The sequence below is a fragment of the Triturus cristatus genome, chromosome 7, assembly GCF_964204655.1.
Source record: "Triturus cristatus chromosome 7, aTriCri1.1, whole genome shotgun sequence".
In the NCBI taxonomy this organism is placed as follows: Eukaryota; Metazoa; Chordata; class Amphibia; order Caudata; family Salamandridae; genus Triturus; species Triturus cristatus.
The window spans coordinates 87,033,479-87,177,657 of record NC_140590.1 but is presented as its reverse complement, the minus strand read 5'-3'; the positions used below and the strand labels follow the sequence as shown (position 1 = coordinate 87,177,657).

General features: G+C 48.6%; 1 protein-coding gene across 1 annotated transcript; it reads left to right on the top strand.

The window, feature by feature from the left end:
- Window positions 1-41,769: 41,769 nt before the first annotated feature.
- LOC146808887 (phospholipase A2 inhibitor gamma subunit B-like) lies at window positions 41,770-142,672 on the top strand. Its single transcript, XM_085615698.1, has 5 exons — window positions 41,770-42,071; window positions 64,099-64,212; window positions 131,720-131,869; window positions 139,472-139,612; window positions 140,179-142,672. Exons 1-5 carry the CDS (start codon window positions 42,020-42,022, stop codon window positions 140,367-140,369), a joined length of 648 nt encoding a protein of 215 aa, XP_085471824.1. The 5' UTR covers window positions 41,770-42,019; the 3' UTR covers window positions 140,370-142,672.
- Window positions 142,673-144,179: the final 1,507 nt, after the last annotated feature.

The following is a 144,179-nucleotide window of genomic DNA, read 5'->3' as shown; positions in this document are numbered from 1 at the left end:
ATCAAAAATACATGCCTCCAATATAGATTAAAAAAACATGCAAATTCCCATTCTCATGTGGTATTTACACACAATTACACATAACCAATCATTGTTTCTCCAATCACGTTCACTGCAAACCTATAGGAAACCCCATCAGTCAGACAATGGACATACTTTCAGTCACATCTTCAATTTTTATGGAAGCGAAACACTCACCAATCTGAAATGTTGTGATGAATCAATTATAAGTCACCTTCTCCCATGTGCTATTCCCTGGGGAAGATGTGTACAATCATCATTGTGGAATAGTCCCCGTAGGAGAAGAGTGGCCATATCGATTGGGACATATCTATGGTACTCCTACTGACTCTGGTATAAGGTTTTACCTTCTATATTGAGGTGATCTGCCTTTCAGTTTGATTCCAATTAGATCCTTTACTATAGAGAAGATGATTAATTGATAGTCAACCATTGTTCATCTCTTTTAGAAAAGGAAACTACACCAACATAGAATGAAATGACGATTGTCCACAAGTTCCCCAGGGAATAGCAAATGTGAGAAGATGACTTATAAATAAGGCTCTCTGTTTTCCTTTTTTACAGATTTTTACAGATATACAGACAGAAAACCATTTACTTTCTTGTCTGTATTTATTTTCAAATGTGGATAAATATGGAAATTGGGTGCCTTTTGAGTGATTCTAAATACACTTTGCAATGCCTGCCAAGCCAATAACTTTGTGGATTGATAGATAAGGGGGTTAAAAAAGAAAATAATTTTAGTAAAGAGGCTTAAACAGCAGTAGATAGGCACAAGGCTGATACTGAAATGTGCATATTTCATATAAGTGCATTGATTTAACTTCAGCAGATGTTCATATCACTGAAACCTGGAAGGCATTCAAGCATGACAGAATATTTATTGGTTAAATAAATGTGGAAATATAGCAGTTTTAGCTTTATTTTTTTCACAAAAACATAATAATTATGGATAAATACAGATAAAGTTGCCAAAAAATACATATGGATAAATACAGACGGAAATGTCAAAAAAATAAATACCATAAAACCGGGAGCCCTACTTATAATTGATTCAGATTGGTGAGTGTTTCGCATCCATAACAATTGAAGATGTGACTGAGTGTATGTCCATTGTCTGAGTGAGCGGATTTCCTATATATTTGCAGTGTGTTTGATTGAAGGAACAATGATTGGTTATGTGTAATTCTGTGTATATACCACATGAAATTAGTAATATGTGTTGTTTTTGAATTTCTATTGGAGGCATGAATTATTTATTGGTTTCCTTTCTGGAATTGTGACATTTAATATTATTGAATATTAATATTTTATTGAAGTATAATATATAACAATGCAGGTTATTTTTATAAAAATGAATGTTTTGTCATTATATCTTTTAGATGTTATAGGAACTTTACATTGGGGAAATAATATTTAAAATGTCCTCAAGAAGTCGGCCGTCTTTGGTATTGTCCACCAAAACGCGTCAATGAAGTGTTGAGGAATAGATCTAGAATGCACTGTGGGATCTGTATATGTTAAATGAAGTCACCAGGTGCAAAAAAGCAGGTTTGAATCTCAGCTCCAGGGTCGGCTCAACATTCTGTGAATCTGGGCACATTACAATCTAACTAGTGCTCCTGAAAAGCATTAGAATGCATTTGGGCCGAGATTGCTTTATATAAAAACTGCAAAAAAACGAATACATAGAGGACTACTAGAGAGGCTTGTGCAACAATACTCGATTAAGCATTTCTTCACGTAAAGCATATACGCAAATTATTGCACAAAGTGCCCTACTGCGACATAGCGCAAATGCATGTCTTTGCTATATGAAGCCTGTCTCATTTCGCGGAAGTGTATATGCTCTCCAAATGAACGTGACATATGTCCTGTGGCCACTTTGTTAACGGTTGAGAATTGGGACATGTGAAAATTGGACATGGGTGGTCTTTTTCTTTGCTACCTTCATTACCTTTATCATTTAAAATGTGGTTGTGCAAGTGAGTATACAACTCCATACAATAAGCACACCTACAGAGAAACAGATGTTATCTTTTTAATCATGAAGGGAATCGAAGTTCTGTAATTGTGCTAAAACTTTTTTTTTTTTTGCGGGGACCAATTTTAAGAAGCAGCATCTCCACTAGGCCTGGGTGGTAAACTCCGCTCCGTTCGTGGAGTTTGCAGAGTTTTTTGCACTCCACGAGCTCCGCAGAGTGTGGAGTGCAGAAAACTCTGCAAACTCCACGAACGGAGCGTAGTGCTGCGGAGTTTTTCCCCGCTCGTGCTCGCCAATGATAAGTTGGCGAGCGTGAGCTGCTGCGCGGGTAGAATTTATACCCGAGCGGCAGGAAGATCAGTCCGAATGGCAGTTTGTGCCACACTCAGCCACTTGAGGAACTCCGCTGAGTTTTTATATTACTTCTCAGAGTTCCGCTACGTGGAACTCCGCAAACTACGCCCAGGCCTAACCACCCTTTATAGCAGTGACATACTAAGAGGGCACCTTGGCTTGTCCCTTTCCCCTTTGCCTCCTTTCATTAGTTTCGAAGCTGCTTTAAAAGGTTCACTGCACTGAGGCAGTGGATGGGATATTACATGATGCGCCATTGTTTCCACTGCCATCCAGAGCTGTGATGCATCGGAAGACTTTTCTGCAGTGACAAGTATCCAAGGATGAGTGTGCACAGAGCCTGAATCAACATTCAATCATTCACTCCTCGACTGGTGTCGAGTTACACTCCCACTAGTGTTAATAAACAGAAAGGAGTGAGTCACTTAGGAAACCCTACGTCAACTCAGATCTTTCCATAAATGGCTTTTCCATTGTTATTATAATGACCTGTTCGGTTATACAAGAAACATATTCAAGACAGCATCACACTACAGGCAGCACTCTCGCACCCCAAAAACTGGTAGTTTCACAGCATTGACAGCACCCTCCCAAAACAGCAGTCTTACACTAACAAAAGCTCCCAGATCATTTGCAGAGAAGAAGTCTCACACTCCCAGCTGCACTCTCACCCATAGGTCTATCAGCCACACTAGACAACAAAAGTGTGCCCCTCAAAGTGCAACAACACGCACACCCCTCAAACAATAGTAGTCACACTACAGCTATCACTCAAGCTGCACAAACAACTGACAGCACTCAAATTCTTTTTACAGAATGGCAGGCACACAGTCCCGGATGCACTCTTACACTCCTCAAAGAAAGACTAGTGCTCTTGCACTGCCATCAGTACTCTCATACCCCTCACATACAGTCATATACTTCTGGAAGCACTCTCACACCCTTCTAAGGCTAGTCATCACACAGTACTGCTAGTAGTCTCACACCCCTCACAGAGTAGCAGTTGCACACTACCAACAGCAATCTCTCACACCCCCCAGAGACAAACAGTCACTCACTTCTGGAAGCCCTCTCACACCCTTCTGAGAATAGTAGTTACACACTACTGATCGCACTCTCACACCCCTCACAGAAAGTCATACACATTTGAAAGCACTCACACTCCTCTGAAAGTAGTAGTCGCACAGTACTGATAGCACTCTCACACCCCTCACAAATTAGCAGTCACACACTAGCAACAGCACTCTCACACCCCTCACAGACAGACATACACTTCTGGAAGCACTCTCACACCCTTCTGAGACTAGTAGTCACACACTACTGATAGCACTCTCCCACCCCTCACAAATTAGCAGTCACACACTAGCAGCAACACTCTCACATCTCTTACAGACAGTCATACACACACTTTTGGAAGCACTCACACCCTTCTGAAACTAGTAGTCACACAGTACTGATAGCACTCTCACACCCCTCACACATTAGCAGTCACACTAGCAATAGCACTCTCACACCCCTCACATAAGTTCGCCGGAATACATGATTTTAGGAGATTTTAACTTCCCTCTGGAAGAACAGGGCAACCACGAAACCACTCAACTCACTGATGATCTCCTAACCTTAGGACTTCAACAATTGGTGAAGGGAACTACACACCAGGCGGGGCACATACTAGATGGTCTGTTTACCAATAACTCAGACATCTTTGTACAGGATATTCTTCCTCTCACCTGGTCAGATCACAGGGCCATTATCTTTGGGATCCATACACGGCACGCTAACCCTCCCCATTCCAGGCCACAAACTAGGTTAGGGACCCGTGCTTGGAAAAATGCGGATATCCATCAGATGGCAGATATCCTGACACTATCCTTTCCTATGGGGATAGCCAATCCTGTCTTCTCAGCCTCTGACTTCCAAGACTGGATTCGGAATGCTGCTGATCAGGTGGCGCCGGAGAAGTTTACGCGACCTAACAGATTATCCCCTTCGGCGGTTTGGTATACCGAAGAGCTTAGGCTCCACCGACAACATTGCAGGAACTTAGAAAGGCGCTGGAGGAAATTTTACTGCCCCATAGCCAAGCATTCCTACAAAGACGCCCTGACAATATACAAAAAGGCTATCATTGCCCGAAAAAGTGCATTTTTCTCGGCTCAAATCGAGAATGCCAGCAACTCTGCTAGAGAACTGTTTTCAGTGGTCACCACTCTGTCCACCCGCTCTACGGGACCTGGGGTCGAACCCTCTCAGTCTCTCTGTAATGCTCTGTCCAGCTTTTTCACCACTAAGGTAGCAGATATATACTCATCCTTTGCAGGGAACGCAGAGACAAGATCCAGAGTCTGCAGTGGTGTAGAACCTGCCACCGATCATGATCCCTTCTCTTCCTTTGCTCCCATTACGCAAGATCAAATCAGCAGACTTATCTTTACTACCAAGTCTGGTTCCCCCTTAGACCCCTGCCCTCCTTCAGTGATGGCTAACCTTAGCGAGGTGATCTCTTATCCACTTATGAAAATCTGTGACACCGCATTTCAAACTGGTCACTATCCAGATCTTTGGAAGAAGGCCGTGATCAAACCTCTCCTGAAGAAACCCTCCCTGGACCCCACAGCTCTGGCCAGCTATAGACCAATAGCGTGTCTCCCCTTTCCTGCCAAAATATGCAAATCTCTGATGAATAAACAACTCTCAGAGTTCATCGATACTCACCAACTTCTCGACGAAACTCAGTTTGGCTTTAGGAAAGGTCATGGAACTGAGACCGCTTTAATAAAAGCTTCAGATGAGATTAGAGCCATTATGGACCAGGGAGGTGCGGCTGTCCTGATTCTGCTGGATTTGTCAGCAGCCTTTGACACGGTCGACCATGATATTCTGGTCGACCGTGTCACAGCCCTGGGGATAAACGGTATGGCCAGAAATCTCATCTCATCTTTTCTTGCCTACCGTACCCAGACAGTGAAGTTGGGTAACTTCTATGCTCCTGTCTCTGCACTCCCCTGTGGAGTCCCACAGGGCTCCTCGCTAAGTCCAACGCTATTTAATATCTATGTAGCAGACTTAGAGAGGGTAATAAAGGCCCATGGGCTGCGACTTACATCCTACGCAGATGACACCCAACTGGTTCTGGCAATACACAAGGACGGCCCAGCGGTGGCAGCTAATTTCCAAAACGCAATGCTTGCTGTCAGTACCTGGATGTCCTCCAACTGTCTGAGGCTTAACTCGGACAAAACCGAGGTCATGACCTTTGGTAATCTCTCCCCGGTTTGGTCTTCTGCCTGGTGGCCTGACCAGCTGGGCTCTCCTCCTGTCCCAGTTGATAAGGCCAGAAACCTGGGAGTCATTTTTGACAGCAAGCTGTCATTCAACCTTCATGTCAACCAGGTTGTGTCATCTGCGTTCTTTATTTTAAAGAAAACTAGGAAAATACTGCCTTACCTTCCCACCTCAGCTGGGAAGACCCTGGTCTCTACCCTAGTGTTTTCCAAAATCGATTATGGGAACGCCGTCTTCCTTAATACTCAGAAACTCGTTCTATCTAAGTTGCAGTCCATACAAAATGCTGCTGCAAGAATTCTTCTTGACACCCCCCGCCGCCAGCCAACTACTCCAGCCATTCGTCACCTGCATTGGCTAAGAGTAGAGGGCCGCATTAAATTCAAGGCCCTCTGCATTGCCTATAAGGCAGTGCATGGCGTCGGTCCAAAGTTTCTGATTGAAGCATTCCAGTTGTACAGCCCCAAGAGACAGCTGAGATCCGCCAACTCCTGCCTGCTTCCGTTACCTCGCACGAGAACGGCAACCTGGGGAGACAGGCGCTTCCTGGTTGCCACACCTAAACTTTGGAACCTTTTGCCACTCACCATAAAAACTGCCCCCAATTTGATAAGCTTTCGTAGGCTCTTAAAGACATGGTTGTTCAATCAGTAATCCTGCGGTTTGGTCTCTCGTTTTTGTCACATGCGCCGAGACACCTATCGGGTATTTGTTTGCGCAATAAAAATCGCGAAATAAATAAATATACTTCTGGAAGCACTCTCACACCCTTCTAAGTCTAGTAGTCACACTATACTGCTAATACTCTCACACCCCTCACAGAGTAGCAGTCACACACTACCAACATCACTCTCACACCCCTCACACAGTAGCAGTCATATGCTACTGGAAACTCTCACGTCCAAAATAGGCTTAAAGTCACACACCCGCAGATGCACTCTTGCACCCCTCAAACACTAGCAGTCACTGCTACCAACAGCACTCCCACCCTACAGACTTGCAGCAAACCCAAGAGATCTGCCATTTAACACAAAGTGTTTTGTTATTGACTGGTGAGTTTGTGTGTAGTGTGGATGGGCAAATTGGTGAATGCAAGAATGAGTCAATGGGTTTATGAATAGATGCATGAGTGATTGAGTACATGGACAGATGGATGAGTGATTCAGAAAAATACCAGGCCTGTTGGAGTTACCAATGCGGTTTTCTTAGTTTTGGCTCTAATTGGAGAGTGACTGTATTTAAGTCTTAGTCCCCTATTCCCTCCTAAGTAAATGGTATTGTCATTTTCTAATTATCGTTTGATCACATAGTGTCTGTGCCCCAAATACTGTTTGCAAGCATTTTGGTACTGGATTTAATAATAACGCAACTGCTCCAAATGCAGCGGTATTTAGACCCATGTCAGACTCTTTTTTTAAAATGTATGCAGCGGAAACTCGACGAGGGGACGTATTGAAACGGTCTACACGAGAACCAGTTACATTACACAAAGTGACATTCATTTTTAAGGCAACAGGAGGTTAAGTAGACCAGAATTACAGGATGTTGAGCCGACGCTGAGACTCGAACCAGTGGTTCCCCGGGTCCAATGTCGGCAACTCCGGTCAGGACGCCACATCCCGTCCCTATTTTCGTTCTGGTGATTCTGACCTACATCCAATGTAAGCCTGCACCATGCGCCCTAAGAGATTCAAGGCCCAGAAAGAAACGCTTTCAGCCGGTGACTATTACTCACAGTCAAACAACAGATATCGGAGACTTGCCCAGTAATCACTGACAGCCCGAGGCGCTGGAGAAAGGGCATGGCGGAAGGAATTCCCCAGTTCAGTGACGCAGTAAGGCACGCCTCAGAAGGGATCGGAAACTATGACACAGAACTCTCCAACGATCCTGTTTCCATTGCACCCTCAGACTTGCTATCTTTCAAGATCTTTTAAGCAGGGCCAGAGGCAAGCGTAACAAGGTGGTGTAATCGAGGGATCAGGCGTTACACGCATGCCAACTTGAAGAACAATATCACTGTGTGAGGAGGGGCGGGGCCTCGTGACACTTGAGCCCCACCCCGCCACCAAACCTCCGCCCACATCCTCCCAAAAGAGCTTGCTGAGGCTGGTGCCAATGTCCTGGGGGTGTTTTCACACCCTTTAATAGTCGTCAGCAGTTCAAAGGAAAGCGAACTGGAAAAACCACTATTTACAGTCGTTTTCTGCCCGTTTTCCCTGCCACAGTGTGATAAGGGCTCCTCACCAGGTGACCATGTGATGGGAGCCGATATCGTGTGTCATGGTGGCACCGTGTGAGTTGGCAGGTATGGAGTTATGAAATAAACTACAGTGGCGGCTGGCATGTACTGACGGTGTGGGGGTACAACAAAAGTAATACAATTAACTTACCTCCCTTTCTGAGCCACGCAACGTTCTCCTCCCTCCGGTGTCTTCTAGAAGCCCTAGAAGCAGGAAACTGCACTACTGAATCCTGGTGCTGCTCTCACAGCATGAAAGCAGCGCCAGGAATGGATAGATCGGCCTCTCTCAGAGCTCCTAAGAGAACTTTAAAATGTGCATGTCTGGCTGGCCGTCCCAAGACTGCTGGCCAAAGAGACATGTGCATTTTGAAGCGCATAGCTCTCTGCGGCTGCCACTTGGCAGCGCTGGCCCTACCTCGTCCTGACACTTAGTTCAGGACAGGTTGCTGGAAAAAAAAGGAAATAAATAAACTTTATTACCGTTTTCTTTTTCAGCTCTGGGGCTTGTGGGGTGACCACGCTCCTCCACTCAAGTGATGGGGCCGCCCCTGGTAAAACTAAAGTTCAGAAGGCCAAGGCAAGCTGAGGTAAATAGCCAGAGGCTGCGCGAGAACTGTGGGGGTGTATCCGGCAAGCACCAAGGCCAGGACACCCTCAGCAGCTACACTAATCCGAGGGGCTGGTCTGATCGATCAGTGTGTGGTGTAGGAGAGTAGGATCTGCTTCACATGTTTACCCCCACTTTTTGCTGGTGTTTCGCTGTTTTTCGACTTTAGTCTGGCTGGGACCCTGCTATTCAGGGCCCCAGCCTAACTGCTTCCTCTCTAAAATGATTCCATGTACTTTAGGTACAGTTCAGATTGGATCTGAGGTGCCCTTATAAGTCCATAGTATATGGTATACTATGTACCCAGGGCATAGGTACCCCAGAGGCCTACCAGGGGCTGAAGCATGTATTATGCCACCCCTGGAAAGCCACCCAAAATGACACCACAGGTCTGCTACTGCAGCCTGGGTAAGGTGGTGCATGCACCTCTTACTGAGATATAGGTTCACTATATCTCACCATATACTGCAGATACAAACCTGTCAGTCACCCCTATGTCAGGCCTTATCAATCCTGAAGGCAGGGTGCTTGGTTATATGTGAGGGGGTGCCCAGGCATCAGCTGAGCCCCTCTGTAGCTTTCGGAATCTCTTCTCCGGGGTGGTCAGTAGTGTAGCCTGACCATATACTCTTAAGTGCATTATAACCAAACAGTAAATGCTAAGTTTGGACTGGCTGCACGGAAACATGTCTTGTTTGGTGTCAAACACCTTGGAATCATACCCCCACACCAGTAACTGGTGTGAGAGTATGATCCCACCCTTCTAGAGGGAGAGGCATGACAGCACTGGGATACCCGATAGAAACTTAATAGAGCCCTGGCATCACAAAATGGATGCTGCAACCACAGACACGGGTCTGGCCTCCTGCTGCTGACCGAAACTCTGGCAGGGGAGGCTTGGATAATAGGTTTCCTGTCACAGGGAGGTGTAACCACCCCCCAGACAGGCTTTTTTTTTTTTTTTTGTAAACAGATTTTTATTTATTTTTTTCCCCTTAAATGTGACATCATGAGAAAAACAGCCCGGAGGGCACAACAACTTATCAAGCAATTCAATTAAAGTCCAGTACAGGTGTCCCCCCCACTCTTTTGGGAAGGTCCTCCTTCCTTTCTCGGCGTCAACCCTCTCATCGGCTGGGTAACAGGTATGTTTGCACACAGGACCACCTCCCCTACCTGTGTCTGGTTGCGTGTAATTGCCCCAGAGCGCCTCCCATAATAAACATCCCAATGGCATGCCTCGTGCAAATGCCACCTGTGAGAAGTTGGCCTGGTATATGCTGGTCACTAGTTAAAGTGGCCACCTTGCACCAGTATAATTCGACTCTTATGGTAGATAGGTTTAAGACAACCTTTTAAAGAAAGCTATCCTAGTGGTAGCTGTGGAGAGCAACCTTCAGGCTAAGTCTTTAGAGGAATGTAAAGCAGCTTATTTTACCTTATAATCTCTTGAATTACTAAATGAAAGAACACCACACAGGTATATATATAAAAACTATATGTATTTATTACTAACAACTCTCTGATAATCTCTTTATGAGATTAGAAGTCAGGAACATATGCACAAATCAACATTTCACAACAAGTTAAGCACAAATATGGCTGAGGCCCTAGGGGCGTACCAGACCATATACTAAAAAAGAGACTTAAGAATAACGTCTTGAGAAGGGACAAGGCCTAGGGCCTTCAGAATCGCTGGGGCCTCACTAATCCACCCAAGGCAGGTAAGTAAAGGACCCACGGGAGACGCATGCAGTGTGAGAACACAGCCGCGGATCCCAATTGACTTCAATTGAGCAAGTCGCGATTGGAAATTTAGAGTTTTAGGATACTTCGGGAGAGTCTACAAGCAAGTCATTTCATTTCATTTAAATCTTTATTTCGACGCATTGGCATCATAAAAGATACAATATAAACATTAATTTCTCTTACAAATTGATGTTTCCTAACACAAAAAAGGGATGACAAGATCAATTAAGCTAACCTACTTCCATGTGTATTCATTGCGTCCGAGTACACAATATCTAATTACAAGATTCTTTAACAAGCACCTTTTACCTGGGCGAAAATTATACAACAATTAATAATACAATTAATAATAACTACAATTTAAGAACTATTAAAAAGAATAATTTAATCACTAACCGCTAGGACATAATTTTAAAAGGTTATACCAAATTTAAAAATAATAAAAGTTTAAAACTTTTGTGTAATCCTCCAGGTTGGATAATTAGACATGCGATTTGAGTACATGATCATCCTAATCATTTTGAGATATTTGATGAACAATAGTTGTGCATTTATATTAAAAATGTAGGCCCAACTTTATTCTAATGAAGTTAACAGCAAGAAGAAATCTACTGACTCCAAAAACTATCACCTGGCTGGTGTCAGTCTTTAGAATTCTGCCAGCCTCCTTATAGGATCTCGAACCAATTTTAAGACAAAGCGGCACTATCCACTTTGTCCTTGGTGTTACATAGCTGGAGCAAAAGAGAAGTATATGTAAATCATCTTCCTTTGTATCATGAGTGCATGAAGTACAAAGATCACTACTTGACTTCGCCCAGCTTTTTTCAAGCGCCTTGGTTCTAAGTGTACCATATCTAAATTTTAGGTACAGAGTTTTTGATAACGGCGGATGGATTTCATCTAAAAAGGGTTCAATAAGTGCTACATCTTTAAACAATAAAAAATTATCAGTCAATGGACCATGGGTTTTTATGTACACTGACTCGTAGCTCACGTATGACCAAAATGATAGTTTAACAATTTTCCTAGAGCACGAGTTCATAGCCTCAGGATCATTCCAAAAATGGGCTAATCCAATCATGCCCAGCCAAGTTCTAACGTGCTTGAACCAATAAACTTTATTACAGCAATCGAGATCCATAACTTCTTTCAAGCCTTTCTTGTAGTGAAGTAATTCTGGAATCGTCCACAGTCTGACCCACAGCAATAATGGTCTTAATATTGCGTGTTGATCTGTTCGTTTCATGTTTAGATCCAGGAGGAGGGATGTCAATGGGGTATTAGTAGATAGTTTTAACAACCCCCTAAGGAACTTGTTCTCAAGGCTTTCAAATGTACTTCTACATGCGGGTCCCCATAGTTCTGCCCCATATAGTACCGCTAATTGTACCTTGTACTTGAAGATCTCTAGGGCAGGGTTTACTGCCTTGTTCAAGCATTTATTATGTCTTTTAAGGATTGGGAGGCAGTTTTGTTTAAAGACTATCTTAGTCCTTTCTAGCTGTGATCTCCATGCTAAGGATGAATCTATAGATACACCTAAGTAAATAAAAGTCTGCACATAATCAAGCTTCTGTCCATTTAACATTGAATTTGTCCTAAAATGTTTATGCGGGCTCAGGGCCATGTATTTCGTTTTTTTAGTATTAATTTCTAAACCTTTCGAGATACAATAGGACTGAAACCTTTCCAATAGGTTTTGAAGGCCCCGTGGTGTTTGGGAAATAAGGATGTTATCGTCCGCAAAAAGGAGGGACGAGACCCGTTCGCCCCCCAATCTTGGTGAATCATTATCACTACTCTCCATGTAAGACGGAATATCGTTAACAAACAGGGAGAATAAAGTCGGGGCCAGTACACACCCCTGGCGTACTCCCCTCTTAATCGGAATAGCTTTTGTAAGTTCCCCAGTTGGACCCCACCTAACCTTGGCATAGTTGTCCATATGTAGCCCCATGACCAATTTTAATAAATCTACTGGAAGTCCTTGAGTTTTCAATGATTCCCACAAAAGTTCTCGGGGGATAAGGCCAAATGCCGCCCGTAAATCAACAAATGCCACATACAGGTGGCCTTTGCGAAGGGTGACATATTTCCAATACAAACAACAAAACCTTAGGACTTGGTCAATGGTTCCTGTTTTTGCTCTGAACCCGGCTTGGTATTTTGTTAAAATTGATTCATCTTCCAACCATGTATTAATGCGATTTATTATATGCCTAGCATAGATTTTTTGGGTTATATCTAAAAGGCTTATAGGGCGGTAGTTGGCAGGATTGCTTCTGTCGCCCTTTTTAAAAATAGTAATAATTTCCGCTCCATTCCATGTGTCCGGAATTGCTTCCCCAGCCGCAACAGTATTACACAAGTGATTAAGGTATGCTACCCAGACGTCCAATTCATGCTTGAATAGGTCACCTGGTACTTTGTCGAGCCCTGGAGCCTTCCCGTATTTGACTAAGTTAATAGCTAATTCTGTTTCCTGTAAGTCAAAAACTATTTGTGTGGGTTTGGCATCTACAAGCGACAAAGCATACTCTTCCTGCACTGCACCTTCGGCCCCTTGAGCAGCATACAAATTCGTGAAATGGTCAGTCCAAGTTGCCTCATCAAGAAAAACCTCTCTTGAGCCCTTCTCCCTTTTGTTACCCTTGGCCACTGTTTCCCAAAATAACTTTTGGTCCTTCATTTTAGCTGCCGTCAGCATACAGGACCATAATTCCTCGTCCCATAAAGACTTGGCGTTGGCCAGCACCTTATTGTATAATTTCCTACTTTCCTTAACTGCCAGTGGGTTTTTGGTTTAACCGATTCAATCAAAGCAGATTTTACTATTCGACATTCTTTATTGAACCATAATTTACCTACAGGCTGTAAGTTCACAACATCCGTCCCTTTTTTTGGTCTTTTAGTCAGAAGTTCTAATAGTTCATTAAAGAACGCTTTGTGTAATTTAAGAAATTGACCAGGTTCACTTTTAAAGCGATCATAGGTATCGAATATGTTGGTAAGGCAGCTATAAATATTTGCCACTAACTCCTCTTGTTCTAAGATATATGCCCATTTAACAGACCGTCGATTGTTGCTTAATATAACATTATCTGGGGCTGCTTGGTATCCTCCCTCTTTAACTTCCAACCCCATTATTAAACTCTTTACAAAACTAATTTCAAGGGGACGATGATCACTGTCAGTCCTTACTTTGACCGTCAGGTCATTGTATATGGGCACAAGTCCGAGGAAACGATAACATAGTCAATTATACTTTGACAATTGCATCTCCAAAAAGTAGGTGCCTTGGGGCTATCAGATGGTAAACACCCATTGCATGCCCTCAGTCCATGACTTGCCAATACCCTTGTGATTTGAAAAGCTAGGGTAGTACCAGCAACCACCCCATTACTAGATCAGGATGGTATACCATTAGCATTATCTTCCTCCTCATACAAATTGTTCATTCCTACAATGGGCTCAAAATTGCAATTCATGTCCCCACATATAATCGTGCTTGTTTCCGGGTCCAGAGTATCCAGTATTGACTCTAATTTGTCAATACATAGTGACTCCTTATAAGATGGGCACGGTCTATTGTATACGTTAAAAAGATGGACCACCCGTTTATCAACGGTAACCATTTCCAGTCCAAGTATATCTAATGAGTCAATTCTTAGTTGCTGGATGGCTATATTAATAGACACACTAACCCATATTATCAACCCTCCTGAAGGACGGCCTCTTACTGATGGAACTGCATCCAACTGATAAGTTCTATACCCAACTCTGTGCATAGATTTCGTAGCCCATGTTTCTTGTAGAACACAGATATCAAAAGAATTTATATAATGGTTCCAATCAGGGTCACTTATTTTTGAGCCCACTGCTGCAACATTCCATGAAACAACCTTAGCTAAAGAGGGGCCATGATTTAAACTGCTGCTAACGGCTGGTGAGGTTTTACTTGGCCTCCTAAATACTCCTGGCCTGGTACAGTTCTGTTCACTCAGCTCTAGTTGGTCTATACGGTCGACTCCTAATATTGGCCCTGAAACTTCCTTAAGTTCTTTTATAAATGTGGTATTTTCCCCCTGTATACCAGGCGACAGCAATCGAGGCAAGCTATCATGATGATCAGATGACCTGGGTTGACTGGTAACAGACGTGACAGAAATGACCGGTGAGACGGATGGGCAGAAAATAAATTTATGTTCCTCCCCATGTACTGTGAGTCAATCAACGGCCTCCAATCCACTGAACCTATTGTAACAGGGGATGAAGGGTTGAACAAACTGCGGGCCCATCCATTCTCCACGGTGTTGCATACTACCGTATTGAGGCCTCCCGGTCCTACGTTGTATTACAGTCCAGCCGTCATCCCCCTCACTTCCCAACTATTAGAATTGAAGTCCCTATACAACTCCCGCCCAATTCCACCCCTAACTTGATTTGTGTCCCTGGTCCAGCTCCATCGTCACTTAGAGGGTAAGTAGTTCTAGAGCCAACACACACAGGAGCACCGTAGTGCTGGAGTTACCTCACCCAGGGAAGCCGGGTGCATAGGTGTCTTTTGGTGTCGGGTCACGGCGTAGTTTTCAATGGGAGCCAAAGAAGACTTGCTGCTTGTGAAGACAGGAGAAGTGTCCGGTGGAATCCAAGGCTGGATTCAGAGGAAGGAAGACCTGAAAGCAGAAGGGACAGTGTTCAAAGTCACTTGGCAGTGACCCGGGGCAAGGAAGATGGATGCCCACAGTCATCGGGTGATTTCAGGTGATCACAGGTGTCTTGACTCTTCAGCCACGAGGTCCAGGAGGTGTTGACGACAACCAGGAGCTGGAATCCGTGTGTTCCACGAAGTCTGCAGCTTACTGCGGTGTCGGCGACCAGATTGGAGCCAACAAGCCTTGGCAACAGCAAGTCTCATGGAAAGTGTAAAAAGTCAGCGGTGCAGACCAGGAAGGTCTGAGGGACTCACCCAGCGAGGCCAAATCAGGGCAGGCCTGAAGCAACCAGGGGAGCCCTTTGGAATTGTAGAAAAGTCTTCTGGGGACCCACAAGCCAGCTTGGAAGGGATCGCAAAGACGCCTCGGGAGGATTCACTCACCAGGAGCCCACGGTCACTCGGGATGAGGTCAGCCTCTGATCTTCTGAGGAAATCCTGCTGGAGGCTTGGACCACATGTGGTCCAATGCACAAGTTCGTAGAACGTTGTGAAGGGGTTGCACTCAAAAATAGTGCCCGGTACCCAGGTATTGCGGTTCCTCGTCACTGGTGGGGTCCACTTGCCTCAGCGTCGCTGGGGACTCACGATGGCCTTGGAGAAGTCAGGAAATCCACTTCCGGGGCTGCAGGGACTTCGGACTCCGGTGGGAGTGGGAAAGTTTTCGACCGTTGATTCAAAGTTTTGGTGCCTGCCAAGCAGGGGAGTCACTCCTTGACTCCAAGGGAGATTCTTCCGTCTTCCAGAGGTAGTGGAACGTCGAAGGTCCAGGATTCTTCTTCAGAGCGTCGTCCAGGGATATTTAGTTTGCAATGGCAAGGGTTCCCTAACTTATACTACAAAGAAGGGAGGGACTAGCTCTATGACCCCTTCTATGGGAAGGCCAGGGGAGTGCGTGGCTACACCCACTTCCCTTTGTCCAGTTTCGCGCCAGAGCAGGGGCAGGTAGCCCCTGAACAGGTTTGAGCTGGCATATGCACAGAGGAGCCTACTGCTCCCCCAGTGCAGGACTTCAAAGCACTCTAGGAGTGCACCCACCCAGCCCCAATACACTAAACCCTGCCTGGGAGGTGGTTACATCTCCCTGTGACAGGATGCCTATTGTTGGGCCTCCTCCACTGCGAGTTTCGGTCAGCAGCAGGAGGGCAGCCCTGTGTCTGTGACTGGTGGCATCCATTTTGTGATGCCAGGGCTCCGCAGGATTCTACTGTGTTTCCACAATGGGTACATGTCTATCCCTCTAGAAGGGTGGGATCATACTCCCACACCAGTTACTGGTGTGGGGGTATGATTCCAAAGCGTTTGACACCAAACACGACATGTTTTGATGCAGCCATCCCAGAGTTAGCATTTACCGCGAGGTTATAATGCACTTAAGAGCATATGGTTTAACCGCATCCACAAACAGCCACAGAGAATGGACTCATGCAGAGGCACCCCCTCACATGGAAACCAAGCACCCTGCCCTCACGATTGATAGGGCCTGCCTTAGGGGTGACTGATAGGTTTATATGTGTGTGCAGGTAGAGATATACCTATATCTCAGTGAGGAGTGCTAACACTACCTCACCCAGGCTGCAGTAGCAGGCCTGTGGTGTCAGATTTAGTCTGCTTCCCAGGGGTGGCATAATACATGCTGCAGCCCCTGGTAGGCCTGTGAAGTACCTATGCCCTTGGTACCTAAGGTACCATATTCTAGGGGCTCATAAGGTACCACAGTATCCAATCACTAGTGCATCTAATATGCACTCCATGTTGTTTAGAGAGAACAGAGAGGCTGGGGCCCTGATTAGCAGGGTCCCAGCCAGACTATAGCCAGAAACCAGTGTTAACATCAGAAAAAAAGTGGGGGCAACATAAGGTGCAGATCCTACCCTCTTACACGACCCCCCCCAACACAGGGACACTAAGCTAACCGTGACCAGTTGAGTCTTCGTGTTCTAAGTGGAAATACCTTGAGAGTCCATCTGCATTGGCATTTTGGGTCCCAGGTCTATGTTCCACTGTATAGTCCATCCCCTTTAGGGAAATGGACCACCTGAAAAGTTTTGGGTTTTCACCTTTCATCTGTTTGAGCCATAGGAGGGGCTTGTGGTCAGTCTGAACTATGAAGTGAGTGCCAAACAAGTATGACCTCAGCTTCTTCAGGGCCCACACCACAGCAAAGGCCTCCCTCTCTATAGCTGACCAACGTTTCTCTTTAGGGGTCAGCTTTCTGCTTATAAAAGCTACTGGCTGGTCTTGACCTTCATCATTCAGTTGAGACAGTACAGCTCCCACACCCAGCTCAGAAGCATCTGTTTGGACAATGAACTTGTTGGTGTAGTCTGGACTCTGTAAGATGGGGGCAGTGCACATGGCCTGCTTTAGGTCTTCAAATGCTTTCTGACAGCTAGCTGTCCACTGAACCTTTTTTGGCATTTTCTTTGAGGTAAGATCATTCAAGGGGGTCACTATAGATCCATATCCCTTGACAAACCTCCTATAATACCCAGTCAGGCCTAAAAAGGCTCTCACCTGTGTCTGGGTGGTTGGAGCTACCCATTCCGTGATGGTTTGGATTTTGCTCTGTAAAGGCTGAACCTTGCCCCCACCTACAAGGTGGCCCAGGTACACACCTGACTCTGCCCTATCTGGCACTTAGTGGCCTTGATAGTGAGGCCTGCTTTTTGCAGGGACTCCAAAACATTTCTGAGGTGGACCAGGTGATCCTGCCAGGAGGAACTAAAGACAGCAATATCATCTAGATAAGCTGAGCAATAAGTTTCCATCCCTGCCAGAACTTTGTTCACCAACCTCTGAAAAGTGGCAGGTGCATTTTTCAATCCAAAGGGCATCACCACAAAGTGGTAGTGCCCACTAGGGGTCGAAAATGCTGTTTTGGCCTTGGCATCATAAGCTAACCTGATCTGCCAGTAGCCAGCTGTTAGGTCAAATGTACTCAGATACTTGGCTGAGGCCAAAGTATCAATCAGTTCATCTGCCCTTGGAATTGGATAGGCATCAGTCCTGGTGACTGCATTGGGGCCTCTGTAGTCTACACAAAACCTAATTTCTTTCTTACCACCCTGGGTATGAGGTTTGGGTACTAGGACTACTGGGCTAGCCCAAGGGCTATCTGAAGGCTAAATCACACCCAATTCCAACATTTTCTGGACTTGAGTCCTGATACGGTCCCTGACATGGTCAGGTTGCCTGTAGATTTTACCCTTGACAGGCAGACTGTCCCCAGTGTCCACCTCATGGGTGCACCAGGTAGTCTGACTAGGGGTCAGGCTAAACATATGTCTGTACTGTTGCAAAATTTGTCTGCACTCAGTTTGCTGATGGTCAGTGAGGCTGCTTGCCAAAGCAACACCATCTACTGACCCATCATCAGGGTTCTGTGAGAGCAGGTCAGGGAAAGGGTCACTCTCCTCCTCCTGTTCCTCATCAGTTGCCATGAGCAAGCCCATGCCAGCCCTGTCAACATATGGTTTCAATCTGTTGACATGGGGCTCCTGGGAGTTCCAAGATTCATCAGATAGGTGACTTCTCCCTTTTGCTCAACAATGGTATGGGGGCCACTTCATTTGTCTTGGAGGGCTGCTGGGGCCACAGGCTCCAACACCCACACTTTCTGTCCTGGCTGGTACACAGTCAGCACAGCCTTTTGGTCATGCCAAGTTTTTTGTAATTCTTGGCTGGCCTCCAGGTTTTTAGTTGCCTTCTTCATGTATTCGGCCATCCTGGAGCGGAGATCAAGTACATAGTCCATCACATCCTGTTTGGGAGGTTTGAGAGGTAAATCCCAGCCCTCCTTCACCAAACATAATGGGCCTCTTACAGGGTGCCCAAACAGAAGTTCAAATGGGCTGTAACCAACCCCCTTCTGTTGAACGTCTCTGTAAGCAAACAAAAGGCAGGGAAGAAGAAGGTCCCATTTTCGCCTAAGCTTTTCTGGGAGGCCTTTAATCATTCCCTTTAGGGTTTTGTTTAAGCGTTCAACCAACCCATTACATTGTGGGTGATAGGGAGTAGTGAATTTATAAGTTACACCACACTCCTTCCACATTGCTTTTAGATATCCTGACATGAAGTTGGTACCTCTGTCAGATATGACCTCCTTTGGGAAACCCACTCTGGAGAAAACTCCAATGAGGGCTCTTGCCACCACAGGGGCTGTGGTGGTCCTCAGGGGGATTGCTTCTGGGTACCTGGTGGCATGATCCACTGCCACCAGGATAAATCTGTGCCCAGATGCCATTGGAGGGTCAAGGGGACCAACAATGTCAATCCCTACCCTTTCAAAGGGTACTCCCACCACAGGTAGTGGTATCAGGGGGGCCTTTGTTGTGCCACCTGACTTGCTACTGGCTTGGCAAGTGACACAGGAGTGACAAAACTCCTTGGTGTCCTCTGACATATGTGGCCAATGAAAATGTGGAACAAGCCTATCCCATGTCTTGTTTTGGCCCAAGTGATCTGCTAAAGTGATGTCATGTGCTAGGGTCAAGAGGAACCCCCTAAACTTCAGAGGTATTACCAACCTCCTAGTGGCTCCAGGGGTTGGATCTCTACCCTCAGAATATAGGAGTACCTCATCCCAATAAACTTTATGGGACCCACTAGCACTCCAAGCAGCCTCAGCAGCAGCCTGCTGTCTGAGGGGTTCAAGAGAGGGGCAGCACTGTTGCTCCTTACTCATATCTTCCCTAGAAGGGCCCCCTGCCCCCAAGAACTCAACCTGATCAGGCTCAAGTCCCTCTGGGGCAGTTCCTTCTTCAGGATCTGCTTCTCCTCCCTCAAGAGGTGAATCTGTGATCTGAGACAGAGGGGAAGGCACTTCCTTAACCCTACTGCTCCTCTTCTTGGGAAGCACCTGGTCCATATTTTCAGGATCCAGAGCTGGTTCAGTGTTATGCATTTTGGCCTGTGACCTGGTCACAGCAAATACCTCTGCAGGGATGCCCAACATCTCAGCATGAGTCCATAACTCTACTTCAGACCAGGCTGAAGTCTCTAGATCATTGCCCAATAGACCTTCGACAGGGAGGTCTGCACAGACCACTACCTTCTTGAGGCCAGTTACCCCTCCCCAGGAAAAATTCACAACTGCCAGACTATGGTTTGTCCTGACATTGTTTGCATTGGTAACCTGGTACATTTCGCCCAGGATGATCTGTCCCGGGTCCACAAGATCCTCTGCCACCATGGTGATACTAGCACCTGTGTCCCTAAATGCCAAAGCCTGTTTGTCATTTATTACAGGCTGCTGTTTGTATTTGCCCAGATTACTGGGGCTCACTAGGAAGGACATCAATGTCTCCATCAACAATCAGCAATGCCTGTGTGGGTACTCTGACTAGGCCAGAGTCCACTTCAGAACCCAGGGTCAACCCTACTACACCCTTATTCTGAGTACCACCTCCACCAGTAGCTGCACTAGGGGGAACAGTTGCCTTAGGGGCAGGAGAGGTGGTGGTTTGGTCTTTGGACTTGTTACAGTCAGAAGTCCAGTGCCCTTTCTGTTGACAGAATTTGCACCAGGGCTTCTTTTGGCCTCTTCCCTTGTTAGACTGTGAATCCCCACCAGATGTAGATTTTTGGGGCCCTTGTGAAGACTTCTAGTCTTTTGACTTATCCCCCCCCTTTCTCAGAACCCTTAGAATCCTGCTTCTTGGTGTCACCCCCTTGGTTCTGGGTTTTCTGCCTCACCCTGGTTCTGACCCATTTGTCTGCCTTCTTTACCAATTCTTGGGGAGAGGTCAGATCAGAGTCCACCAGGTACTGATGCAACAACTGGTTCTGGCAATTATTAAAGATCTGTTCTCTCATCATAAGATTATACAATCCATTAAAATCAGTAACTCTACTACCAACCAGCCAACCCTCCAGAGCCTTGGTTGCACAGTCTACAAAGTCAGTCCAGTCCTGAGGCTGTGCTTTCTGGGTGTCTCTGAACTTCAACCTGTACTGCTCAGTGGTTAAGCCAAACCCATCTATTAATGCACGCTTCAGGACTTCATAGTCATCAGCATCCTCTTCTCTAACAGTGAGGAGCTTGTCTCTACCTTTATCTGAAAAGGAGAGCCACAAGATTGCTGCCCACTGCTTTTGGGGGACCTGTTATACTCTACAGCCCCTTTCCATAGCAGTTATCCATTTATGGATATCATCCCCACTCTGGCAGGGAGGAACAACCTTGGACAGGTTCCTATGGTCTGGAATATATTCTCTAACTCTAGGGACACTGTTGCTGCCACCAGGGGTTTCTAACCCCTCTCTTCTAGAAGCTCTCTGGAGCTCAAAGGCTTCCTATCTAATGCCAACTGCTTGGTTTTGAGGGCACATCTTGCTTCCTCATACTGCAGCAGTTTGTACATTCTTTCAGAGGAGGACTCTCTTCTAGGAAAGTATGAGTTCCTTTGTTGGACAGATTCTCTGCCAGAGTGATAGGAGTGGTCAGATTCCCTAGAAGGGGACCTAGGCCTTTCCTCCACTCTGTCAGTTCTCTTAGGGAACATTCCTCTGTCCTTTTCAGATCCTTGTGGATCTGGCCCTTCAACCACAGAGTCCAGGTCATCTTGATTTTCATCATCTGACCCAGAGACTGTAATTGACCCACCCCCTGATTCAGACCTATTAGCTCCTAGAGCTAATCTAAGATCATCTGCTGTCAGCAGATCTATCAGGTGTAGTGTGGAGGGACTCTGTTCTAGCTTCAGGTGCCTTGCAGCACACATGGCTTTCAAGTCAAAGAAAGTCATGTCCTTATACTGAGGCTGAGTGGACCCACTGGCTCCACCCCTTAAGGACATTCTAGTGTTGCGCAGTGTTGTACTACCTACACTAGTTTGTGGTCTACTGATCCTAGCTTGAGCTGTAGAAAGGGTGTGCTATCCCTTGACACACAGCTCTAAGTTCAGTAGAACTTATTGATACTAAACTTGACATTATATGTACCTTGAGTACCTATAGTGGTTTTCAGTTAGTAATTCAAATAGAGATTTTCTGGTAAAACAATGGCAAGCTGTAATCCCACACGCTGCCCACCAATGTGAGAAGTTTACCTGGTATATGCTGGTGACTAGTTAAAGTGGCCACCTTCCACCAGTACAATTCGACTCTTATGGTAGATAGGTTTTAGACAACCTTTTAAAGAAAGCTATCCTGGTGGTAGCTGTGGAGAGCAGCCTTCAGGCTAAGTCTTTAGAGGAATGTAAAGCAGCTTGTTTTACCTTATAATCTCTTGAATTACTAAATGAAAGGACACTACACAGGTATATATATAAAATATATATGTATTTATTACTAACAACTCTCTGCTAATCTCTTTATGAGATTAGAAGTCAAGAACATATGCACAAATCAACATTTCACAACAAGTTAAGCACAAATATGGCTGGGGCCCTAGGGTTGTACCAGACCATATTCTAAAACAGAGACTTAAGAATAACGTCTTGAGAAGGGACAAGGCCTAGTGCCTTCAAAAGCGCTGGGGCCTCACTAATCCACCCAAGGCAGGTAAGTAAAGGACCCACGGGAGACGCATGCAGTATGAGAACACAGCCGCGGATCCCAATTGACTTCAATGGAGAAAGTCGTGATTGGAAATTCGAGTTTTAGGATACTTCGGGAGAGTCTACAAGCAAGTCACTTACAGGGTAAGTAGTTCTAGAGCCAACACACACAGGAGCACCGTAGTGCTGGAGTTACCTCACCCAGGGAAGCCGGGTGCATAGGTGTCTTTTGGTGTCGGGTCGCGGCGTCGTTTTCAATGGGAGCCAAAGAAGACTTGCTGCTTGTGAAGACAGGAGAAGTGTCCGGTGGAATCCAAGGCTGGATTCAGAAGAAGGAAGACCTGAAAGCAGAAGGGACAGTGTTCAAAGTCACTTGGCAGTGACCCGGGGCAAGGAAGATGGATGCTCACAGTCGTCAGGTGATTTCAGGTGATCATGGGTGTCTTGACTCTTCAGCCACGAGGTTCAGGAGGTGTCGACGACAACCAGGAGCTGGATTCGCTGTGTTCCACGAAGTCTGCAGCTTACTGCGGTGTCGGCGACCAGATTGGAGCCAACAAGCCTCGGCAACAGCAAGTCTCGTGGAAAGTGTAAAAAGTCAGCGGTCAGACCCACAAGCCAGCCGGCAAGGGATCGCAAAGACGCCTCGGGAGGATTCACTCACCAGGAGCCCACGGTCACTCGGGACGAGGTAGGCCTCTGATCTTCGGAGGAAATCCTGCTGGAGGCTTGGACCACACGTGGTCCAATGCACAAGTTCGTAGAACGTCGTGAAGGGGTTGCACTCGAAAATAGAACCCGTTATCCAGGTATTGCGGTTCGTCATCACTCGTGGGGTCCACTTGCCTCAGCGTCACTGGGGACTCACGATGGCCTTGGAGAAGTCAGGAAATCCACTTTCGGGGCTGCAGGGACTTCGAACTCCGGCGGGAGCGGGAAAGTTTGTGACCGTTGATTCAACGTTTTGGTGCCTGCCAAGCATGGGAGTCACTCCTTGACTCCAAGGGAGATGCTTCCGTCTTCCAGAGGTAGTGGAACATCGAAGGGTCCAGGATTCTTCTTCAGAGCGTCGTCCAGGGATATCTAGTTTGCAATGGCAAGGGTTCCCTAACTTATACTACAAGGAAGGGAGGGACTAGCTCTATGACCACTCCTATGAGAGGGTCAGGGGAGTGGGTGGTTACACCCACTTCCCTTTGTCCAGTTTCATGCCAGAGCAGGGGCAGGTAGCCCCTGAACTGGTTTGAGCTGGCATATGCACAGAGGAGCCTACTACTCCCCCAGTGCAGGACTTCAAAGCACTCTAGGAGAGCACCCACCCAGCCCCAATACACTAAACCCTGTCTGGGAGGTGGTTACACCTCCCTGTGACAGGATGCCTATTGTTGGGCCTCCTCCACTGCGAGTTTCGGTCAGCAGCAGGAGGGCAGCCCAGTGTCTGTGCTGGTGGCATCCATTTTGTGATGCCAGGGCTCTTCAGGATTCTACTGTGTTTCCACAGTGGGTACATCTATCCTTCTAGAAGGGTGGGATCATACTCTCACACCAGTTACTGGTGTGGGGGTATGATTCCAAAGCATTTGACACCAAACACGACATGTTTTGATGCAGCCATCCCAGAGTTAGCATTTACTGCGAGGTTATAATGCACTTAAGAGTATATGGTTTAACCGCATCCACAAACAGCCACAGAGAATGGACTCTGAGAGTTGCAGAGGGGCTCTGCTCAGGCAGAGGCACCCCCTCACATGGAAACCAAGCACGCTGCCCTCAGGATTGATAGGGCCTGCCTTAGGGATGACTGATAGGTTTATATGTGTGTGCAGGTAGAGATATAGTGTACCTATATCTCAGTGAGGAGTGCTAACACTACTTCACCCAGGCTGCAGTAGCAGGCCTGTGGTGTCAGATTTAGTCTGCTTCCCAGGGATGGCATAATACATGCTTCAGCTCCTGGTAGGCCTGTGAAGTACCTATGCCCTTGGTACCTAAGGTACCATATACTAGGGGCTCATAAGGTACCACAGTATCCAATCACTAGTGCATCTAATATGCACTCCATGTTGTTTAGAGAGAACAGAAAGGCTGGGGCCCTGATTAGCAGGGTCCCAGCCAGACTATAGCCAGAAACCAGTGTTAACATCAGAAAAAAAGTGGGGGCAACATAAGGTGCAGATCCTACTCTCCTACACCACCCTTTAAATCGGAGTAGGTACAAATGAAATTGATTCCTAAAGACATATTATTACACCACCCACCATCATGCTTTGCCCCCCCTCCCCTCGCTTCCCAAACCCCCTCAGGCATGCCGCTCACTCAAGAAAATATCCATTTGTGGCCTTCTAGTGCATCCACCATGTCCTATGTCCCTAACATCCCAGAGCTCAGGGATCAATATCATGGAGAGGATGAATGGGTGCCCTCAACCGTACCGTCCCAGGCCCCACACTATATACAAGTATACATGGAATCGCTGGTACCAGTGCTGCACCCCTCTCCCCCACCGCGTCATCTGCATCCTGGGGCGGGTGCTTCATCAGGTCCACCAATGCCATCCAGGCACGTGCCATTTCCATCGACCTTTCATTCCCTGTGTGCATAGCCATTTGTAGCCTGCAGGTCCCCTCACTCTCCGCCCATTTCACTAATACCCTATTCCATCTCAGAAGGTTGGGGGTGTTCTTTGACTGCAATGGGTGGTACGCTCTCTCTTTGCTAGTACTAACCCCAAGTTGATAAATTTACTAGTAATTTTTGTCTTAGCAGTATGTGGGAACCAATGCAACAGACAACACCCAGGTGTCAATGCTACTTCTCTCTCCGTCACTGTGGTCAGTTCAGTCATCACCCCCTCTCCAGTATTCTCCCAGGCATGGGATCTCCCAAAACATATGGAAGAACCCTGCCCCCTCCAGGTTACATCTTGGACAGGTGGACGATACCCCAAAGTACTCGTTAATTTTCCCGGGTGTAAGGTAGGCCCTGTGCAGTACCTAGAAGTGAATTAACTGAAGGCGCGCGTTCCTAGTGCCCTTCCAGGCCCGTTCTCGTATCTCTCCCAATTGCTTCTCTTCAATAGCCTCCCCCAAGTATGCTTCCCATTTACAGCGTAAGTCTACCAACGGCTGTCGCAAGTCATGTGTAATCCTCCTATAGAGACATGTAACCGCCTTGATAGTCCCTGCTGCCATCACCACGTACTGACAGGCCAGGAGCATCTTAGGCTCTACTAACCCTTCTCGCCAGTGCTTTATAATGGCTGCTGTCAGTGCCGCATGGAAGAGAAAGTCCCCTCGTGGGAGATCGTGGCGCTCTGACAGGTCATCGAAGGGGAGGAGGTTACCCTCTTCAAACAAGTCTCCTATAGTGATGACCCCTGTATCTTCCCATTGGCGCAGTTTGCTCCAGTCACCACCATGAGGTAGTGCCTCACATATCCGCAATGGAATCTCTGGCGCATACGGGATCCGTACTCGAGACCTCCGAGCCAAGCGATTCCAACATTGCCTCACCGTTCGTAAGTCTGGGGGAATCGTTCTATCACTCACTGGCAACCGCAGCAGCACCCGAGAGAGCTGGTCCAAACTGGGATCCTGCCCACCCGAATCCTCCGTATCCCGGATTCGTTGCGCCGCCCATTTCGTGAACCACTGGAGCTGCGCTGGGTGATAGTAGGCCTCAAGGTCCGGCAAGGCAAAACCCCCTCCGCCCTAGGCCGCTGAATAGTGACAAGTGCCACTCTGCGCCTCCCGCTGCCACATAGAAACCCCGTGAGCAAGGAGGTGAGCTGCGCAAAGATCTTATGCGGGATCCAGATGGGGAGTGTCCCAAAGAGATAAAGAAGCCTGGGTAAAGTGACCATCTTCACAAGTGCAATCCTACCCGCCACAGACAGCGGGAGTGTCCCCCAGAATTCAAAACAGCTCTTAACGCTGCGCACCGCGCACCCTATATTACCCTCCAGGAGATTCACGAGGTCGTGGTAGATCAGAGTTCCCAGGTACGGCAAACAATTGGGCTCCCATAAAACCCCCTCCGCACTCTGCGTTTCAGCTCTGCCAGGACTGGCGGGGAACAGACACGACTTGATCCAATTGACCCGGAGCCCCGCAATCCTCCCCAACGTACTTAACAAATCTTTAGCGCCCTGAAGCGCTTCACCCGAGTTGGCTAGGAACAAAAGCAGATCATCCGCATAAAGCATTATATGTTGCACCTGGCCGTCTACTAGCAGCCCCTATAATGTCTACCCGTCCTGGCATGGACAGCCTTGGGTTCCATTGCCAAGGCAAATAACAGGGGGGACAGCGGGCACCCCTGTCTCGTGCCCCTTCCCACTGAACAGGTAGCAGAGATCAGTCCCCCCATCTTGACCCTAGCAGTGGAATTATTGTACAGTATCGCCGCCCACTCCACAAATCGGTCCCCCAAACCGAACGCCCTCAGGACATTAAAAAGATACGGCCATTCCAGGCTGTCAAAAGCCTTCTCAATGTCGACCGTGAAAATACAGGCCTCTTCCTTGCAATAAGTATTGGCCCCTAAAATGCGTAAGAGTTTCCAAACATTCATCGCTGTGTTCCGAGCCGGGATAAACCCTGCCTGGTCTACGTGTATTAAGGTCGGCATATGAGTCAGCAATCTACTAGCCAGCACACAGCTCAGTATCTTGTACTCCAAGTTGAGCATGGCTAGTGGCCTGTAAGAAGTCAGATCCCAAGACGGTTTACCCGGCTTCAGAAGGGGGACAATTATTGCTTCTCGCGTAGAGGCCGGGAGGACACCTTCCTGTCTCGCTCTATTGTACAGTGCTACCAAGCGCGGGGCCAGCGCATCGATGTATGTAGAGTAGAATTCCACGGGAAGCCCATCGGTCCCCGGCATCTTGTTCTTAGCCATGTGCTTGATGGTGCTACGAACCTCTCCCACCTCTATATCCCTGCCTAGCGCTTCCGCCTCCTCCTCCTCAATCCTGGGGAGTTCCACTGCAGTCAGGAAATCCCCGTCACCCGGGAGCTCTGGGGCAACGTTACTCTGGTATAGCCCCGTGTAATACCGCAGGAACTGCTCATTAATAGCACGCTGAGTATACACCGCGTCACCACCGGGGTCCCTCAACTCCATTATCGACGACCCCCTCCTCGCTGGGTTGGCCAGCCATGCCAGTAGTGCACCTGACTTGTCTCGGTCAGCATGAGCCCGAGCAGTATAAGCCTTGTAGTCAAAGCATCTCAATCGTTCTATGTGCACCGCTAGAGCCTCGCGAGCTTCAATGAGACCCTCCTGTTTGTCAGGTCGTTCCGGTCTCTCTTTCTCCACATTCCTAAGGTTACGTTCTGCACTTTGGACCTCCCTTAACAGTACCCTCCGCACTCCCACCACTTCCCCTATGCAGCGTTCCCTGATCACAGCCTTAAAGGCGTCTCATTCCGTTAGTGGGCTCGCCGCCGACCCAGCACTGACCTCGAAATAGTCCTCTATCGCTGCGCCTATTGTGCCCCGGAACACTGGATCCTCCAATGCTTCCGGCCGCAGCCGCCAAGTTGGGATAGCGGGGCGACTCCTCACCCAATCCAGCGATATCAACAGTGGGTTGTGGTCTGAAAGTGTTCTAGCTAAGTATTCACTGTAGGCAATCCCTCCGTGGACGTCAGGCGAGCAAAGTATGGAATCAAGGCGAACATGTAAGTCATGCAAAGAAGAGAAATAAGAGTAGTCCCTATCCCCTGGGTGTGATGCCCTCCAAGTGTCAGTCAGTTCCCACTGGTGTTGCCATGCTCGTCTCACCGCTGCTAGTCTGGTCACTGGGGCATCTGCTAGAGGGGGACGTGAGCGGTCCAGGTCAACATCTTCAGTACAATTGAAATCCCCCCCCCCCCACCTCCCCCCAGTAATACGGACCCCGTTAGCATGGTCGCCAGATGGCCTGAGAGACGCGCAAAAAATGCAGCCTGATCTATGTTAGGGGCATATAGGCTGCCCAACACAATGCCCCTGCCGTAAAGACGCCCCGCAACCACCGCGTACCTACCGTCTGGGTCAATCAGCTGTCTAGTACTCTGGAATGGGACCCCTGCGCGAACCCAAATTAAGGTGCCCCTGGCAAAGGCCGAATAAGCTGTGCAGAACACCTGCTCCCGCCATCTATGCTGCAGAGCCTCCTCCTCTTGTTTCGTGAGGTGCGTCTCCTGCAGTAGTGCAATCTGCACCCCTCCCCGCACTAGGTAAGCGTGTATTTTATGGCGTCGTGACATAGTATGCATTCCCCTGACTTTCCAGGTCACTCATTTAATACCTACGGTGGATCCCATGGCACTTTCTTCAGCGTCTTCCCATTCTGTCCCCACCCAGCGGCATGCCTGACCCCGATAAGAACCCCATCAACCCCTTGAACTCCCCAACTCCCACTCCCCAGGACAGGTACATTCGCACTAGCTCTCATCCAAACTAGTGCAACAATCAAGTGTTCGCTAAATGTGGTGAGGGGTGTGCTGACCCAATAGGACCCAAAGCCCCCCCCCCGGCCACCCCCCTCTCATACCAGACAGGGGAGCCGCCAGTTACAGTTCATGTCCGGTGCCATCTTCCCGCCCCTCCCGGAGAACTGCGTGATCTATAGCCAGTCCCTGGCGACATCAGAGCCCTCCCTCATCCAACTTCATACCCCCATCTTACATGAGTAGGTCCGCCGTCTGGGGTGTAATCTTGGGAAGATCAGTCTCAATGTCCCCAGCCGTGCTGCTGGTAGAGGAAGTCTCGAGGCTGCCCATACCAGGGCTAGTAGCAGTGGAGATAGGGCTAGTTCCACCGTGGCTGATCTCTGTAACCGCCTGCACAGCCCTGTTCCTCTCAAGTCGAAGATCCAGCGGCGTTATGGGCTTCTGTGTACCCGGGCGTGCAGGTGATCCGCGAACCACAGTGCTCGGCGGAGAAGCAGGTCGTGTTCTTGGTCTGTGCACCTCCAGCCATTGCCATGAGTCCTGCGGGGTGGTGAAGAAGTGTGTGGTGGGTCCATCTACCACCCTGAGGCGTGCTGGGAACAGCATGGTGTATGGTAGCTGCAGCTGCCGGAGTCTCCGCTTCAGGGCAAGGAAGGAAGCTCGTTGTTTCTGCACTTCCCTGGTGAAGTCCGGGAAGATCATCACCCTTGCATTCTCAATGTGGAGATTCTGTTTCCCACGCGCTTGCTGTAGTATGTGGTCCCTGTCGCGGTAGTGGAGCAAGCGCACAACCATCGGTCGTGGAGATGCACCCGGGTTAGGAGGCCTGGCCGGGACTCTATGTGCACGCTCAAGGGCGAAGAAGGGGGAGAGACCCTCCGGGGCCACCGCAGTCCGGAGCCAGTTCTCCATATACTGAACAGCGTCTTCTCCCTCCTCCCGTTCCGGAATCCCCACTATGCGCAGGTTGTTCCTGCGAGAGCGCCCTTCACTGTCCTCCGCTCTCACCTCTAATATCCTGACCTTGTCCTCCACCAGTTTTAGGGAGTGCTGCAAGGTAGAGAGCGCGTCCGGTACCTCCTCTTAGGTCTTCTCAGTGGCTTTAACTCGCTCCTTAAGCTTGCGGTGATCATCCTTCAGCAGGTTGAGATCTACCCCTATGGCGTCTATTTTGGTCTCCAAGGCTTCCCTCGAGGAGGTGATTGCTTGCATTATGTCCACCAGCGTGGGACCCATTGCTGCCTCGTTTCTCCGAGTGTCTGCCCCTTTCTCCTCATCATCAGTTAAGTGCTCCGTTGACTCCACATGTAAGGCCGCAAAGCCCTTCCGGCGAGACACTCGGCTCATTTTGATCAATAGTGCTGGATCACGCCAGTCCTCTAATTAGTAAGCACAGGGAAGTGCAGCGCGGGCAGTGATCACCTGGAGCGTCAGGGGACGCACATCGGCGCAGTACTCTGTTCTCCTTACATGTCACAGTGGGGAGTAAGCGCCTCCCAGGAGCGCCAGGTCAGCGGGGAAACAGGGTAGCCATCCCGTCTGCAGAGAGTTCAGCCCGCACTCATCGAAGCCCTGCTATCCACCGAGGCCTCCGCAACTCGCCACTAACACAGCGATCCAATCCTCAGGCCTGGCCTCTCTCAGTCAGCGCCCGCGCTCCGATGAGGGCACCCACTGCCCCACTTTTGGCAATCAGTGCTCCAGTACAATTGACACCATCATTTGCCCTTGATGTGGAGCGGTCTGTAACATCCGGTGACCCCACTCAGGACCAAACCTGTAGGCAGCACATGAACTTCAGGCCCTCCAGCGCATCCCAGCCACACTAACAGTGTCCTCGTGTCTTCCAGGTGGCTCTGTTACGGCTAGCAGGGGACTAACCTCATGTGTGCAGGAACAGCCCCCCCGTGGCAGACCCCGCAGCTGCTGGTCTCCAGCACCAGCCTCTCGCGGCGCCCCTTTCACTGAAGGTGTCATGTTCTTCCGCAGCAGCAGCGCGCTGCGCAATTGGGCCCAAAGAAACGACCTGAGTGTGCAGATTCCGGCTTTTCACTCCCAGGCTTCATCTCTCCTGCAGACGGGTGTCAATTGTAGCACGGCTCCCCACTATGCACCCATGTGCGTCACCCAGCTCCGGACGCCGTTTCGGAAGCTCCGGCGTCCGCTGCCAATCCGGTAAAGCACCTCAGGTCACCACCAATCCACTTCCCCGCTCACCTCAGCGATGCTCAAGGCTGTGGGAGAGCAGCTCCCCAGCGGTACAGAGTCTCCAGCCCTCAATGGCACTCCCCACGTGCGCACCAGCACCGACTGTCACCCCCGAGGGTCCCGCGTCCGCACCAGTCCAGGTACCCGAGGTGCACCCCACACTCGGCAGTACTCACTGCGGTCCCAGGAGCACCCCGCTCGGCTCACAAATAGCTGCCTCATCGGCATGTGGCCGCCATCTTCTCTCCGCGGTGCTTGGCTCCCGGGAACAAAGCCGGCTCTACACTGTTTACGAGGCGCTGCCACTGGTCAACAACCACTCTACCGCCCAGCACCCAGGGCTCTCCTGGCTCCACTTGATGCTTGCCAGCTTAGGCAGATCAGGCCCCAATCGCCACCTCCACAGTACGGGTACCCAGGCCTCCACTCATATATGCAGACTGCAATGGCCGGCTGCTGCCATCTTGCGAGGATAGTGTTCTTCACCAGCTAGAAGCACTACCGCGGCCTGCAGGGCACTTCTCTCCCCAATACTGGCGCTGCAATCTCCGAGGCGCGCCTCACATCCGGCAGTACTCACTGCAGTCCCGGGGGCACCTCGTTCAGGGTCAAAGGTAGCTGCCGCATCGGCTCGCGGCCGCCATCTTGTCCTCGCGGCGTTCAGTTCCCGGGAACAAAGTCAGCCCTGCGCCGCCTGCGAGGCACCGCCACTGGTCCACAAGTGCTCCCCACCGGTACCGGCAGGTCCGACACCTATTCCGCAACAAAGGGCACTGCAATGTCGGCAGGATCTTTGCTATTGGAGGGAAGCCGCGGACGGAGCCCCGGAGTCCGCTTCCCTCTACATCGGCACCTAGCCACGCCCCCCTCTCAGACTGGCTTATGTGTATTGGGGCTGGATGGGAGCACTCTCTGGGTGCTTTGAAGTCCTGCACTGGGGGCACATTTGGTGTCCCTGTGCATAGTCCAGCTCAACCCGGTTCAAGGGCTTCCAGCCCCTGCTCTGGCGCAAAACTGGACAAAGGAAATGGGTGTAGCCACCCCTCTTTCCAACCCTCCCATAGGTGGGTCCTCAGAGTATGTCCAACCCCCTACCTTAGTATAAGTATTGGACCCCAGTCCTTAGGACTTTAGATTACCCTTGACGAAACTCTGAAGCTGAATCCTGGACCTTCGACGCTCTGCTCAAGACCAGAGGACTGAAGAAATCTCCCTTGGGGTCAAGGAGTGACTCCCCTGCTTGGCAGACACCAACGAAGCAATTTGCTGGTCTGCATTATCGAAGCTCCCACTGGACTCCGAAGTATTTGCAGCCCAGGAAGAGGATTTCCAGAAATCCTCAGAGGCCGACCCGAGTCCCCAGCAAAGCTGAGACCCGCAGCCCTTGTGAGTAGCGTGGAACTGGAACTCCTGGTCACCGTGCATTTCTGCAAGTGCATTGACTTCTCGACGTCTCTTGAAGTCGTGCCTGGGCTGACTTGTAGCCCCCACCTCGAGCACTGAATCCACCGAAGATTGTCGGCCTGGTCATTCCGAGTTACCCGTGGGCCGCCATTTTGTGTTTCGTCTCGAGGTCCCTTCGCGATCCCTGGTCCATTGACTGGTGGGTCCCTGAGGGGGGAACTTTGTATTTCCTTGGGCTTTCCTGGGTGCTCCAGATGTGCCCCGACTCCCTACCAAGTGGTGAGTCCCACAGACCTTGCTGGTCTGCACCGAAGCATCCTGGTTGTCCTCGACGCCTCCTGGTCCTCGTGGCTGAAGAGTCAAGCTTCACCTCTTTCACCTGAAATCACCCGACATCGATGGGCATCTGCTCATCGCTTTCCTGGTCACTGGCTAGTGACCCAGACTCTGTCCCCTCTGCTTTCAGGTTCTTCTCATCTTCGATCCAGGCTTGGATCTCTTTGGACACTTCGCATCTTCACGGCAGCAGCACTTCTTCGCCAGCTTCCATTGAAATCGATGACACGACCTGACACCAAAAGACACCTATGCACCAGGCTTCCCTGGGTGAGGTAACACGAGTACTCCAATGCTCCCGTAGGCGCTAGCCCTAGAACTTCCTAAGTCTAAAAGGGTTTGGTCCTGGCTCATTTCTAAGTGTCCCTAATCTTTAAAAATCTAACCACGACTTTCCCCATAGAAGCTAACGGGAGCTCGCGGCTGTGTTCACACACTGCACACGGCCCCGTGGGTCCCCTGTGTCATTACCTTGGGTGGTTCCTTTGGGTCCCAGCGATTCTACAGGCTCTAGGCCTTGTGTCTAGTTAAGTCGTGGTTCTTATACCACTATTTTAGTATATGGTTTGGCTCGCCCCTAGGGCCTGACGTGTATTTGTGCTATTTTACTGTGATTATTGAAGTGTAACTTATGTGTTTTGACCTCTAGTCTCATAAAGAGACTAGGAGGGTGTGTTTAGTAATAAATACATATATTTTATATATATACCTGGTGTGGATATCTTTCATTTAGTGACTCAAAAGATTATAGACTGGTAAAACAAGCTGCTTTACATTCCTTCAAGACTTAGCCTGAAGGCTGCTCTCCATAGCTATCACTAGGATAGCTTTCAATAAAGGTTTCTCTTTAATCTATAACCAATAAGGGTTTGTTTGGACTGATACAAGGTGCCCGCTATAACTTTTTTTTTTTTCTTTCAAAAAAAACCTTTATTAAGATATAGGAAATGGACAGGTCAGATCGTCGTGGAATCACATAGCAATGGGATGACCCTACTGACCAGCAGGGCAGTTTAGTTGTCTCTTACACGGCCATTTAGCCAACATCCCGGAGGACCGGCGGCATTTCAATAAAAACATCACATACAATAGTCCAGTCATGTTTGCTTCTAAGAATGGCGGCTGCCTTAGTCCCCAGTCCACACTAAGGTGCCCGCTATAACTAGTGGACAGCATATATCAGGCCAACTTCTCACATGTGGGACCGGTTTGTGAGGGTTGTGGGCATGTTTTATGGTCTATGGGCCGGTTTTTACTGTTAATTTCCCTGATATTACCCTGATATCACACAAACATTGCCTGTAGCAAGTTCAAGTGTGTGTATTAGTCTCCCATACTTTGCAAAATACCTATACAGCATGTCTTTTTAACTTCAAAACTGCCCTGTTTTCAAATGAGGGAGAAGTTTTAGCTCTCTGATTGGCAAATGGGGGGCACTTTTATTCCTGTGCCCGGGACTATTTTCTGTCTCAGTCCAACTCTGTAGATTAATCAACTCAGGAGAGAGCAACATATTGCTTAATTAACAGCAAAGACTTTTGTGTGTGATTTAAGCATGGGGCAATCACTTTAAAGCTGTCCGGAAAAAAAGCTAAGCTGCAGGAGTTTTTAGGAAAATGATCCAGATTTTATTTTTTTAAACATACCGATGCTTTGTTGCCTTTCTAAAATTTCTGGGCAGTAGAACCACTTTGAATTAAGCATGGATATGCAGAAAGCTTCGTTTTGTGAAGAACTTGTTAGCAGTAATTAACAAAATTGTCGGCTATTTGGATAAAAACTAATCTCTGTCCCCTGTTCTGTATTCATGATCTTCATTCACATTGGAGGAGTAAAATATGCAAGGAGTAGGTTTAGACAGGTGGGAGTAGAAACCTACATGTTCTGCTTTCATACAAGGAAGGTGAAGGCGCGCTGGTGGGCTATTAAGAGAATACATTTGTTTTTTTGAATGTGATGAATTGTTAAATGTTGTGTACATTTGTTACTTTGGAAAAAAGTTGCAGCTAACAAAGATGTCTCATCTTTTATAACTTTCACTTTTTGAAGATGATTGTTTGGGATGATGTGATTTCTATATTATGTTATCTAATGTTATCTGTATTTGTACCGTATTCAGTCACCCGTGAGAGTATCCTGGTGCTTTGCAGATGTGTGAGGCTAGCCCCGGGGTGGGGACGCTTACTCGAAAGAGCCAAGTTTTCAGCTTTTGCAGAATTCAATAAGAGAGGAGGAGGCTGTAATATGTAGTAGGAGGTCCTTCCAAGCTTTAGGAGCAATGTTTGATCGAGATCGTCCTCCAGACCTGCTTTTGTGAATGCATTGGACGCTTGCTGGTAAGAGTCCAGCTCAGGAGATGGTTGAAATGTATGCAACTTTTCAGGTAGGCTGGGTCTGTGTTGTGTAGCACTTTGTATGTGTGGGTGAGGAGTTTGAACTGTTCCAGCTTGTGTATCGTGAGCCAGTGGAGCTTCCTCAGGTGTGGTGTGATGTGAGACTGGCGTGGGAGGTCTCACGAGGACGAGTCTGTCAGCAGTGTTCAGGATGGTCTGCAGTCTCTTTGTGATTTGCTTGGTGATTCCTGCATAGTGGAAGTTCCCATAGTCCAGTCTGCTGGTGATGAGGGCTTGGGTGAAGATCTTTCTGGTGTTGTCTGGTAGCCATTGGTAGATCTTTCTTAGCATCACTAGAGTGTGGAAGCAGGATGTGGTTACGGCGCTGACCTGGGCGGCATGTCCAGTTTTTTGTCCATGATGATCCTGAGGTTTCTTCCTTCTGGGCTGTGGGTGGGTCAGAGATCTATCAGCCACCAGGTGGAGTCCTAAGGTAAGGCACCCTTTCTGAAGATCATCACTTCTGTCTTGTCGCTATTCAGCTGAAGACCGTTGGACTTCGCCCATGTGGCCACTTTGGTCATGCATGTAGTGACATTGTTAGTTGTGCTAAGAGATGTGTCTAGTAGGGACAGTCTCAATTGCATGTCATCAATGTAGAAGAGGATGTTGATGTTGTGTGCATAGATGACATCAGCCATTGGGATTCATGTAGGTGTTGAACAGGGTGAGGCTGACAGAGAATCCTTGAGATACACTGCAGATTAGTTTCCTGGTACTGAGGAGTAAGGCGTCATGATGACTATTTGTTTTCAGATAAATGTGCAAAAACAATGGGGGGGCTGGTCCTTGATTACCAGTCTAGTGTAATCATTTGATCAGGAAGGAGTGGGAGACTGTTTTGAAGGCCGCTGAGAGTTCCTCTACGTTGAGGGCCATGCTTTCTGCCCTGTCTAGGATAATCCGGATGTCCTATGTTTCTGCAATGAGGACTGTCTTTGTGCTGTGGTTGAGTTTGAATCCTGATTGTGTGGTGTCATGGAGTTGGTGGTTGGAAAGTGGTCCACGTGGCATCTATGATTACTTTTTCTGGGGACCTGGGAGAGGGATGTTGGTCGCTAGTTCAAAAGCTGGGACAGGCCTACTGAGGGTTTTGCCAGAAGGGCGTTGATGGCTGCTTGCTTCCAAGCTTGAGGGGAATATGACACTGTTTAGTATTCATTTAGTGACACATGAGAAGGTGAATTTACAGCAGCCGGGCTGAGAAGGGGCAAGACTACTCTGCATAGATATGGCACCTGCTGAAAAGGGCCAGTACTGACACTTCTAAGTGCAGCTGCCTCAGGGCAACCTGCTGAGACAATCGAGGGCTGCAACTACTGAAGTAAAGCCGCCCCTAGTAGTACCCTTAGTAAATATGGCAACCTGCTGAGAAGGGCTAGTACAGCCACATCTCAGTACAGCAGCCACATATATGCCCTATTTAATTAAACCAGTCCCCTGAGAAGGGCCAGTAATACTCTATTTCAGGTCAGAAGCCCAAACTCTGCCATTTTTAATTGCTGTAGTATGCTGAAAGTAGCCATAACTGCCCCATTTAAGCAGAGGAGCCCCTCCAAGAAGATATTTGTACCTATAGCAGTGATCGTAAGGCATGGTAAAGGAAACGAGAAATTCTCCAAAACACTGTATATAACATATGCAGTACATCAACAATATATACGGAGCCAGGAATCAGACTGGTATTTTTTATAGTTTATTCATCTCATACAAAAAAAAAATATATATTTTTTATAATTTATAGTGCAAAGAACCTTTTTTCTTTAAAAGAACTGTATATATATATATATATATATATTCTTTTTTGCATATAAACTAGAACAAAGGTACATACAATAATGTAGTTGTGAGCACCCACAAGTACGGTTGATCAATACTTATTAGAAATATAATACTGCACAAACAAAGAAAAAACACACATAATAAATCACAAAACACTAATAACAACAATCACAATAATCAGAAAAACAATATGAAACACTGGACAAAACAATATTTACGTTACAAACAATAGGACACATCACAATACAAAGGAGCAAATGCTCAATGTGTAGATGGTGATGACATTATGGAATGTAAACTCAAACTAACAGAAAGACGCCGTAGATGTAAGCAGCCTTCATCAGGGCGCTGTCTGTGCAAATAACTCCTGTGACAGGAGGCCATCCAAATTGCTTAGGATCATACAATAATCAAGCACTAAAAAAAGGGGGGCCATATTAAGAAAAGCAGTCCTTTTCAGAAGAATAAGTACTGCCATATTTATGAACACAAGCATTACGGACATGTGGCAGTACATACTCCCTAACTAGTACTGCCTAATTAAGTACAACAGCTGTACTGAAAAGTTTAAATACAGCGGTTGTATGACGGAACCCTGCATGCATTTACCCTGCATGCCTTTACAATGCAGTCACTACCCCAACTGCAACGTTACCATGCGTTACTTTAGCACGCAAGTCGTTACAACGACTTGCTTCAGGGGCCGCTGGACTTTTGAACAGCATAGAATACTATTCCAACTCCAGTCTATGCAACAGTAGGGAAGGTGTTGGGACTTAAAATCCAACACCAGTCCAACAACGCGCCCCTTAAAGCAAGCCATTGTAACGGCTTGCCTCGTAAAATAATGTGTGGTAACAAAGCAGCCGGGGTAGTGACTGCATTGTAAAGGCAGGTCGTTGTGCAGACTGCAGGATAAAGGATTGTTCCCAATAAAGCAGCCATTATGAAATGTGCCGGTCCTATCATGTCTTGTACTACCCTATAAAAATACACACCTCTAGCTGAGAAGTTCTAATGCTACTGAATTTAAGTATAGCTGTCTGCTGAAAAGCTCTACTGGTGCCCCATTTGATCACAGAAGCCCCTCTGTGAAGCACCTTTACTACACGACTGCAGACAGCAGACTGCTGAGAAGTGCAAGTACAGCAGCCCTTCTAAGGAGTGTTATTATGGCCATAACCAGCACTGTCCTGTTTAAATGGGGTGGTGTTGGACCTGGCCTTTCTGCAGTGTTGCCCTAGACTTGTTTGCCTTCCCTCCACTATTTTTACTGAATTCCTTTTTGTTGGCATTAGGGCTTTACCCATGCAAACCAGTGGTAAAGTGCTTGTGCTCTTCCTTTTAAACATGGTACAACTTGTATACACCTAGTTGGTACAATTAATTTACTTATAAGTCCCTAGCATATGGTACTGCATGTACCCTGGGCATGTAAATCTAGTGGGCTGTAGCACTCATTGTGCCATCCACTAAAATAGCCTTGTAAAACATGTCTCAGGTCTCTCATTGCAGCCAGTAATGCGGATTTAAATTGCCATTTTGACCTGGCAAAATAAACCTTTTTCCAGACCTACACCTGCCTTTTCAATACTTATAAATGACCCCTAAGATAGGCCATAACAGCTCATAGGGCAGGGTGTGTGATACTTAAAAGGTGGGACATGTGTACTTATGTTTTACATGTCCTAACAGTGAAAAACTTCTCAAGTTGTTGTTTCCCCGTAGCAAGGCTATCTGTGCCATAGACTAACACTGGGTTACCTTATTACGCATGGTGCAACAAAGTCATCATTACTAGCTAGGGACACGCTGGAAGAAGCCATTTGCTTTTAGCACGTCGGAGGAGGGATATTTCTGGTAAGTCCTTTCACCATTCGAGGTGGAAGGGATTGGGCCAGAAGAGAGAAACCGGGGGAAAGGAAAAGGTTTTTCCTTTCCCCTATTATCTCTCTTCAGTGCATTCCTGCATGCAATCAGGGCCTGAGGCCTCCCTGCAACGGACCAGCACCACCTGGACCTGCCTGAGACCCTGCTGCTGGGCTCTGATGGAGTGAGTCCTGATCTCCAAGAGGTACTCGCTAGCTCTTGTACCCTTGGTTGGCATCAGGGTGTACCCACCCTGCCTCAAATCTACAGAGAGCACTCTGAAAATCCAGAAGGTTGGGCCTTTTCTCAACTACAAGTAGGATTCTTGCATCAGCATCCGTTACCGAGTCTCCTGACAACATGAATTTCTGACGAATACATGTCGTTACTACGCATTCCGTTGCAACGCATGCCTTTACCACGCATGCGTTACAACGGAATGTTTTTTCTATGCATTGCCTTTACCTCGATTTTTCCTTTACCCCGCTTTTTCTTTTTTGGGGGGGAGACCCCCCCCAAGCCCCCTTTCTTCTTTTTTTTGCCTTTTTCTTAGATCTTCGCCGACACTAAAAAAGGACTGACTCATTTTTTCGGATGAGGAAGACGTTGTTCCGTGATGACGTTGCTTGCGTGGTAAAGACGGTCGTTGAAGCATTACGCGTTGTGAAGACGTTTACGAGGTAAGTGTACCGTTGTAAACGTAACGCGTAGAAAATGCTTTGTGGTAAAGGCTGTTTCCCGTTCTGACACAACCTGCTCTGGAAGCCAAAGAGCGACCACCTGCATCAACTACCATTGTGAAGTTCCAGCGAAGAGCGCTCCTCGTGCCGACATCAACCTCCTTGCGGCACCCACCAAAGGGAAGCTCCAGCTTAGGCTCCTCATTTAGACTTTGAAGAGGTAAACTCTTCACTGCGACAAACCTGGTCCCCTCATCCGACCCGTGGTCCACTGCAGCGTCAGCGTAAATGTGTGAGTTTGACCCAGTCCAGTGTAACCAAATAATTGCGAGTGGCGCTTTGTGCTACTTGGTGCCATTTTTTTCTGAAAGGTTACAAATTCATAAGTCTGGTTGTACTGATTGGATTTTTATCATGTTGGTGTCATTTCATTTATTACATTTTAGGTTATTATTCTAAATTGGTTTAGGGTTTTTCTTGTGTTGTGTTTTGACTTTATTTCTGTTTCAGTGCTGCATAAATACTTTAAACATGGCGTCTAAATTGAGCTTGACTGTTTATATGCCAGACTACCTGAGGGTTAAGCACAGGTTTATTTAGTAACTTTTGTGGTTCCCCCTGACAAGGATTGTGTTTATTGATTGAATGGGGTTCTCACACCCTCAGCTAATTGCCCAGTATCTTACAGGCTTCCTTGCCAGTGTTGCCGGATTTACGCACAGGTCTCTGCTGTGAAGCGTCACTAGTAGTGCCCCATTAGAGCACAGAAACCTATGTGAGAAATAGTGGTGCTACCTCAGGGCAGCTACAAAGAAGTGCCAGTGCTGACTTGAAGTGCTACTAAGTGTCAGCACTTCCATACAGTAGCCCTGAAGAGGGGTGGTGCCCTACTTAATACAGACCAATTGAGAAGTGCCAGTACTGTCCACTAACAGCACGTCTAAGAAGAGCGAGTTTTGCCATATAGTAGCTCTGTGATAAATGCTAGTACTGCTACAAAGCAGCCCTGCTGAGAAACACCAGTGCTGTCTTGTTGCAGTGTTTTTGAAATGAGCCAGTCCCATTGAAAGAAGCGTTACTGACAAGTCTCTATATACTGCCTTTTGTAGTGCTGTGTAGAAATGCCTCTCTGCTGAGAAGTGGAGTACTTTTTTATTTCAGCCCAGTAAGAAGTGTCAGTACTGCCCTCTTGCACTGCTACTGAGCAGTGGCAGTACTGCCCAACATCAGTCTTGCTGAGAAGTGCCTGTACCACTCTACAGCAGTGCTGCCTAAAAGTGTCAGTACTGTCCTGTTGCTGTGATCTGCTCAAATATTTCCTACTGCGAAGTACTAATGCGGCTCTGTAACAGGGCTGCTGTTGGAAAGGACATGTACTGCTCTATAGCAACGCAGCTGTGAAATCCCGTACGGTCCTATTGCAGTGCTGCTGAGAAGTGTCAGTGGTGTTTTGTGGCAGACCTGCTTAGAAGTCCCAGTACTGCACTTTTGCAGCACGGTAAAGAAGTTCCACAGCTGCTCTATAGTAGCACGGGAGAGAAGTGGCAGTACTGCCTTGCATCAGCCCTGCTAAGAAGCCCAGTTACAGTACTTCGCTATGGCAGTGCCCTTGAGCAGTGCCAGTGCTGCTCTACTATAGCAGTGCTGCTGAGAAGTCCCAGTACTGCGCTATGGCAGTGCCCTTGAGAAGTGCCATTGCTGCTCTATAGCAGTGCTGCTGAGAAGTCCCAGTACTGCGCTATGGCACTGTCCTTGAGAAGTGCAAGTTCTGCTCTATAGCACTGCTGCTGAGAAGTCCCATTACTACGATAAGGAAGTGCCCTTGAGAAGTGCCAGTACTGCTTTGCATAAGCCCTGCTAAGAAGCCCTAGTACTGCGCTATGGCAGTGCCCTTAAGAAGTGCCAGTGCTGCTCTACAGTAGCCCTGTAGAGAAGTGCCAGTACTGTAGTGCTACCCTGCTGAGAGGTCCCAGTACTGCATCGCCGCAGCACTGTAGAGAAGTGCCAGTGCGCTCTAGAGTAGATTTGCTGAGAGGGGCAGCGCTGCCACCAGTGGAATTAAAGGAGTGCGGCTACGCTCTTGTGAAGTGAGGGCACGCGTACAGCACGTGCAGCGTGAAGGGCTGCCCCGCCGTGACGCGCCGCAGCGTGAAGGCGGAAGCCCCTCCACGACATGAGCACGTGACAGGTCGCGAGGGATGACCGGTAAACACTACTATGCAAACACTGTATTGCTACAGGCGCCGCCGAGCCCCAGATCGATTCCTAGAAGGAGGAGGCACGGGGTGGGAGGGGCAGGGCGGCTGCACCTCTCCAGACCCCACCCCCACTGGAAACACCGCACCCTCACCTGTGGCAGCCCTGCACGCACCTCACCGCATAAATATACCGAGCTGTGAACCACCGGCCCACGCGAACCTCTGGAAACACCCTGGAAGCCATAATGAGAGCTGAGCCTCTTCTCACCTGTATCCTGGCGGCCCTCCTTGTGGAAGGTAAGGACCCTTACCTCTCCTCGAGGCGCGTTATCTCTGATGGCTGAAGCTGAGGTTCCCTCTCTCTCTCTAGAGCCTGTATCCGCGCTGCTCCACAGGCTGAAGCTGAGGTTCCCTCTCTCTCTCTAGAGCCTGTATCCGCGCTGCTCCACAGGCTGAAGCTGAGGTTCCCTCTCTCTAGAGCCTGTATCCGCGCTGCTCCACAGGCTGAAGCTGAGGTTCCCTCTCTCTAGAGCCTGTATCCGCGCTGCTCCACAGGCTGAAGCTGAGGTTCCCTCTCTCTAGCCTCTATCCGCGCTGCTCCACAGGCTGAAGCCGAGGTTCCCTCTCTCTCTAGAGCCTGTATCCGCGCTGCTCCACAGGCTGAAGCTGAGGTTCCCTCTCTCTAGAGCCTGTATCCGCGCTGCTCCACAGGCTGAAGCTGAGGTTCCCTCTCTCTAGAGCCTGTATCCGCGCTGCTCCACAGGCTGAAGCTGAGGTTCCCTCTCTCTCTAGAGCCAGTATCCGCGCTGCTCCACAGGCTGAAGCCGAGGTTCCCTCTCTCTAGAGCCTGTATCCGCGCTGCTCCACAGGCTGAAGCCGAGGTTCCCTCTCTCTCTAGAGCCAGTATTCGCGCTGCTCCACAGGTGAAGCCGGGGTTCCCTCTCTCTCTAGAGCCAGTATTCGCGCTGCTCCACAGGTGAAGCCGGGGTTCCCTCTCTCTCTAGAGCCTGTATCCGCGCTGCTCCACAGGCTGAAGCCGGGGTTCCCTCTCTCTCTAGAGCCTGTATCCGCGCAGCTCCACAGGCTGAAGCCGAGGTTCCCTCTCTCTAGCCTCTATCCGCGCTGCTCCACAGGCTACAAGCCGAGGTTCCCTCTTTCTCTAGAGCCAGTATCCGCGCTGCTCCACAGGCTGAAGCCGGGGTTCCCTCTCTCTCTAGAGCCTGTATCCGCGCTGCTCTACAGGCTGAAGGTGAGGTTCCCTCTCTCTAGAGCCTGTATCCGCGCTGCTCTACAAGCTGAAGGTGAGGTTCCCTCTCTCTCTAGAGCCTCTATCCGCGCTGCTCCACAGGCTGAAGCAGAGGTTCCCTCTCTCTCTAGAGCCTGTATCCGTGCTGCTCCACAGGCTGAAGCCGGGGTTCCCTCTCTCTCTAGAGCCTGTATCCGCGCTGCTCTACAGGCTGAAGGTGAGGTTCCCTCTCTCTAGAGCCTGTATCCGCGCTGCTCTACAGGCTGAAGGTGAGGTTCCCTCTCTCTACAACCTCTATCCGCGCTGCTCCACAGGCTGAAGCCGAGGTTCCCTCTCTCTCTAGAGCCAGTATCCGCGCTGCTCCACAGGCTGAAGCCGAGGTTCCCTCTCTCTCTAGAGCCGGTATCCGCGCTGCTCCACAGGCTGAAGCTGAGGTTCCCCCCTCTCTAGCCTGTATCCGTGCTGCTCCACAGGCGGAAGGGGAGGTTCCCGCTCTCTCTAGAGCCTGTATCCGCGCTGCTCCACAGGTGAAGCCGGGGTTCCCTCTCTCTCTAGAGCCTGTATCCGCGCTGCTCCACAGGCTGAAGCCGGGGTTCCCTCTCTCTCTAAAGCCTGTATCCGCGCTGCTCCACAGGCTGAAGCCGAGGTTCCCTCTCTCTAGCCTCTATCCGCGCTGCTCCACAGGCTGAAGCCGAGGTTCCCTCTTTCTCTAGAGCCAGTATCCGCGCTGCTCCACAGGCTGAAGCCGAGGTTCCCTCTCTCTCTAGAGCCAGTAGCCGCGCTGCTCCACAGGCAGAAGCCGAGGTTCTCTCTCTCTCTAGAGCCAGTATCCGCGCTGCTCCACAGGCTGAAGCCGAGGTTCCCTCTCTCTTTAGAGCCAGTATCCGCGGTGCTCCACAGGCTGAAGCCGAGGTTCCCTCTCTCTCTAGAGCCTGTATCCGCGCTGCTCCACAGGCTGAAGCCGAGGTTCCCTCTCTCTCTAGAGCCTGTATCCGCGCTGCTCCACAGGCTGAAGGTGAGGTTCCCTCTCTCTCTAGAGCCTGTATCCGCGCTGCCCTACAAGCTGAAGGTGAGGTTCCCTCTCTCTCTAGAGCCTCTATCCGCGCTGCTCCACAGGCTGAAGCCGAGGTTCCCTCTCTCTCTAGAGCCTGTATCCGTGCTGCTCCACAGGCTGAAGCCGGGGTTCCCTCTCTCTCTAGAGCCTGTATCCGCGCTGCTCCACAGGCTGAAGCCGGGGTTCCCTCTCTCTCTAGAGCCTGTATCCGTGCTGCTCCACAGGCTGAAGCCGGGGTTCCCTCTCTCTCTAGAGCCTGTATCCGCGCTGCTCTACAGGCTGAAGGTGAGGTTCCCTCTCTCTAGAGCCTGTATCCGCGCTGCTCTACAGGCTGAAGGTGAGGTTCCCTCTCTCTACAACCTCTATCCGCGCTGCTCCACAGGCTGAAGCCGAGGTTCCCTCTCTCTCTAGAGCCAGTATCCGCGCTGCTCCACAGGCTGAAGCCGAGGTTCCCTCTCTCTAGAGCCAGTATCCGCGCTGCTCCTCAGGCTGAAGCCGAGGTTCCCTCTCTCTAGAGCCAGTATCCGCGCTGCTCCACAGGCTGAAGCCGAGGTTCCCTCTCTCTAGAGCCAGTATCCACGCTGCTCCACAGGCTGAAGCCGAGGTTTCCTCTCTCTCTAGAGCCTGTATCCGTGCTGAAGCCGGGGTTCCCTCTCTCTCTAGAGCCTGTATCCGCGCTGCTCTACAGGCTGAAGGTGAGGTTCCCTCTCTCTCTAGAGCCTGTATCCGCGCTGCTCTACAGGATGAAGGTGAGGTTCCCTCTCTCTCTAGAGCCTCTATCCGTGCTGCTCCACAGGCTGAAGCCGAGGTTCCCTCTCTCTAGAGCCTCTATCCGCGCTGCTCCACAGGCTGAAGCCGAGGTTCCCTCTCTCTAGAGCCTCTATCCGCGCTGCTCCACAGGCTGAAGCCGAGGTTCCCTCTCTCTAGAGCCTCTATCCGCGCTGCTCCACAGGCTGAAGCCGAGGTTCCCTCTCTCTCTAGAGCCAGTATCCACGCTGCTCCACAGGCTGAAGCCGAGGTTCCCTCTCTCTCTAGAGCCAGTATCCGCGCTGCTCCACAGGCTGAAGCCGAGGTTCCCTCTCTCTCTAGAGCCTGTATCCGTGCTGCTCCACAGGCTGAAGCCGGGGTTCCCTCTCTCTAGAGCCTGTATCTGTGCTGCTCTACAGGCTGAAGGTGAGGTTCCCTCTCTCTCTAGAGCCTGTATCCGCGCTGCTCTAGAGGCTGATGCTGAGGTTCCCTCTCTACAGGCTGAAGGTGAGGTTCCCTCTCTCTCTCTCTAGAGCCTGTATCAGTGCTGCTCTACAGGCTGAAGCCGAGGTTCCCTCTCTCTCTAGAGCCTGTATCCGCGCTGCTCCACAGGCTGAAGCAGAGGTTCCCTCCCTCTCTAGAGCCTGTATCCGCGCTGCTCTACAGGCTGAAGGTGAGGTTCCCTCTCTCTCTAGAGCCTGTATCCGCGCTGCTCTAGAGGCTGATGCTCCCTCTCTCTCTAGAGCCTGTATTCGTGCTGCTTTACAGGCTGAAGCTGAGTTTCCCATTCTCTCTAGCCTCTATTTGCGCTGCTCTATTGGCTGATGCTGAGGTTCCTTCTCTCTAGCCTCTATTTGCGCTGCTCTACAGGCTGATGCTGAGGTTCCCTCTCTCTCTAGCCTCTATCCGCGCTGCTCTACAGGCTAAATCCGAGGTTCCCTCTCTAGAGCCTGTATCCGCGCTGCTTTACAGGCTGATAATGAGGTTCCCTCTCTCTCTAGCCTCTATCCGCGCTGCTCTACAGGCTGAAGGTGAGGTTCCCTCTCTCTAGAGCCTGTATCAGTGCTGCTCTACAGGCTGAAGGTGAGGTTACCTCTCTCTAGAGCCTGTATCCGCGCTGCTCTACAGGCTGATGCTGAGGTTCCCTCTCTCTAGCCTGTATCCGCGCTGCTCTACAGGCTGAAGGTGAGGTTCCCTCTCTACAGGCTGAAGGTGAGGTTCCCTCTCTCTCTAGAGCCTGTATCTGCGCTGCTCTACAGGCTAATGCTGAGGTTCCCTCTCTCTAGCCTGTATCCGCGCTGCTCTACAGGCTGAAGGTGAGGTTCCCTCTCTACAGGCTGAAGGTGAGGTTCCCTCTCTCTCTAGAGCCTGTATCTGCGCTGCTCTACAGGCTGAAGCTGAGGTTCCCTCTCTCTCTAGAGCCTGTATCCGCGCTGCTCTACAGGCTGAATGTCGAGTTCCCTCTGTATGTAACCTGTGTCGCCTGGGCTCTACAGGCTGAAGGTGAGGTTCCCTCTCTCTGTAGCCTGTATCTGCGCTTCTCTACAGGCTGAAGGTGAGATTCCCTCGGTATGTAACCTGTGTCGCCTGGGCTCTACAGGCTGAAGGTGAGGTTCCCTCTCTGTAGCCTATATCTGCTTTGCTCTAAAGGCTGAAGATGAGCTCCCATCATAGTCCACCCTGTAGCCTCTGTACTACCTTGGCTGATGGACACGTTTTCTCTCTCTGACACCCGGATGCTCCCTGCATCCTTGCTGAAGGTGATGTTCCCATTCCACAGCCAGTATCCTGTCTGCTCTCTTGACTGATGGTGAGCCCATCCCACCCCTACCTCTCTCCACACATAGCTGTCAAGTGGTACCATGTGGTGTGTGACACCATGTGTTTTTGTTTTTTTCTTCTCGTTATTAACATTGTACATGCTGGGATTTTTTAGCCCATTCTTACAATGTTAAAAAAAAGCAAAACTACAATGTGATGTTGGCTTAAAAATGCAAAGACCGGAATAAGGGAGCACACATGAAATAGGTTCACAAGACAGTATGATGAGGGTATTTTGGAGCTCCGGGCGTGGTGCATTTTTGTAGCCCCCCCCCTTTCTTTTTGCATCAGCATGAAGAGGTCATCACTCTCCCTGATAGCATGACCTGTAATGTGTCGATCAAAAGCCAGTTAATTCTTTGTATTAATATCTTGGTTTTATGTTGTTGATTAAAATGTGATACAACCATTTAAATCTGATCCAGTACATGCCCAGGTGATGTGGGCAAGAGGGAGGCACTTCAGATTGTGGTGGGCACTATGTGAGTAATAATAACAGTTTTGATGCTCAATAATAATTATTATGAATATTAAGACTGAGCCTGCAGGCATACCTAGACATCCCACTTCTGTGTGCCCACAAAACTAACGTTTCACGTCTTTGAAAAGTCTTGGCATGTGACCATCAGTGTACCTCACTCAAGGGTATCTGTCTAAATCTCCTTTAAACAGGCTTGGCCTTCTCCATTCTTAAAAAGTCAGTCCTGGTCCTGGCTGCCTGATATCCAGTGCAGGCCGTAGGGCCTCCCTAATGGGGGGCTCTATAGAAAACTTTACCTGGCCTTTGCCCCCTGTCAGATTGGTGAAACGGAAAGTTGTGTAAAGCCAAAATCCCTGGTAAGCTGACATGCTTACTCAGCCTTTGGTCGCTGTAGCACAGGCATTGGCAACTCATTCCCATGTGAAGAATGACATTAAGGTGCTCATTTGCGACTGCTTTCCAAATTAAACTGAACAGAATGTGTATGGTCAAGCAGAACCAGCAGGGGGCTATGGCCCCTCCTCTCCATCGTGAGCGCGTGCCCTCAGAGTGTCTCAGAGTACAGGTCCCTCCCACCCTCTCGCTGCACCCTGTGTGTGCCCTGCTCACCTGGAGAGCTTGCTCGTCTGCCAAACCGGGGCTGCTGCTCGCCTTCCACGATGGCACTCTCGCATGCCAGGCTCGGGCTGTTTCACTGCCTGGGTGGGGGCCTACCAGGCTGATAGGCTCTCCATATACCTCAGCGTTTGGTGCTTTTCAGGCTCCAGAGCTGCATAAGTGCAATGAATATGAGGAAAACAAGCAAACAGTGGATTCATCTTAAAGTGAAAATCTAGAAAAACACAAATACTACAAAACGGGAGCCCTCATTATGACTACAGATGCGTTTTTGCTGCTTTTCTTTTATGTATCTAATGAATATATTTGTATTTTTTCTCAACGGTGTGTGTGAGACATTATATATGCATATGTGTGTGTAATTTTTATTTAAAACTTCTTATATTTGAATCTATTTCATTTTCTCCTCTTATCTGCCTTTCTCTTTTTCCTCTCCTATTACTTTTTTTTTCCACTGCCTCTTTTTTCTATTAATATTATATACTTTTCATACTGAATATTTCAATTATCATATTTTAGAAACATTTTGTGAATCTTTTCTGATATAAATATTTAATCTTTATCAATATGTAAATACCAGGTCTGATGAGCCTCTCAGGTTATTCTTGAGGTCTAATAATTATATGGACTTCTTTCATGCTGCTAATGCATTCGTAAACTTTTAAGTTGTTAAACATCAATAAATATATATGAAATAAGCAATTTGTAGCACTAAGACATTTTATTAAAATTGGTGTTTTCCATTCACAGCACACTTCATTCTAGTGCCCATTGTCAGGCTAATGGCAAACAACTTGTGGCAATAAGAATCAGTCTCTTTCGAAGACATTGAAGATGCATATACACGTAGTAAGGTTTAAATACATTCCTGGCCATGCTTCTCGGGGTCTCTAAGCTCCGATGGGATCACAGGGGTCCACAGGTGAACTACAGACATGCGATCAGCAGACATATTCACCTGGAATGAGTAAAGCTGTAGCAGAGCTGGGCGTCATGGGTTGTTGCTCCAGCTGCCATCTTGCCCATACAGAGGAAGACCATCCAAGGTATTTATAACCGCCAAGTGGGATGTCTTTCTTGCACGTCTGGAGATGCAAGCCGCAAGATTCTGCACCTGAAGTGGTAGTTGAAGCTCTAGAGATTGGAACTTGGAATCCGTCGCTTTTAAGTTTATTTCTACAGGCGCCACGTAATGATCATTCCACGTTATCTCTGTATTACCCACACATTTTTATCCCTCTACATTTCGGTAGATTAAACCTGCTGGAATTCACCTGGGGAAAACTACAGGGGTGTGATATTTACCACACCCAGTGCTTTAAATTCAGATCCCTGCAAAAGCGAGTTTGCATAGGGATTGGAAATGTTATGCCAGGACCACTGTTGCACACAATGCTCATCATGGTGTGCAGTGGGCCTGCATGCAGATGCCTTGGTCTCATGGTGTGTAATGGGCCTGCATGCAGACACCTTGGTTCACACCTCATGGTGTGCAATGGGCCTGCATGCAGACACCTTGGTTCACACCTCATGGTGTGCAATGGGCCTGCATGCAGACACCTTGGTTCACACCTCATGGTGTGCAATGGGCCTGCATGCAGACGCCTTGGTTCACACCTCATGGTGTGCAATGGGCCTGCTGTAGGAGAGTAGGATCTGCACTTATGTTGCCCCCACTTTTTAGGTCTCGGCTGAGACAGCGCTTTAGCGCTGCTCTGGCGAGACATATAGTAAGCGAGTTTTGGAAGTGCAAACAGTGCTTTTCAGGCCTCCAAATACAGTGCATGTGCCCCGGGCGCGCGCACCATTTGGCAGCCTGAAAAGCACTGCCTGATCACTTGCTTTAATGTCCTCAGTGAGCCCCGCGGGCACTGAGGACATCAAAGTGCACACCATTTGCACTGTGCCCGCCACCACTCCCCCCTCCCACTCCCTCCTCGTCAACTTCAGTGCGCAGCCCCCATTCCATCTTTGTCCTCTCTGCTGAAACTGCTGTCTGAAGTGTCAAATTTTATTAATAGTAAACAAAAATCGCACTACCGTGCCAGGGCCAGACTTGGCGTTGATAATGATTGTTTGAAAAGGGAACTTTGAAAGGATACGAACTTGACCAATTCTGGTTTCAAAATATAAGAGAACACTGTAGAGGCATGCGTCTACCGACTGTTATATATAAATTGGGATATATTTCTTAATCTGTCGAGTTCAGCCACTGCATGATTATATTGTTGTCTCTTTTTGAAACTCAGGAGCAGTAACGTTGTCGTGGTGTCACTAGGGCTTCAAGTGGATGCTTTTTCAATATTATATACAAGCCACAGTTACTGCTAATTTATCTTATGCAACTAACAACGATTGACAAAGCCAATAGTCCTAACTTGTTGTAGGTATCATGTTACTTGTTGTATCATTATGCCTGGATGCAATGACAAAAGAGAAAGCAAAATACAAGTCGTATAGACCCCGCGCAACACCGCCCCCCACCCCCACCCATTTTTTTTGTATCCCACTTAAAGCCCTGGGTAGGATACTCAACAACAGGGCCGAACTGGAACCCCAAAGTAGGCCTGGCAATTATGTCGGACCAGCTGGAGGGTCATGGGGGAGGTTAACTGTGAAGCACTTTTGCTACAGGAAACGCCCAATGCCCGGGCAAGCCAGCCCGGCCCTGCTCAACAACCCCGTTCTCTCCCGCATTTACCTGTGATCAGGCGCGCAACACCCATTGAACTCAAAGGGCTTCAGCCCCCCCCCCCCCTCGTAGTGTGTGGCAGCCCGGGATGAGACCGCTTTCCGGGCAGACACAAAGCCGCGCCTGAGCACTTCACAGGTCTTTAAAAAGACCATTTGCATGTTAATGAGGCCTCGCTGTTGCTTCACCCCTTCTAAGAACCCCCGCAGCTCCACTCTGCCTAGATTCAGCCCCCCCACCCCCGAAATCAGCGCCACTCTGCCTACTGTTTAAAGATTCAGCCCCCCCCCCCCCCCCCCCGAACATTAACTAGCAAGTGATTTCGCTGGTCGCTTTTTCACAAGCTCTGAACTTTGGCAGTGATGTTTCCCCTTGATAGAGAAGTTTCAGTTTCTGTATTTGGATTCCATGCCCTTTCCTTCTTTGTCCTCTCTGCTGAAACTGCTGTCTGAAGTGTCACATTTTATTAATACTAAACAAAAATCGCACTACCGTGCCAGGGCCAGACTTGGCGTTGATAATGATTGTTTGAAAAGGGAACTTTGAAAGGATACGAACTTGACCAATTCTGGTTTCAAAATATAAGAGAACACTGTAGAGGCATGCGTCTACCGACTGTTATATATAATTTGGGATATATTTCTTAATCTGTCGAGTTGGAGTGGTGAATGTTCCATGCCACATTTTGCCATCAAAATTCATTTCGACGCAAAACTAGAACCGGAAATGAGGCAAGACGCCGAGTTGTAGCACCACAACATAAAAGGAAGTTAAGGAGGTCGAAGTACTGTTTGCCAGAGCGGAGACCTTAGTCCAAGAACGGTTCATTGTGGCAGAGCAACCAGAGTTCTATAAAATAAATGTTTGTGAGGGAGGAGGTGGTTTTCGTAAAACGTGCCTGGCGCTCGGTAAAACAGCTTGAATTGTGTAACGATGACCCGCGAGCCGAGAGAGCGTGCACAAATGTTGATGTGAGAGACTGAAGACATTGAGAGTTAAAATCTGCAAGCGACAATTACTTTTATTTTCTTTGCTACATAAATGATCGAATTTAATGGTTGAGTGGCACACACAAATCTGACGTTTAAAATTGCTGATGAAGTAGAAAGCCTCCCAGCGACCCGTCCAGCCCTGTCAGCGGCCTCATATCTTTCTGCCATGTCCTATATCTCCAGAGCTTGGCCTTATCCGGGTTAATTGTGAGGGCGTCTTACTTGAAAGGGATAGCGGCTCCTGGGCATAATTTCATCCAGTCCCCGGATCCGATTTCCAAGGGATCTTAAGTTATTACAGGGAAATCAGGGGGCTGATTACCTGGCCTGCTGCTATGCAATCACACCTTTCAGTACTCATTACCCGCACCCTGAGGAAGAGGATGTCAAGAAGCGGCCCTGCCGCTCTGTGCCGTGCGGCTGGGTGGTTTTCATCATGAGGCCTTGATTTAGGGGGACACCAGGCCTCCCCTCGGCGCCTTCCCATGTAGGGAATGGATGCTGGTTCCATGTCCGGTTGGGGAACCCGACCGCCACCCTGATGTGCACTGATAATCTTTGTTTACGATTAAAAACCAAACCACAAGGGGGCATAATTTCCGAAACTGACTAACCATGTGAACAAAACACTGGCACATCAGACCCGTTTCTCGAGGTCCGCTCGAATGGCACCTTTAGACACGGCTGGATTTCTAAACACAAGCATTTTGCATTCTGGGACTTGCACCCATAGTTATGACGAGAAAAGAAAAATGACAAGTGTCAGAAGTCAAAGTGCTGCAGGATAAAAAAAAAATAGGAATAGTTAGAGATGCCACACACGACGTTTACCAGATGCATTAAGTGGATAGGGCCATCAGAAGCTATGCTGTGGTAGGGATCTCAATTTAGAATAGGTCTCCACTACCCTCACTACCAACTTTCCTTCTGCTCTCTAGACCACTCTGCCCAGGTCCCACTCCGAAGCGGCCCTAGCAGTGCGCCTTTCTCCGAGGCACAGCAGAAATGCCTCGGAGAAAGGCAGCGTCGTTTTCGGATTCGGGGGCGTGTTTTGCTGTTGTCTCCTCCTTGAGACTTCTTGCAAAAAACACGCCCCCCAATCCGAAAAGGACGGGGCCTAATCTGAATGACTGACCTCTTCTCCAATGGCTGGCCAGCATTCAAGAGGCCAGCCAATGGAGAACAGGGGCGGGTTCAAGCCCCTCTTCTCCAAGTCATTAAATCTCCGACTTCCGGTTCTGCCTTTCGGCAGACCGGACGTCCTCGACCTAAAAAAGGGGCGCTGCATTCCTACACTGCCCCAGCTTTTCACTGCCTCTCCTTGTCCGTGTCTTTACGCCCGGCACATAAACAACCAGCCCGCGGGAGTGTCCCCAGACAGCTTGCAGGACACAAATCTCCTATTTCTTTGTTCGTGTGCTTGATTGTCATGTGGCACATTACGTAAACTTTGCACCAGTGCAAAAGAATTGCACATTGATTTTACACGATATTTGTTCCTTGCTTCACTCGGAATTAAACAAAGAGGTTTTCCTGCAATCATGTTTTTGGAAAGATGTTTGCATTGGGCCAAAAATGGAGTAAAGTGTTTTGCTCTATTTTTGTTACTTGTAAGATGGAAATGTGGAAACATGAGGCTAGCCATCACTGGTGCAGACACAATTTTGACCCAGTCATTTCCAGATAACATAGACTGCAGGGGTGAAATGTAGCCATTTACACTTGCACCTGGACACACGCTAACTGTATAATCTGTAAATATCGGTGAAAAATTGAACCAGAACCATTAAACCAACATCACTGTAATTCGACCTAGGTTTTACGCCATATATTTTGCTTGTTTTTATATGCATATTTCCACCAGGACAAAAAGCAAATGAAATAAATAGAATGTTCTCATTTTTTTGATTTTTAAATAAAGAAGAAGATAAATGCATTTTGCTCCCATTTTGAACTGTAAAAGATGAGACGATGTTTGAGGGAAAAACAGTTTGCATTATCTCAGATTGCATAAACTCCTTTTTGTCTTAAGCAAAAAGATTTAATGAAATAACATTTGGAGTCAAATCTGCTTTTCTCCAGTCCCTGCTATACAAGAAGGAAAACGGTGTAAGTTGCTTGCCATACACTGCTGCACGCCGCACAATGCTACACGAAACAGTGCTGCACGCCTCACACTGCTGCACGCCTCACACTGCTGCACGCCTCACACTGCTGCACGCCTCACACTGCTGCACGCCTCACACTGCTGCACGTCGCACACTGCTGCACGTCGCACACTGCTGCACGTCGCACACTGCTGCACGTCACACACTGCTGCACGCCGCACACTGCTGCACGCCACACACTGCTGCACACTGCTGCATTACTCACTGCTGCATGCTGCACGACACTGCTGCACGCAGCACACTGCTGCACGCCGCTGCATGCCTCACACTGCTGCATGCCTCACACTGCTGCATGCCTCACACTGCTGCACGCCGCACTCTGCTGCACGCCGCACACTGCTGCACGCCGCACACTGCTGCACGCCGCACACTGCTGCACGCCGCACACTGCGGCACGCCGCACACTGCTGCATGCCGCACACTGCTGCACGCCGCACACTGCTGCACGCCGCACACTGCTGTACTCCACACACTGCTTTTATGCGAGTTTATGCTACTGACATTGTAAATGACAATTGTATCAACAAGAGATGTGTAGTTCCTACAGGATGAGAAGTCAAAGGGGAATAAAGTATTCCATACCCAGACTTTAACCTAGTGAATGTAGGTGCACAAGGGAAGGGAATCCCTTAAGGGTGGAACTAAAACCCTCACACACCCAGCAAGCTAGGTGTCATGCTTCATCATCTGGGTTCTGGTCCTCGTCGGGTCGGCGGTGCAATACCCGACGGGCACCCATACAGGGGCTCTTTGTCGGAGATCTTTTGTTCCCTGCCGTATGGTGCATGCGTGTGAGGGCCCGGGAGTGTAGATGTAAGTGATTTAAAAGAGGTTGGTTAATCTGAAAGAAAAGTTTATTGGCTCAGTCAACCACCTAATTAAAAAGGGGGTGAGTGGCGTAAAAGCTATATATGCTCACAACGGAGGAGTGGCTAGCTACGCTCGACTCTTCTGGTTAACATGTTTCGCGCCCAGTTAGTCAGAAGGATCTCGTGGCGCTTCGTCAGGACCTATAATACTAAAGTGAAGTGTGCTCAAAAAAACTATCTACAGTGTGGTGAGAAAAACAAGGGTGAGAACTAATATGTTCGTCAACCCTTAATAGGCGCCCCTACCTTATGTATTCGCTTAAAAGAGGGTCACCTAGGGAAAGAAAAATTGGGAGAAATATGAACCAAAAAGCCACCCTTGGCAACTGTAAGGCATTATATCACACAGGTTAGTCGATCACCACTAGTTAAGTAAAGTAGTGATCCATTTAATATACTCCAGATTGTAAATTGTACTGGATTCCTATCAGTTTCCTAGTCAATTAATAAATACATGACGTAAGACAAGGTAGGGCAAGGTAAAAAACGGTTAAAACAAGCAGTGTAGCAAGGTTCTGGTTGGAAGCACAACCATTGTTACAATTATAGACAAAAAGTCATGGATACGCATGGACTCACCATTTCATATTATAAAAAACTCATCATCAGGTGCATGGCGCGTCAACAGGGGGAGAAACACATTCGTTCCCTATGGTATAATGGTGTTATGGAGAAAGGTAGAGGCATAGACAGATATCACATCCACAAAGTCACAAGAGAGAGATCTCCATCTTAAGTATCTCAAAAACATATTATTTGAGCGTGTGACACCTCTCGTGTGCAATAGTACTCTGATCTGTAATGTGGTTGACCAGGTGCAGTTAACCGGGGGTGGGGCAGAGATGTGCAAGTCCCGATTGGTTCATAACAAGGCTATGATCAATGGTAGTGAATCGAAGTGGACGATTCTAACTCAGTGTGTGCCTGAATTTAGACTTAGCATTTCTTCGCAAAATAACCCTGTGTAAATGTGCGTGTCGAAGTGGTCACATGCGAGCAATTCAGACGTGTCCCGATGGTGGACAGTGATCCGAAAATAGGTTCGAAAATACTAGGTGTGTCTAGAACGCCCCAAAGAGACTCGGGTATTAGAAACCCACCCTCCAAACCGAGCATCGAGGCACCCATGGTGTACTTACTTAGCAAACATCCCCTGGAGGCGAGTAAACCTGCCCGCGTCGCCGAACCCGGAAGCTGGATAGTGGGTCGGTGACGCTATTATTTATTCAGGCCAGGATAGGTTGTGAGCCTAACACGTGATTGGTAGTTTTTGAAATTCACAAGTCATATCTCTGACTCAGATATCCCTTTCCTGGATTTAAACATCAGATTGACACCCACAGGGTTAAGCACTACTCTCTACAGAAAACCCACTGATAAGAACAGTTTACTCCTCTATAACAGTCATCACCCCAAAGCCCTGCGCGATAACTTGCCTTTTGGCCAATTCCTTCGACTCAGGAGAAATTGTAGTTCTGTCACAGACTACAAAATTGAGGCCAACATTCTCTCAGGGAACTTGACTCAAAGAGGCTACCCTCCCCGAGTGATTTACAACTCAATGAAGAGAGCCAGAAATAACAACCGTGAGGCGCTCTTGGAAGTAAGACCAAAAGACACTAGAGAGATCATCACATGTGTCACATCCTTCACACCAGAGTCCAACAACCTCAAAAAAGTGATAAAGAAACATTGGGGAATACTATCCGCAGGTACACTTATGATTCCCCCACCACGGTTCGCTTTTAAAAGGACCAACAATTTGAAGGACACCCTGATACACACGAGACCGAAAAAACAAATAAGTTCAGCACATAACACCCTCTGGAATCTTCCCCCTGTACAGGGGCATTACACTTGCGGAGGGTGCTCCTGCTGCGGGCAAACCATTGTGGCAAAATCTATTCGCCTCACTGACTCTTTCGAATGGGCCCTCAAAAGACATACAAATTGTAATTCCACGAACTGTATCTATTTACTAATTTGCCCTTGTGGTCTCCACTATATAGGGATGACGACACGAACTGTGAAAACACGCATCACCGAACATAAAAGCAACATTAGATGTGGTAAAACCAACACGAAACTTTACAGTCATTACCTTGCATGCAAACACAGCCCGACTGATCTACGTTGGATTGTCCTTGAGAGCCAGCCTGTCATGTCTCAACATTCCCTTTTCAGGCTAGAACAACGCTGGGTACATCGCCTCTCGTTGGATAGACTTGGCCTCAACGATGATATACCTTGGTCAACGATATCTAATCGATAGGAGTCTTTTCCTGCCGATAATGTTGAGAGGGCAGGTTAGCACATGTACCACCTTATGTTCCTACTGATACTTTGTCTTCAACATTGACCCACCTCTGTACGACAAACCATGGGTCTAAGATCCAGTGACCATATTACAGATTGATGCGGGCATCACTATATATTCAATATATATATTTCTTATTTTTGCTCATGACTGTATCAGTTTAACAACCTGCTTGGTATTACAGACCAACACCATTATATCATGGCCCCCGTTTTTGGTCTCCTTACTCACTAGGTCGGGTATGAACCACCTACAAAAAACAGTATCTGTGGGGTTCTTGTTTGAGAGATATTCGTCATTAACAGCATACACACATGACTAGCGTCGCTCGCTAGAGGGGCATTTATTTCAGTCCCATTACGTGGTATGCACCACATTTTGCCCATTACAACATGGCGCCCATGAAAAATGACTTTCTTTATTCCAGCATGATATACATTTATTTACTTCTCATTGCTACAGACGCATTTACACCACGGGCAATTACATCAGTCCCTCTACGTGGTATGCACCACATTTTGCCCGGTACAACATGGCGCCCACGATAAATGACCTTCACAAACCCGGCATGATACACATTCATTTACCTTCCATTGCCATAGACGTATCTACGTCACACAGCTCCAACCATTGGCCAATCAAAAAATTTTTTTTCAAGACAGTGATTGGTTCGCTACCAATCACGTGTTAGGCTCACAACCTATCCTGGCCTGAATAAATAATAGCGTCACCGACCCACTATCCAGCTTCCGGGTTCGGCGACGCGGGCAGGTTTACTCGCCTCCAGGGGATGTTTGCTAAGTAAGTACACCATGGGTGCCTCGATGCTCGGTTTGGAGGGTGGGTTTCTAATACCCGAGTCTCTTTGGGGCGTTCTAGACACACCTAGTATTTTCGAACCTATTTTCGGATCACTGTCCACCATCGGGACACGTCTGAATTGCTCGCATGTGACCACTTCGACACGCACATTTACACAGGGTTATTTTGCGAAGAAATGCTAAGTCTAAATTCAGGCACACACTGAGTTAGAATCGTCCACTTCGATTCACTACCATTGATCATAGCCTTGTTATGAACCAATCGGGACTTGCACATCTCTGCCCCACCCCCGGTTAACTGCACCTGGTCAACCACATTACAGATCAGAGTACTATTGCACACGAGAGGTGTCACACGCTCAAATAATATGTTTTTGAGATACTTAAGATGGAGATCTCTCTCTTGTGACTTTGTGGATGTGATATCTGTCTATGCCTCTACCTTTCTCCATAACACCATTATACCATAGGGAACGAATGTGTTTCTCCCCCTGTTGACGCGCCATGCACCTGATGATGAGTTTTTTATAATATGAAATGGTGAGTCCATGCGTATCCATGACTTTTTGTCTATAATTGTAACAATGGTTGTGCTTCCAACCAGAACCTTGCTACACTGCTTGTTTTAACCGTTTTTTACCTTGCCCTACCTTGTCTTACGTCATGTATTTATTAATTGACTAGGAAACTGATAGGAATCCAGTACAATTTACAATCTGGAGTATATTAAATGGATCACTACTTTACTTAACTAGTGGTGATCGACTAACCTGTGTGATATAATGCCTTACAGTTGCCAAGGGTGGCTTTTTGGTTCATATTTCTCCCAATTTTTCTTTCCCTAGGTGACCCCCTTTTAAGCGAATACATAAGGTAGGGGCGCCTATTAAGGGTTGACGAACATATTAGTTCTCACCCTTGTTTTTCTCACCACACTGTAGATAGTTTTTTTGAGCACACTTCACTTTAGTATTATAGGTCCTGACGAAGCGCCACGAGAGCCTTCTGACTAACTGGGCGCGAAACATGTTGACCAGAAGAGTCGAGCGTAGCTAGCCACTCCTCCGTTGTGAGCATATATAGCTTTTACGCCACTCACCCCCTTTTTAATTAGGTGGTTGACTGAGCCAATAAACTTTTCTTTCAGATTAACCAACCTCTTTTAAATCACTTACATCTACACTCCCGGGCCCTCACACGCATGCACCATACGGCAGGGAACAAAAGATCTCCGACAAAGAGCCCCTGTATGGGTGCCCGTCGGGTATTGCACCGCCGACCCGACGAGGAGCAGAACCCAGATGATGAAGCATGACACCTAGCTTGCTGGGTGTGTGAGGGTTTTAGTTCCACCCTTAAGGGATTCCCTTCCCTTGTGCACCTACATTCACTAGGTTAAAGTCTGGGTATGGAATACTTTATTCCCCTTTGACTTCTCATCCTGTAGGAACTACACATCTCTTGTTGATACAGTTACTTAGGGCCTATGTGTAGGACCTCTATAAAAATAGCCCACCTTTCACTCTCCTTCCCTTTGTTGAACATTGTAAATGACAATGCCTTTTATTTGTTTTAAAACCAAAACATAAATAAAAGGCATTGTAATTTTACAATGCCAATAGCTCAAACTCTTATAAATGCGAGACCTATTGCATTGCAAATGCTTGTTTTCTGATGTATACACTGGTTTCTGACTATAGTCTGGCTGGGTCCCTGCTAATCAGGGCTCCAGTCTCACTGATCTCTCTAAACCACTTGGTGTGCATATTAGATGCACTAGTGATTGGATACTGTGGTACCTTATGAGCCCCTAGTATATGGTACCTTAGGTACCTAGGGCATTGGTACTCCACAGGCCTACCAGGGGCTGCAGCATGTATTATGCCACCCCTGGGAAGCATTCACAATCTGACACCACAGGCCTGCTACTGCAGCCTGTGTGAGGTAGTGTTAGCACTCCTCACAGAGGTATAGGTTCCTATATCTCACCATACACACATATAAACCTATTAGTCACCCCTCTTGCAGGCCCTAACAATCCTGAGGGCAGGGTGCTTGGTTTACTATGTGAGGGGGTGCTTCTGCATGAGCAGGACTCCTCTGCAGCTGGCAGTCTATTCTCTGCTGCTGTTTGTGGATGCGGTTAAACCATATACTCTAAGTGCATTATAACCTCGCGGTAAATGCTAACTTTTGAATGACTGCATCAAAACATGTCGTGTTTGGTGTCAAACAACTTGGAATCATACCCCCACACCAGTAACTGGTGTGGGAGTATGATCCCACCCTTCTAGAGGGGACGACATGTACCCACTGTACTAAACGGTAGAAATCTTCTAGAGCCCTGGCATCAACAAAATGGATGCCACCAGCACAGACACTGGGCTGCCCTCCTGCTGCTGACCGAAACTCGCAGTGGAGGAGGCCCAACAAAGGGTATCCTGTCACAGGGAGGTGTCACCACCTCCCAGACAGGATTTAGTGTATTGGAGCTGGGTGGGTGCACTCTTAGAGTGCCTTTGAAGTCCTGCACTGGGGGAGCAGTAGGCTCCTCTGTGCATATGCCAGCTCAAACCGGTTCAGGGGCTACCTGCCCCTGCTCTGGCGCGAAACTGGACAAAGGGAAGTGGGTGTAACCACCCACTACCCTGACCCTCCTAGAGGAGTGGTCATAGAGCTAGTCCCTCCCCTATCTTCACTATAAGATACCAAGCATTGCCAATGCAATTCAGATTATACCTGGACGACGCTCTACAAAGAAGAATCCTGGCCCTTCGACGTTCCACTATCTCTGGAAGACTGAAGAATCTACCTTGGAGTCAAGGAGTGACTCCCCTGCTTGGCAGGCACCAGTAACTTGATCAACGGTTGCAAACTTCACCGCTCCCGCCGGAGTCCGAAGTCCCTGCGGCCCCTGAAGCGGATTTCCTGACCTCTTGACGGCCATTTTGAGTCCCCAGCGAAGCTGTGGCGTCTGGACCCCACGAGTGACGAGGAACAGTAATACCAGGGAACCGTGCACTGATTTCGAGTGCAAACCCTAAACCACGTTCTACGAACTTGTGCTTTTGGACCATCTGTAGTCCAAGTCCCTAGCAGGTCTGGTACCGAAATCAGCGGCCTACCCCGTCCAGAGTGACCGTGGGCTCCTGTGGAACTTTTCCTGCAAAGGTGTCTTCGCGGTTGCTTGCCCATTGGCTAGTGACTCACCCGAAGACTCTCATCGACTTCAAGGGCTCTCCTGGTTGCTCCGGGCCTGCCCTCACTTACCCTCGCTGGGTAAGTCCATCAGACCTTGCTGGTCTGCACCATCTTCAATCTTCACTCCACACAAGACTTGCAGTTGCCAAGGTTTGTTGGCTCCAATCTGGTTGCCGACACCGTCATCAGCTGCAGACGTCGTGGGACCCTCCGAATCCAGCTGCTGGTCATCGTCGATCTCTCCTGGACCTCGTGAGCGAAGAGACAAATCACCATCGACGACCTGAAGCGACGCGACATCAGTGGTCATCCATCCTGCTGGCCACCGGTCACTGGCAAGTGACTTTGAACTCTGTCCCCTCAATTTTCAGGTCCTCTTCAACTCCAATCCATCTTTGGATTCCAGCGGACACCTCTCCAGTCGTCACAAGCAGCAAGTCTTCAGTGATCTCCATTGAAAACAGCATCGCGACCTGACACCAAAAGACACCTATGCACCCGGCTTCCGTGGGTGAGGTAACTCGTGCACTCCGGTGCCCAAGTGTGTGTTGGCCCTCGAAATACTTACCCTGTAAGTGGCTTGCTTGTTGACTTCTCCGAAGTGCCCTAAAACTTTAAATTACAAACCGCGACTTGTGCCATTGAAACCAATAGGAAACCCACGGCTGTGTTTAGACACTGCACGCGTCTCCCGTGGGCTGATTACTTACCTGCTAACACTGCAGAAGTAAAGCCCCAGCGATTCCCAAGGCCCTAGGGCTTTTCATTTTGCAAGTCGAGTTTGTTAAACCATTTTCTTAGTATATGGTCTGGTACGCCCCTAGGGCTACAGCCATATTTGTGCTTAATTTATTGAGAAGTGTTGACATTTGAATGTGTATCTGGGTTCTAATCTCATAAAGAGATTAGTAGAGTGTATCTAAGAATAAATACATATATATTTGATATATATACCTGTGTGGTGTCCTTTTCATTTGGTAATTCAAGAGATTATAAGGTAAAACAAGCTGCTTTACATTCCTCAGAGACTTAGCCTGAAGGCTGCTCTCCACAGCTACCACTAGGATAGCTTTCTTTAAAAGGTTGTCTTAAACCTATCTACCATAAGAGTCGAATTGGACTGGTGCAAGGTGGCCACTATAACTAGTGACCAGCATATGCCAGGCCAACTTCTCACACCTGCATGCAGACGCCTTGGTTCACACCTCATGGTGTGCAATGGGCCTGCATGCATCTCACGGTGTGCAATGGGCCTGCATGCAGACGCCTTGGTTCACAGCTCATGGTATGCAATGGGCCTGCATGCAGACGCCTTGGTTCACACACCATGGTGTGCTATGGGCCTGCATGCAGACGCCTTGGTTCACACACCATGGTGTGCAATGGGCCTGCATGCAGATGCATTGGTTCACACCCCATGGTGTGCAATGGGCCTGCATGCAGACGCCTTGGTTCACACCTCATGGTGTGCAATGGGCCTGCATGCAGACGCCTTGGTTCACCTCATGGTGTGCAATGGGCCTGCATGCAGACGCCTTGGTTCACCTCATGGTGTGCAATGGGCCTGCATGCAGACGCCTTGGTTCACACCCCATGGTGTACAATGGACCTGCATGCAGACGCCTTGGTTCACACACCATGGTGTGCAATGGGCCTGCATGCAGATGCCTTGGTTCACACCCCATGGTGTGCAATGGACCTGCATGCAGACGCCTTGGTTCACACACCATGTTGTGCAATGGACCTTCATGCAGATGCCTTGGTTCACCTCATGGTATGCAATGGGCCTGCATGCAGACGCCTTGGTTCACACCCCATGGTGTACAATGGACCTGCATGCAGACGCCTTGGTTCACACACCATGTTGTGCAATGGACCTTCATGCAGACGCCTTGGTTCACACCTCAGGGTGTGCAATGGACCTGCATGCAGACGCTTGGTTCACACACCATGGTGTGCAATGGGCCTGCATGCAGACGCCTTGGTTCACACCTCATGGTGTGCAATGGGCTTGCATGCAGACGCCTTGGTTCACACACCATGGTGTGCAATGGGCTTGCATGCAGACGCCTTGGTTCACACCTCATGGTGTGCAATGGGCTTGCATGCAGACGCCTTGGTTCACACACCATGGTTTGCAAAGGGCCTGCATGCCGACGCCTTGGTTCACACCCCATGGTGTGCAATGGGCCTGCATGCAGACGCCTTGGTTCAGAGGGAATCTTCAGATTGTAGAAGGTATGGACCATCCGTACAAGGGGTGTACATGCCACCATCTTTGCATAAAAGTCAGGCTCATGGCTGATACTAAAGCCCTAATTTAGAGCCTAGAGACAAATACTGATCCATGTGCAAACAGATCTTTGCACAACAATCGGAATTCTGAGTTGTGCAATTACTGTTACACCCATCGCATTTTACCATAGATCGACTTCTGCAGGTCAGACCTAGAAAAATTAACCAATGGGGGGAAAAAAATGCTTGGAAAAAAAGAGAAATGCACACTTTGTTGTGTTCAATACCAATTCTGCATGTTATTACTTATTTTAAGTGAAATTTGAGTTAAATATCGGGGTATTGGTATTAATCGAGTGTGAAATACCTCACAATACCCTGACCTATTGGGAGTCAGGGCCTTGGTTATCCATCTGCACCATCACCCTTGTTTATCGCGGTAGAGAGGCAACCTGGGGTCAATAACCTCTCTGCTTTACCCCAGGTGGGTGATGTCATGGATTTTTACAGGATGGGATTCACCTCTGAAAGCACATTTCCAACACAGGCAGTGAACCAGGCAAAAAGCTTGACTTGGCTCCTGCAGCACGTGGGGACTCCACAAGAGACCAGGATCAGAAGCTGTGCCCCATCTGCCTTGCATATTCCTCTGTACCTGGCTTGCGCTATACAAAGGGGGGTAAAGGGGAAGGAGGGCCACGTGGTAATTTTACCTGCATCCCTTTCTGAATTACGGACAAGCTCCTAAATATGGGAGGCCCTCCTGGCTGACCCCTTCCAAAGCCAATGAGAAAGTCCTAAGCTATGCACACCTACGTGTGCGCAATGCATCTGCACTCATTTGGGTGGAGTTTGCTGAATTGGGTTACCACACCGTTTTTTTTTTTTTTGTTTTTTTTACTTGCTTCCCAAATGGGGAAAAAAAGCTTTTGCGAATCAGGCCTTTAACCTTGAATAAATTTGTGTTTGCCATTAATTATTTCACTCATAATAGTGGAGACAGAGGGAGATTATAATGTGTATGTGAGATTAACACAAAGTTTCTCCATTTTTATCTTCCAGGCGAAGCCCTCTCCTGTGTGGAATGTACCAGCAACATAGACTGCACGACCCCTAATGTTACCTGCCCCAGCCCCTCTGATATTTGTTATACTAAATACACCGAAACTACCTCTGGTAAGTAGGAAGTTTCAAGTAAATGGGGTCCCAGGCAGTAGGTACACAACGGCTGCTAAAATGTACTATTAAGTCTATATATGTTTCTGCTTAAGACTTTTGTAATCTAGAGCCATTTTCAGGACTAAAACAGATTTTCAAACATTTACATTTATCCATCTGGCTAATGGGATTTATATTTCAGCGGACAGGATATCCGTCGCCATTGTTACGGAGTAACCAGTCTGCCAAGATCTAAATCAGACCCTTTGTAACTTGGAAACATAGAAACTGCCTCATTATAGAAGAGGAATCTTATAGGAGCTATGCCAAATGTTTTAACTTCTTACTTAAGCAGAAAATGCACAAGGATGAGCCTGTAAACCTAGTGCATTTCTTGAGATTCACAAAGAATTGCATTTTTAAATTATAAACTGTAGAATTAGACTTTTAATGGGCACACTCAAAACTAGGGGAAATCAGAGGAGAATGCATCACAGATACTGTTAATACCAGGGTCTAGGGTTCTGGGATATCAAAGACCCTCATTCACATGCGACAAATGGTGCGGTATATCTTGGTTCTCCGCCCTGTCGGCTACGTGAGTAGCCTCATCATAGGGTCTTTTATCACTCAAACACTGGGTTCTCCAAGTGATCTCCTTTTTTTACCTGGAGGTGGACCGTCTGGTTTTATGACAGTTGGGATAAAAAGTGTGAAAATGTTCTAGCAAAGTGTGAGTTAAAAATACCTCTTGTCCTCAGTTTGAAACTTTAATTACTGAGGATGGGGTAAGATTAAGAGTGGGGTGGTGCTGTGGTGGAAGTGCTACTGTTCCACTGTACCTGATGATAGATTGTGAAAGGTCGACATGTTTCGGCCCTAGGTAGCCCTCACGGGTCTGTGGGTCTTCTTCAGGACCAGATCGAGGATGGCTATTGTCAGGAATAGCCTGTGACAGGTAAGGACGTTACTCACCAATCTTCATCGAGCTCATTCGCTTGTCTTCGTTTTAGAGTCACAGTTGCTGATTTAGTCTGACTCTGAAGAGATAAAAGACAGTACAGATAGAAATATTCATAGGTGCATTTCATAAAATATGATGTAGGTATCATCATGTTCTGTTTTAATAAAATCAATTTACTTAACTTGGTACAGCTGGAACCAGGAACGTTTTGTGATGCTATGGTTAGTGTTCTAAAATAACTAGTTTGGCTTGTGAATACATTATGAAGTTCTATAGTACTGCTGTAGTGTGAGGAAATTCCTCTATTGTGATGAGGATGGCGGAGCGCTATCCATAATGCTGCTCGGAGTCCATTTTATTCATAGGGTTTAAGGTCATAGTTATCTCGCTCACAATACTGTCTGAAGCATTTTTAAGATTAAAGTCAATGTAATGTGGCAGCACTTGGTATGGCTTGTGATGGTCAGCGTGTTACCAGTTACTGCAGGGAGATTCGGCAAGCAAAATATGAATGAAAATATTCTTCTGGATACCTGTTACAGTGTGCTAAATGTGCGAATGACGCGAAGTTCTGAAAAGGGTTTAAAATATGAGATTATATTTTAGGAAATGAAGCCTGGTTAGATATTAGACATTGGGCAGGGCAACTGAATTACAAACCGTAGCACATAAATGTGTCTTAGAAGCACGTTTTTATGTCACGTAAATTGTGACTCGATGACGGTCTCCTGTGTTTAATGGGCGACACGCGCAGAAATTATGAATGTGTGGCCTAAAGGTTCGCCATAGAAGTAGAGTGAGACGTAAGAATTACAGTGGGCAACCCAAGATATTTAAGTGTTGCTTGTTTGTAGCTCATGTGAACAGGATGCATTTTCTGCTACTCTGGGCTGTGTCTCCACGGTTCGTTAAAAACTGTGTTGTGTCATTACTTGATGGCAAGTTCAAGTGCTTAAAATTTCAGATGGCAAATGTATACTGGTTGCGTAATGGCGCACAGGTGGTTGAAAGCGTTGACAAAGTGTTGCTGTTGTGTTAAAATAAGGAATACTATGGAACAATTACCTTATAAAGGAGAGCAATTTTGCTCCTTCGGGGTCGCAAGGGAATCTCGCTCGGGGAAAACAAATTGTTGTCTATGTTATGTTAGCAAGATTTATAAAGCGCGCTGTTACCCTGAGGTGTCCTGGCGCTATGCGCTGTCTGCCAAAGCGAGCCGATTAAAATATTAGGAGGAAAAGGTTCTTCAGGAGAAAAGCCAATCAGACCACTGGGGGGCACGAGCTGCCGGGGCCGCTCGTCCTTCGCTCTGCTGGGTAGGGTGAAGGACCTCCCGCCAGGCGGCAGGCCCTCGTCGAGTCGGACGGTCCATGCGGGGAGGAAGCTAATTGCTTGAAACAACAGCCGAGGCTGGCCAAGCAGTCCATCCCTACACGGACCGAGAGTGCCCAATCGATCAGAGTCTATGAGGACATGTCAAGGGGAGTGCCGCTGGTGAGAGACACAGGGAGACGAAAGTTACCTTGTTGAGCTCCTGACGCACTTGTGCTGACTCTGTCCTAGACGCCCCGGAAATGGTTGCTGTGGGCGGGAAGTCAGTGCTTATTTAACCTCACAAATGTAGTAGAGATGGAAAAAATATGGCTATTAAGTGATATGTTATGAAAAAAGACTAGCATCTTAAAAATCATAGAAAAAATTATTTTCTCCCGGAAGGAATCTGTGTTGATGATTCCAGATAGCACTTCATAAAAAAACTTCTTTCATATGCGGATTTGCCAAGGTCCAAACCAGGGGGGAAGACACCTGTCTTTATTTTGAAAGTGGTCACCTTGACAGGGTGGTTCAGTGACGATAATGATTGCACCGTATGTTATGCTGTGTTATATGGTGCGTCTGCTGACGTTCCTCAGAGGTAGTGTACCTCTTATAAGTATAAAGCTTGGTCTAACCTTTGGGGATGACGTGGTTTAATGCTGTGTTATGCATCGTTTTATTATTCTGATTTGTGCTCTAGTTATGTTGGAACTGGGACTTTCAGTGTATTACAGAGAGCCAGGTTATATTATCATTTAAACCACGGTCATAGGTCTTCAGGCGGTACACCCACCGCTGTTCCCTTTTCAAATAGGATGCACTCTGCATTGTAGTGTATATTCCTGGTTCTTTTGTTGGCAAACCTTGGTTTCGGCCAGTTAAATGTTCCTGATGTTAAAATAAGACCGTGTATATTGACTGCTTTTTAGGTTGAGCCTAGAGCAGCGCATGCACTGCTTGCTCAACTTTTAGTAAGGGGTAAAAAAAGTGCTACCAGATGCTGCCATGGCCGGCCTAGAGCTTGAGTGCATGTGCGCGGGCGCGCGCTTTGCGTGCCTCTCTCCGCGCTTCAATTTCCTTCCCCCCTTGCGTGCCTCTCTCTGTGCTTCAATCCCTCCCCCCTCTCCACAGATCGCGTCACTCTGCTGGCCTCCACTCACCCTCCCCGCCTCTCTATACTGCAGCAGGCCGCGCAATAACTTTAATCAGTTTCACTTTTGTGGCCAATGCTTGTTTCCCGCGCGGCCAATGCTTGTTTTTCTTTCCTGACAGTCAAAGTTCTAGGATAAACTCTGGAATAGTCGGTTCTCACGTCATACACATTCCTTCCGAAGAATCGTTTGGTTTGGTTTACCAAGACACAATGCTTTACATTTTTTGCATGCACTCCTTTCTCCTAACTGAAAACATGTCAAAGCTACAGGAGCGTGCAATTAATTTTTTAGCTTTTCAGACGATCAACTATTTTGAACCTCACCTAAAAGTTAGATTTGAATGGCTTCGTTCTGGATGCCCTGGTGTCGGGCCAAGAATCTCGGCTGGGTTGGTTGCATAGGGAAGGGTAGAGTTAGCCTGTTTTGCGAGGTGCATCATTAGAAGTTAGATTTCACTTAAGTAGACTTTTTAGGTCTCGGCTCGAAGGCTGCGCTTGCGCAGTCTCGCTCCGAGATTTAATGTTTCAGAGTGGGGCTTTAACCCGCCCCTTTTTTTTTTTACCTCTTCTCCATTAGCTGGCCTCTGAAATACTGGTCAGCCATTGGAGAAGAGCATTGTCTCTCCAAACAAGCCCCGTCTTTTTCGGATTCGGGGGCGTGTTTTTTCGATTCTTTCTCTCCTCTGGAATGTAAACATTCCAGCCAATGGCAAGAGGAGAGAAAGAAAAACGCGCCCCCGAATCCGAAAACGCCACTGCGTTTCTCCGAGGCATTTCTGCTTGACCTCGGAGAAAGGCGGTGGTGTGCTCGTCCTCTCCCCCCCTGCTCTCGGCTCCCTCTGCCGCCCACCTGATAGATTTCCTGACCGATCGGTAAGAGCTTTTTTATCTAAATGGGCAACTGATGTAGACACTTCGTAACTATTCTGCTTCTAACAGACAATGTGAACATTGTTAGGCCAAACTTCACATAAGTATACTATCACGTCAATGCCAAACTGCAGAAAGCTGGCAGCATGGATCAATGAACTGATGCTAGCTAGCTGCTCATGTTTCCTGTCAACGTGCGAATCCGGAAATGCCAGCTCAAACTTTCATCTGTTGACTTCGGCAAATTGAGCATAATTAAATTAGATAATATTATAACTGATATACAGCGCAGCGCTTAGAAGCGGCAGAAGTGGAGAGCGTGCACTATGTGTGTGTGTGTGTGTATATATATATATATATATATATATATGTATAAATTCCTGTACATAAATGTCTTTATCATGTTATTTGCTTTGGGGTCGAGGGGCTAATTCCGGTGAGGAGAACAGCGGCGCCCAGTGTGTGTTCGTCTTCCCTCCACCGGTCACGAGGCGCCCAGCGGTGACCTGGGCTGATGCCCCTGGAATGGAGCGCGCAGAGCAGGAAGCAGCGGACACGCGTCCACCCACCACAGACCCCGTCACCTCTCCTGCACCATCCCAGAGGTCCTGCCCGCCCCCTGCCTCCCTTATCTATTGGGGTCGAAGGAGCGGTCTTTTTTTCAAACATTTGATCCATGACAAGCGTGGCCTATAATCGTGGGAAAAGAGTCAATAATGTTCAGGTGGCAGAGTTCCAAAGAGGACTTCCTCCCACCCCAGCCGTGGCTCCCCACCCACCCCCTGAAACATGGACAGAAAAAACAACTTTTCCTCTCAATAAACTCTTCGCCTTTCCTCCCACTTTCCCGATGGGCCGCCAGCTGCAGAGGTCTTGAAAGGGGAGCTTAATTGCTCTTTGTCATGCAGAGTGTGGGAGTTTCTATAGCCAGTCACAAAGGGGCATTTGAAGATCGGGAGTATTTATTTCCTTGCTAATGCCCGCCATTTGCATAGCTCACCTCTTCATCTGCAGACAAAGGTAGACGCCCCCTCTAAGCCACCGTGTCCCCCTCTCCCACCCACTTACCCAGTGCTGTTTGGGACTCTTGTTCAACATGTCAATCCGGCCAAAACGTCCAACTCCTCCGAACAGGCTGACTGGGCTGCCTCCTTCCCCTCCTGGGACGTTTAGTTAGCTATAATTTCTACAGATCCAGATTTTTTATTTTTTTATTTCTTGCAGTTTTCTATAGCAAGAACTCGACCCGAAGGCATAGGGAGCGCTTAACATGAGCACCGTTACACTACACAAGGAGACACTCATTTTTGATAAGCAAGGAGAGATTAGTGATTTGCCCACAATCACAGGGTGTTGAGACGATGCCGAGACTCGAACCTGGTTCCCAAGTTCCAAAGTCGGCAGTCTTTTGCATTTTGGATTGGGTGTCTCCTCCGGGCACTTCAATGTTGCACTTAATAAGAAAAAAACTACAACTTCTTTCCGTAGTTTCTTAGGGAATGCAGTTCTTCACAGTTTATGCTTTTACTCAGGTGCTGCATTCTCCGTGGGCGTTCATCTCCACGTTCTTAAAGTGGCCAGATTGGTTACATTCAAACCCCAAAAACATTAGCGTCACTTTACTGAGTTTGCAGTGAAGCGCTAGTTTTCCCTGGTGGGGAAGTGCTCCAAACCTGGAGGTACTGCAATACCTGGTTGATGGGTGGATTGGAAAACAAAATGTATACGGCGGGTTTGTGTTCACGAATGTGGTCTTTTTAAACCATACTGCTTACGTTTTGTAAGCATATAAGCAGTGGACATTGAAATGGGTCCTTTCTGGGCCCTGTAGTTTTCAGGCAAAAATACTCGTTGATTTCTGCATTATGACTGTAAAAGCGTTAAGTTCACCATGTTTCTGCTTACATTTTACATGCTTTATTTAATCATTCATTCCCTAGGAGTGTTTGCTTTTTCCAGGATGTTGTTTCTTTTTCTTTTAGACAGCATATTGCTCTTGCCTAGTGTGTAATTTGAATTGAGTCGCATCCAGTTGTTTATAGCAGGTCAAATTTTGCCCAAAATAAACATTTCTGCTAATTCGACCGGAATACTTCCACGTTAGAATACTGATAGCGGCCATCTTGGATTGGAGCATTTTTATGGTTAAGGCCGTAGTTGCACGCATTTTTTTGAATTGTAACATTTTCTCAATTAGTTTGACATCTCTTTCTATGCTGTCAGTATCGCATAGAGGTTGATGGACAATATCTCAAGCTGAGAATGACCACACAACGCGTGCTTGCTTCCCTGATGGCCAGACTCAGTCTTACCAATGTGCTTTGCTGTTAGCTGCTTTGGCTGCTCTGCCCTATGGCAAACGAAAAGGGCAGGAATGCACTATATCTATCAGATACGACGCATTCCTGTCCTCTTCCCCTGCACTGGCGCATGATGGGCTGCCGTGTGCCAACACAGGTACCTTTGTACCATGGTGCAAGGGTGCCTGCGTTGAGGGGATGATTATTTTTGTGCAGGAAGGAAACCTGCACAAAAATAGGTCTCGCATTTGAGAGAGATTAAGATATTGACATTGTAAATAACAATGCCGTTTCTTTAAATGTTTTAAAAACAAAAACATAAACAAAAATAATGTCATGAGCAATGCCAATAGCTCTAACTTTAACAATGCCGAGACCATTGCATTGTAAATGCTTTTTAAAGGCATTCACTTTTGGGAGTCTTTTGTGATGGTCATTAGTCTTCTGACATGTATGATAACGACAAGGTAAACCCTTAGTGGGGAACCTAGGAAGATGATACAATTTGCGTTCTGCTAGTACATTTTTGTGATAATCTTGCCATTGCAGCTGATAATCCCATCCGTTCTGTCATATTGGGCTTTAAGAAAATCTGTGAAGGGCACTTATTGAGTAAGATGGCTGTGTCTTTGGGACCAGTGATTAGAAAATGTGAAGTGTAGCTTAATCATTGGACTCGGAAAACCACAGCCTTTTTTGCTGAAATAAGTTTTGATTGAATCTGGACCAGTTCAGACATGCTGGGAGGCTTATTTACCTGGTACCCCCACTCCCTCTTTACACATTGTAGGAAGGTGGATATCTGACTATGGTTACCCCCAAATTTTTGCCTAGTGTCTAGCTGGTTTTTCGACTTAGTTGGCCTGAGATCCTGCTATTCAGGATCTCAGCCTGGCTGTTCTCTCTTTAAAATGGACTCCATGTACCCTAGGTACATACCCAATTGGTTGGATCACCCTGTCAGCCCCTGTACCAGTGTACACTAGGTACCCAGGGCATTGGTGTACCCAAGGCCTGCCAAGGGCTGCAGCATGTATTATGCCACCCCAGGCTTGGCCTAACAATTTGACACAACTGGCTGATCACTCAGCTGGGGTAAGTTGGTGTAATCACCTCTTACTTAGGTGTAGTATACCTATACCTAACCTTAAATGGGACACCTGGTAACCTATAAGTCACTCCTATGGCAGGCCTTAACAATCCTGAAGGCAGAGTGCTTGGTTCCATGTGAGATGGTGCTCTGGCATGAGCTGAGCCTGTCTGCAGTGGTCGGAACAACTTCCTTCTACTGTTTCCAGATATCGTCATACCATATACTCTTAAGTGCATTATGAACCTCGCGGTTAAATGCTATCTTTGGTTTGGCTTTATCAAAACATGTCGAGTAAGGTGTCATACGAATTGGAATACTAACCCCTCGCCAATTCTGGCGACGGGGTTAGCATTCCACCCTTCTAGAGGGACACGACATGTACAGTACCTGAAACCCGGGTAAAATCAGACATAGCCTCAGCTCCACAAAATGGATGCTGCCACCACAGACACAAGTCTGCCCTCCTGCTGCTGGGAGTCCTTCCAGCTTGGGAGGTGTGGACAAAGGGTTTCCTGCCAGGGGAGGTGCGTGCACCACCCCAGACAGGATTTTGTGTATTGGTCAGGTAGGGCTTGAAAGAAACCAGACATGCCTGTGGCTCACAAGGAGCCTCGGTGCATATGCCAGTTCAAACCGGTCCTGGGGCACACCAGTCCCGGGCCTGGGGCGAGCTGGACAAGGGATTGGGGGTGTAACCACCCCCCTTCCTGGTCCCACCCATAGGGAGGGACCTAGCAGGTAGTCCGGCCCCTAGAATCCGCTTAAAGGTAGGAGCTGTGTCCTAAGACTTCAGACATCCTGGAATCAACTTGAAACTAAGAAGAAGACGGGAACTTCGACATTCTGCTGCACAGAAGACTGAAGGAAATCTCCCCTGTGGTCAGGGAGTGACCACCTTGCTAACGCAAGCACCATCCAGCGAATCAACGTCTGCTTTGCCGCCGCCTCCCGCCCGAGCCCAGAGACTGACAAGACCTGGACCTCCAGACCTCTCACCGCCCGATCCACAGTCCCTGCAAAGAGGAGACCCGTGGAGGCACCGAGACACGTGGAGCCAGCCATCTTGAAACGACTACGACAAGCTGACCAGTGCAACAACCGAGGCTCCCTCCAAGTTGTGCTTTGGGTCCTGAGAAGCCCAACCCTCGAGCAGCATCTGCACCAAAGGTGAGCCCTCCAGCATCTCCACGATCTGCGTGGGGCCCTTCTGCATTTTGCCACTCGACGCGCCTAACCGGTTGCTGGCCCGCTGGCTAGTGGCCATCTTGGCGACGAAATCTACGACAAACACCGCTGGTCTGGTTGCTCCAGACTGGCCCTTGCTCCCCTCCAAAGGAGCAATCCCTCTGACCTTGCTGGTCAGAACCAACAGCTGATTTCCGAATCCTTCTACAATTGCTTTTGCCAAGGCTTGTTTGCTTCGATCAAGTCGCCGACACCGCCGACAGCGAGAGCCTGCGTGGGACAGCTCGTGAGCCGACTCCTGGACGTCGTCGACCTTCAGGGACCACGTGGCTGCGGAGACAAGCTACCCCTCACCACCTGTTTGCACCCGACATCGCCTGGTACCCACCTGGTGCCACGCTGGTCACTGGCTAGTGACTGTGAACACTGTCCCCTCTGCTTACAGGTCTTCAACATCTCCGATCCACTCTTGGATCCACCGCATCTCTCCCGGACCGACCGCCTGCAGCATCTTTGTCCCAGGCTCAACGGAACAGATAGAAGAAACCCGACGCACTTTGAGGCCTATGCACCCGCTTCCTGTGGGTGAGGTAAAGCTGGTACTCCGGTGCCCATGTGTAGTAATACATCTCTAGTGCTTGTGTTCCAAATCTTAAGTTCCTAGTCAACCCGGAAGATCTCCTTTGCAGTAACTTTGTACTTTTTACGCACCCATTGAAACCCATGGGAGCACGCGTGTGACTATTTGCTCTGCACACGCCACCCGTGGACCTCCTGGTCACTAACTGACGTTAGCTCCTTGTAGGCCCAGCGATTCTAGAGGCCCTAGGCCTTTTCCCTTTTCTGTTCGTGGTACTTATACCACTATTTTAGTATATGGTTCGAGTGGCCACCAGGGCCTATCCATATAAAGTGCAACTTCTGTGTATTCTGTGATAATCTTGTTTGACGATTTGTGCTCCTGTGCTCATAAAGAGACTAGGGGTTACTTTGAGAAATAAATACATATATATTTTGAATATATATCTGTGTGGTGTCCTTTCATTGGTATAAAAGGGGGTTACTATTGGTAAAACAGCTTGCTTAACACGCTTCACGAGTTTAGCCTCAAAGACTGCTTAGCCTACGCTACCACTAGGGCAGCTAGTCCAAAAAGGTTGACTTACAACCACACCATAAGGGTTGCTTGGCATGGTACAAGGTGGTCACTAGAACTAGTGAACAGCATATACCAGGCCAACTTCTCACATTGGTGGCAGCGGTGGGATTTGAGCTTGCTGTGTTTTACCATTGTAATCTCTTGGTTACCAATTGAAAGATCACATAGGTACCTGTAGGTACATATAAAACAAGATTAGATATACTTAAGTTCTACTGAACTTAGTTGTTGTAGAGCAAAGGGAGTAGCACACCCTGACTACAACTACTAGATAGGTTTAGTAGGTAAACCCAAGTGTAGGTAGATTGCAACACATCCACCCACACTTAAGAGCAATGGCCGGGGCAGAGGGGTCCACTGTACCCATCTCTGTTGAGAGTGACCCCCAGAGGGCACCATCCAGCTTTGCTACCCTTAATCAGAATGAGCTCAGGCATTTGGCAACTCTTAGAGGCCTTCAACAGCCCAAGAACCCAAACTCTGCTGAGCTCAGAGAGCTCTTACAGAATGATGAGAATCAGAGAGCACTCAAGAAAGCTTCCCAGTTAGCCCCCTCAGGGTCAGGAACAGGAGGCCCCCCTTCTGAAGATACTACAGAGGTACCCAGTTCCAATAGCCATCCCTTAGATGAGAATCATACTACAGGGGAGGAAAGTGGTGAGGATACAGAAAGTAGTGATGATGAAGGGAGAACTAGCCCAGTGCCAAGTATTATACTTGGCCCAGCTAAACCAAGGCTATTGGGGACTGACAGTGGGTTCACCCCACTGGATCTCCCCAGTGGACTTAACACAGGGCTTGGGAGGCAAAGGAATCACTCAGGTGAATCCAATGCTTCCCATGGCTCTAGAGGCTCTCAAGGTCACTCCAGAAGGAGACTGACCACCCCTCAGAGGAGGGAACATGAGGCCAGAATGCAAGAAGCCCAGCTGAGGATCAGGAAGCAGGAGCTAGAAGTAGCCCTGATGGAAGAGAAACTGAGCAAGGCTAGGCAGCATAGAGAGAGTGGGTCTATACCCACTGGTGGCAGCAATGTCCCTAGGGACAAAGATAGGGTCTTTGACAATAGGAACCTGTCCAAGATTGTGCCCCCCTACAAAAGTGGGGATGACATCCACAAATGGATGACTGCTCTTGAGAGAGCCTGCAAAGTGCAGCAGGTTCCTGAAGACCAGTGGGCAGCAATCTTATGGCTCTCCTTTGAGGGGAGAGGCAGAGATAGACTCCTCACTGTTAGAGAAGAGGATGTCAGAAATTACAGAGTCCTGAAGAGTGTCCTAGTTGATGGGTTAGGCTTAACCACTGAACAGTACAGGTTAATGTTCAGAGACACCCAGAAGACACAGACTCAGGACTGGTCTGAATATGTGGAATGTGCCACTAAGGCTTTGGAGGGTTGGTTGCTGGGAAGTAAGGTGTCTGATTATACAGGATTGTACAATTTGATGATGAGAGAGCAGATTTTAAGTAATTGTCAAAACCAGCTTCTCCATCAACACCTGGTAGACTCAGATTTGACCTCTCCCCAAGAATTGGGAAAGAGGGCAGATAAATGGGTCAGGACCAGGATCAGGCCTAAAAACCAGGGTGGTGACCAAAAGAAAGATACCACCAAGCCTCAAGAGAAGGGTGGGGATAAAGAAAAAGAGAAACCTTCCTCAGGGCCCCAAAACTCCACACAGGGTGGTGGGTCCCAAGCTCCCTCCTCTACCACAGCTAAAAAGCCCTACTGCCATGAGTGTAAAACTCCTGGGCATTGGAAAACTGACAGCGGTTGCCCAAGGGCTAAAAACAAAACTGTTCCTCCAATTACTCCTGTCACACCACCTATTACTGGCAGCAGTAATCCCCCAGGTGGTGGGAGTGCCCCCAGAAATCTGGGTGGGTTTACTTGGGGAACACAGGGGGACCCTGGCTTAGCCAATTCCCCTGCAGCAGATACTCTTGTCTGTGATGGTGGCATGGGGTTTGCCAACTTCACTGCCTGTCCCAACACTTTGGGTAGGTACAGACAGGAGCCCTACATCAATGGTACAAAAGCTGAGGCCTACAGAGACACTGGAGCTAGCATCACAATGGTGGCCCATTGGCTAGTTCCCTCTGAGCAGCTTTTGCCTGGTTTCTCCTACCAGGTGACCAACATTGATGGCAAACAGAACAGTCATCCCATGGCAGAGGTATGTCTCAGCTGGGGAGGTGTCACTGGCCCTAAAAGGGTGGCAGTGTCCCCAACCTTGCCTGTAGACTGCTTACTGGGGAATGACTTAGAACTCTCAGCTTGGGCTGGAGTTGAACAAGACACCCATTCTAAAATGGTAGGCCTGTCACAAAAGGGTAGGGGGGTTGTGCCATTCACAACCCCTGTCCAAATAGATTTCCTCCCTGAAAAGGTTGGAAGGGCAGTGGTAGCCACAGCCCAGGCACAGACAGACTTCCCTGTAGAGACTGGCAGAGCTGTGACAGTCACAGCTCAAACACAAACTGAGTGCCCCCCTGAAAAGGTTGGCAAGGCTGTAATGGTCTCAGCCTATACTCAGACTGACATAGGTGTAGTGAAGCCTGAAACAATGGATCACTCCACACAAACTGAGAGTAGTGGGGAGGAAGAAAAGTCTCCCTCTCCCCAGACATTAGGAAAAGGTCAGCCTCCTCAGGGATCTGACCTCACCCCTTGTGAAGGAACTGCCCCAGAGGTAGCCAGGCCTGGCCTGGCAGAGCCTCTGATGTCAGTGGCCCCTTCCAAGGTGGGACCCAGTCTGGTGCAGGTAGCCTGCCTCTCTCTACCCTGCCTCAGTCAGCCCAGGGCTGCAGAGGTCAGGGAGGCCAGTGGACCTCCAGAGGGCCCCTGTCCACAAGAACCCCCCCATCAAAAGAATGAGGATTGCCTGGCTAGTAGCCCTAGTCAGGTGATGGGTAAAAACATTCCTGAGGGATCTCCTTTACAGGTAGTTAGGGACCTCCCCCAGAGGGATTCTGTTGGGCACAGGCAAACCTGGGACCTTAGGGCCCCAAACCTGACCTGTCCCTCCAGTAAGCCCACAAAAGGGACCCAGCCTCCAGCTTTAGGTAGCCAGAGGCTGACCCTGAGAGCACAGTGCAACTCAGTTAAGGAAAGAAAGGCATCCATGGTGGAGGGGGATTGGAGGAAGCTGAGGCCTCACTTTGAGGACACTCACTTCAGTACTCCATCTCAACACCAGCCTTTTACTTTGCCAAGACACACCAAAGGTAGAGATTCCCTATGGTGGAGACCCTCTGATACCCTTAGGGTGAGGGATTGCTTAGTGGACCATGAGACAGGGGGTAACCATGCCAGTGCTGGTTCCTCCTTATATGGCCACTTGGGCAATATAGGCTTACCTGGTCAAGGTCAGCCTTATCTCCCTTCGTTTGGGGGGGGGTTGTGTAGGAAGGTGGATATCTGACTATGGTTACCCCCAAATTTTTGCCTAGTGTCTAGCTGGTTTTTCGACTTAGTTGGCCTGAGATCCTGCTATTCAGGATCTCAGCCTGGCTGTTCTCTCTTTAAAATGGACTCCATGTACCCTAGGTACATACCCAATTGGTTGGATCACCCTGTCAGCCCCTGTACCAGTGTACACTAGGTACCCAGGGCATTGGTGTACCCAAGGCCTGCCAAGGGCTGCAGCATGTATTATGCCACCCCAGGCTTGGCCTAACAATTTGACACAACTGGCTGATCACTCAGCTGGGGTAAGTTGGTGTAATCACCTCTTACTTAGGTGTAGTATACCTATACCTAACCTTAAATGGGACACCTGGTAACCTATAAGTCACTCCTATGGCAGGCCTTAACAATCCTGAAGGCAGAGTGCTTGGTTCCATGTGAGATGGTGCTCTGGCATGAGCTGAGCCTGTCTGCAGTGGTCGGAACAACTTCCTTCTACTGTTTCCAGATATCGTCATACCATATACTCTTAAGTGCATTATGAACCTCGCGGTTAAATGCTATCTTTGGTTTGGCTTTATCAAAACATGTCGAGTAAGGTGTCATACGAATTGGAATACTAACCCCTCGCCAATTCTGGCGACGGGGTTAGCATTCCACCCTTCTAGAGGGACACGACATGTACAGTACCTGAAACCCGGGTAAAATCAGACATAGCCTCAGCTCCACAAAATGGATGCTGCCACCACAGACACAAGTCTGCCCTCCTGCTGCTGGGAGTCCTTCCAGCTTGGGAGGTGTGGACAAAGGGTTTCCTGCCAGGGGAGGTGCGTGCACCACCCCAGACAGGATTTTGTGTATTGGTCAGGTAGGGCTTGAAAGAAACCAGACATGCCTGTGGCTCACAAGGAGCCTCGGTTCATATGCCAGTTCAAACCGGTCCTGGGGCACACCAGTCCCGGGCCTGGGGCGAGCTGGACAAGGGATTGGGGGTGTAACCACCCCCCTTCCTGGTCCCACCCATAGGGAGGGACCTAGCAGGTAGTCCGGCCCCTAGAATCCGCTTAAAGGTAGGAGCTGTGTCCTAAGACTTCAGACATCCTGGAATCAACTTGAAACTAAGAAGAAGACGGGAACTTCGACATTCTGCTGCACAGAAGACTGAAGGAAATCTCCCCTGTGGTCAGGGAGTGACCACCTTGCTAACGCAAGCACCATCCAGCGAATCAACGTCTGCTTTGCCGCCGCCTCCCGCCGGAGCCCGAGCCCAGAGACTGACAAGACCTGGACCTCCAGACCTCTCACCGCCCGATCCACAGTCCCTGCAAAGAGGAGACCCGTGGAGGCACCGAGACACGTGGAGCCAGCCATCTTGAAACGACTACGACAAGCTGACCAGTGCAACAACCGAGGCTCCCTCCAAGTTGTGCTTTGGGTCCTGAGAAGCCCAACCCTCGAGCAGCATCTGCACCAAAGGTGAGCCCTCCAGCATCTCCACGATCTGCGTGGGGCCCTTCTGCATTTTGCCACTCGACGCGCCTAACCGGTTGCTGGCCCGCTGGCTAGTGGCCATCTTGGCGACGAAATCTACGACAAACACCGCTGGTCTGGTTGCTCCAGACTGGCCCTTGCTCCCCTCCAAAGGAGCAATCCCTCTGACCTTGCTGGTCAGAACCAACAGCTGATTTCCAAATCCTTCTACAATTGCTTTTGCCAAGGCTTGTTTGCTTCGATCAAGTCGCCGACACCGCCGACAGCGAGAGCCTGCGTGGGACAGCTCGTGAGCCGACTCCTGGACGTCGTCGACCTTCAGGGACCACGTGGCTGCGGAGACAAGCTACCCCTCACCACCTGTTTGCACCCGACATCGCCTGGTACCCACCTGGTGCCACGCTGGTCACTGGCTAGTGACTGTGAACACTGTCCCCTCTGCTTACAGGTCTTCAACATCTCCGATCCACTCTTGGATCCACCGCATCTCTCCCGGACCGACCGCCTGCAGCATCTTTGTCCCAGGCTCAACGGAACAGATAGAAGAAACCCGACGCACTTTGAGGCCTATGCACCCGCTTCCTGTGGGTGAGGTAAAGCTGGTACTCCGGTGCCCATGTGTAGTAATACATCTCTAGTGCTTGTGTTCCAAATCTTAAGTTCCTAGTCAACCCGGAAGATCTCCTTTGCAGTAACTTTGTACTTTTTACGCACCCATTGAAACCTATGGGAGCACGCGTGTGACTATTTGCTCTGCACACGCCACCCGTGGACCTCCTGGTCACTAACTGACGTTAGCTCCTTGTAGGCCCAGCGATTCTAGAGGCCCTAGGCCTTTTCCCTTTTCTGTTCGTGGTACTTATACCACTATTTTAGTATATGGTTCGAGTGGCCACCAGGGCCTATCCATATAAAGTGCAACTTCTGTGTATTCTGTGATAATCTTGTTTGACGATTTGTGCTCCTGTGCTCATAAAGAGACTAGGGGTTACTTTGAGAAATAAATACATATATATTTTGAATATATATCTGTGTGGTGTCCTTTCATTGGTATAAAAGGGGGTTACTATTGGTAAAACAGCTTGCTTCACGAGTTTAGCCTCAAAGACTGCTTAGCCTACGCTACCACTAGGGCAGCTAGTCCAAAAAGGTTGACTTACAACCACACCATAAGGGTTGCTTGGCATGGTACAAGGTGGTCACTAGAACTAGTGAACAGCATATACCAGGCCAACTTCTCACACACATGCTCTCAGAAAACCCTCCATTGCAAAAGTTTGTTTCTCAGGTTGGGCTTCTTTCATCTCTGATTTTACTCGTTACTGCCAGTCTAAGTAAATCTTGAGCTGAACAAGTGGAATGTTACCTAAGACTAGCAAGAAAGCCTCTTTATCTCAAACCAAGCGCCCCACTCCGTATCGGCATCAGAAATAATACTCCCATTATGAAAACGTCCACAGCATGTCCAGTGCCTCACACTGATGAGCACCTAAAGGGCAAAACATGACTGATTGTCAAACATCTCTGAGCTAAATCTACGGATAGCAACGCCGTGTCTTAACATCAATTTAAGAATGCAAAACGCTTAAACTCATCCCTTCTGATTTTTATTGAACTAAATGTTCTCCCCAGGTGGTTAACGGGTATACAAAACGTTGTTTCGATTCCGCGAGGCTCCTCTGAAGCTCATTGATACCTGCGCGCTATTCTAGACTCGTTCATGTAGTTGGATGTTTTGCTATACATTTAATGCAGCGTTATGAATATGCATTGCATGCAAGTGGCCTTAATACTTAGTGATGCAGGAACGCTACACAAGTCTGAATAATGGATCAATAATAAAAGCGCTCAGGGCGCTATACTGACCTAGAACTTGCCATTACACTCAGCGGATCAGTGTGAATGGCTCCGGCCGTGTTCTGCTTTCATGCGCAGACGATATATTTAAACAGACGAGGGGTTAAGCCACGTAGGTGGATAAAAACTCATTAAAAAGCCTTATGGTTAGAGGCCCATTCTTCCTTCTGTAAAATGATTGTAACGTGAAATCTGCAAGACAGTAAGCAGTGAATTCAAAAGGAAGCAAAACGGGATTCTGGCAGCATAAACTGTCTCCTTTGCACTCTGGTACCAAATGTGCAATCGTTAGGAGACTTTTCAACTGACAAGTTAAAATGGGCCACATTCGTCTTCACTTTCGTGCACGCTCTACCCAGGAGCACACAGTTGCATCAAACAGTATATTGGCATTTGAGCCGAAGCATTGCTCCTCCTTGACAACAACAAATGCATGAGCTGTGTTAGATATATTTGGCTTTAAATATTAAAATGTGTTACTCACCTGGTTGCAAGACTCAGCCGGTCAGACGATTTCAGCGTGCATGTGTTTGTCCTTCCTGTAAACTCAGCGGTCAGATGCACTTTTCACTCCATCCCCTGGCGGGAAGCAAGCAGACTGTGTCCATAATTAATGAAAACAAGCATTGGCATAGCCAATAGGTCTCGCCTTTGGGACCTTATAAGTGTTGAGCCATGCAACAGTTGATGTTGTTGCACCAAGGATATTGTGCTGCATTACTAAATACTTATAAGGTCCCAAAAGCGAGACCTATTGGCTATGCCAATGCTTGTTTCACTAGGTTAGTGGCTGTACTGTATGTTGTGACACACATCAGGACATCTGGGTTATCATCTTTGATACTCGTTTCTAGGAGATCGTCCCTATATTTGTGTCGTGCTCTTTTCTGGCATTTTCTAAACCCTAAAGCTGAACTGAAATAAACTTCTGGAAAGAAAAATATCTTCATTTTCTGCGTGACAGTTTATCAGTGTTTTAACCGTATTTCCACTGCACTGTCTGTAAATAATCTCACTGGACCCTTCTCCTTGCTTTGCACCTGCAGACCTTGGCGAGCAAAGCAGAGAGGAGGGGAAAACAGGTAGTCCTACAGATGTTGTGCACTGGACTCTGGTTGTGCCACTGGCAAGGTCGCAACCTGACACAGGAAGTAGTCCGCTTTCTCTTTCTCTGGCGCTGTGGATGGGCGTGGCGTGTTATCACCTGGCACTCCTAATGATTCTGATGGGTACTCTCTGGGCGTAATTTCTTTGCCAAGACACCTGCATGGCATTCATGGGCCTATCTTGAAGTGCAGCATGTCACATTAAGTGGAGTGAACAGACAATTATTGGACCGGGCGTGAGCTGTCGTAGAGTAGCAGTCCGTGCTAGTCTGTGTGCATTGTGAATAGGCTGTTTTGTAATTGTAAATTGGCAGTGTGCTCATAGAACGTAGTGCAGGGGGTGAGCCTTCGGACCAGGATTGCACGCATTGACATAGGCATCGCTGCAGGGTTCAAGAACCCTGAGATTGATGACCCGACTGGTGCCCTAGTTCTCCCACATCACCGGAGGTGACCGAAGGGCCTGGGGAATCCACCAGTGCAGGAAGCGAGCCACTTGAACACATCGGTAACTGGGACCGAAATGCGGAGAATGACGTCGCGCCCTCTAGTCAGCTTCTTCCACGGCATCTGAGGCAGCTCTGAGACCCCCGGGTCATTCATGCCGAAAGCTAAAAACTGCTAAATCCAATCTCACAAAATGGCGATTTTTCGTCCACTGCTTACACCGAGGTTATTAAAGGTGCATTAATGACCCTACTTACTCCATCAAACGTCCGATCCTCGACACCTCGACTGGACTCTCCTTCATTCAGGTATTTGCACCTCGTTTGCCAGCTCTTGACTGTTATGATGTTTGTGAGCTGAAATATGCCTGTACCTAAAATGGCGGCTCCATCAGTAATGTGGGGCACATTTTACTGGCCTTGTTGTGAAGCATACGGCATGCAAGGAGATATGCAAGCGTTATGGAGGCAGTGCATTCAGCCTTTGAGGAGAGCTCAATAACGGGGACAGCTACAGCTTCCCGATGATTTACAAGCTGAACAGTGCCTGACTTTAAAATGGTGGCAGTATGAAGACATCATAATCGCTTTATCTTCTCTAGTTCTATCGAGCATGGTTATCCAAGCCTGTAAACATGGGTCTTGGTGCAGCGCCTGCATTTCATGAGGAGCGCTCCATTAACCAACCGATTTATTGACTATGGTGAACCTCTATCAAGCCCACAATGGTTGTTAAAGCCCTAGGTCCCGACTGCCTGACTTCAAATTGGCGTTGCTCGGGTGCTTTCAGGCATAGATTTAGTTGTAAACAGTGACCCGTCGGCATTTCAGGAGGAGCGCACCATTGCACATCCTATTTCATTACTATGGTGATCCTTTGTTAAACCCACAGCGGTTGCAGAATCCTTGGGACCCCAATGCCTGTCCCTAAGATGACATCAATCGGGTGCCTTCAGTTTTAGGCGGGCAGCCTTGGGCCCAGGTTGCAGAGTAGGCATCCTTCTGCTCCCCATATGCCCCAGTCACTGGCACTGCACAGCAAGTTCTCGGCGCCTCTCAACGTGCTGTCGCTACGCCCCCTCATCTTTCCACAGTGAGGCCCTGGACTGATGCCGTATTCTCTCACCACCTAATTGAGCTCCCATCCCCACTAGGACTCTTTCTCACAATGGAGATAAGTCCCCACCCCACTGGTGCCAATGCCTTCATCAACTACCCAACTAACCTCTCCAAAAATGTGGCAAAAAAACTCAAATATCGCATACTCCAAGCTAGACCCGAAACCTTAATCTCAGACTCCTACTACTGTACAAAAAAAGGCTCTCTTGTTCATGACCTCATCTTCTATACCAGAAAACGAGCTTGCCGGCAATCTGTGTTTTACTCCATGCTTCGAATAACAGGTTCTAAGAAAACACCTCATGGTCTCAAACTCACAACATCTCCCTCATCCAACCGTAAAGCCACCATCACCCTCTATAATAATGGTATCATCTTAATCCAAGCCTCTAGTATCAACCTAGCCATGATGGCCACTATTTACCCCACACTCAGAATAACGGTGAACGCCAACTCCACAGGCCCGACTCATCCACTACATCTTCGCTGGACCTAACCAGTACTCCCACTTTAACAGCTGAGAGTATCCCTCTCTCTAAACCCCTCACCTCCTTTAGTTGATCCCAGAGCCTCCACATTCCCAGTCGGATTATATCAACCCACTAGAACATCTCCTCAACCGGTTGGCAGACCTATGGGCTCAATCCCCTCAACGACCGTCAGTCTGATACAGGATGACTCTCGAGCTGAGATGCTCCCTCATGCCCTACCGTCTTTTCTATTAACAGAAGATGCCCCTTCCTTCATCCCTATATCTTTGCCTCCTGCTAGGCTGGAGACTGGGCAACGGTCCTCCTCGGTTCAAGATCAACCAAACTCACTTTCCCTGCCAACCACTTGTCCGATACAAGGTGACTCTCGCGTTGTTAGACTCCCTCATGCCTTCTTGTCCTTACTTCGGACAGGTGATTCTCCCTCCTTCATCCCTACAACCACCTCACCCGCCAGGCTTGAGACCTGGCATATGTCCTCCTCAGATCCTGCACAGTCAAACCCTTCCTACCCTCATTTGATCACCCCTGACATACAGGCAACTAGCCCGTCTGCCCTTACACATTTCCCTGCCCCTCTTTCCGAGCTTTCAGAATCATTCCAAATTCGTAATGACCAACTCCCTCCCTCTCCCCCCCCCCCCCCCCCCCCCCCCCCCCCCTGGAATCTTAGTAGTACCACCTTAGACCTCTCGGGCTCTACTCTTGGACTCACCCCTCTATCTGATTCTCCCCCCCCTACACATCCATTAACCCTCACCCGACCTTAAGACCTAGTGGCGCGCCTTGATGATCTATCTCTCCAGCTGTACCTTCTTACTGCCGAACTTCAGGTCTTGAAGGTCCTGACAATCAAGCATCTCCCCTTGATCAGCTCCCTCCTCTCCCTCCGAAATTTTCCCGTAGGCCCCTCTAGTGTGATACCCCGCCCTGTCCAATATCCTCTCCTCCACACATTTAATACCTTACCTCTGCCTAACATAGACTCACGGCCTAGAAGGACGAAGACCGATCTTGCATATAAAGACATCAAGGATCTACTCTCCTTTTACTCCCTTAATCTAGTCACCAACAAGACTACTCTCGGTCGAATTCAGGCCATTCACCCTAACCTGAGCAGAGAACCCCTACTCAACCTCAGAGTCCTAAATAACGACAACCTCAAAAGAGTGAACATCACACAGATGCCTCCCCCCCCCCCCCCCCCCCCACACAGGGACGACTCAAATGCACACTTCTCAACTGCAGATCAGCCAGTAAACACGCCTCGGATATCTTCGACCTCATTCAATACCAGGAGATAGACATCATCATCATCATCCTTTCTGAAGCTTGGTTGAATTCCGCCTCCTCTCCTACACCTCCTAGTGCCTCCTCCCCATGACAAAATAGGTCTCGACAGAGCGAAAAAGCAGGGCGGTGGCCTAGCTTGTATTCATCGGAGCACTCTCTCGATCTCTCACTCCGAGACCTCTGCACCCTCCTCCAGTGAATACCTCTGTCCCAACATTTTAAGTAATCACATCCCGATATGCAAACTCCATACTTTCTATCCCCCCCTGGGGGACAATCTCTCCTTCATCGAACAATTACTGGAAATCTCTCCGGTAATGTTGAATCCGCAGTTGCCCAAATCTTCCTCTGTGATTTCAACCTTCATTGGTCTAACCCCAATGATCAAGCTGCTACATGCCTTAAATTATTCTTAGATGATCACAAGCTGACCTAATACTGTGACAGGCCAACGCATAATAAAGGAGAAATCCTGGATCTCATCATCTCCAAAGGAAACACAATATCTCTGGATGACATCTCCCCTTGCGACTGGTCTGACCATCACATCATCCTCTTCTACATTAACCGGGAGGTGTCTGCGAGGGAGCCTCTATCGAAGAAGCAAAAGGTTTGGGAAAAGAGACCGTAGACATATCAATACAGCTGAACTAGCAATCCAATGTAAACTTGCCCTTTCCGTGTAAGCTGTCAAGCCAGAGGTTCACTTACTTACGGACTTTTACAACTATACTATCTCAAGTATCATGGACTCCGTTGCACTGATCCAACAAAAAAATGTATCGACAAAAATCTCGAAACCGTAGTTTAACGACAACCTAAACTCTGAAAGACGCAACATAAGGGCAACTGAACGATCTTGGAAATCCAATCCTTCCTCAGATCAGCTAAAAGTCCTCAGAACGGTAAGGAGCTCCTATAACAAACAAGTCTAGAGCACCAAGGCCGAGTACCTCAGATCTCACTTAACCAAGCCTCTAATCGTCCTAGAAAACATTTTGAAATTGTTAAACAATCGTGTGACGCACCCACTCGGTCTGACCCAGGACACAGCCCACCCTCTTGCGACGCTTTGGCTATGTTTTTCTTCGAGAAATCGAGACTCGTCAATATCGAACTGGAATCTAAAAAGGCCTCTCTACCATCCTATTGGCTTGCGCACCGCCCATCCCCTGCTGAACAGCCCGAACGAGCTAGTCTGAGAACCAAAAACAATGCCTCTTGGGACACCTTCACCCCTTTTAGCGAAAGAGACATTAACAAAATTCTTCAGAGTATCAACCCATCCAATCACTTTAATGACCCGCTACCACCCTCTGTCTTCAAAGAAATCAAGGAAGTCATCACCCCTCTCTGGACAAAGATTGTTCAATGCCTCACTGTCTCAAGGTATGATCCCTGACTGCCTAAAAGCAGCTCAGGTTTCCCCTACCTTAAAAAACCGAATGCTGATAGTGCAGACCGTAACAACTTCTGCAGACCGTAACAACTTCTGCCCTATCTCCAACATCACTACTCTGGCCAAACTCCTTGAAAAATATGTCCAGCTTTGTGCTCACATTGAAAATTTCCATCTCCTAGACCATCACCAATCTGGCTTTTGGAGCGGACACGGCACTGAATCGGCTCTCATTCATGTTTTCGATGACCTTCTAAAAATGCTCGACCACAACGAATCCTGCCTCCTAATCCTCCTTGACCTTTCCTCTGCATTTGACACTGTAAATCACGGCAACCTATTATCAGTTCTGGAACACAGGAAGGGCCTCTCTGTTCTGGTGCGGCAATGGTTCTTGTCCTTCCTCCACCACAGATCCCAAAGAATAAAGGTGAACCACTCCCTATCCCAGCCCATGCCTGTATCCATGGGTGTCCCAAAAGGGTCCGCCTTATCCCCCATACTATTCAACCTATTCTTGGAACCACTTGCAAATGCACTAAACTCAATGAACATTCTCGTCCAGATGTACACAGATGACACGCAACTTTACCTGAAAATCTCCTCCCCTGACAATCTCACATCACTCAACACTACCCTCATGAACACTCAACTGGCTATCGGAGAACCACCTCCTACTCAACACTTCCAAAACCAAATTCTTGCTTATTTCTCCTCTGAATCATACCCCCAAAGTAGACCTCTGGATGAACCATCCCACTGCCTTCAACTGCCCCCCCCCCCCCCCCCCCCCCCATCATTATTGATTCAGCCAAATCGCTCGGAATCACCCTGGACAAACACTTACATTTGAAGAGCCACATTAGTAAGGTTTGCAAGGGAGCGAATCACCAGATGAGACTACTCAGGCATCTCAAATCTTTCCTCCCACAAGCTGACTTCAAACAGGTGGTTCAAGCGCTGGTTTTGCAGAGGCTAGACTATGGCAGTGCTACACTGTGTGGCCTCCCGAAATATACCTTGGCCCCACTTAAGGCTGTATTGAATGCGGCAGCCAGACTGACCACGGGCACAAAGATTTGCACACATTTCCCCAGTCCTAAAATCTCTAAATTGGCTGCCTTTTGAAGCAAGAATACAGCTAACGATCGCCTGTCTGACTCACAAAGCTCTCCATCTCAAAACCCCCAAGTACCTATGCCAAAAGCTAGAACTATCTGGAGGTGGTAGACCCCTAAGAAGTGCCAACACCTTCCTTCTGAAACCACAGATATTGCGCAAAAAGAGAACTTGCCAAAGAGCTTTCTCCGTTCCCGCTCCACAGATCTGAACTCTCTCCCGCCTGAAATTTGCAGACTCACCTCCACGGTTGTCTTCAAAATGGAAGTAAAACGATTCCTTATGGGCAAGTTTTTACCCTAATTGGGCTCCGATCATTTGATTGAAGATACTGGACTTACACCCACATCCCTTGTACTGATGTATTATATCCCCTTACCTAATCTTTTCTTCCCCTCCTAGTCCTGCAATTTTTTTTCCAACTAGTGTGATGCTGTGTTGCACCCTTTGTAACTGTCTCCTTTGATATGTATTTGACGCCTGCCTAACCCTGACCATCCGTAATTGTGAAGCGCTCCGATATCCAATGGTGTCCTCCTGTTTATTATTTAATGGTAAAATCAATTGAGTATCATCTGCATGATTAATTAATTTGATATTGTGGGTTTTTATAAGTGAAATCAGAGGCTTAATATAAACATTAAACAGGATAGGGCTAAGGGAGGAGCCCTGTGGGACACCATGAGTCGTCTTTCTGAATGTAGAGAGAAACGGGGGAGAGATATGGCTTGACAGCGGTTAGACAGGTATGACTTTAGCCAGTTTAACATTGGTCCCCCCCCCCTACACCCACTGCTGAAAGCCTGGACACAAGAATATGATGATTCACTGTGTCAAACGCGGCCGATAAATCTAGAAGGACAAGGACAACCGATTGCCCGTTGTTGGTAATCGTCCGTAGTTCATTGGCAGCGCAGGCAAGAGCAGTCTCTATTCCATTGCCAGGACGGAATCCAAACTGCTGTTCCTCAAGCCATACAGTCTCTTCTAGGTGTTTTGACACTAGTGAGCTTATGTAGCTTTCCAGGATTTTTATAGGGAAAGGTAGAAGGGAAATAGGTCTAAAATTAGACAAATCGGCAGGATCTGAGAGCGTTTTCTATTCATGATTTATGGTTTAAATCTCTTTATTGATTTCAAGCAAACATTGAACAACAACCACCCTCGATTCTAGAGGCACAATACCATTGAGGCAACTGGGTTGGCAGACGTAGCTAAACTACGGGTGGTAAACATAAACAGAGGACAGAAAATTATAAAAATAATAATAAAATCATACAAAACCTCAATGCTACCTCCCCCCTCCCGTTCCCTCGTCCGCTACAACTGGTCAAGTGAGGGGCAGCCTCTAAAGGATCAACGCCGCCGCTTGCGGCGATTCTGGGAAGTATCCTTCGGAATCTGGGTGTCTGCTAGGCATAGTAACCGCAGATAGCGGGGACAGGTCAGCTCACGGAATTCAGACACCAGTAGGGTGAGGAAGGGCCTCCACAACTCTGGGAATTCGGATCCTCTGCCCGCTAAAGTGAGTGTTAGTTTCTCCATACCCAGCACCCCCCAGAGTCTCTGGAGCCATCCAGAGTGTGTCGGGAGCTGGGCTGAGCGCCAGTGTATCAATATGTTTTGTGTCGCTGCGCCTAAGGCGATGGCCATCAGCCTACCCCTCCGGGATTTGAGTGGGTACGTCAATGGGTTGGGTAAGCCCAAAAGGATGTACGCGGGGAAGCGCGGTAGCTCTGTCTCAAAGTGCAGGTCAATGTCATCCAGAACCTGGGACCAGTATGGTTGTATACAGGCACAGCTCCATAGAACGTGCACTAGGGTGCCCACCTCTCCACAGTTCCTCCAACACAGCGCGCTCCGGCGAGGGTCAAAGCGATGCAAGCGTTCTGGCGTATAATACCAGTAAGTGGCAATTTTGGTTAGAGTCTCCGTGAGACCCATGTGGTAGGCAGAGTGCCGCGCCCTATGGTAGATACCGTCCCATTCCTTGTGGCTTAAGGATCTGCCCAGGTCCCTTTCCCACCGAGCCCGGCCTGCGTTATGTGTGTGCGGTGGAGTCCAGAAGCATTTTGTAGAGGTCAGAGATTATTTTCTTATTGGACGTGCGCGTCATCAGCCATTTTTCATAAGGGGTCAGGAGACGCTGCGCCTGGGGCCTAACCTGTTGGTGGAGTGCCCAGTGTCGGACTTGTAGATAAGGCATGCGCTCTGATTCCGGGAGGCCATAATGCTCCTTGAGTTGCTGGAACGTGATTATGCCTTCAAAATCGAAAAGATAGCCCAGGGACCTACAAGAGGAGGAGCGCCAGGCGCGAAAGGCCTGGGCATCCGCACCAGGGCGGAACTCTGGATTGTCGAATATTGGGGTAAGCGGTGACGGAAAGGAGGTCAGTCGGTGGGCAAGGTTAGTGCGATCCCAGGATTCCAGCACCGTGCCCGTGATGTAGGAGGCATAGAGATTGGGCGGCCTATGCTGCTTGCGGAGGAAGGGGATGCCCTGCAGCGGTCTGGCCGCTACCGCTTGGTCTTGAAACAGCCAGTGTTTCTCTGATTCCAATTGGTGCCATTCCACCAAGTATCTAAGCTGAGCAGCATGGTAGTATAGTTGGAGGTCGGGCACCCCCACCCCCCCCCCGTTCCGGCGGGAGAGTCGCCACTGCATGTCGGAATCGGGGCTTACGGCCATGCCAGATAAAGCGCGCCAGGTCCGTCTGGGTCTGTTGGAGCCAGCCGGGCGGTGGGCGGAGGGGAAGAGTCTGGAAGAGGTACAAGACCTGCGGGAGGACCGTCATCTTGATGGCCGCAATCCTGCCTAGCCAGGAGAGCGTATAAGTTTTCCATCTGCGCAGTTCCGATCGAATACGGGAGCGGAGATCAGAGTAGTTAAGGTCCGCGGTGGCCTGAAGGGTCGGAGCCAGGTGAATGCCTAAATAGGGGATCGAGGCGGCTGCCCAGCTCAGAGTATGCTCTGCCTGAATATGGGCCAGGGTGTGGGAGGAGAGCAAAACGTCAAGTGCCATGGATTTCTCCAAGTTGATTTTGAACCCTGATCCCCGCGCAAAGCCGTACAGTTCGATGAAAAGAGCGCGAAGAGCTGAGATTGGATTGGATAGGGAAAGCAGTATATCATCCGCGTAGAGACTAATGGTATGGGTGTCGCCTCCAAATTTAATCCCGGTGATGAGGGGGTGCCTCCGCACCCTTGAAGCCAGGGGTTCCATATAGAGCGCGAACAGGAGGGGTGACAAGGGGCACCCCTGCCTGGTACCCCTCCCAATGGGGAAGCGGGAGGAGGTATAGCCATTCACCCGGACCGTCGCCATAGGGGAGCGGTAGCAGTTTAAAATCCTGGTGCGTAGCTTCTCCCCAAGCCCGGCGCTCTCCAGAACCATCTCGAGGTATGGCCAGTGCACCCTGTCGAAGGCCTTCTCCGCGTCAATGGCCAAGAGCATGTATTCCCCTTGCGTACGGGACGCCTTCTCAATCAGATGCAGGATGCGCTTAGTGTTGTCGCTTGTCTGCCGCTGTGGAATGAAGCCCGCCTGATCCGGTTCAACCAGGTAGGCCATGTGCGGTGCCAGCCGGGCCGCGAGTATGCCAGTGTACAGTTTAATGTCTATGTTCAACAGGGAGATGGGCCTGTAGGCGCTGCAAGCCGTCCGATCCTTCCCAGGTTTGGGGATAACGACTATCGCGGCCTCTAGCATTTCGCTCGGGATGGCTCCCGCTTGATCGAAGGTGTTGAATAAACTCGTCAGGAGAGGGGCTACTTGATTGCAAAAGGTCTTATAAAAGGCAGCTGTGTAGCCGTCTGGGCCCGGCGATTTACCCAACTTAAGGCGGGAGATCGCCGAGACAACCTCCTCCACTCGAATATCCTTCTCCAGGAGATCCACCTGCACAGAAGGCAGGGACGGCATGTGGGCCCCCGCAATATAATCAGCGCAGGCCTGAGTCTCGAGGGGCTCTCCGGAATAGAGGCCCGCGTAGAAGTCGCGGAATGCCTCCGCTATATCGGCGTAGTCAGTTACGGGTTCCCCCCCTAATGTCCGGATCTCGCGGACTCCCTGCCTTTGTCTGGTCTCCCGCAGTTTGTTTGCCAGCAGGCGGCCGCACCTATCCCCTCCCGTGTAGTATGCGCGTCGAAGCCTGATCGCGGTGAACTCAGCCCTGTCCTGATCCAAGGCAGCGAGTTGCTTTCTTTCTATGCAGAGCTGCCGCCAGGCCCGGGAAGCACCGGTCCTCTGGTGCATTTGTTCAAGCTCTGAGACGCGCTGGGAAAGTTCCGCCCGCTTGCGGCTGCGCTCGCGGTTCTGGGCAGAGGCGATGGCTATAAATTCCCCCCTCAGGACAGCCTTCAGCGCCAACCACTGTGTCGCTAGAGTCGTATCCGGGTTAGCATTGAGAGTGAGGAAGTTTGAGATGGCTTTCTGGAGCTGTTCAATGGTCGAGGGGTGGTGTAGCAGTGTATCGCGCAGGCGCCAATGTCGGAGAGGTTGCAGGGATGGCGGGAGCTGGAAGGTGGCCAGAACAGGGGAGTGATCGGAGAGGGAGGCCGGTAGGATGTCAGTGCTCAGTGCGTGGGCCTGAAGTGATGAGGAGCTGAGGAAGTAGTCTAAGCGTGCATATGTTTTGTGTGCCCCCGAGTAGAAGGAGTAGCCCCGACTAGATGGATGAAAGTGGCGCCACAGGTCCGACAGTCCCAGATCACGGAGACGAGCGCGCCCGGCAGCCGAGAGGACACCCGCCTGACCAGTTCTCTGACCGGACCGGTCCAATGCGTTGTCAAAGACAATATTAAGATCACCGCCCAGCAGCAGACAGCGGCCCGAAGCGGCGGCCGCTTCGTCAAGAGCGTTGAGGAGGAATGCAATCTGCCCTTCATTAGGTGCATAGATGGAGCCAACATCCAGAGTCACCCCCCCCCAGTGAGAATTGATAGGTGAGGAGTCGACCCCTGACCTCCGCCCCCTTGTGTAGGACCCTGCCTGTGAAGGAGCTGGAAACCAAAATGGCCACCCCAGCTGTCTTGGAGTTGGCAGAGGAGAACATCTGTGTTGGGAAGGCTCGGGATTTCAATCTGTGGTGGTCCTTTGCCAGTAGATGAGTTTCCTGTAGAAGGCAGATGTCCGCTTTCGAGTGTTCCAGGTAACTAAGGACTGCCTTTCGTTTGACGGGATTATTCAGCCCCCGCACGTTGAGCGTAAGAACCTTAAGGGGGGTGTGTGGCATCTACGGTCCGGTGAGCAAGGCGGAATCGCTGAAGGGCGCTAACTATCCTAAGCAAGTGTGGGGGGCCACTCAAACCCTCTAAGACCTTGTGCAGCATCTGGAGGGGTGCAACAGGGGAGAGCGGACGAGGGATCCCATATCGAAAGAAAAACCCCAAAACCCCTTGCAGAACAAATATATCAATAATAACAAAAACAAAACCCAACAACAAAGTCATCATCTGGTAAGATTGTTCGTCACCTAGGCAGAGCCAGGAGGGCGTCAATGTGGGGCCCATAGTGTGACCAAGAGGGGGAGTATCGGTGCCCCCCGCCGCCCGCCTCCGGTCGGAGACCCCTGGGTCAAGTGCATGTAGCTACAAGTGGCTAGAGCTCACTCAGCCCCCGCCGGTAGCCCGGCCAGCGCGTCCGTCGCCGAGGCCAGAGCGTCCCGCTGATTCTTAGCTATGTCTGTTTTGTTAGGCTTCCAGCCCCGTCTGCGCCCTCCTTGCCGCCGCCATCCCGACGCCGAGGGCCCCGGCTCCGGGTCCGCAGCTCGACTGACCTCCTCCACGTCCGGTGGCACCAAGTCCAGCACTCCGCAGGCCTCGGAGAGCGAACGTAGCTGGTGAAGTTTGCCATCGAGACGGAAGATGATGCGGAATGGGTGTCCCCACGAGTATGGAATGCCCCGCTGCCGGAGACGATCCGTGACAGGGCGGAACTGCCGTCGGCGTTGCAGAGTGATCAGGGCTAGGTCCTGGTAGAGCACCGGAGAGTGCCCCTTGTAGGAGACGGGGTGGAGGGTCCTTGCTTTCGCGAGGATAGCTTCTTTGGTTCTAAAGTCTTGGACGCACACCAGTATGTCCGCTGGGGGGTTGTTGGGCGCTCGGGGCGGACCGACCCTGTGTGCCCTGTCCAGGACGATCTCCGTGTCATCCGGCACTGCCAGGATGTGGCGGAAGAGGCCCACGACTAAGTCATGGAGGTCCGCGTTGTCGTCCGTGGGTTTCACTCCGCGAATTCGGATGTTATGCCTGCGGGACCTATTCTCCAGATCCTCGAGGTGGGTCTGAACATCAAGCTGCTGGTCTCGCAGGCGGAGGAGTTCTTGTTGGATCGTGCTCATGTCTGACACAGTGGCGTCGCTCCTCTTTCAACGCCGCCACTCGCTCCCCCACCTCCTCCACATCCCTGCGAATGTCTTTTATCTCTGCAGTGAGGTCAGCCTTCACTGTCTGTAAATCAGCCCGCAGAGTCTGGAAGAGTGATTCCATGAACGCCTTGGTGACCGGCTCCTCCCCAGCGCCGGGAGAACGCTGCAGGGTCGCCATCTGGGAATCCGCGCTTTGAGTGCTGGGGACAGGCTGAGGGCGCCCAAATATGTCCTTTAGAGGCTTTGATTTCCTCGCCTTGGAGACTGGCATAGCGTAGTGTCCCACAAAGTGACCAGCGCCGAGGGGGCGCGTCGGTGTCGCCGCCGGGGATCAGGGAGCGCAGGGAGGCGGAGACCAGTAACGGCAGGTAGGTTCCCAAACCAGTCACAGGCTATCTCCCGCTGTCGCCCCTCGGGTCTGGTGGCAGTGTCTCGGAGGGGGCGTCGACCAGGTAGGCACGTCTCCCAGCAAAGGCCACGGGGGGGGAGGGGAGCCACGTGCGCCCGCAGGCCAGTGCCCGAACGGGGCCCGCTGTCTATGCCACTGGCCGATTCCGGCGGTACCCTCAGCCCCCGGGGCGCACCTCCGCCGTCGCCCCCAAAGTTCCAAGTCCGGGCACCCACCGGGCCCCCTGGCTCTCACCTTGCTCCTGCCGCGACGCTCCTGTGACTCACCGCCCTCCGAGCTGCCTCCGCGAGCCCACGCGCACAGGGCGAACAGTCAGGCCTCCACACTCCCCGGGCGTCGCAGCCAGTCTCTCCGTGCAGGTCCAGGAAGGGGAACAGATACTCGGGTCCGGATCCCGCAGAGCACCCCAGCCGGTCTCGGTCCGCGTCCAGCCGCCGGCGCTCCAGTCGCAGCTCTCCCCAGCGCCGGGCAGCCTCCAGCACCGGTCCGCCCGTCGACCCCTCGGGACAGAGAGGGGTCCCGCTCCAGCGCCAGCAAGATTCCGGGCACAGGCCTCGGTGAGTCTCAGAAGCCGCTCCGCCGTCCAGGGCCACCCCTCCTCGCCACCCGGGCCTCCGCAGTCTCCGACGCTCGGTGGGGGCGGCCCGCGATCAGGCCCCCAGGCAAAGGCCGGGATTGGGGTAGCTGGCCTCGGCAGGCCTCACTCGGGCCTCCGCGTTGGTGAAGCCTCCGCCGGGGACCGACCACCGCAGGCCGCGTCGCCTCTCAGGGCTCCTCCTCCCGCCGTCGCCAACTGTGGTCGCCTCCCGCTCTAGTCGGAGCCAGCGGGCCCCCTGGGCAGCCCCTCGCCGTGATCTGCAGACGGCCACGGGTCTCCCTGAAGCTCTCAGATGCTAGTTTCGGCGGGCGGCGGGCAGGAGCTCCGAATCCTGCGTCCTACCTCGCCGCCATCTTGGCCACGCCCCCTCTATTCATGATTTAGAGGTTTTTTCACTCTTGATAATTTGAAATGTTGTTTCAGAAAAAAACTTCTTTTGTATCTTTCCCAGCCCTGAAGAGTCGTGGGTTTATCTTTTCCCCGACGAAACACGTGTCAGCTGGTCATGCTGCTTGGATGATTAAAAACCACGTGTTCATATCAGAATTACCTGTCTTCATCTCTGTACTTACTTTTGTCAACATTGTCTTTATGATCATATGTGTGCACAGGATTGTTTAGATTGTTGTGTTGTGGGGCTTTGTCCTACGCATATTAAGGGGTTTTAAGGGTTTTCCCCTTCCTGTTTTGTACCATAACACTCATGAGCTTGTACCCTACATGTTTTACTTGCAGAGCGCCTTTTCTTCCTAATTGTCAATACCCTTGTCGAGTTTTTTTTGCGTTTTAACTGTGGCTTGACTACTGCTTTCTTCCAGCAACCGGGTACCGTCTGGGTTTCAAGAGAATGATTGCAGAGTTGTCGGAGGGGACCTGCAAACTCTTCTTCCCAAAATAGCCACTGCTTTGGGGGCATGGGGTCCAGCGGGGATCCCGATTTAATAGCACTATACAGGGTTTGTAGGAGAGTAGGGTCTGCTATCCTATGGTCACCCCAAATTTTTGCTTTTTGCTTCACTGGTTTTTGACATATTGAGGCTGTGGGCCTGCCAATCAGACCCCCAGCCTGCTGTTCTCTCTACTAAATTAAAACTATGCACCCTAGGTGCATAACCAATTGGAAGTGGATCACCCTGTCAGCCCCTGTACCAGTGTACACTAGGTACCCAGGGCATTGGTGTACCCAAGGCCTGCCAAGGGCTGCAGCATGTATTATGCCACCCCAGGCTTGGCCTAACAATCTGACACAACTGGCTGATCACTCAGCTGGGGTAAGTTGGTGTAATCACCTCTTACTTAGGTGTAGTATACCTATACCTAACCTTAAATGGGACACCTGGTAACCTATGAGTCACTCCTATGGCAGGCCTTAACAATCCTGAAGGCAGAGTGCTTGGTTCCATGTGAGATGGTGCTCTGGCATGAGCTGAGCCTGTCTGCAGTGGTCGGAACAACTTCCTTCTACTGTTTCCAGATATCGTCATACCATATACTCTTAAGTGCATTATGAACCTCGCGGTTAAATGCTATCTTTGGTTTGGCTTTATCAAAACATGTCGAGTAAGGTGTCATACGAATTGGAATACTAACCCCTCGCCAATTCTGGCGACGGGGTTAGCATTCCACCCTTCTAGAGGGACACGACATGTACAGTACCTGAAACCCGGGTAAAATCAGACATAGCCTCAGCTCCACAAAATGGATGCTGCCACCACAGACACAAGTCTGCCCTCCTGCTGCTGGGAGTCCTTCCAGCTTGGGAGGTGTGGACAAAGGGTTTCCTGCCAGGGGAGGTGCGTGCACCACCCCAGACAGGATTTTGTGTATTGGTCAGGTAGGGCTTGGAAGAAACCAGACATGCCTGTGGCTCACAAGGAGCCTCGGTGCATATGCCAGTTCAAACCGGTCCTGGGGCACACCAGTCCCGGGCCTGGGGCGAGCTGGACAAAGGATTGGGGGTGTAACCACCCCCCTTCCTGGTCCCACCCATAGGGAGGGACCTAGCAGGTAGTCCGGCCCCTAGAATCCGAATAAAGGTAGGAGCTGTGTCCTAAGACTTCAGACATCCTGGAATCAACTTGAAACTAAGAAGAAGACGGGAACTTCGACATTCTGCTGCACAGAAGACTGAAGAAAATCTCCCCTGTGGTCAGGGAGTGACCACCTTGCTAACGCAAGCACCATCCAGCGAATCACCGTCTGCTTTGCCGCCGCCTCCCGCCGGAGCCCGAGCCCAGAGACTGACAAGACCTGGACCTCCAGACCTCTCACCGCCCGATCCACAGTCCCTGCAAAGAGGAGACCCGTGGAGGCACCGAGACACGTGGAGCCAGCCATCTTGAAACGACTACGACAAGCTGACCAGTGCAACAACCGAGGCTCCCTCCAAGTTGTGCTTTGGGTCCTGAGAAGCCCAACCCTCGAGCAGCATCTGCACCAAAGGTGAGCCCTCCAGCATCTCCACGATCTGCGTGGGGCCCTTCTGCATTTTGCCACTCGACGCGCCTAACCGGTTGCTGGCCCGCTGGCTAGTGGCCATCTTGGCGACGAAATCTACGACAAACACCGCTGGTCTGGTTGCTCCAGACTGGCCCTTGCTCCCCTCCAAAGGAGCAATCCCTCTGACCTTGCTGGTCAGAACCAACAGCTGATTTCCGAATCCTCCTGCAATTGCTTTTGCCAAGGCTTGTTTGCTTCGATCAAGTCGCCGACACCGCCGACAGCGAGAGCCTGCGTGGGACAGCTCGTGAGCCGACTCCTGGACGTCGTCGACCTTCAGGGACCACGTGGCTGCGGAGACAAGCTACCCCTCATCACCTGTTTGCACCCGACATCGCCTGGTACCCACCTGGTGCCACGCTGGTCACTGGCTAGTGACTGTGAACACTGTCCCCTCTGCTTACAGGTCTTCAACATCTCCGATCCACTCTTGGATCCACTGCATCTCTTCCCGACCGACCGCCTGCAGCATCTTTGTCCCAGGCTCAACGGAACAGATAGAAGAAACCCGACGCACTTTGAGGCCTATGCACCCGCTTCCTGTGGGTGAGGTAAAGCTGGTACTCCGGTGCCCATGTGTAGTAATACATCTCTAGTGCCTGTGTTCCAAATCTTAAGTTCCTAGGTCATCCGGAAGATTCCTTTTGCAGTAACTTTGTACTTTTTACGCACCCATTGAAACCTATGGGAGCACGCGTGTGACTATTTGCTCTGCACACGCCACCCGTGGACCTCCTGGTCACTAACTGACGTTAGCTCCTTGTAGGCCCAGCGATTCTAGAGGCCCTAGGCCTTTTCCCTTTTCTGTTCGTGGTACTTATACCACTATTTTAGTATATGGTTCGAGTGGCCACCAGGGCCTATCCATATAAAGTGCAACTTCTGTGTATTCTGTGATAATCTTGTTTGACGATTTGTGCTCCTGTGCTCATAAAGAGACTAGGGGTTACTTTGAGAAATAAATACATATATATTTTGAATATATATCTGTGTGGTGTCCTTTCATTGGTATAAAAGGGGGTTACATTTGGTAAAACAGCTGGCTTAACACGCATCACGAGTTTAGCCTCAAAGACTGCTTAGCCTACGCTACCACTAGGGCAGCTGGTCCGAAAAGGTTGACTTACAACCACACCATAAGGGTTGCTTGGCATGGTACAAGGTGATCACTTTAACTAGTGAGCATCATATACCAGGCCAACTTCTCACATTGGTGAGCAGCGGTTGGATTTGAGCTTGCTGTGTTTTACCATTGTAATCTCTTGGTTACCAATTGAAAGATCACATAGGTACCTGTAGGTACATATAAAACAAGATTAGATATACTTAAGTTCTACTGAACTTAGTTGTTGTAGAGCAAAGGGAGTAGCACACCCTGACTACAACTACTAGATAGGTTTAGTAGGTAAACCCAAGTGTAGGTAGATTGCAACACATCCACCCACACTTAAGAGCAATGGCCGGGGCAGAGGGGTCCACTGTACCCATCTCTGTTGAGAGTGACCCCCAGAGGGCACCATCCAGCTTTGCTACCCTTAATCAGAATGAGCTCAGGCATTTGGCAACTCTTAGAGGCCTTAAACAGCCCAAGAACCCAAACTCTGCTGAGCTCAGAGAGCTCTTACAGAATGATGAGAATCAGAGAGCACTCAAGAAAGCTTCCCAGTTAGCCCCCTTAGGGACAGGAACAGGAGGCCCCCCTTCTAAAGATGCCACTGAAGTACCCCTTCCCAATAGTCACCCCTTAGATGGGATGCCTACCACAGAGGATGAGAGTGAAAAGGATACTGACAGTAGTGAGGATGAAGGGAGAACTAGCCCAGTGCCAAGTGTTATACTTGGCCCAGCTAAACCAAGGCTATTGGGGACTGACAGTGGGTTCAACCCACTGGATCTCCCCAGTGGACTTAACACAGGGCTGGGAAGGCAAAGGAATCGCTCAGGTGACTCCAATGCTTCCCATGGCTCTAGAGGCTCTCAAGGTCACTCCAGGAGAAGGATGACCACCCCTCAGAGGAGGGAACATGAGGCCAAGATGCAAGAGGCCCAGCTGAGGATCAGGAAGCAGGAGCTAGAAGTAGCCCTGATGGAAGAGAAACTTAGCAAGGCTAGACAGCATAAAGAGAGTGGGTCTATACCCACTGGTGGCAGCATTGTCCCTAAGGACAAAGATAGGGTTTTCGACAATAGAAACCTGTCTAAGGTTGTGCCCCCCTACAAAAGTGGGGATGACATCCACAAGTGGATAACTGCTCTTGAGAGAGCCTGCAAAGTACAGCAGGTTCCTGAAGATCAGTGGGCAGCAATCCTCTGGCTCTCCTTTGAAGGAAGAGGCAGAGACAGACTCCTCACTGTTAGAGAAGAGGATGTCAGAAACTACAGAGTCCTGAAGAGTGTTCTAGTTGATGGGTTAGGCTTAACCACTGAGCAGTACAGGTTAATGTTCAGAGACACCCAAAAGACACAGACTCAGGACTGGTCTGAATACATTGAATGTGCCACTAAGGCTTTGGAGGGTTGGTTGCTGGGAAGTAAGGTATCTGATTTTACAGGATTGTATAATTTGATGATGAGAGAACAGATTTTAAATAACTGTCAAAACCAGCAACTGCATCAACACTTGGTTGACTCTGATCTGACCTCTCCCCAAGAATTGGGAAAGAAGGCAGACAAATGGGTCAGAACCAGGGTTAAGCAAAAGAACCAGAACCAGGGCCAAGGGGGTGATCAGAAGAAAACAGACCAAAAGGGTGGAGATCAGAAACCTAAAGACCAGAAGTCTTCAACAGGGCCCCAAACTACTGCTAAGGAGGGTGGGTCCCAACAGTCCAAGAAGAAGAAAGAAGGTCAGAAGAAACCCTGGTGCAATCATTGTAAAAATACAACTCACTGGACTAGTGATTGCAAAAAGGGTGGAGCCCCCAACACTGTTGCCCCTAAGGCACCTGCTCCCAGTACTACTGTTAGCAGTGTTGGTCCCCAGACAAAGGGTGTAGTGGGAATCACTATGGGAACTGAAGGAGATTCTGACTTAGACAGAACCCTTACACAGGCAGTCTTGATCTGTGATGGGGACATTGATTTGTCCCTGACTGTGAGCCCCAGTAACCTGGGCAAGTACAGACAGACTCCTTTAATTAATGACAAAGTGGCTCAAGCCTACAGGGACACATGTGCCAGTGTCACTATGGTGACACCAGGCTTTGTGGATCCTGGACAGTACATACCAGGTGAGAACTACCTGGTGACCAATGCCAGCAATGCCACTACTTCACATAGTGTGGCAGTTGTTAACTTCTCATGGGGAGGGGTAACTGGCCTCAAAAGGGTTGTGGTTAGTGCAGACCTCCCAGTAGAATGTTTGTTGGGCAATGACCTAGAGAGTTCTCTATGGTCAGAAGTGGAGTACAGGACTCATGCAGAGATGTTAGGTATATCATCACATGTCCTTGCTGTGACCAGGTCACAGGCCAAAAAGTGCCTCACTGAACCTCAGGTCTTGGATCCTGGAACAATGGACCAAGTACCTACCAAGAAGAAGAACAGGAGGGTCAAGGCTGTGCCTTCCCCCCTGCCTCAGAGTGATGATCAGCCTTCCCAGGAAGCTGATCTAGAGGACCCTGAAGGAACTGTCCCTGAAGAGCTTGAACCTGATCAGGTTGAGTTTCTGGGGACAGGGGGACCTTCAAGGGCTGACTTGAGGCAGGCTCAGTTATCCTGTCCCTCTCTTGAACCCCTCAGACAGCTGGCTGCTGCTGAGGCTGCTGGGAATGCTCAAGGTACCCATAAAGTGTATTGGGATGAAGGGCTCCTTTATTCAGAGGCTAGAGACCCCAAGCCTGGTGCAACCAGGAGGTTGGTCATACCTCTGCAATTTAGGGGCTTCCTTCTTACCTTGGCCCATGATATTCCTTTAGCAGGACACCTAGGCCAGAACAAGACCTGGGACAGACTTGTCCCTCACTTTCACTGGCCTCATATGAATGAAGATACAAAGGAGTTTTGTCGCTCCTGTGTTACCTGCCAAGCCAGTGGCAAATCAGGTGGCACAACAAAGGCCCCCCTGATACCACTACCTGTGGTGGGGGTTCCCTTTGAAAGAGTGGGAATAGACATAGTGGGTCCCATGGATCCTCCCACTGCATCTGGGCACAGATTTATACTGGTGGTAGTGGATCATGCCACCAGGTATCCAGAGGCAATTCCCCTTAGGACCACTACAGCTCCTGTTGTGGCCAGGGCCCTGCTGGGAGTATTCTCCAGAGTGGGGTTTCCTAAGGAGGTAGTATCTGACAGAGGTACCAACTTTATGTCAGGATACTTAACAGCTATGTGGAAGGAATGTGGTGTCAACTACAAGTTCACCACCCCTTATCACCCACAATGCAATGGGCTTGTTGAGAGATTCAACAAGACCCTAAAGGGTATGATCAAAGGATTACCTGAAAAGCTCAGGCGAAGATGGGACATCCTTCTACCCTGCCTTCTGTTTGCTTACAGAGAGGTCCCACAAAAAGGAGTTGGCTACAGCCCCTTTGAATTGTTGTTTGGGCACCCTGTGAGAGGCCCACTGTGTTTGGTGAAGGAAGGATGGGAGTTACCTCTCAAAAAGCCTAAGCTAGACATAGTGGACTATGTACTTGGTCTCCGCTCCAGGATGGCTGAGTATATGGAGAAGGCATCTAAAAACCTTGAGGCAAGCCAGGCCTTACAGAAAGCTTGGCATGACCAAAAGGCTGTCTTGGTTGAGTATCAGCCAGGACAGAAGGTATGGGTGTTGGAGCCAGTGGCCCCAGCAGCACTCCAAGACAAATGGTCTGGACCCCATACAATCCTGGAAAAGAAGGGAGAGGTCACCTACTTGGTGGACCTAGGAACTCCCAGGAGTCCCCACAGGGTACTCCATGTTAACAGGCTTAAAGCATATGTTGACAGGGCAGACATGGGCTTGCTCATGGCTACAGATGAGGGACAGGAGGAAGAGAGTGACCCTCTCCCAGACCTGTTGTCTCAGAACCCTGAAGATGGCTCAGTTGAAGGAGTGACCCTTGGAGGCAACCTCACTGCCCATCAGCAGACTGAATGTAGACAGGTTCTACAATCATTTTCACATATGTTTTCCTTGATACCTAGTCAAACTGACTGGTGTACCCATGTTGTGGACACTGGTGACAGTCTGCCTGTAAAGAACAAACTTTACAGACAACCTGACCACGTCAGGGACTGTATAAAGGCTGAGGTACATAAAATGCTGGAATTAGGTGTCATTGAACCCTCAGAGAGCCCCTGGGCTAGCCCAGTGGTTCTGGTCCCCAAACCTCACACCAAAGATGGCAAGAGAGAGATGAGGTTCTGTGTGGACTACAGAGGACTCAATGCTGTCACCAGGACAGATGCACACCCTATTCCAAGGGCAGATGAGCTCATAGACAAACTAGCTTCTGCAAAGTTTTTGAGCACATTTGACTTGACAGCTGGCTATTGGCAAATCAGGTTAGCTGAGGAGTCTAAGGCCAAAACAGCATTCTCAACCCCAGGTGGGCATTATCAGTTTGTGGTGATGCCCTTTGGTCTGAAGAATGCACCTGCCACCTTCCAAAGGCTGGTGAACCAAGTCCTTACTGGGTTGGATGACTTTTGCGCAGCATATCTTGATGACATTGCTGTCTTTAGTTCCACCTGGGAGGATCACCTGATCCACCTGAAGAAGGCTCTTGAGGCTCTGCAAAGGGCAGGCCTCACTATCAAGGCTACTAAGTGCCAGATAGGGCAGAGTAAGGTTGTGTATTTGGGCCACCTTGTAGGTGGAGGCCAAGTTCAACCACTGGAGAGTAAGATACAATCCATCAAGGACTGGTCCCCTCCAACCACCCAGACTCAAGTTCGAGCTTTCTTGGGCTTGACTGGGTATTACAGGAAGTTTGTTAAGAACTATGGGTCCATTGTGACTCCTCTTAATGATCTGACATCCAAGAAGATGCCCAAAAAGGTTCAGTGGACAGTAAGCTGTCAAAAGGCATTTGATGACCTGAAGGAGGCCATGTGCTCTGCACCTATCCTGAAAAGTCCTGACTACTCCAAAGAGTTTATTGTCCAAACAGATGCTTCTGAGTTGGGTGTGGGAGCTGTGCTGTCACAACTTAATGTAGATGGTCAAGACCAACCCATTGCTTTTATTAGCAGAAGGTTGACCCCCAGAGAGAAGAATTGGTCAGCTATTGAGAGGGAGGCCTTTGCTGTGGTGTGGGCCCTGAAGAAGCTGAGGCCATACTTGTTTGGCACTCACTTCAAGATTCAGACCGACCATAAGCCCCTCTTGTGGCTAAATCAGATGAAGGGTGAAAACCCCAAACTGCTTAGGTGGTCCATTTCCCTACAGGGGATGGACTTTACAGTGGAGCACCGGCCAGGTACTGACCATGGGAATGCAGATGGTCTCTCCAGGTACTTCCACTTAGGACATGAAGACGAGACTGGTCAAGGCTAGTTTAATGTCCCAGCGTTTGGGGGGGGGGTTGTGTAGGAGAGTAGGGTCTGCTATCCTATGGTCACCCCAAATTTTTGCTTTTTGCTTCACTGGTTTTTGACATATTGAGGCTGTGGGCCTGCCAATCAGACCCCCAGCCTGCTGTTCTCTCTACTAAATTAAAACTATGCACCCTAGGTGCATAACCAATTGGAAGTGGATCACCCTGTCAGCCCCTGTACCAGTGTACACTAGGTACCCAGGGCATTGGTGTACCCAAGGCCTGCCAAGGGCTGCAGCATGTATTATGCCACCCCAGGCTTGGCCTAACAATCTGACACAACTGGCTGATCACTCAGCTGGGGTAAGTTGGTGTAATCACCTCTTACTTAGGTGTAGTATACCTATACCTAACCTTAAATGGGACACCTGGTAACCTATGAGTCACTCCTATGGCAGGCCTTAACAATCCTGAAGGCAGAGTGCTTGGTTCCATGTGAGATGGTGCTCTGGCATGAGCTGAGCCTGTCTGCAGTGGTCGGAACAACTTCCTTCTACTGTTTCCAGATATCGTCATACCATATACTCTTAAGTGCATTATGAACCTCGCGGTTAAATGCTATCTTTGGTTTGGCTTTATCAAAACATGTCGAGTAAGGTGTCATACGAATTGGAATACTAACCCCTCGCCAATTCTGGCGACGGGGTTAGCATTCCACCCTTCTAGAGGGACACGACATGTACAGTACCTGAAACCCGGGTAAAATCAGACATAGCCTCAGCTCCACAAAATGGATGCTGCCACCACAGACACAAGTCTGCCCTCCTGCTGCTGGGAGTCCTTCCAGCTTGGGAGGTGTGGACAAAGGGTTTCCTGCCAGGGGAGGTGCGTGCACCACCCCAGACAGGATTTTGTGTATTGGTCAGGTAGGGCTTGGAAGAAACCAGACATGCCTGTGGCTCACAAGGAGCCTCGGTGCATATGCCAGTTCAAACCGGTCCTGGGGCACACCAGTCCCGGGCCTGGGGCGAGCTGGACAAAGGATTGGGGGTGTAACCACCCCCCTTCCTGGTCCCACCCATAGGGAGGGACCTAGCAGGTAGTCCGGCCCCTAGAATCCGAATAAAGGTAGGAGCTGTGTCCTAAGACTTCAGACATCCTGGAATCAACTTGAAACTAAGAAGAAGACGGGAACTTCGACATTCTGCTGCACAGAAGACTGAAGAAAATCTCCCCTGTGGTCAGGGAGTGACCACCTTGCTAACGCAAGCACCATCCAGCGAATCACCGTCTGCTTTGCCGCCGCCTCCCGCCGGAGCCCGAGCCCAGAGACTGACAAGACCTGGACCTCCAGACCTCTCACCGCCCGATCCACAGTCCCTGCAAAGAGGAGACCCGTGGAGGCACCGAGACACGTGGAGCCAGCCATCTTGAAACGACTACGACAAGCTGACCAGTGCAACAACCGAGGCTCCCTCCAAGTTGTGCTTTGGGTCCTGAGAAGCCCAACCCTCGAGCAGCATCTGCACCAAAGGTGAGCCCTCCAGCATCTCCACGATCTGCGTGGGGCCCTTCTGCATTTTGCCACTCGACGCGCCTAACCGGTTGCTGGCCCGCTGGCTAGTGGCCATCTTGGCGACGAAATCTACGACAAACACCGCTGGTCTGGTTGCTCCAGACTGGCCCTTGCTCCCCTCCAAAGGAGCAATCCCTCTGACCTTGCTGGTCAGAACCAACAGCTGATTTCCGAATCCTCCTGCAATTGCTTTTGCCAAGGCTTGTTTGCTTCGATCAAGTCGCCGACACCGCCGACAGCGAGAGCCTGCGTGGGACAGCTCGTGAGCCGACTCCTGGACGTCGTCGACCTTCAGGGACCACGTGGCTGCGGAGACAAGCTACCCCTCATCACCTGTTTGCACCCGACATCGCCTGGTACCCACCTGGTGCCACGCTGGTCACTGGCTAGTGACTGTGAACACTGTCCCCTCTGCTTACAGGTCTTCAACATCTCCGATCCACTCTTGGATCCACTGCATCTCTTCCCGACCGACCGCCTGCAGCATCTTTGTCCCAGGCTCAACGGAACAGATAGAAGAAACCCGACGCACTTTGAGGCCTATGCACCCGCTTCCTGTGGGTGAGGTAAAGCTGGTACTCCGGTGCCCATGTGTAGTAATACATCTCTAGTGCCTGTGTTCCAAATCTTAAGTTCCTAGGTCATCCGGAAGATTCCTTTTGCAGTAACTTTGTACTTTTTACGCACCCATTGAAACCTATGGGAGCACGCGTGTGACTATTTGCTCTGCACACGCCACCCGTGGACCTCCTGGTCACTAACTGACGTTAGCTCCTTGTAGGCCCAGCGATTCTAGAGGCCCTAGGCCTTTTCCCTTTTCTGTTCGTGGTACTTATACCACTATTTTAGTATATGGTTCGAGTGGCCACCAGGGCCTATCCATATAAAGTGCAACTTCTGTGTATTCTGTGATAATCTTGTTTGACGATTTGTGCTCCTGTGCTCATAAAGAGACTAGGGGTTACTTTGAGAAATAAATACATATATATTTTGAATATATATCTGTGTGGTGTCCTTTCATTGGTATAAAAGGGGGTTACATTTGGTAAAACAGCTGGCTTAACACGCATCACGAGTTTAGCCTCAAAGACTGCTTAGCCTACGCTACCACTAGGGCAGCTGGTCCAAAAAGGTTGACTTACAACCACACCATAAGGGTTGCTTGGCATGGTACAAGGTGATCACTTTAACTAGTGAGCATCATATACCAGGCCAACTTCTCACAGGGTTTTAAAAATATCGCTGGAGATGGGATCCAATCTATTGAGTGTCAGACGGCACCTCAACAGGAAAAGGATCTGAGGAGGGGGGGGGGGAACTGAATGCAACTTCAATTAAACAGGGCTTTGAAAGTGTGCACTAGGGTGTTTGACTGTTGGTGATTTATTAATCCCTTCCAGAATAGCTGTGATTTTATTGTTGAAGTATTCCGACAGATTATCACATAATATCTGTGAGGGTTTGATCACTTGCTTAAAGCGGGATGGGGCGGTGAATTCTTTAAGGATTTCAAAGGTTTTCCTTGCTTTATTAGGGGCTGTGGTTATCTGCTCATAGAAATAGTTTGCCCTCACCTTCCTTAGTTTGTTTTTAGATACACCCAGTTCTTAAAATAAGCTCATCTCCCTCAAGATAGTAACGCTTCCATTTTCTTTCCAGTTGCCTGCATTTAAGTTTGGCGTTTTTCAGCGTAAGGTTGTACCAGCGGGCTGAGATATTTTTCGATTCTTTAGGGTGATCAGGGGTATGATTTCATCTAGACTTTTTATGATTTCCCTTTCGAATCTATGATAGTTGGCCTCCGTGGAGCCGGTTGGTGAGAAATATAGGTTCTTAATAAAGGGTTTAGTTTTAATTTCGGGGAGCTTATTCCATGCTCTACCTTCTACTGGAATTGCTACTGGCTTGGTGAGAGAGCAGCTTTTAGCCAATTGCAGGTGAAAAGTAATCAGTGAGTGGTCGGTCCAGCAGAGAGTAATTATATGCACTATTGAAGTGAGATTTTCAGGAGAAAATATAAGGTCCAGGGTGTGGCCCGCTAAATATGTGGGGTCCGCAACCTGTTGTTTAAGACCGATTATTTCGCAGGTACTACGCAATTCCTTATATATTGCCAACAGGTTTTCTTCTGCCCAGAAGTTAAAATCTCCCAGCAGAAAAAAGTTATTATGCGTGATCCATAGGTTAGAAATGTTGTGTAAGAGGGAGGGAAGGGCAGAGGTTACAGCCGTGGGTGGTCTGTAACAGAGGACTCCTGTGGCCAGAATTTCTTTCCTAGCCTTTATCAGAAATCCAAGCTGTTCTATTCCCTCTACTTCATCTATGAGAAAGGTGTCAAAATCCAAGTTGTCCCTGTGGAGAATGCCTAGTCCCCTGCCCTTTTTACCAACGCAAGGGTTGAGGAACCCGTTCAACCCGTCTGGGCATGCTTTATCTAAATCAGAAAGCGAGTCCCCTGTGGACCAAGTTTCCATAATAAACAGTTTATCGAACTTCCCCGTATCTAGCAGTGTATTGACTTCTAGCGCATGTTTAGTGTGAGATCTAGCATTCAGCAGACCACAAATTAGTCAAGCCTTTGAACCATGTTTATTGTAATGGTTTTCACTAGGGATTTCCAGCCTGGGAATAGTCTGCTTACCTATAAGCAGTAGTTTGTCATGTGTATAGTGAAGTCTTTTTAGGTCTCGCTGAGACAGCGCAAGCTGTCTCTTTGAGACATTTTGTAAGTGGGTTTCAAAAGGGCTACCCACATGATTTGGCAGGCCTAAAGCTTGAGTGCACGATGGCGTGCACGTGCACAGCTGCTGCTCGCACTCCCTCCTCCCTTCTCCCCCTCCCTTTTCATCAGCTTTAATCAGGCTCCTCTGATGCTGGCATTCCCCCCTTCCTTCTCGCCCAGCCCTTCTTGTCACCTCGGCTTGTTTATTCGCACGGTCGTGTCACTTTCACGGCCAATGCTTGTTTTCAATGGGGTTGTGGTTGTCACCCTCCCACTATGCACCCGTACTTAACCCCTTCCTTCCTTTGTGTCCCTGAACGCATGGGACGAGCGTTCCCTGTATTACACAGAAGTGTGCAGTTAGGGGGTGTGCTCTGGCGAAGTGGATAGCGCTTTTTATAAATGCAAATTACATTGCAGGTAAAATTCACTTTTATATCCACTCTGAAAGCCATAGGTTTTCAGATTGTACACAGGTTAGGATTTAGGTTAGGTCACTAATACGGCTGTAATTCTTGTTTAACTTGAAAACTGAGCACGGCGCTGCTTCACGGACACCGCGCTCGGTTTATTCATATATTTTTTAACTTTAACACTGAGCACAGCACCCGTTTCAAGGACACCGCGCTCAGTGTTAAAGTTAACAAATATATAAAGAAACCGAGCGCTGTGTCCATGAAGCGGCGCCGCGCTCAGTTTTACACTTAAGCATTTGCAATGCAATCAAACCTATTGCAGTGCAAATGCTTGTTTGTGTACTCTTCGTTCTAGGGTGGTTTGAAGTTCAGCTGGGGAATGGGGATAACATCCGGCTCCCCTGGTGGTGACTTCTCTGATATGGCCGCCCTCAGTGTGAGCACATTCACACCACAGGGTGTAGCGTTGGGAACACAATTTATTGCCTGGTCACCAGCAGGGCACAGGCAAACAGGCGGATGGACTGTGCAGAGGGGCCTGGGGGGGTGGGGGGGGGGGGGGTGACTGGTGGCGGTGAGCGTGGGCTGCTCTGTGGGCCTGTACCCCAGGGGAGTGTGGCAGGTGTGACTTCAAAATACACCGCTCTGCAGCAGCTGCCTGTCCTGCCTACTGGGGCGGAAGCTCTTGAGGTTCACACAGAGCTCCGTACGATAAAACCTACGACGTGCAGGTTACACGCATATCTCTGCTGCTGACATGTCAACCGACTGAACTATGCCACCGACTGAACTATATATAATATAAATATAATACTATAGTATTGAATGTGCCACTCCGAACAGAAAGTGATCGAAACATTGCTAAGACAGCCTTTGGAAACAGTACTGAAATCCCTTTTAAAACATTATTAAAACACGTACAACAATTTAATAAATATTTCCTTAAGTGGTGTTTCAAAAGTTCCATTTTATTTATTCTAATTTTCTCAGCTCTAGCATTAAAATATCACAGTGGACAGCTGAATAATGTTATACCCTAGACTGACTCGTGCCTGCATCCCACGTTCCAAATAGTGACCGATGTGATGGTGAAAGTCTGCACTGTTCCTATGCCAGACCTTTAAACCATGCAAGGTTCCCCTACAGTGTCCTCGGAGCTGCTGATTTACATCAGTCTAAAGTCAACAAAGTAGGACCGCGTCCATCCCACAAATCTCTGACCGTTTATCCCACACAAAAGGAGAGCTATTTAACTAAGCACTAGATAAACTCGGAGGATCGCTACCGCTGCGCCTAAAATAAACACGAATCGGGGATGAGGGAAGCGGCAGAAAATGCTGCCCACGCTCAACAATCAATTGACGGATTGGAGAAACACAAAGAACACAATTCCTGAACAACTTTGCTAACACCTTGTTTAATGTAACTGGTCTCCATTCAAAGCGCTCCAATACCTTTCGGGTAGAGTTGGCGCTATGCAAAAACAAACAATAAACCTGAATAATTTAATAGCAGTAACGACGAGTGCAGCACAGGAAAATCACCCTTTATGTCAGTAGGAAACAAGTTAGACCATTCATTTCACTATTCGGCAAAAGGATATTAGTGACTTAGGGCGCCTAAAGGTAAAAAGAGCTCAGTTTTATGAATGATTGTGTCATACATTCACTCACACCAGTGTAACTCTCGCTCATTTGTTTTCCTAAACCACAGACTAATATATATGTATGGAAAGCAGCAACTAACCTCATCGAGTGTAGAAAAAAGAAAATGTCAGCATGCTCCTGTCATGCTAATGCAACTCTAGAAATCAACAAATCTTAGCTCTTTATTAATAAATTACTAGTTGGCAAAACAATATGTGATTATGTAAAGTGTCCAGCACATAATAGGAGTAAAATGCTTTTGTTCAGGTCTGAAATAATAAATATATGTTTCCTGTGGCAAAGGGTCAAGCCCTCTGACATGAGAGGGCGCCATGTCTGTGCTGTACCGCTGTCAGAGAGGGCCACCGAGGCGAGACGCCATGATTGCGGCCCACACCAGCTCGTCTAATGAAAACCAAACAACCTTGTGAATATGTGCGAACACAAAGCTGCGTCACCCGGCTGTTCCTCCTAGGCGTCGGCGCATCATTTATTATATAAATCACCATTTAGATTGACTGAACCCTGCGTTAAAAATAAGAAATGTTTAAATATCTATTCACTGCAGTTCTGAAGGCAACCGTCTGTCTCACAGTTAAAGCAACAACACAAAATTTTACTTATCGGTGGCATATTCGCCTACAAATACAATGCGGGTGGTGGGTGAGTGAGCCGCTCTGATTTATGAGGGTGGGCCGCATTTTTTCCATGATCTACCACTTTAATTACCATCTGTGGTTCGAGTGAAATTGATCAATGTAGAATCCAGGGAAAACTGAGCATCCGCTGCTTGCCCTCATCTGCAGCGAAATATATTTTTTTTAAAGTGCAGCGATATATTGTGCGTTACGGAAAAACGAAAACCCAGTTTACTCCGGACCATTAATAAATCGTCTGGGCCGGTTTTACGGCAGAATGTATCATTTTTTAATTTTTTTTAAAGACAAAAACCCCGGATCGCCTGGTGGGAGTAGAAAACACTGCTATAAAATGAGCCAAAGCAGCATTTGACTAAACCCTGAAATTGTAACTAAAGAGCTTGCCTATGAATATGCCTTGCCTATGTGCTTGTATGATACATTCGCTTCGTTTCCGTAGTAACTGTAATTTACATTGGAGCATAAAACTTCCAGTGTCCTCCACAAAAGGCTCCTCGTTTACTTTCAAACAGGCACGGGTGACAGTCTGAAGAACAAGAGGATAAGCAGGGGCACGGTTTGCATTACAGCTCTATCACAGGCGTGAACAGGGCACTTTTTTTTATCCCCCTTTCCCTTTAGGGTGTGACTGTAAATGTTATCAGTCATTACAGAACCAGGAGCATCATCTACCTCTCATTCTATCCCCCAAACCACCATCACAACAAGCTCTGCACTTCAGCAGGGAGGCCAAGCAGTGGATGCTCATGCATGACCTCTGAGCGCCCAGGCTGGGCAGCTCGGTAGTCCATCCGTCAGAATCCTGCAGGTCCTTCGGGCTCTTGTTCTACAAACCTGGCACCTTTTACAGCAGCAGAATCCAGATTTGCACTAAGTTGCAATATAGTGCGCTAATCACCTGTTGTACGCTGTACGTGGAAACATACTCGCCTGTCCAAGCTCCGCACGAGTCTGGTTTCATTTATGTACAAAGCAATCTGTGGCATGAGAGCATACAGATATAGTTACTATATCACAGCAACACGGATGGCGCCTAACTCCGCCTTAGCCATGCCTTTGTGGCATAGCCAATAGGTCTCGCTTTTGGGACCTTATAAGTATTTAGTTATGCAGCACAATATCCTTGGTGCAACAATATCAACTGTTGCATGGCTAAACACTTATAAGGTCCCAAATGCGAGACCTATTGGCTATGCCAATGCTTGTTTTTGGATGATTCTACAACTGGCAGTATGGCTGGTGCTGAGCGAGGACGGAGCGCGGAAGGGCAGACTGGCTTGCCTTTGGCGCACCCGCTGCACGCGTCCGCTGCGCTCATGCCCCAGCCTGCTCCTAAGTAGCGTCTGAGTGACGCTGATCGACGCTGTGGGCGTGGTGTAGTGGCCCCTGTGAAGTACGGGTGCCGTTACTGGTCAAAATTAAAAAATGCGTGATTAACTTTATTTGCTTGCTCCAAGTGTGGTGTAGCGGTCTAGTCTGCGACGCACACTGCGTGTGACGTCAGCGGACATCCCGTAGCAGCCATGATTCTAGAGATCGGCATTAGCGCGCCGAATTCAACCTGTAAGGAGCTCCGCTCCGGCGCTCCCGATAAGTGATTCAAATAAACGGAGTTACTCCTCCTAGCCTGTGTGAGTGTGCTGCTTACCAAACCCTGAGAAAATCCACGATTTTACACCAAGTAGCATGGTTAATTAAGGGGAAAGGTTCCCTGGCTCAGTGCCAAAATCTATGTGAACAGGTTCCCAAATTCAGTGCAGAGATCTATTTAAAACAGGTTCCCTAACTCAGTGCCAATGTTGATTTAAAAACAGGTTACCTAATTCGATGCTGTAGCGGTCTAGTTGCCGAGAGAGGTTTGGACTACAGGAAGCACCTACACACATTGTAACACTCTCTGGCCAGGCGTGGCCAGAGAGACTATAAATAAACGGGCGGAGGTCGCTCGTGACTTCCGGCCCAGACCTATACCACCAGTGTTGTGTCCCCTCATTGCCTGCTCCATGTGTCCCACGTGGCCCACTAGCAACTAAGCCTGTCGGACCTCCAGCGCTGCACACTACACTGGGAGGTCCCCACACTGGCGACGAGGGTGGGCACCGCCTGTCCGGCGTGGCCCCGTGACGGTGTGGCCCGTTGTGGGAGTCGATCGTTGGCCGTAGCGATCGCTGCCCTGGTGATGCGGGTGCTGCCCCGCGACTGACCTGACCTGCTGTCCTGGGCCTGTGAGCTGCCTGCCTGCTGCTACGGAGCGACTGCATGCTGAAGGTCCCGCGCCTCCTTTGATGCCGGCAGCGCGTGTCACGCGCAACGAGAGCGGCGCCTGCCTGACGGTGAGCTCCACAGCTGGAACGTGATCTGAGGCCGGTATGTGCGCGCACGCATTCCTGCTTGTGCCGATCCCCGCGCATCCCGCGTGTGCTCCTCCCAGCATCCTGAGCGTCTGTGTGCCTCCCCCGAGCGCGAGAGACACAATCATGAAGCATTGGCTAATGCAAGTGAGATGTGGCCTTTGAAGATAATCAAGCATTGGCCCATGCAAGAGTGACTTGGCCTTTGAGGACGTGTCTCTGCACCCAGTTGACTCTCATTATCGTGCATATTCCTTCTTTGGAGAGGGTGATTTTGGGCACGGGTGTGGCAGCACGGTGGAGTGAGGCTGGCCTGTCTCGCCGCAGCGTAGCACGTGGCGTACCCGCTTGCGTTGGAGCACACCCATACGCAGGCCGTGAGGAGCAGTTCATCGCATAGCTACAATGGGGGATCAGGCGGCAAGCACGAGCAGACAGCAAGTGGCAACTGCGCCTGTCATGACACCTACGCATTCACAAGTAAGCGCCCTGCCTCCGTTCAGCGAGCTGATTGACCCTGCGACGGCGTCCCCGAGATGGAAGGTATGGCTGGGCCGCCTCGACAACTATTTCATCGCCACTGGAGAAACGGATGACAAGGTAAAACGCTTGTTGCTGCTACACTTTGCAGGGGACGAGATTTACAAGCTGTTTGCGCACTTGCCAAATACAGGGCCTGCAACAGACTACGACGCGGCAGTCAGAGCTTTGAACGCACATTTCGATCCCCAGCTAAACCCCGACTATGAGAGGTTCAAGCTGCGACAGGCGAAGCAGAGGGAAGGGGAGTCGATGGATGCGTTTCATGCCCGCCTTAGGGAATTGGCCAGCACGTGCACCGAGGATGACCCCGTGAAGGAAGCCAGGGCTCAACTGATCCAAGGGTGTCGCAACAAGACGCTAAGGACACTCATACTCCGTCAACCGCGCATCGCGCTAGAAGACATACTCATCCTGGCCAGATCACATGAGCTGTCTGATGTCCGCGCGTCTGCGATGGAGGCGGCCCTTCACACTGCTGCGGAACCAACGGTCACCGTTAAGACGGAGAGAGCTGACGCACTTCGAACGGTGGCATGCGGAACTCGAGGGAGATGGCCCACCCGAACACCTCCGTGTGGGTTCTGTGGGAAGGAAGAGCACCCTCCAGAGAGCTGTCCAGCGAGGGGGAAGTCGTGCACCAAATGTGGCACTCTGAACCATTTTGCAAGCGTATGCAGAGGAGGGACACGTGTGAGAAGTTCAACAGGAAGAAAGGCGCCATACAAGCAAGTGAAGCAGCTAACACTAGACGAACCGGCGCAGGTAGCGTCCCAACGAGGCGGATCAGGATATCTACGATATGTCGAACTCCTCGTCCGAGGAGGAGGAGGAAGAGTGCCATTTTGTGTCGTTCGTGTGTGACCTGAAGAGTCAGCGTCGCCCTCAACCAACATGCGAAGTTTCGATCGCAGGGACACAAGTCACCGCCCTAATAGACACCGGGGCCTCTGTGAATGTTATGGGGTCTCAACACTACAGAGCGCTCAAGCTGAAACCTCCGCTAATGCCGTCCAAAGTAAGAATCCTCACGTACGGAAGTCAGGTGCCACTTCCGCTAAAAGGGAAAATAACAGCGACTGTGCAGTCGGAAGGCCAGGAAGTCACTACCACGTTCCACGTGGTAGACAAAGAGGCGGACATCTTGATTGGAAGTCACACGGCAGAAGACCTGTCGTTAGTCACGTTCGCCAACGCCGTCAAGACAACGCAAACGGAAGAAATCCTAGCACAGTTCCCACAGTTGTTCCAAGGTCTAGGTACGATCAAAAGGCCTCCTGTCAAGTTAAATATTGACACAGCTGTAAAACCAATAGCCCTACGTCACAGAAGAATACCGTTTCACCTGCGCCCACTGGTCGAGCAAGAGCTGGAAAAGCTAGAACAGCAAGGGGTAATTGAGAAGGTGTCCGGTCCGACCCCATGGGTGTCCCCGATGGTAATCGCGGAGAAACCTCGCCAACCAGGGAAGATCCGCATATGCATTGATATGAGAATGCCTAACCGAGCTATTAAGAGGGAACGACACTTGACACCCACAGTTGATGACATTCTAGCCGATCTCAACGGTGCACAGTGGTTTTCAAAACTGGATTTGAATGCTGGGTATCATCAGCTAAAACTGGACAAGGACAGTCGGTACATCACCACATTCTCGACACATCTAGGATTAAGAAGATACCGGAGGTTGAATTTTGGAATCTCATCCGCCGCAGAAATATTCCAAAATGCAGTAAAAGAAGTACTAACAGGTCTTCAAGGAGTCATGAATGTGAGTGACGATATTCTAATACACTCTACCACACTCGAGGAACATCACCGACGACTAAAGGCAACGTTGAAGCGGTTAGCAGAACATGGCGTGACCCTGCATAAGGAGAAGTGCCAGTTTTTCCAGCGGTCCATTGAGTTCTTCGGGTACGTGTTTGGTCCAGAAGGGGTAAAAGTCGACCCGAAAAAATCAAAAGCGATCCAACTAGCACCAGCACCGACCACGGCATCAGAAGTACGGAGTTTCATGGGCATGGCCACGTACTGTGGGAGGTTTATCCCGAATCTGGCAACAATAGCTGAGCCGCTGCGCCAGCTAACGAAGAAGGATGCCGGGTGGCAATGGTCCAGGAGAGAGGAGGAAGCCTTCCAGAAAATCAAGACAGCGTTGCTAGCCAGCACGACGATGGCGTACTTCGACACCAATCGGCAGTCAGAATTGCTCGTAGATGCTAGCCCGGTAGGACTGGGGGCAGTCCTAACCCAAGAGACCGAGCCAGGAACGTGGGTGCCGCTGGCATTTGCCAGCAAGGCCTTAACCGCAACAGAAGCCAGATATTCACAAATTGAGAGGGAGGCCCTCGCCATTAAGTGGGCATGCAACCACTTTCACTTGTACATCAGTGGGCACCCGTTCCGGGTAGTGACAGACCACCAACCACTCCTTCCCCTGTTTCGAGGAACTGCCCCACACCCCCCACCGAGGATTGAAAGGTGGGCGATACAACTTCAACAATACCAGATGGAGTTGGTATATCGACCGGGTGCCAAAAACCCAGCAGACTTCCTGTCGCGCCACCCAAGACAGCAAGAAGGGGCGGACATGTCACAGGAACGGAAAACCGAAGACTTAGTGAACATGGTGTCCCAGTGGGCATGTCCACAAGCAGTGTCTTGCGAGGAAGTGAGTGCAAACATGGCCTCCGACATGGTCCTCAAGAAGACGATAGACACCATAAGGACAGGAGCGTGGGACGGTTTTCTCAACAATGTGCAAGGCTGGAACGAGGCGGAAAGAACGCGTCTCGGGAAGATATGGAGAGTGCGAGACGAACTCAGTGCAACCGAGAGCGGCATCTTACTGCGAGGATCAAAAATCATCATCCCGCAAAGCTTGCAAGACAGAATCACCAACCTGGCCCACGAAGGCCACCAAGGAGCCAACAGAATGAAGTCCCGACTGCGAGAAAAGCTGTGGTTCCCCGGGCTGGAAGAAGCCGTGGACCGAGTAGTCAGGAACTGCCGAGCGTGCCAACTGACTGGAACTGCCGAGGCACCGGCCCCAGTAATCACAGAAGACCCCGCACCTGCCCCGTGGGCAAATGTGAGCTTAGACTTTGGAAGCTTCCCGGACGGGAGAGTCACCGCGGTGCTGGTGGATAGCTACTCGAAATACCCGTGTGTGGAAGTACTACCATCCACGGCATTCAATCACCTTGCCCCAGCGCTCCTAAAAATATTTGCACTCTTTGGTCTGCCTGAATCAATCAAGACTGACAATGGACCCCCCTTTCAAGGGAGTGATTTCAAGGAATTCCTGGCAAGATTTGGAATAAAACACCATCGCATAACCCCCCAATGGCCACAAGCCAATGGCGCGGCAGAGCGGTTCATGAGGACACTAAATAAGATTCTGCGCATAGCCATGGCGGAACAAGCCGACCCCGATGTAGTGCTACAGAAATTCCTGTGGGAGTATCGCAGCACACCACATTGCACGACTCAGAGGACCCCGTGGTCGTTGATGTTGGCCGGACCTCGGCGAGATAGTTTTCCGGTGTCTGAAACGTGGGAGCAAGAACCATACGATGAGTCTGCAACTTCGCGCCGAAGAACCATGACCAATGTCAGAGCCAGCCAACGGAGAGGAGCGTAGAGTCGAACTCTGAGGCCAGGGTGCCGTGTGCTAATAAGAAATCGCAGACCAGGGGGGAAGTTCCGAACACCCTATGAGGCAGGGTCATGGCTGGTGCAAGAGGTCAGAGGGACCGCTGTGACGGTGGAACGGAACGGCGAGGTAGTAACCAGAAATATTTCATGGTTCAAGGAAGTTCCGGAAGCAGAGGAAGATCGCCGGAGGGTGGAAGGAACTCCCGTGTACTGACATGGCTAACATGGACTCGAGCGTTGATCACCCTGTAAGTCCGCGACCGAGGTCCCCGCCCACGATGAGCACGGAGGAAAGCAACCTAACAGAAACACCATGTGAGTCCGGAGCTGGTAGCCCGACCAGGGGCACGGGGACAGTGCGACACAGATACCATCTACGTCCCAACCCACAGCCGAACAGTCAGCTATCTGAGTTTGCATGGAGTGTGCAGTTGGGTCGGAAAGAAAAGAACTGATTTGGGATGGGATGTAGCCGTCTAGTTGCCGAGAGAGGTTTGGACTACAGGAAGCACCTACACACATTGTAACACTCTATGGCCAGGCGTGGCCAGAGAGACTATAAATAAACGGGCGGAGGTCGCTCGTGACTTCCGGCCCAGACCTATACCACCAGTGTCGTGTCCCCTCATTGCCTGCTCCATGTGTCCCACGTGGCCCACTAGCAACTAGACCTGTCGGACCTCCAGCGCTGCACACTACGCTGGGAGGTCCCCACAGATGCCAAGGTTGATTTTTAAACCCTGCTACTATGGCGACGAAGGTTGACGAACTCCCGCCCTTCCACCGATAGCCTCAGTGCCTCACTCACCTCTTGCGCTGAGCGGCGAGCCTGCCACCCACACCGCAAGACTAGTGTGGTGACGTGTGTGGAGACGTCATGACGGGTATTGTTTTTGCTGCCTAAAACAATAATCGCCTCCGCTCACTGCCGTGTATCCCACTATGGCAGTGCAGCCTGAACATACCGAAGTCAACCCAGCCTACGGCTGTGATTAAGAGAGTGTGGAGCTCAGACGCACACAGACGTCTGCGAGAGGGCTAATTCAGTCAGGGAGGCCAGTGAAGGAAAAAAACACAGCGGGCATGGTTTCCTGCCTGCCTCCTCATCGTGTATAAGCAAGACCTGCAACGAACGAAGAGGAGTGAGTGCCCCACCCTGCAGAGAGGGGAAAAGGTCACACCGGGAGCCTGAAAAGAGGCATTTCAAAGCACATTCCTCCCCTCCCATACACAACGGCCTAAAGACTTGCTCTCAGCAGCTGGATACCCAGCAATAGCACCACACAAGCCTGCAAGCAGTCACCTGCACATTACTGCCTGAAGCACAATGTGTAGGCGAGCACGCCCATAATCACTAAAAGGGGAAAGGCGAGCCAGACACAAGAACAAAGAAGGTCAATTGCAGTCTGTGAAAATAATAGTGCCACAACAGCACCTCACCCACCTCTAGCAGCACTACCTCAACAACATACAAGGACCACCATCTAATAACAATGAGAGATCCACCGTCACCACAACCGCCCGCGCAGACACCACCAGCACCATTCTCACACGCATCAGTGATGCCCGGCTCGCCGACCCCGCCACGGCCACGCCCAGGTGGAAGCTCTGGTTGGGTTGCTTCATATAAGAAGCTTCCTTGGCATGGTGACATACTGCGGAAGGTTAATTCCTGCCCTGGCCACGCTCTCTGAACACCTTTGCCAACTTACGAAGTCCAGTGTACCGTGGGGGTGGTGCCCCAGAGAAGAGACGGCATTCAACAATATTAAAAAGGCGCTGCTGGACCAGTCGATCATTGCGTATTTCCACCCCAAGAAGAAAACAGAGCTAGCAGTTGACACCACCCCCGTAGGGTTCAGGGCACTCCGCCTGCTAGAAACCGAGAGAGGAACCTGTGTCCCCGTCGCATACGCTAGTCGGTCGTTGATGCAGACTGAAAACTGCTACGGTCAAATAGAGCGGGAAGCCTTGGCAATCCGTTGAGTGTGCAAACATTTCCACCAATACCTCTGCGGCCACCGGTTCCGTGTAGTCACGGACCACAAGCCTCTACTACCTCTGTTCAATAAGTCACCTCACCTAGCACCACCAAGGATAGAAAAATGGGCCATCCAGCTCCAAGCCTACTCCTTCTAGCTGATCTAGAGACCAGAGGCGGACTACCCGACAGACTTCCTGTCAAGACACCTACCACCTGGCAGCATAGGGGAAAACAAAGCGGAGGGCGAACATACCGAATGCTTCATAAACATGGTGGAAGCCAATGCCTGCCCGATCGCCATAATGCGAAAAGACCTCCGGAGTGCCACAGGAGCAGATGACACACCCAAAGGTGAAGGAGACTCTGGCTAGCGGACAGTGGCATCAATGTCTTGACGGTTCAAAATCACTCATGCCAGAGGAACAGAATGTCGTGGTGTCACCAGGGCTTTAAGTGGAAGCTTTTTCAATATTATATACAAGCCATAGTTGCGGCTTATTTATCTTATGCAACTAACAACCATTGGCAAAGCCAATAGTCCTGACTTGTTGTAGGTATGAGGTTACTTGTATCATATATCTGGATGCAATGACAGAAACAGCAAAATACAAGTCAGGCGGCACACTGTGCTAAGATTTTTAGCTTACATGTTTTAAGCCATGCCCTTAATTACATTCGTTTTTCATCCCACTTAAAGCCCTGAGAGCTAGTGTATCTGCCATGAAGGTATTTACAGCAGGAGACTTTCCTTCCTTTGCATTCCAACCTTCAAGAGTTCTTCGCTTAGCCACACAAAGATTGATGGTCATTCTGAAATCAGTGGGTGAGAGCAGGCAGTATATCCCCTCCATGCTCTGCTGCTAATGTGTGGAACTCGCTTCCCTGGTCTCTGCAATGAACATCATTTCTTCTTACATCTAGGAAGCTGCGGAAGATGTACTTGTTCTTTATCGTTCTGCTGACATTGACTGTGGTGTTAGTGTCAGAATGCCCCTGAGGGTGATATCCTGCTTAACAGAACTATACATTAAATAGATAAATATACAAGATCTCTTAAAGCTGCTTAGATTTAGTCATTGACTATTACTTAGTTCTACTCCCTGGTTGGTCCAGCAGCACAATATTAATGCATGATATACAGCAAGTAATACATCTGTATTCTCCCATACCCATCTGGAATAGCTGGATTAACATATAACTACTGCTCACTTACTCTGAGAGCACAGCACATACACTCTCCTCATTTCTGCACTGCATCTCACGTGTGCACAGTATTAACGAATCCTGCTGCATATACATCTCCTTTGTAGGGCTTGGGAGCCACTATTTTTCTTAGGGTAGCCCAGGTAAGCTCTACATCTGCTTTGGGGCAGGAGGCAATCAGCAGGGAGGAGACCTGGAGCTGGTGAGTCTATGTACGGTGTATTTCTTCCTAAGTCACCAACTTGTTTTGGGTTGTTTTGATCCCAGCACCAGAAACCTAGTGTGTACCCTGCTGAGGGCTAATTATCAGGTAGAGCTCAACCCAGATCTGAGGTTCAATGTCCCTATATCACCCACTGGGGTTAGTATCTATATTCGTGGCTACTCACTGTGGATCTCACACTGCCTGAAGGAGTCCTCAGGGGTGAGACCCTACTCTCGGGCAACACTCTAGTTTTAGGAGCATACACAAAGTAGGAGCATAAAAGCCCGTCTGCGCCCCTCCGCGACCCGACCACAGCGTGCGTGAGTCACTCTGCTGGTGCCCGCAGAAGAGGTAAGTCCCCATATCGCCTACTCCTTTGCCAAATAATGTGTGCTCACTCTCTAAACGCACACCCAATATGTGCAATATTTTTTAGCAGGACCATGGAGACGTCCTCTTCATGACAGACTTCGCTCACTGAGGACTCTTACCCTGACCTTCATCTGGCGCTACCCCCAGATTTTGCATGTCTACACTTAGATCGGTTGGGCAAAGGGGATGTGGGGTGACCGTAGCATTCAGGAAGAGACTCAACTGTAGCACCTTCATGGTTGATATCCTAGTGGGTGTAGAGACGCTGGGGTTTGTTAACTCCCCGTCTGCTAAAAGCTCCTTTGCAGGAGTCTTGATCGACCGCCCCACTGGGCCTGCTGGAGAGTTCCTCAATTCCTTCTCCCAAGTACTAGGACTCAAAGCTTTTAACTATACGAATTTCTCGGTCCTAGGGGACTTCAATATTCAGCTAGATAATGACACTGACAGCCTATCCATAAAATTATGCGACTCATTTGCCCATATTGATCTACCCACCTCCCTAAAGCACCCTCACCCAAGGCAGGTCACAGTATAGATGCCATCTTCTCTACCACCATGCTCGAAATTGCCACCACTAAGGAAGTCCTTTGGTCTGATCACTTTTTAATATCGTTTTCATGGACCTGGTCTGTGCCAAAAAAGTAAAAAGATAATGCCCAACAAAAAACGAACCTCGCATGGAACGAAGTGAACATAGTCCAATTGAAAAACACTTTAGGTCGCACTAAGCCAAATGTGACGGGCAATGTAATACCAGATGAAACCATGGTGAATAACTGGCTAACGGCAGCCGCATCTATAGCAGTTCCACTGGCTAAAACTGAAACTACTAGACCCACAATATCTGCTCGCTGGTTTGCAAAAGACTTAGTGGACGAAAGAAAGTGCTGCAAAGCTCAAACTCCTCTGGAGGAAAAAATACGATATAGCAGACAAAAGCCGTTATAAAGTGGCCTAAAGCATATATCACACTAATTTGAAAATAGCATGGTGCACCCACTATGCACAGTCACTATGCCGACCCACTTCCGGGTTGGGCAGGGGCCTGCCCCACCTGCTGTTCTGCTCCCCCACCCCCTACGGATGTGGCTAGGAACCATGGGGTGCTTATTGACTCACTCTATCCTCCCAGCACTAGACTGCAGCCGTGGTCAAGTCCGCCTGCTGGATACTAAGAATGCTTAGGCGGTTCCTTAAACTCCTACCTTGGGAAGCCCAGAAATCGGTAGTACAGGCTCCGACTGTCCAGATTGGACTACGGACCCCTTGTTGTGGCAGGAGCAGTTGGCTACTCCTCCTTTAATTTTGCCTGGAGGTCTAGTTGTGTTAGTCCCTTCCCTACTGCAATGATCCCCAAACAGGGATACACTAGGAGAAGGTACCTCTGGAAAGGGGAATGTCTCCTCTCCTCCCCAGTCTGGCTGAGTTGTGCCTTAGAGCACCAATCAAATTGAAGAACTCTAGAACTTTTAGCTGCTTTCAGTTTCACATGTAATGACTTGGCATGGCATACTGATTGCCCCCCCCAAAAAAGTGAGAAAGCCTTGGGTTGCAAGGGAAGCTCTCCCATTACAGTCCGATGCGGGGACATCCAAAATGAATCCTCCTAGTGCAAGCACCAGATCGATTCCCAGCCCTAGATGCTTTGACATCACCTCTCTATCCACACCAGCAGATGTGTTGCACTATGGGCAGTGAGTGCATGCCCATAGCGCCCAAGAGATTAATCTGCTAGCACATTGAGATCTAATTTCTGCATGCCAGTGTTTGCATGTATCGTCTCATCCAATTCAGACCTATTAACTTTGTCAATACTTCTTAGTTAGAAAGTTCCCAAAACAAACACAAAGTTGTGCTGGAAATGTGTGCCATAAGAATAGAGAAGAAGCTGCAGTTTGGGAATAGAGTAAAAGCTACAGTTTAAAAATGGAGAAGGTGGCGCAATTTCCGACTATAGAAGAAGTGAACTGCATTTGTGCGAACCAAGGGACTACCTGTCCCAGTGAGCATCAGGGCTAGAGGAGGAGCCCTGCAACAATCTTCACCTGCAGCTGGGCTCATAAGCACTACCTTCGCGCATTTTGAGCCCTGCAGTGCGGGACGTGCGCAGGCCTTGCTAGGGCAAAGCTAGGGATGGGACCAGAGGAAACTGGGCAACCCCCCTTGGTTCTGCATCTTGAGGTACTGTGAAGTTCTCTTTTTAGGTCGATCCTAGCGCAGCGCGCATGTGTTGCTCTATGGGGGGCTTCTTGTGAGCACTCCCAACTTTTTCGTGTGGATTTGTTTACACCCACACATTTAATTGGCCATTGCATCTGGGTGTCTCAAATGAAAGCATACAAATGCCCAAAGGCGTGGGAATGTCCCGCCTTTTCTTTAAAGGTTTACTCCCCTAGCCTATGTGTCTCGGGAGCGAGCGGAGTGAGCAGGGGCGCGCAGTGTGCCACTTGCATTCCAGGCTGTATTCCAGGATCACGATACAGGTTTTGTGTTTACCCAGCTTTAGCGCTTTCACTTTCGCGCCCGCATGTTTTAGATTGCCAGCAGACAGACACAGCACAACATCGTAGAAAAAAATGATACTTTTCTCCCTCCAACTTTCATAACACCGGGAGACTTAAACATTAACAAAGTTTAAAACAATTACCAGATGGTGCAAATGTGCTACGAGGTCTGTTAACAAACTGTCACATTTCATAGTGCCACATAATAGGGTTAGGCGACTGCATCGCGCTTATTGTCTATGTGACAGGCACGGAGTTCAAGGTGAGTTGTGCCCCATGGCATTCACACTGGGTTCACTGACTGCAAGTGGTGGGTCGTTCGCAACTTTGAACAACAGTTTTCTTTTTTCCCAAAACGAGCGTCGGATAGATGGCTGGACTTGTTGCATCTATATGTCTCAGTGTATTGATCTATAGGCTCTATGGCAATTGGATCGACCATGTGTCTGGCGACCAAACTGGTATCCCAACCCCTGGGCCTTTAGGTGTCCTAAAATTTGCATCAAAAGCAATTCCGATGTCTGGATACATATGCCCTAGTGGCTGTATATATATACATGTTTTGTTGACGTTCTGTTTCCCGTTACTACTTGGTCTGACATCTGTATCTATGCGTTTCCTAGTGTTCTGTTCTGTAGGGATTTTGACTGAGCGCTTGGATCAGTAAGATGCCTTAATGACTAGCTGTATTGGTGTTCGTGTGTATCAGTCTATAGGTTTCTTGAAGTCAGTCAGTGAGAGTGAGTGAGTCAGTCAGTGAGAGTGAGTGAGTCAGTCAGAGAGAGTGAGTGAGTCAGTCAGAGAGAGTGAGTGAGTCAGTCAGTCAGAGGGAGTGAGTCAGTCAGCCAGAGAGAGTGAGTCAGTCAGCCAGAGAGAGTGAGTGAGTCAGCCAGAGAGAGAGAGTGAGTCAGCCAGAGAGAGTGAGTCAGCCAGAGAGAGTGAGTCAGTGAGAGTCAGTGAGTCAGCGAGGGTGAGTCAGTGAGTCAGCGAGGGTGAGTGAGTGAGTCAGCGAGGGTGAGTGAGTCAGCCAGTGAGAGTGAGTCAGCCAGTGAGAGTGAGTCAGCCAGTGAGAGTGAGTCAGCCAGTGAGAGTGAGTCAGCCAGTGAGAGTGAGTCAGCCAGTGAGAGTGAGTCAGCCAATGAGAGTGAGTCAGCCAATGAGAGTGAGTCAGTCGGTGAGAGTGAGTCAGTCGGTGAGAGTGAGTCAGTCGGTGAGAGTGAGTCAGTCGGTGAGAGTGAGTCTGTCGGTGAGAGTGAGTGTGTCGGTGAGAGTGAGTGTGTCAGTGAGTGTGTCAGTCGGTGAGAGTGAGTGTGTCAGTCGGTGAGAGTGAGTGTGTCAGTCGGTGAGAGTGAGTCAGAGAGAGTTTTGAGAGTCAGTAAGAGAGAGTCATTGAGAGTGAGTCATTGAGAGTGAGTCATTGAGAGTGAGTCATTGAGAGTGAGTCATTGAGAGTGAGTCATTGAGAGTGAGTCATTGAGAGTGAGTCATTGAGAGTGAGTCATTGAGAGTGAGTCATTGAGAGTCTGTCATTGAGAGGGAGTGGGTCAGTGAGTGTGAGAGGGGGAGAGTGAGTCAGAGTCTGTCAGTGAGAGTCAATCAGTGAGAGTGAGTCAGTGAGAGAGTGAGTCAGTCAGTGAGTGAGAGTGAGAGAGTGGGGGAGCAGTCAGTGAGTGAGAATGAGTGAGAGAGTGGGGGAGCAGTCAGTGAGTGAGAGTGGGAGAGTCTGTCAGTGAGAGTATCAGTGATAGTCTGTCAGTGAGAGTGAGTGAGTCAGTCTGTCAGTGAGTCTGTCAGTGAGAGTGAGTGAGTCTGTGAGAGTGAGTCTGTGAGAGTGTCTGTGAGAGTCCGTGAGAGTGAGTCCGTGAGAGTGAGTCCATGAGAGTGAGTCCATGAGAATGAGTCCGTGAGAATGAGTCCGTGAGAGTGTCTGTGAGAATGAGTCCGTGAGAGTGTCTGTGAGAATGAGTCTGTGAGAGTGTGATAGTCAGTGAGAGTGAGTCAGCCATTAATGCAAGGCATTTGCAGTTAGGGTGAGTACTCTGGTGCGAATAAAAAACCCGTACATTATTTACAAGTGGCAGTGGTGGTTTGATTAGTAGCACATCTATTCTCATTGTGCTTTAAATGTATACATCCAGGTATTGGTGCCCCTCAAGGTTAAAGTGACTACACCCCACTACCTAAGGTGCCACACAACTGGAGCCCAATAGGACCCAGTGAAAATACAAAATGAAAATATAAACCTCGGCACTCTAATTTAATTATTGCATTAATTCATATAGTTAATTAGCACAGATCAGTTCAAAGTACCAGCAGGGCATCAGTTTCGTTCTTGCTGCATAGATTTAATATGAATATTTCACAAAGAATCTTAAATCATAACATTCAAATTTAAAACACAATAACAATTTGATTGGAGATACACAGCTTGGTGTGACAATCTTCCTTTTGAGCGTTGAACCGGCAGCCGACACGTGTTTAGTTTCTTAGAAACTTTTTCAAGGCTGCAAACAATGCCATGAGAAAAAAAGGAATTTTCATTTTTTATGTCCACAAAGTATCGAAATCCATAGGAAACAGGAAAAACCATATTTGACAAATATATAGTAAAACCCCAGCATGGAGATCATCAGATAGACCATGTCTATTATTTGTGAATTGTTTTGAGGACAAGAAAATTTGTGCAGATAGGTCGAAGGTAACCCATAGTGCAAAATTAGTAAAAAAAGAAATTGGGAAAAGTTTGTGGTAGAATCATGCAGTGCTCATAGGCCAAGATGATGCCATTCTATCTAATAAAGATCTATTTAAGGAAAGCCCACCACAAGAAACTATGGAACTATTCCAAACAGATACCTTCAGTTGTTGTATTATACGAATGACACACAATATTAGTGCCAAAAGAATATCCAAGTTTCTTATATGGTACTCATCTTTCTCCATGCTGGGGTTTTACTATATATTTTTCAAATTTGGTTTTTCCTGTTTCCTATGGATTTCGATACTTTGTGGACATAAAAAATGAAAATTCCTTTTTTTCTCATGGCATTGTTTGCAGCCTTGAAAAAGTTTCTAAGAAACGAAACACGTGTCGGTTGCCGGTTCAACGCTCAAAAGGAAGATTGCCACACCAAGCTGTCTATCTCCAATCACATTGTTATCGTGTTTTAAATTTGAATTTTATGATTTAAGATTCTTTGTGAAATATTCGTATTAAATCTATGCAGCAAGAACGAAATTGATGTCCTGCTGGTACTTTGAACTGATCTGTGCTAATTAACTATATGAATTAATGCAATAATTAAATTAGAGTGGCGAGGTTTATATTTCCATTTTATAAAACCCGTACATGTTTGCAGAGTTTAACGATTTGTGGCTATTCCTAATACTCTGAGGATACTACATTATTATATGCAAATAAATAAATGCAGAAAAAATAAAATAAACAATTATAGTGAAGACTTGAATCCGCATGTTTTGAAAACCTGTATTTTCCCATCTTTCAAAAGAGCGCAAGCAGCAGCTATTTTAAAGTGCTCGTGCTTGTGCTCCTCATTGCTAATTTATATTAATCGATTTCATTTTAAAGTAATTCAATTAAGATAGAGAGACAACACATCGGGTAAGGATTACAACACACCTGTGAAAACAGGTTAAACTCTTATCTTATCAAGCCCGGGAGTGGTGCGTGCGTGTGTGTGCGCAGTCTGCTCTTTTTTGAAGCACATACTCTTGTTTGTGGCACGCCCCTGCGCGCTCCCGCAAGGTGTTTGCCGCCACAAGCACGAGTATGTGCTTCGAAAAAAGAGCTGAACGACGGCTAAAGGTTTCCTAATCTGCGCATGTGCGCTGCGTAGGCGAGACCTAAACATTGGAAATATCTGTGACTCAACACTTATAAGGTCCCAAAGGCGAGACCTATTGGCTATGCCAATGCTTGTTTGGAATGTTGCAGGCTTAGCCAGAAAATTGGTCTATGAAGACTGGGGACTCTAAATAGGTAAGCATGATATTTTCCTATTGCAGGAGACCTGGGCTATTGAGGAAATTGTTTTGGATGGTTACAATTCGTACTCTGTCCCTGCAGCTCGCTCTGCTGCATGCCGGGCCAAGCCAGGCTAAACGTCTTGGTTCAAAGACACCCTGGATTACACCGTCACACTAATCTCTTCTTATAGTCTCTTAATGCAAGCTTTTCTAACTACTGTGCCAAATGGTAATGGTTGTCCTAATTGCTTTCTAAAATGGCTATTTTAACTCCGACCATAGTGCAAACTTTAAAGAGCTGCCAGATTTTATATTAGGTCTTGAACTTTTAGCATCCTTCTGCAATGGATTTAATTTTATTTTACGCGGTGATGTCCTTGAAGTGCAAAATGCACAAACTACGTTTGATAGCCTTACCATTGGGAGTGACAGACCACCCCGGGATAAGGGGGGGGGGGGGGGGAGAGGGGTCAGGCCCTTCACCAACTTACCAAACTGTGTAATCTCCTGAATGCAACCGAAGTTTATGATCCTTTGTACCCAACCAAAGTAACTTTTGATAGAGTGGATTGCTCCTCCGTGATGGACTTCATTTTTGCAAATCAGGAACTTTGTGCCTAGGTCACGGAAGCCAAAATAGATGAAAGACCTCATAGTGACCATAACCTCCTCTGTTTGGAATTATGGATCCTGAGTAGAGGGGGAGGCCGATGATCTTAACCTCACAATCCCTGGTAACCAAGACTCAAGGGCAGCAGTTGTTTTGGAGAAGTGTGGATATGGCCAGCCTCCTAGAGGAAGTATGCTCCAACCATCTCCCCTTGGTATTGCTTGTCGTGAGTCACAGCTTTCACACAGTGTTTATCCACCTTGTAGAACTAGGTTTAGTGGTCAGTGGTCTATTTATGAATCCCAGCAGACCAAGTCCTGATAGAGCCAAATGGTTCAACCATGTAGCCTTAAAGGTTAAGCCAAGGGATGTGCAGAAAGTGTGCAATTGCAGACAGGTTTACAGGGATGTGTAAAGGGCTAGTTGGAAAGAATTGCAAGAGAAGACTTGGGGAGAGTTGGTGAAGGCCTGCGGACTGAAAGATACTAGAGCCTTTTGGGCTGCCATAGGAAACATCAAGTCAGTGGGGGTAAAATCAAACACTGTTATCATGACTAGCCATGCAGCCTTGGTCGAATGTTTAAAAAAAGTTTATGGCTATTCAATGGATTTGGGGGCAATTGTGGAGGAGTTAGTGATTCCCTTGCCAGTGGAATTTTCTGTAGAAGTAAGAAATGCAATCAACAAAAGCCCATGCACAAAGGCCCTATGTCCAGATGGGGAGCCAATGCACTTATATAAAACTGCCCCAGACCTTTGGGCCCCTTTACTCTGTAATTGTTTGACTGCGCTCTGTAAGACGGGCATACCACAATTCTGACGCTCAGCCCTAATTGTCCCTGTTTAAAAAAAGGCAATCCTCAGAATGCTATTGCCCAATTTCGTTACTGGATTCTGCTGTCAAGTTAGTGGGTAGAATGGTTCTGGTCCACCTTTTGGACTGGGTTGGGTTAACCGGTATCCTGTCAGAGGCACAATACGGATTCCTTGAGGGGCAAGGGACAATGGATCAATGTTTAAACCTGTAACTACTGAAAAGTAAATATACCATTGTCGTGCAGGGCTCCGTTTGTCTGTCCTTCATGGATCTGTCCTGTGCCTTTGACACCATGGCGAGGGCCAAGCTTTGAGAGATACTAAGTGATATGGGCTTTGATGGTGACCTGTTCCTGAGAGCTCCCCATTATGACCTCTCTGCCTCATTCCGGTTTGGCTCCTCAGGTGAGAGGATCAAGGGATTTAAGATTGGACATGGGGTACACTAGGGGTGCATTTTATCCGCCCCTGCTATATATAAATTACCTATGTCCTGCCCTATCTTGGATGATCGCTCCATAGGAGACATAAAGGTCCCCGTATTACTATACGTGGATGATGCCATTTTGCTATCTAGAACTCCCAATGGCATAAAGATATCATTCCATGAATTTGTTACCGTTATGGGTTCTTCCACCAATCGCTCCAAAACTTTTATTATGAAATGTAACCTAAAGCAAACTAAAATGCTGGGTATCAAGTTGCAAGGTCATTCCGTGGCATTTACCCAGGATTTCCCCTAGCTGGGCATAGTTTTTGATTCTCAGGGGATGTGGGGACCCTGTACCTCAGTAGTGCTGTGTAAATTCTCAGGTTCGGTCTATTTATGTTTTTGGCCTGGCCAGATGCATTGGGGAAAAAACCTGTGGTGCCCCTATTGGAGGTATACAGAAGTATCTTCTCATTTTAATGTATGGCACAGGCATATGGTGGTTATAGTAACCCCAGGTCACTCCACGGGGTACAAAATAGAGTATTGAGGAGACTCCTGGGTGTCCCACCTATCTGTTCGACTTTTATTTTGCGCTAGGGGTGGAATATGTAGATGACTCCATTAATCTACCCCCACTGCTGCTGTGGTGCTTAATCCGCATGAGGCCTTCAACGAGGAAATCGTAGTAGACTGTTTGTCGTTTGATAGAGGGCTGAATATCCCTTGGATTCACTATGTGAAATCTGTGTTATGGGACCTAGAGGAGTCAGTTTTTCTACCACCCTGAAACTGTGCAAGCAAGATATGGCTCTGGTAAAAATCCATGTTTAAAATGAATAGACATTATCTGAGGGTCGCAAATGAGGCCTCCAAAACCACTGTTAGAGAATATTAGCTCTGCACAACACTTTGAATATGCCAATGTGCCGTGGGGGTGCGAGGGGGTAGACTTCTCATGGGATAAAATGTTACTTGCGCGTTTCCGCCTAGGTTTTGTAAGATGGCCCCTGAGTTTTTCTCTGTGGCAGTATGATGTGGCCTGTATTGTGACGTGCCCATGTGATGAACTTTTTTCTGTAAATTTTATCAGGATTTTGGCAAACTGTACTTACTCCCCATCATCAGGGAGAGGGGCATTCACACTTCCTTGGCACCCCTGGAGTACCTTCAAACTGGAGTCTCCAACGAACTGTGTCAATATCTGCTCCTTGTTAAGATGTGCTATCAAAAGGAGGAACTCAATGCTGTTTTAATCTGTTTCTATTTCTCTTGCATTTGAGTAGCTTTTCAGTATAGAAAGCAATGATGCGATGTTACTTATTCTGTAATAAATTGGCACTTGCATTTTGTCAGGCCATCCGTGCAGGCAACTATCAAGTGTGGTGACCCCTCTTAATACAGATTTCTGCTAATACCCCAATATCCTACCCACAAATTGTACCTTTGTGCCTATCCAGGAGGTATGCACTTTAAAGTAATCAAGGCCAATGTTGAGTTTTTACTTTGATACACTTTTTTCTTGCTATGTGATGTACTCTTTTCTTGTAATGGGATATATATTTATCTGCTGCAATTTTATGGCCATGTTCGTGGTCGAGATAGAGGTTTTAAACAAATAATATAGAAGGAAGTGCTGTTTAGGGGTTAAGTTAAAGTTGTTGTCTCTGTTAGAACAACTGCTCTTTGTATGGCTACCTTGTTTATCGGTGTTGTTTTCCCTAACAGATGGAGTCCTCAAAAAGGAATATGTTAGAGGTTGTGGACAGTACAGTGCAAAATGTAACAAGGTTCAAAGTATGACTGCTCCCTACATTGAAATCAGAGGAAACTCTACCTGCTGCACCACCGACAACTGCCACCCTGACCAGCCCACAGGTGTGTATCGGTGTTATCACATCTTGAGTATGTTTAGGAGCTTACGCCTCCAAACACAGGTTCGGTTCCTTTCTCTACCTCTGCTGTTCTGTGTAAATATGTGTGCTAGAAATTGGGTGACTGGTTGACTGGGGTGTGAGCCGTGGTCAAGTAGCAACCACAATTCTAGTTAGGGTAAAGCACAAGCAGACTTCAACTTAATCTCTGCTCACTCGCTGGTAGCTTGGCACAGAGCAGTCAGGCTTAACTTAGAGACAATGTGTAAAGTATTTGTGCAGTACTTCAAACAGCAAAGCAGTGACAACACCACACAAAAAGATCCCATACATGGTTTGAAAAGTAGAGCAAAATGTAATCAATAAAAAAAGACCAAATCAACAAAAATCCAATCAATAGAACCGGAGTTTTTTTTTTTTTTTTTAAAGAATAAACTGTAATATAGTGCCTAAAAACATAAAGGTTCAACCATAGCTACCTAGTCACGCAAGACCGGATCAAGGTCAAAAGTCTTGCTGACCGCGATGATGCACGGGTCGGACACATTCCCAGATTAGTCCCACAGAAGTTTTACCTTCTCAAGTTTTGTACCAAGAGTCCCACTCGTGTTGCAGAGGTTTGCTGGGAGCAAGGAGATCATTTCGGACAGTGGTTGGCGTGGCATGAAGAGCAGACCGGGCGTTGTAGACGGGCAGGCTGGAACTTTGCGTTGGTGGCCCCACACAGGCTGTCTGCTGCTGTGCGCAGAGATGGGCTGGCGGCAGCTTGTGCTGGATTTCAGTGCAAGCTGCATGTTTCTATTGCGAACAGGCCCATTTAAGGTTGCGACCAGCCCAAAAGTTTGATTTACGAGTCTGAGGAGCCGCACCAAGGGTCCAGTACATGAAGGGGCACCACTTGGGGGGTCAGGAACTTGAAACAGGTCCAGGAGCTGTTGGAGAGCCTTTTATGATTCTGAGGCTCCGCTCAGGAGGCCAGCAGACTAGCCCTGTGAGTCTGTTTGGGTTCCTGGGTTCAAGATGAAGTTGCAGGTCCAGGTTTTCTTCCCCAGACAAGAAGTCTGAAAGCAGCAGGTCAGCACAGCAGGGCAGTAGTTCCTTTAGAGCAGCAGTCAAGTGGAGTTGCAGTCCTTGTAGCAGCACAGCAGTTCTTACTCCTGGCAGAGCATCCACAGGTCCAGAAGTGTACTGAAGATTTGGAGTTTGACGTCTTTTTTTTGTGCACAGTTGTGCCTTCTAAGTGGGGAGAAGCTTCTAGAGGCATGCCTTTGAAGTGCACAGATGCCCTGATATCCTGGCACTGACTCCAGACTAACTACAAAGAGTATGCAGCCCTTTTTTGTGACGGCAGGACACAGCCCATTTAAATGTAAGTGGGGCTGTGCCCAGCTCCTCCCTCAAATCCTGTCAGTGATGGCCCATCCAGTCACACCTAAGCTCCCATTGTGTGTTGCTCTCTAGGGGGAGTACACGAAGCCCAAGTGTCACTCCTACCCAGTCATGTGTCCCAGAGACATCCTGCAGGCATCAAATGGCATCAAATGGCTAAGGTGAGAACATTCCAACTTTCTAAAAGTGGCATTTTCAGAATTGTAATTTAACATCCAACTTCACCATAAGTTAAGATTTTAAGTTGTGGTTCCAGAGACACCAAACATGAACTAGTTATCTCTTCCCACCTGGAAACTAAACTTGTATCAAATGTGATAAGGCATCTCCATTGTTATCCTATGGGAGAGATAGGCCTTGCAGTACTGAAAAGCAAATGTAAGAGTTTTTCACTTCCAGGACATGTAAAACTTAAATGTACATGTCCTACCTTTTTAAATACATTGTACCCTGCCCTCTGGGCTGTCCAGGGCCTAATCTAGATGTAGCTTTGATAAATTAAAAAGGAAGGTTTTGGTCTGGGAAAGGTTTATCTTGTCAGGTTGACATGGCAGTTTATACCGCACACGCAGGCTCTGCAGTGGCATGCCTAAGACATGTTTAAAGGGCTACTTAAATAGGTGACACAATCATTGCCGCAGACACACTAGTAGCATTTAATTTACAGGCCCTAGGTACATGTATCACTACTTTACTAGGGACGTATAGGTAAATTAAACCTGCCAATTGAGCTTAAGCCAATTTTACCATGTTTTAAGAAAAGAGCACAAGCACTCTGTGCACTTTACCACTCCTTTTGAGTACTAGAGGCCTAAAACCAATAAAACTGAATTCAGCAAAAAGGTGGAGGGTAAAGGCAAAAAGTCTGGGACTGACCCTGCAGAAAGGGCCAAGTCCAACAATGTGAAACAAGTTTGGTCATCTCAACTTGTCTCCTAGAGAGACTGCAAGGCCACCAGACTAATAATAGTACATCCCTCGTCAAGCTCCCCCTGTTGCCAAATGGCATATATGTACAGAAAAGGCTTAAGGCTGCAAGGAGAGACCAAAGAATACTGGTGTTGGTTGAAACATACAGTCACTGTATCCCGCTTTTCCCTCCCTCTCCTTATAAAGGGGTTTCTGCACTGTCAGTATCCATCAGTCTGCAAATGCATATTTCAAAATGTAGGTCATTTGTGATGGCTTCGCTCAAAGTGGAGAAACAGTTACTCAGTTCTCACCATCATGGTCCTTACTATAGGACACAAAACTAATAAAAGGCAGAATGGTCAAGCTTCTGCAAGTAGTATAAAGGTTATTTGTCCAATTTTTTATTGCAGGCATCTATGCCACAAAAACAAAACAACAAAACTTGCTATTTCCTAGACATGGCGTTCATATAGTTCCAATAAAAAAAATGTAAACTTTAAAAAAAATACCCATCAGTTAACATTTTTATTAAGCCCTGAGTGTTTCCTAGCAGGCAGTTATACTTATAACGAGTAGAGAAACCATTTTTAGGTTTAACGAACATCTCAGGAATATATGATTCTTAATCACACAAAGAACAGGCGCTTAAAACCTGGAGAGGGAGGGGGGTGGGGTGGGGGGACAATGTGATGTATTAGAAAACTAATAAAAAAACATTTTAAAAAAAAAACCTTGAATTACTGTCAACTGAAAACAAAGTTTAAAAGTACAAGGATGACTGAAAAAAGGTAAACTGGATAAAGAATGGAAAAGAAAACAAAGTTAATTATGGTCATACCATCTGTGGCACTAATGTGCTTTTTAGTTGGCGGAGTTCCACATGTGAGCAGGAAAAATGCTGTCACTCACTGCACTGTGCAAAAGAGCTAGTGGCTGAAGTGGGCTGACCCATTGCACCATGCACTGTGCTACGGTAGGTGGAAGCAAAATGTGAATCAGAATTGAACAAATTAATAGATGAGTGGGGGAGCTGACCCAAAAACTCACTAAAAGGCAAATACTACATAAATGTTAATGCTGAACATTGGAAACTATACATTATTGGAAACTGAGGTAAGTCTGTTTTGGAAAATACTTCAAACACAGAGAAAGATGCCTGGCTCCTAGAGAGTGCGCGCAAACCAGGCCACCACAAGAGCCTGGTTTTGAAACCAAGCTTGATCTCAAAAACATGAGCCATGTGACAAAAGCATGAGGAGGGTGTATGGTGATAAGAATATCAAAACCCAGAATGGACAGGGGACAGGAAGGCTACAATAGCTGCCTGTCCACAACTTCAAGTTTAAACTAGCACAATGAATCAGTGTGAGCTCTAAAGTGGTCCCTTATCATTAAGGATTAGGTCATTCTGACTTCCTGTTGTGCTGCATGAGAAAGGCAAGGTGGCCTGGCAGTCAAATCTTTAAATCAGTGTCTTCTGACCACGTCGTGATAGAGAGAGCTGGTAAAAATGTAAACATGGACCCCATGGGCACCCCACACTGAACCGGAGTTGTACCCTGCAGTGTTAGGTTCTGATTCACTGAGCCTGGTATTAAGCCATTTAGTGGTATGGATGGTATTAAAAACTGAAACTACGCTGATTTTTATATATTTTTTGCAGTTATAAATTTGATTAAGTTTTATGCAGGGTTGGATTAGGGCAGAAAATTGGTCCAGACATCAAAATAAGGGGCCCCACTGGAATATCAAATAGCTAAAAAAGTGGCCCACATTTGCAAATTGGGTTAATTTTTAACTTGACATGCTGTATACATGTTTTGCAAGGTAGCAGAGACTGAATGCATTTTTGCCAGCTGCAAATCGGTCTTGACCCTGTCCCTTATGGGAACAGTCTTCCCGAAATGCCAAGCCAGGTCTTCCCTGGACCGGAAACAAGCATCCTGGGACCGGTTTGGGGGAAAATACCTCATCAGCGAGGCCATCTTCAATCCGGTGGCAAACTGAGCAAGGAACCACGCCTGGGCATACCCTGCCAACTTGGGCGAACAAACCAAACACAAGGAGATGATGGATGGAGTGCTGAAACTTTTCAGACACCGACCGCCAGTCACAGATCTAGGTTAAATCCATTGTTCTTTAGGTCACTTTGCCACCTCAGTTCAGACCTGGCTATATGCAAATCAGTCTTGACCCTGTGCCTCATGCGACATTTAACCCAGAACAGAAAAGCACTATTGAGAAGTTGTGGCCATCAGCGTGACAGGCTTAATGCACAAGCTGTGCCTGTCCGTGTGGCGGTGCTGCCATCACCCCATAGCCCTCCAATGGATAAGCAGTGCATGACCGGCTCAAAACATAAGCTGTGCCTGTCAGTGTGGCGGTGCTACACCTCTGCCGTAGCACAACAAAGAAGCCAAAAGCGCAACCAGTACGCGCTTTTAAAAGAGCTGTGCCTGTCGGCGTGAGAGGCCCGATGAACGCAGCCTCACTGGAATCCGCCAGCACCCCGCGAGATCTCCCTGTAACGCCTCCAGCCTTGCACCTACCAACCATGCTCTTCCTGGTGACACAGCGGCAGAGAGCACGGCGGTGCCAGTAGGCTGAAAAGATCCTTTGTCAAAACTGCGCAGACTCTCAGCCGCATTAATATGAATCCCCTTCAGCAGAAGTGCGTTGGTATTTATTTATAACTGATACTTTAGCAGAAAGGTTAGTCATAAACCCTGGAACCGGCAATAAAGTTGACGAATTCCCCAAACAGAGCCTGACCGCGTGAGAAGCGAGCGGTCAAATGAATCTGTCTCACTGGACAGAGAATAATAATATCCCATATGGAAAATGTCCTGTGGCAATTACCCAACCCCCCCAGTCCCCCCCCACCCTCCCCTCTGGATCTCCTCACCTCTGTCTTGTGGGCCACAGGATAATTACATACAAACTTTGTGATATCAAGTACTTGACAAGGGTGACGCCATCGTCGCTGCCCCCAGTGCAGCTGTTGTCGCCAATATTAAAGGAAGATAAAAGCTGCTTGTGACTTATATTCAGGATGAAGTGCGACAGCTGCCTCTGGAATGTGGGTGAATTCAAGCCACTGGAAGGGAAGGGGGAGGAAGGAGTGAGGGAATGGAACCATTGGCGTCCACAGAAATTTTTCCAGCGGGGGGGTGCAAAATGTTAACGTCATCATCATCCTCCGACATGATGTGGGGCACAAGAAACACTGGGGCGCAGGAGGAGCCATGGTGAGGCAGGAAGCAGACCGCATATGATCTCATACACCATAGGGTTGTTGTGTCTCAGCCTTTTTTTTATTTTTTTTTTATGAAGTTTTATTAAGCATTTCACAACAGATCAACAACACAATGAGGTACATCATACAGTACAAGGCCAGGTATCAATGCATGTCACAATAGTACAGAGTACGTTGAGATCAGGCTAGGAGCCTACATGGAAACATAAATGAGCCAGCAACCAGAACACAAGGGAGAGAGACAGGGAGACGGGGGGCTTCATAGTAATGCACGAACATGTCCATAGCATTGTCCAAAAGAGCAACAAATTAGATCTCAGGCATAGATCCGTCTCTTTCTTTTGTGGCACCCCAAAATCCATACCCGCCCTGGTCCCTAAAATTACCCCCTAGCACCCCAAAACCCATACTGAACCCTAAAATTACACCCCTGGCACCCCAAAACTCATACCTGCCCTGAACCCTAAAATGACCCCCCTGGCACCCATACCCGCCCTGACCCCATAAATTGTCCCCCTGGCACCCCAAAACCCATACCCACCCTGAACCCTAAAATTTCCCCCCTTGCACACCAAAACCCCTACCCGCCCCTGAACCCTATAATTACCGCCTGGTACCCCAAAACCCATACCCACCCTGAACCCTAAAATTATCCCCCTGTCACCCCAATCCCTAACCCACCCTGAACCTTAAAATTACTCCCTGGCACCCCAAAAGCTGAACATTACATTCTGATTGTGTATCGCGCCGTCTCCCTGCTCAGGAGGATCTGCTCGCCCTGGTCCGGTTCTGCTCGCCCTTCTCTGGAGCTGTTCTGCCTGCCCTGTCCCTCTTCCGGACCCACCGAGCCGGCCTCCGTGCACACTGCCTGGACCTACTCTGTCTGGCCTGGTTCTTTCTCCTTTGGACCCGCTGTCTTCACTGGCGGAGTTAGGACACAGGTCTCACTTCTCTGAAGCTGCTCTCCCTCACCCAGTTACCCCCCACCCCCCCGTCCACTTGCTCTCTCATCTTCCTTCCTCCCTACTTCTCGGTCTCTCTTTCCCCACTGCTTCTCTCTCTTTCTCTCCCCCCCCCCCTCTTCGTTCACTCTCACCCCCCACCGTATCCGTCTCCCCGACCCCACCAAGTCTTCCACTGTCACCCCCCTCTCTTCCTCTTCCGCATGCCGATGATCGGGAGCCCGGGGCCCTCTCTGAAAATGCCAGCTGGAGATGACGTTAAGTGTGAACCGGGAGAAGAGGTGGGGGAGGGGGTGGGCGGCAGGTAGAGGGTCAAGTGGGCACTGGCTCTCGGTGACAAGGGGCGGGGAGCAGCCTGAGGACGAACACCATACCAGAGCTAGAGGCAGACGCTCCGCGGGGAGCCTGGTTTTGTGAAATGAAGAAACGCACACTTCTTAGCACAACAAAGCAGCCGAAGGGCACCTTTCACTAGAGCCAAGAACCAGACCCATTACGGACAAACAGCAGCCACCTGAGAAACCAGCGGTGTCATGAAAACAACAAAGGACAGAGCCAGACGACTGCCGCCGAAACCTGGAAGTACAACTTACACCTTTAACAAAAGGCAATTCCTGATGCAAGCACCACACGCCAGAACACTATAAATATATAAATCTCCCATCAATGCACACCTGAGAGAGAATAAAAGGATGAGCAGCAAACTAAGGCAGTGACTGACAGACACTAAGCATGGGTGTCCACAGGGGGGGGGGCAAGGAGGGGCGCTCGCCCACTGCAGACACCCATGAAAGGAACATGACCAGGGTAGGGCGAGGATGGTATAGCATGACCACAGCAGAGAGCCAACCCAGGCAGTGTGTCTCCCTTCACTCTGAATGCTGGTAACTTTTCCCACTTGAATGGGTGTCTGTAAGTACTGGGAGGCAATGAGGTACAAGCAAGCCAGAGCTCGGTGACCATTTACTACAACTATTGTAGAATTCTGGTGCCTTGCCTTGGTGCCTCCTGGCAGATCATGTTCTGTTTGCCGCCAGAGCTGGGTATGGAGGGCTGACCCCTTCTCCTTCTGTTTTTTTTTTTTTAGTGCCAACCACTGGGACTACTCTGAACGGAGTGACGTGCCGAACCTGCCTATCAATAACCAGCACCTACTGTTACACCACAGATACCATGAAGTGCTCGGGGATACAGACCATGTGTGCCTTCTATGGCATCCGAACCAGAGGTAAGCAGGCAGAGCTGTCTCTGGGTCTGTGCTTGCCCCACGGTCCAGGGGCATCTCACAACAATCCTCATCTGATCTGTTTTATGTTATGAGCATTTGTACAGGGCACAACTCATCTAGCAGAGTGTCCAGGGGCTGGCAGACAACATATCACAAGTGGGATGATAGTCGGGTCAGCAGTAGAATCAAATGGTACTGATTACAGAATCACTAGAGATGTAGGTAAAAAGATCACGTGGAGTGCAGATAACATGATTTACCTGGATGATTGTTTATCAGATCATCGTCTACAGAAATATAGTCTTACATAAACCGCGCATGCAAAATTATTTAGCACAAATATAAGCCCTTTGGTTCAATTTTGTATTTACTCCAATGGGGCAATATTTTTGTGAGCGATACTTAGGCCACCATTTGTATGTGAGGCAATATTCTGACAATGCTGTGCTGCTCCCATACCATTGTAGGGTCACTCGGGATGAAGTAATAGGATCATGCCGGGTGTAGGTTACAGGACTGTGTGGAATGCTGGATAGCGTTGATAACGTTTTTTTTTTTTTTTGCAGGTGTTAAGAATTCTGACATTGCATTCCGGGGCTGTGCAAGTCCAGACTTTTGTTTCATTGGTACTTTCACCTCTACTCTCAACGGCTCAACCTCGGATGGTGTCATGGGCTGCAGTAATGGCGCTATCCGCCCAGAGCACGGCCTCTTCTTCACAGCCTTCACACTCCTGCTCCTGAAACTACTGCACTAGGTTCCTGAGATGGAACCAGAACTCCCTGGTGCAGCTGATCCTGAGCATAGGAAACTGCTTGAATATGCCATCTACAAGGCACCACAACTTCCTGCACCAGGCGTTCGATTTACAGCAGCGGGGTAGAGACCAGGCATTGCCAAGTGTCCATCTCCTGACTTGTACCTCATCTCAAGACCTTTCTTTGTACTTTTACTCAACACCGTAAGGACTCAACAATGTTTCATTGCAATACTGGTCTTTAGTTGGTGTCTTTAAAAACTCACAAACATATTTTCCATAGCCTCGTACGAGCGGACGTGAGGCTTGAGGCACAAAATCTCATTGCCAGAAGATATTTTTTTGTTTTAGAGAATTCAACATCTGGTCCATTTTGCTCTCCCGTGGCAATAGCAGAAATTCCCCTCTCATTCCCATCCAGCTCCATTACGTCCGACAGATCCCAGATGTATTGTGATATTGAATGACATTTTACCGTTGGACCCAATCTCAGGTGGTCTTAGGGAAGGAAGTGGAACAGAACAGCATAGTGTAGCTGGAGCCCGATGATGACACCACCCCCTTACTCTTCAATAGGGAGTCTACCTCACCCTCTAGGCACTATGGAAGTGACAAGAACACTGTCTAAGGCTACTTTCTATATTTGGAAAACTGCTACCAAAAAATGTGTGATGTCGGATCATGCCAGGAATTTCTTTGAGCGTGCCAGGATTAAATAAACCAACTTTGTTCTTCTATCTCGATTTGAAAAACAAAATGCATATAATAAAGTGAATCAAAATCATTAAACTAAATTCCAAGTTTGGACAATAAATTCACAGGCTTTGGTGCGCTCCTAATATTCCCCTGAATCGCCCATACACGTTCTATGATACTGTTGGGTTATTCTTATTAGATTATATTTCTATTTTAAAGGCACTTTAATTGGTCTACTTCTTTAAATTTGAGCCTGCTGCTTACTTGTTCAGTATGTCCTCTATTTTGTTAATTGTCTTCAGTTGCATAAAAGAGGAAGTGACGTCCGAGCCAGAGAAGAAGGGCAGCCTGCAGACCCATCACAGCAGCAACATTTCTAAGTATTGTGTTATATTGTTTTAAATTTTCCAAGGAGACATTACAAGCATGGGAACCCTCGACTCCCCCCACCTTCAGCTTATAAAGAAAATATGTAAGTTTTTTTTTTTACTGCTTTTTATAAGCCTGTTCCACTCTCTGGCATAGGAACAGTTGATAGGTTAAAGCTTCAGCCTGTCCCGTTGGTCCATTGTCGAACGACGAGGTAGTATCTGAGCCTGAGAGATTGGGCACGTGTACCGCATCATGCGGCATGTGCCTCTGAAGACCATCTTGCTATTAAGGGCGCACTAAGTAGTATTCTCAGTTAGTTTCTCCCAAAGGGCTCGGACGTCTGTTTTTGTTAGAGGTCCATCGGTGGCTCTTTTTCCCGGGGTCTTCTTTAGATGTAGTTACCACCAAAGACCTTGGAGAGGTTCAATAAAAAACTGCATCCAACTATCAGTAATTGACGATTTCCAGGTTTTTGGCAGGCCCATAATGCTGGGACTGTTTGGCCAGTGTTCTGCTTTCCCTGTCTCTCTCTGTTTCTTGTTTAGGTGTCTGAAGCACTTGCTGATGGCGATCTCTTTTACATCGGTGTGTCGAGTGAGGACATGAGGTTTAGGTCTCGGGTGGGTCTTGCGTCCGATATTTCAAGGCGTGTTGATTCCTCTCTGTCTTCAAATGTGTTAGCATTAAGCTTCGGTCCTGGCCATCTTCAGCGACCACAGTCGGCCATTTTACACCTCTGCTTCTGGATCCTAGATCCAAGTCTGGACTTGGGTAAGCAGTTTCACTACATTGCTCTGGGTCAGGCTTTTCTTTACACCTATTGAAAATACTGTCTCAGGGTCTTTGTTTTGAAAGAGTCAGATACGTCTCCATGCAGTTAAGAGGAGCTAGGTAAAGTTCCAATGTATTTTTTCACGCTACGTGATTAGGCAACATGCATGCACTAACTTCAGCTTTTTTTCTTCTCCGAATTATGGATTCTATTGCTGTTATTGAATATTCCTAGCATTTTCAGTATCCTGTAATCTGTTTAACCCTGTTGGGCCACACCTCCTGCGTTATGTTTACATTTATTCTTTGTTGGCAAAAACATTGCAGAGAATGTAAAGTTAATGTACATCAGTGATCAATTTCTGTAGAATTTCAAAAAAAAAATCTATTGTAATACTCGTTATTGTAAAAGGCTGTATTTTTCAAGATTTTTATTCTTATACAAATAAATGATTGAAATCTGAGATTTTATTTTTTTAACTCCAAATTGAAGAGGTGTGATTCATGGGAAAAACTTATCATATGCGGAAAACGATTTGGGATAAAACGGGAGGCTGGAGACATGAGCATGTTGCTAACTTGCACATATGGTAATACACAACACAGGCTGTATTGCAATTATATCTTTCTTCCATGAATTGCATGTAAGATTTGTGTCTGCAAAAAAGTGAAACTTGATGAAACGAGTTCCGGGAGGACCACCGAGTTGTGTCTTACCTTTAAACCCAGGTTCCCTCTGGCGCAGGGGCAGCTCCTGTGTTATTAAACTTACACACATGGGTCATCCTTGTGAGTGACTAACATACATCAGGCTGCAGTTCCTTCCTATTTAAAGGTTTGCTATACCTCATGATTATCACAGGATAAGCAAATTTAGCGTCCTACTTACAAAGGCATGCGGATTACATAAATTAGGACTCCTGTAGTATTTTTATTTTGTACTCGTACATGCCTTTTTTTGAATTGACCCCACAATGGGGTAGGGCATTTTCAAAAACCATGAGTAAAATAGCAAGGACTGTGCCCTCGTGGTACTTCCACTAATAGGGAGTTGGACATTTCTCGGCCAATTCACAAAGACCGTATGTGGGAGAGTACCTCAAAAGTACCACTATGTACTCCTTACAGGCCCTGTTGATATGTATGCAATTGTAAAGGTCCACACACTTCGTGGATGTGTGACATCTGACAAGTGCACCACGTCAAAGAAAAACATGTTTGACACAAAAGAGTTACGAATTGTGCCCTCCGACTGCTAATGGCAGCTGCACGTCTTATTGCTTCTAGACATCTCCTCTCTGTTTATGAACTTCGGGTAATAGACAGATGCAAGATCTCTTGAAAAATATTAGAGTTGCGCTCAAGACATCGCACTACCACCTGAAGGCTAGCTACATTGCAGTGTTAAGATGTAGGGAGTGGTGCTGTTTTAGGTATATTTGATAGATCCATGGTCCCTAAAATCTGATTTTCGCTTTTGGATTAGTAATCTCAATGCGGATTGCAGCATTGAAACATCACATGGATTACACGGCTATGAGATCTCAGAGGTACGTGCCCTGGGGGCTGCTCCTCGGACAGGGAAACCCCAAAAGCCCAAAAACTGACGCATAAAGGATTCTTTGAGACATACAACGTGTCCTACTGCTTGCATAACCTTCCTTTGGACATAGATCTTGCTCTTGGTGAGTCAGAGGGGAGAAATAAGAATTCCGAAAAAATGTTTAGTGATCAACAAAAATGGAACCATTAATCCTTTTGCTGCCCTTATGACATGTATAATATATCTGCAGAGCGCAGTGTGCGATATATTGCCATTGTTGACCACAGCGCAGGTCTTTGACTCGCGAAAGGCTATGCTTTGAGTTTGTTATGCTGCTTCTTCCCTTCCTCACCAAAGGAAATAGATAGTGTATTACACTTTACTCATCAGCATGTACAGATTGTGGCGTGGCGTTTTTTCTTGTGTGT

Excerpts from the sequence above, each read along its gene's own strand:
- LOC146808887 (XM_085615698.1), top strand. The coding sequence starts at position 42,020 with ATGAGAGCTGAGCCTCTTCTCACCTGTATCCTGGCGGCCCTCCTTGTG. Across the intron at positions 42,072-64,098 it reads GGCGGCCCTCCTTGTGGAAG|GCGAAGCCCTCTCCTGTGTG; the intron begins GTAAGGACCCTT and ends TTTATCTTCCAG. Across the intron at positions 139,613-140,178 it reads CTATGGCATCCGAACCAGAG|GTGTTAAGAATTCTGACATT; the intron begins GTAAGCAGGCAG and ends TTTTTTTTGCAG.